General features: G+C 39.9%; 3 protein-coding genes across 4 annotated transcripts; 1 reads left to right on the top strand and 2 right to left on the bottom strand.

Annotated features, from left to right (window-relative positions):
• Positions 1-40558: 40558 nt before the first annotated feature.
• On the bottom strand, positions 40559-99541 carry LOC124284950 (isoleucine--tRNA ligase, cytoplasmic-like). The gene is given in 31 exon segments (XM_046721081.1): positions 40559-42939; positions 44664-44951; positions 45357-45398; positions 45400-45606; positions 46290-46451; positions 47846-47941; positions 48375-48662; positions 49556-49639; positions 50114-50216; positions 51393-51514; positions 51768-51937; positions 53070-53190; positions 54179-54323; positions 54887-54970; positions 62759-62845; positions 64135-64329; positions 65815-65888; positions 66281-66407; positions 68340-68438; positions 69940-70031; positions 70375-70497; positions 71212-71310; positions 72166-72226; positions 72705-72792; positions 85403-85531; positions 86141-86225; positions 87270-87404; positions 87708-87827; positions 88784-88940; positions 96069-96193; positions 99374-99541. Coding segments are annotated over 30 exon segments (3837 nt in total). The 5' UTR covers positions 96185-96193; positions 99374-99541; the 3' UTR covers positions 40559-42801.
• A 207-nt stretch (positions 99542-99748) lies between these two features.
• Positions 99749-103803, top strand: LOC124284949 (protein kish-B-like). 2 transcript variants are annotated; one of them, XR_006900678.1, is made up of 4 exons: positions 99749-99870; positions 102038-102169; positions 103175-103474; positions 103508-103803. XR_006900678.1 is itself a non-coding variant. In XM_046721080.1 (3 exons), exons 1-3 carry the CDS (start codon positions 99861-99863, stop codon positions 103255-103257), a joined length of 225 nt encoding a protein of 74 aa, XP_046577036.1. In that variant the 5' UTR covers positions 99749-99860; the 3' UTR covers positions 103258-103803. The 2 variants fall into 2 exon arrangements, 1 of the variants encoding a protein (XP_046577036.1); XM_046721080.1 differs by having other exon boundaries at positions 103175-103803.
• An 8121-nt stretch (positions 103804-111924) lies between these two features.
• Positions 111925-129070, bottom strand: LOC124284947 (protein artemis-like). Its single transcript, XM_046721079.1, has 14 exons — positions 129008-129070; positions 127648-127713; positions 125877-126020; positions 124583-124634; positions 124322-124406; positions 123732-123797; positions 122808-122863; positions 121585-121686; positions 120077-120290; positions 119053-119157; positions 117794-118078; positions 116995-117109; positions 115033-115326; positions 111925-113598 (listed from the first exon to the last, which is right to left on the bottom strand). Exons 3-14 carry the CDS (start codon positions 125983-125985, stop codon positions 112976-112978), a joined length of 2106 nt encoding a protein of 701 aa, XP_046577035.1. The 5' UTR covers positions 125986-126020; positions 127648-127713; positions 129008-129070; the 3' UTR covers positions 111925-112975.
• Between the last annotated feature and the right edge of the window lie 15109 nt (positions 129071-144179).

Here is a 144179-nt window from a genome sequence, read left to right as displayed (position 1 = left end):
GGTTAGGCCTGCTGGTGATACTTAAAGTGTATTGCAGGTTTTTAAAATAAAAAACAACAACCAAAAAACGAAGCCCATCTGGGTAAATGCATCACCAAAGCTCTCAAATGTACTCTCGTACTGGGGATCAAGGATATTCAGTGGATATTCAACAATATGATAAAGTGATAATTTTGGAAATGTCCTCAGCAAGATGACTGACCCGGATATTGAGATGACTTGCACTTACAGTAAAAAGACTACACCGCCAATTTGAATGATTTATGAACTTAATACAGTTATTACAAACATTTTGTCATTTCATGATATAATCTTTATAACATTTTGAATTTTTGAAGCCAATCTGGAGAATACCGTTTTTAAGAAGTATGAGGGTTCTTGAGATATGGTACCCCACTCAGATTTAGTCAATTAGGCTCCATGCATAAGTATTTGTACATTGCAGACTATCGTTATAGTGTCCATCATATTGACTTTCGAAATGGTCTGAACAGAATTATTGAAAATGAGATCGACTAGCATATTTGGTCATCGGTTTTAAAGAAAAGCAGGCACACATTGTGTCACAAGAAATACTGCTATAGCTATCAATATTGTTAAATGTTACATCCACTGCACTTTGTACATATATACTTGTACATATTTGACATTGTTGTTATTTATTCACACATAGTTAAATATCATTGGTGCCAATGTCATACCAATATAGTGATATTCAAATAAGATGAAGATCTCATACAAAGATCTTTGTCGTACAGTTATATCGTGTTTTGACCATAGACAATACTTAAAGTCGCATGTTACAAAAACATAAATATATAAAAAACAATAGTCGTTTTCAGAATTCTGGAACAATGATACCTCACCTTCCTCGAAATTGATCTGGGGCCCGATCCCCAAAACGTTTCCAGCAATACGAGCTATTGTAACTGTAAAGTTTATTATAGGCTTACGAATATTGTAGTACTACATGTACGAACGCTTTCCGGGACCCTGTATTGCAAGTTTTATACAGAAATAGTCATCAGTTCAGAAGACCTAATTGTGAACCGCTAACGGACGTATGACAGATTGATTTCTTACTAAAGTAGATTAACTGAACTGCCCTCTGTGTCCTAAAAACACGTATTTTATACTATTGATAAAACGAAATATAAATTGAAGTGTATCAATAATTAGTTTCTTATGTTAAATACTGAAAATACTTAAAATAGTAACATTTTATAACTATAAAACTTAATATATTAGGGGCTTAATATTTTGGTATGTTTGCTTACCAACACATTAAAATTATCCGTTTCAAACACAATTTGTCACTCGTAGACTTTACAGAGTTTATAGCAATTATCTCCTCGAAAACCAAACTGTCATAACCTTTATGGATAATGTACGTTATGTGGTGTACTGTTCTCAGTACAATGATTTCAAGTAAAAAACCACAACTTACTTGAAAATCCAAACAAATAATGGTGAATCCATTCTTCTTTTCTGACTTGCGAACTTGATTTGATAATTGGCATGTTAAGTTTTTTCCTGTAAACGCAATAGATTTGCAGAAACTGTACCTCATACATTCAGCTTGGCACAAGCTGATGCCAGTGGGATGAAAAGTGAGCTGCTGGTCTTGTTCCACTGTCACCACTACAAACATCAAATGAAGGGTAAATACAAGACAAGGGTTTTGGAAGTACTTCAGCTGTTTCATATTTCCGTTCAAGTACTCAGTTCCTTCAAGGCACTTTGTAATAGATTGTTACAATACATCCACAGACACCACTAGCTCAGTGGCTGAGATTTCTGACGAGGTGGCATCTGTTCGCAAACATGCACCAAGATCAATAGAACCATACACGTCAGTATTGAAATACTATACTGTAAGCCATTAAAGATGCAATTGGTATTTGTTGTCCTGAAACTCGCAAACGTTCTATTGAAGATTCTTTCCTGCGATACAGAGGATAAAAGGCTGTTATTCTGGCCCATTTCGAGTTCGAGTCCCGGAGCATTCCTCTCACTTGAACTTTGATACTTAAAACTGAACCTTTGACATTTCTCGTAAACACAACCACATTCATGAAACACGTTGTGCACATGCATTACCTGCACCAAGGCCCTGTAAAAGCACAAGGAATTGTGGAACTCAATCACTTTGAGAAAATGCCACACTTGACACAAGACGAAAGGAATCAGGTTATCGCTATGGTCAGCCAAGGTGCTTCAGATGTGATGATTGCCAGGCACTTTAATGTGCATCCATCCACTATAAGTCGACTCAGACAACGTTTTCGGGCTACCGGAAGTGTTGCTGATCGTCCGCGACCTGGTGCACCACCTGTGATAACAGCTCGACAAAACCGCAATATCCGAGTTTCACACTTGCGAAATCGGTTCCAAACAGCTGATGATTAGGCAAGGAGGACAATTGGGGCAAGTCAACGTCATTTCAGCGCCCAAAAGGTGCAAGGACGCCTTGCTGCCTTCAACATCCGGTGTCGTCACCCGTACCGTGGTCCAACCTTATTGCACCGCCACAGACTTGCCAGACAGCGATGGGCAGCAAATGGGGCAAATCTTGGCAACAGGACATGGCCAGATGTCATTTTTTCAAATGAATCCAGGTTTAACTTATCCTTTGCAGATGGACGTCAACAGATTTATCGACGTAAAGGAGAAAGACATGCGCGAAACTGTGTCCTTGAACATGATCGTTTTGGATGGGGGTGGGGGGTGGGTCAAGATCTGACCACAGACCATCAGAGGCTGCAGACCATCCAACAGCTGTTCCTGAGAAATGTGTGTCTTTCAATGCCCCAAAGACTGCGAGCATGTCTTGCAGCGCACGGTGGACACACACGATATTGACTGCAAGTGACCCCTCCTTTGTGTGATGTCGTTGTTGCGTCACTGATGTTGTTGTTGACTGGACATTTTCAGATGAAATTATTCACAGATGTTCACTTAAAACATATCTGCCTGTTAGGTTTATATATGTTGAAATTAGTGTGAGTAAAGAAAGTATGAATGTCAAATTGCGTTTTTAATGGCTTTCAGTATATCTTTCAAGTGGATGCTTTCCTCTGAAGTGCCATATGTCCCAGAAAACTAAATGCAGCATTTATCCTCTGTGTCCTTTGATATTCGGAAATTACAAATAGCATATGCACCTTGGTCATCCAGATATTTCTCAAAAACTCCAAAACAGCATGTCAAGTTTCTTTTTTTTTTAAGAGTTTATATATTTTTCTTAAACCATACGCAAGTGTTTTTCATTATCCATAACCAAGTCCAAAAATGTATCCATGCATAGTTCACAATGGGGATTCGAATCCCGAATCTGAATTTTATGTTCACATTCGGGATTCAAATCCCGAATCTGAATTTTATGTTTAGAAACGGATTCGCATTGGGTATTGGGGATTCGAATCCCGAATCTGTTTTGTCTTTTAAATATTCGGGATTCGAATTCCCAATCACGAATCCGTTTCTAACTTCATGTTCCTCACTGATATGGGAAAAAAATTATTGAATGATTGTTCGCTCGGTCTTGAGTTCGAGACGGCTGAAATACACAGAAAGAATCAATCGAGTCGGTGGTCAAATTGGAGCCGGTCAGGCGATGAGAAACAGACGACAGGGGAGCCTGGGATTTTGTATGAAGATTAAAAAAAAATTCTGATGGAAATCTGATATTTTTATAGACTATAAGCCTAAGTATTTCTACAGCATCTTGCGGCAATATATATTTGTTCAAACCCTTAATAATTTTAAGTCTTGTAAAACGTATTTTGTGTTCATATGGTAGTAAATCTTGATGCTCAAAGTGTGTTTCAGTTTACCGTTGGGATTGTGATTATGAGGTTTGACTGACGAGTTGTATGCTTGACCTAAACACGTTAAAATGATATATTCCTCCACATTGTCGCCTTCCACTCTCATTCAACTTTGGTCAATGACATTCTAGGGATTTTGTTCAGTTTTTTTATGAAACCCTTCTCTTGGATGTCAAAAGTAGTGTGATGGTGGTGTGATTTTGAGAATTAATCATTAGGTCTTTAAGTCAAGTCCTTTCAATGACATATTAACTGTTTTAGTCACGACATGGCTGAAATATTGCCGATGTGACTATACATTTTAACTAATACAATTTAGATTGCAGCAAAAACATATAGATCATATCTTGAATTTTCAACTTTTAGGGTCAGGGAAGTTTGTTTATTATCTTGAAAATTTAAGATAATAAGTTGAAAATTCAATATATTAAGTTGTAAATTCAAGATAAGATCTATAAACTATATAAGGTACCAGAGAAACATCCAAAAGCAATCCTGGATTTGGTATTGTTTGGCTGGAACAAGGTGTTAGTGTAGTCTTCCATTAACTTAGAATTTGTAAGGAAGGGTTACAGGATTGGTGGAAACAAACATCGGTACACACCATAGATGAAACCACTAAGCTTAATAATTATTTTATAATCAAATCTCTGTTAGAACCTGGAAGCTATCTGTCCAACTCGAAAAGTATAAATTTAAGAATTGTCACCACTCTAAAGTTATTGTGAACTTTTGGGCAGGACATGCTCACCGAACGTCTGGTGTCATCACTTACGTCCAATGGTTCATTCACAGTATTTAATTATGACCTTACCCTTAACTTTCCTTTGAAATCTGTTTCTGCATATTAGAAATATTGATCTTTATCAGATCGGTATCTGATGATTGTTTAAATATTACCATTTGAACACGCACATATACAGAGATAATCAATGCAAAAACAACTCAAAGAAAATACATACAAGCAGAAACATTATTGTATTCATCACAAATTTAACCTTTTGAGGAATACCAACTATGCAAACACATAACTTGACAATAAAGAACGAAGGAACATGGTGCAAGCCCCTTTAATGTGCATTTTAATCTAGATCATGTTGTAGTATATTGACAGGTAAATGAACACATTTTGTTTCGTCATATTTTGTGATCATCAAAATAAATAGTCAATGAATAGTTTGTTAAAACGGAAAACATAACGAGGATACTAGACCACATAACCTGGCAACTTGGAACACAAACAGAAGAACATGAACAGTAAAGGACGTAAGTCATTACCATAACACATATGATTGTGTACTATGGGTTAAAATCGATAAGCATCTTCTGAAAATAAGTAAACATCTCTTTCTTGGAACAGTTTATATACCCCTCAACAATCTAAGTTTGCACGTGGTGACCACTTCACTGTCCTCACTGAATAAATACTGAATATCCTCACATTGTCTAATGTATCTCTGTGGGGACTTTAATGCCAGGAGTGGAGATATTAGTGATATATATTCTGTGAATTTCACTGTTGGCCATTGTTTAGGATTATTTGATAAAGATTTAGAAGATGTGAATAATCTAGAATATCTTTTAGCACAGGAATAATAACTTGGTTTCCGGACACCGGAAACCTAACGGAAATGAAATGGAAACTTAATTTTCAATTAGGTTTCCGGACCGTTTTTCTACATTTCCTTCTCTACAAATTACACAGAAACCGGTATGGCTCCAGTGCGTTTCCGTTACCCACATTCCTATAAGGCTCCAGCGCGTTTCCGTTACCCAGATTCCTGTAGGGCTCCAGTGCGTTTCCGTTACCCAGATTCCCGTAAGGTTCCAGTGAGTTTCAGTTACCCAGATCCCTATGACGTTCCATTGGGTTTCCGTTATCCTCTACTTTCAGATGGATTCAGTTATTTACTTAGTTCAATTACGTTTCCCTTTGATTTCCGTTTCTATTAATCACATTAACCACGTTACGTAAGTTTCAGTAAATCAGAATATGCATGGCTCCATTTGGTTTCAATCATTAGTATTCAGTGATGACCATATGTCCACATGAAATGATGATTGAATAAAATGTATCACATAATACATTCAACTATATAGTAAACTCATTTCAACTACAGTTATCTCAACATCGCATGGACATAAAAGTAAATAAATACAAAATCAGTCAGTCAGTCGATTTCTCTTTAGTCATCATAAACATTTGTTAAAATATCATCAAAATATGCTCAGTAGCACTAACATATAGGAATACACACACCAAAAACACAAACCAATAACACCCATATACATCACAGTGTTCTCATAGTATGTCTATGTTTCAATGTTACAATTATACATTGTCACAAATCACAAAATCCCGTCAGTTGATTTCTCCTTATTTAGAGAGGAATGACTTGCACATTCAAAAACACACAAACCACTTGCACACTAACACGCATGTACATTTACATTTATTTTTTATCATTATGCTAAGAACAGGTTTAAGTGTAATCAAAACCTAAATGTACGGTGTGCGTGTGTGTGTGTGTGTGTGTGTGTGTGTGTGTGTGTGTGTGTGTCTCTCTCTCTCTCTCTCTCTCTCTCTCTCTCTGTGTGTGTGTGTGTGTGTGTGTGAAAGAATGGAGTCATCACACGCCCTATAGATTTGAAATTTTGTCTGAGTAGTAGTTTGTTTAAATAAATATAAAGGGGGTGGCGGGTTTTGGCAATTTTTTACTATGAAGGACATTAATTTCTTTTTTTATTTTAGACTCAGAAACAACCAATTTAGTTGTTTTTACCTACTAAAACTACCTCTTGGAGTCTTAATAACTGAAACCTTGCGGAAACCTGAAGGATTCAAAGTTAACTGAAACTCAACGGAAACTTCTTGGAGTGTGGGTAACGGATACCTTGCGGAAACCTGTTGGAGTGTGGGTAACGGAAACCTTGCGGAAACCCTTAGAAAGTGGGTAATTGTAAGTTTCCGTTATTGCGGAAACTCAATGTTAAAGAACGGAAACTCACTGGATTCTAGGTGGAAACTTAAGTTTCAGTCCACTTTCTACCAGGTTTCCGCAATGCGGAAACCGAGTTATTTTTGCTGTGGGTGTATACAGGAAATAACCAAATGTATATTTAGACATTCCATCCTATCCTTAACTATCGTGATTCATATTCTCAATGACCAGGATGGATGACCTTTGGGTGACTGGGATTGAATGCATCGTGTTGCGTGGTGTAGCAAGTACTGTAGGAAATTGTGATTAATCAAAACATAGAATATCAAAAGACAAATTCATGAAAATATGGAGAGAAGCGTACTGACGTGTTTGCAAGCACCTCCGTGACTATACCTAATGGCAGAGCCCATCACAAGGACAAAGGTGAATGTACCTGCAGGACAAAAAGTGCTGAAGATTATGTATTAGTGTCATGAGAAGCTACCAGATCAGATTTCAAAATTATGGATTATTCAGAAATTCTAGGCGATATCCACTCACCATTAGATTTGACATTATCAAGTAACAATAATCATAATACTTATCCCAGCGAAGACGAAGAATGGGAAGATGAAATACATATACCCATGTTACGACGTAAATTGTAATACCGCGGTAAACTGTAAGAAAAATACACGGTAAATTGTAATAACTCCATCGCGGTAAATTGTAATAAAAACTGCGGCAAATTGTAATAAAATACATTTTATTGCCTATTAGGAAGGAAACATTCATGATGTTCAAATGTGAGACTAAACTTTAAAAAAACCACAACCCGGACTTGGAAAACACCGGCCCCCTGAGTCCTTCTAATTACCAAAGAAGGCCGAATTCCAGCCTTATAAAAATCACAACCCTGATGTTGAAAACATCGGCAGGAACCGAAAATTGTAACAAACTCCGGCAAATTGTAATAACTGGTGTGGTAAGGTGTAATAACATCTCTGATTCCTTCGAAGTCGAATTCCAGTGTTTGTTCGACTTCATCATAGTCACATTCCACCACTGGCGTGTTAAAAGAACGAAAAAACGGCAATATTCTGAAGTAATTTTATCATTCAAACTGAGAAGCAGGTGCCGTAAATTGTAACAAACTGTGGCAAATTGTAATAACAAGCGCGGTAAATTGTAATAAAATCTCTGATTCCTTCCAATTTCCAAAGAAAATCGAATTCCAGTGTTTGTTCGACTTTACCATGATCCCATTCCACCACTGGCGTGTTAAAAGAACGAAAAAAGGCAATATTTTGGATTATTTCTGTCTTTCGAACTCAAAGGCAGGTGCCGTAAATTGTACCAAACTGCGGCAAATTGTCACAACAAGCGCGGTAAACTGTAATAAACTGCGGCAAATTGTAATAACAGGTGCTGTAAATTGTAATAACATCTCTGATTCCTTCTAATTTCCAAAGAAAGTCGAATTCCAGTGTTTGTTCGACTTCATCATGGTCCCATTCCACCACTGGCGTGTTCAAAGAACGAAAAAAGGCAATATTTTTGATTATTTCTATCATTCGAGCTCAAAGGCAGGTGCCGTAAATTGTACCAAACTGCGGAGAATTGTAACAACAAGCGCGGTAAATTGTAATAAACTTCGGCAAATTGTAATAACTGGTGCAGTAAATTGTAATAACATCTCTGATTCCTTTTAATTTCCAAAGAAAGGCGAATTGCACTGTTTGTTCGACTTTTTCAAGATCAATTCTGACCTCTATCATGTTTAAAGAAACAAAAATGGGATTTTGAAAATGTATTTCTATCTTTCCTCCTGTGAAGCTTGTCCAGTAAATTATAATAAAAAGTTGAGTGCTTTGAAGCAAAATCTTCAGCAAATTGTAATAAACTGCGTTGATTTTTAAGGGTGCAGCTTTAAAACTGCATAATATAAATTACATGTTTTGTGATGTTATGGGTGGGAGAAGTCAACTTGGTCAAGTCAGTGTGGGTTATTTGTCTAGGTTGGGATTTGTTCATGTGGGGTAATGGCGTTCACTCGTGATCAACAAATCATAATCTAGCTACTTATTTTCATTTTCAAGCACTGAACACTGTCTATATTCCTTGACTTAAGGGTATGTAGCATGTTAACCATCTTATCCCCAGGGACATTTAAACTAACCTACAAAGCTTCTTGGCCAATACGACCATGTCTACTTACATACAATAAATACGTTCAAATCAATAATCTAACAAAGACAACTGTTAACCATGAGAAATAATGGTCTTTAAAAATCACAATTGTATTCCAATGCTCCAGCTTACACGCCCACGTGAACTCACTCTGTACTTACGGTTACGGAAATAAGCTTTTTATGGATGTCAACTTCTTTATTGCGAGGAATACAACGTTTCGAAGTATATACTTACTCCTTCATCAAGTGAATGATTGGTATAAGGCAGAGAACATATATATGTACATGTAAGAACAACTAAAGTAAAAAAGACAACAAAGATGCAGGCTACACAATGAAACTAATGGAAGACACCATTTCACAGTGTGAATTAGTGTGATAGGTGATGAACATTTGAAAAATCGAGACCAGAACAAACAAATGGAAGCCAGAACAAATAATTAGCACCGATATTGATAAAACAATAAGTACGGACAACAATGACATAATGATCAAAGCAATAAGGCGCTGGGCAGGTGGGATCCCTGCCATCAGGATTGAATGATGGAATGGTTGATCGAATGAATGAATGATGAATGAGTGATGGAATGGATGAATGAATAAATGATGGCATGAATGATGGATTGAATGACTGATGGAATGAATAATTGTTGGAAAGATAGAATGAATGATGGAATGAATGAATGAATGATGGAATGACAGAATGAATGTTGGAATGAATGAATGATGGAATGGATGATCGAATGAATTAATCTTAAAATGAATGAATGAGTGAATGAATGTTGAAGTGAATAAATTGATGGAATGAATGATCGGTTGAATGAATGAATGAATGTTGAAATGAATGATGGAATGAATGAATGATGGAATGAATAATTGTTGGAATGATAGAATGAATGATGGATTGAATGAATGATGGAATGACAGAATGAATGATGGCATGAATGAATGTTGGGATGATAGAATAAATGATGGATTGAATAATTGAATGAATGATGGAATGAATTTATGATGGAATGAATGAATGGATGATGGAATTACAGAATGAAAGTTGAAATGAATGAATGATGGAATGGATGATCGAAGGATTGAAAGTTGAAATGAATGAATGTTGGAATGGATAATGTAATGAATGTTAGAATGGATAATGGAATGAATAAATGAGTGAATGAATGTTGAAATGAATGGATGATAGAATGAATGAATGAAAGTTGAAATGAATGAATGATGGAATGAGTGATGAAGGAATGAATGAGAATGAATGATGGAATGACAGAATCTATGTTGGAATGAATGATGGAATGAATTTATGATGGAATTAATGATGGCATGGATGATGGAATGACAGAATGAATAATGGAATGAATTTATGAATGAATGAATGAATCCATTAAATTAATGATCCAGATGTGTGGCTGATTTCCAGATACCGCCGTTATTGATATCATCCTTCTTCCCGATGATTTATTTTGTGTTAATAATTGAAATTATATTCTAAAATAGTACACAATATACTTATGAATGTTCAACCAACATAAGGTATGTCTCTAAGAGCACTGAGACGATTTATGGGTATGTTGGCATATGAAATTTCATGTGATAGAATTTTTGTTGTTTGTTTTCCTTGTCATGATAACAAAAATGGTTCATCTATCTATGTACATTGGAACAGTCTTCTTATAAGTTCCTTTGAGTTTGTTGACCAATCCAGTCCATATACTTTTCGTGAAATAAATACGTTATAAACCATATGGATTCCATGCTTCAACATGTCTGTGCGTCAAATTAAATCGATATATGGGTCAAATTGAAATAACCGTAAATACCATACAAAAACAACGTAACTACAACATTTTGTCGTTCTCCTAGCGTGCGCACTTTGAGATATCGAGCAAACTGTAAAGGACGAAATCACAACAATGACTGAAACAACCTGTTCATTTGTGACATGTACTTCAATTGATTTCAAGAACAGGTTCATTTGTGACAATATCAGGTGGATACATTTTCTCTGGAACCACAACACCAGAGGATGTATTTGCATCTGTGGCCACCAATACATCTGAGAAACCCTCAGTCCCCTTGACACCAGATTCAAAGAACAAATGTCCCATGTCAACAAACAAGTCTTGAACACATTCAAACCAAGAACCAAACCAGGTTTACCCTCAGATTCGTGGACGGCAGGCAGGCATAGAGTCTGGAGACGACGCCCAATGTTGTGTACAGGAGGAAGTCGACAGATTCGGGGGCGGAAGTTGCATGGTGTGAGGTGCTTTCTGTGGGAAGAACCGTTCCCGACTTCTGGTCATCCGTGGAAACCTCACAGCTGCTGCTTACCGCGACCAGGTGCTCACCCCTGAACTCGTTCCTTTCATGGCGGCTCATGGCCCAGGTCTACAGTTCAAGCATGATAATGCTCGGCCGCATACCGCGATGTTGACACGAAATTTCCTTCAAAACGCTGGAATCAACGTCATGGACTGGCCATCGAGGTCCCCTGACCTTAATCCAATAGCACGTTTGGGATGCACTTGGGAGAAGGCTTCGTGGTCTTAGGGACCAACCTCAGAATTTGCAGGAACTTGGCGCTGCCTTGCAAGAGCAATGGCGCAGAATCCCCAACCACGTGTTCACAAGCATCAGGCAGTCGATGAGGAGACGGTGTTTGGCAGTGGTGAATGCTCGGGGCGGCCATACACGATATTGAACTGAGAAATTCGCATTTTTATTCTTGTGACTTGACATTCTGTATACCCATGTTTTGGAACGGCGGTGTAGCCTAATGGAACTGATTATGGCACTGTCAGTGTATCGAGTACATCAGGAAGATCTCAGCAATGAAATAATAACAATTTAACCATCTTACCATCTCTTGTTCTTTTATAGTGCCCTGAAGATAGAATGTGAAGTTTCTTTTTTGACTCAGTATACATCAGCTGGATCATATCAAGTTTCTTTTTTGACTCAGTATATTCTCCGAAACGTTGTATTCCTCGCAATAAAGAAGTTGAAACCCAAAACAACTTCTTTCCTTAACCGTAAGTACAGAGTGAGTTCACGTTCGCGTGTAAGCTGGAGCATTGGAATACAATTGTGATTTTTAAAGACCGTTATTTCTCATGGTTAACAGTTGTCTTTGTTAGATTATTGATTTGAACGTATGCAAGTAGACATGGTCGTATTGGCCAAGAAGCTTTGTAGGTTTAGTTTAATGTCCCTGGGGATAAGATGGTTAACATGCTACATACCCTTAAGTCAAGGAATATAGGCAGTGTTCAGTGCTTGAAAATGAAAATAAGTAGCTAGATTATGATTTGTTGATCACGAGTGAACGCCATTACCCCACATGAACAAATCCCAACCTAGACAAATAACCCACACTGACTTGACCAAGTTGACTTCTCCCACCCATAACATCACAAAACATGTAATTTATATTATGCAGTTTTAAAGCTGCACCCTTAAAAATCAACGCAGTTTATTACAATTTGCGGAAGATTTTGCTTCAAAGTACTCAACATTTTATTATAATTTACTGGACAAGCTTCACAGCAGGAAAGATAGAAATACATCTTCAAAATCCCATTTTTGCTTCTTTAAACATGGCAGGATAGGAATTAAACTTGAAAAAGTCGAACAAACAGTGCAATTCGCCTTTCTTTGGAAATTAGAAGGAATCAGAGATGTTATTACAATTTTCGCACCTGTTATTACAATTTAACGCAGTTTAATTTATTACAATTTACCACGCTTGTTATTACAATTCTCCGCAGTTTGTTAGAATTTATGGCACCTGCTTCTCAGTTTGAATGATAGAAATAATCCAAAATATTTCTTTTTTTCGTTCTTGGTGGAATGGGACCATGATGAAGTCGAACAAACACTGGAATTCGACTTTCTACGGAAATTAGAAAGAATCAGAGATGTTATTACAATTTACCGCACCAGTTATTACAATTTGCCGCAGTTTGGTACAATTTACGGCACCTGCCTCTGAGTTAGAATGACAGAATAATTCAAAATATTGCTTTTTTTCGTTCTTTTAACACGCCAGTAGTCGAATGTGACTATGATGAAGTCGAACAAACACTGGAATTCGACTTCCTTTGGAAATTAAAAGGAATCAGAGATGTTATTACAATTTACCGCACCAGTTATTACAATTTGCCGCAGTTTATTACAGTTTACCGCGCTTGTTGTTACAATTTGCCGCAGCTTGTTACAATTTATGGCACCTGCTTCTCAGTTTGAATGATAGAAATAATCCAAAATATTGCCTTATTTCGTTCTTATAACACGCCAGTGCTGGAATGTGATCATGATGAAGTCGAACAAACACTGGAATCCGACTTTCTTTGGAAATTAGAAGGGATCAGAGATGTTATTACAACTTACCGCACCAGTTATTACAATTTGCCGCAGTTTGGTACAATTTACCGCGCACAAATAAGAGCAAGAAGTATATGTGAATGAAATAAATAAAGAAAAAGAACAAAATGAATACATATGTGAATGAATGAAAGAATAAATTATACACCACGGCCATCCCTCCTCAAACATGTTAACGAACGCACAACTATCGCTAGAACACATGTGTTAACATCAGCTGTCCTTTTTAAAAAAATCTATTTTGAGACATCTTTTACATCAGTAATTAATTCAGATATCTTATTGCACGTGTGGAATGGCATGGGCATTGACAAAGTGTCAACTGACACTGTCACACCCCTCAAAAACAGAAAGTTTAAACTCACAAAGCGTTGTAAACCTCTTTACAGTTTTGTCAAATATTAAGATCAACAAGAAAGAAAGAAGTTTCAGAACTATAAAACTCAAGCATCACAAGCATCAATGGTGGATCAGAATAGGTCGGCGATATGTCATATTTTTCACACACAACAGATACACCCGAACAATTTTCTAAAATTATAAAACTATCACTGTTACTTGCAAACACCTTCAACTGTTTTCAACCCTCTCTATGAAAACTTGTTTCCTAAACAGCCAAGTCTGGTTCCACCACTTGGAATCAGAATTCAACCACACATATCTGCAGCTAAAATTGATCTCAATAGCATAGCACCTTACCGACTCCTGTCTTCACCACCCTGGCAGATGGTGAAACCACAGGTCGATCTTACCATCACTAAATTCAAAAAGTCTGAAACAAATCCCTTGGTGTTCCAGCAGGAATACATCCAGTTACGTTCCAAGTTTGACACCCATAGATCCATTTTCACAGACGAATCCAAGGATGAGGGCCAAGTTGCCAGTGCTACAGTCATTGGATATAAGACTGTCTCCTCTAGGATTCCCGACAACAGTTCCATTTTCACTGCCGAGGCCAAAGCTATCTTTTCAGCTTTGACCCATATTAGACAGCAGAATCATTCCAAAAACTTCATCGTTTTCACAGATTCATTATCTTGCCTTCAAGCACTTCAAAATGTTACTTCAAATCACCCAATCATTCTGGACATTTTAGAACTTTACAACGACCTCTCTACTGGCCAATGTGACATCGTCCTCTGCTGGTTGCCGGGTCACGTCGGCATAGCAGGTAACACAAAAGCCGATGCTGCAGCAAAAGCAGCTCTTGACAAGCCCTTATCTCCACTGCTGATCCCGTACAGTGATTTCAAACCCACTATCAAAAGCTATACTGGGGACCTCATGCAAAAACGATGGGACACTCAAGTAGGAAGAGTGAGTGAGTGAGTTAATATTTAACGTCACATCGGCAATATTTCAGCCATATCGTGACAAGAACATTTGATATTGAAATGAAATATATGTATATTATAAAAACCTGCCGACGAAGGACAGTAAAACAACTAGAACATCACAGATATGTATGTAAAACTAGTAATTAAATCTAAAATGTTTTAACTATAGGGAAAAACAATACAGTATAAAATGGGCTATAAATCGCCAATAACTGAAGGTAGATCACCATACCAGGGACCATGGGGACTTACATTACTTTTGCTACCTGCATGGACCCTAGTTGGATTTACACCATCCCCTCAGTCATTGGCGACAGAAGAGAAATCTGGCCATAAATTAAAAGCACACATATTTTACGATTAAAAACGTGGCAAGCCTAAATTTACTTTGAAAGTTTTTGGGACTTACCTACCCTCTCAGGAGGACAATAATTTTACGCTACTTCAACCCCCTTTGAGGATACAGCCACTAACAATCTAAGTTGAAAATCTGAACTACCAATTATAAAACCTCATCTTTTTACAAAACATATATCAAAATTCATTTAACAAGTCTATCTCTTTTAAAAAATCAATGATTAAATGATAATTAACATTACTAAAAAGGTCGTTTACTGTTTTGACATTAAAATATCTATCCCTTATGATGGAGAATTCAACACAGTCAAGCAGGACATGCTTGACCGTGGTTCTCTCATCACAAGGGATACAAAACGGAGGATCCTCACCTTTCAATAGGTACTCATGAGTATATCTTGTGTGGCCAATACGACATCGTCGTATGATGACCTCCTCAAATCTGGACTGACAACCCAAGTAGGTGTAACCAATGTAGGGTTTTATTGCATGTAATTTATTAATACCTACTTGAGTGTCCCACTTCTTCTGCATCAGATCACGGATGTAAGTTCTAATGCTAGATTTGTAATCAGAGTTTGGAATCAGAAGTGGTGTCACAGATTTGTTGAGTGCTGCCTTGACAGCAAGATCGGCCATTGTATTCCCAGAAATGCCAACGTGGCTGGGTAACCAACAAAAGACGATGTCGCATTGGCCAGTAGCAAGCTCATTATACAATTCAATAATTTCTAATAAAAGTGGATGTGTACAAGAAATTTTTTAATAGCCTGAAGGCAAGAAAGTGAGTCAGAAAAGATGATATATTGTTGATATTTAGGGGTTTTTAAAAAATATATTTTAAGGCTGTTAATATGGCGTTTGCTTCTGCTGTAAAAATAGAGCTGTCATCTGGTAAACGAGAAGAGATTGTTCTGGATCCAATGACAGTGGCACAAGCCACCGCGCCACCATCCTTGGACCCATCTGTAAATAAGGATTTATATGTATTATATTTACTTTTTAGTTGATTATATTCTTGTTTATATTGTAATTCATTAGTTTCTGCTTTTTTAAATGCTGTTAATGTAAGGTCAGCTTATGGCCTAACCAACTGCCAAGGAGAAGAAAGAAGACGGGAAGGAGCTATATCTCAAGTAGGAAGAAATAAACTGTATGGATTGAAACCAACAATTGGTTATACCTACTTGGGTTGTCAAGACGTGATGAGGTAATTTTACGACGATGTCGTATTGGCCACAGTCGGTTTACTCATGACTATCTGCTGAAAAAGGATGTGGATGGACCCCCCATGTGTGTCTCTTGCGATGAGGTTTTCACCATCAAGCATATTCTGCTTGAATGCGTGGACTTATCGCCTGCAAGGGGCTGAAAGATCTGTTCTCCCGCGTGAGCGCTCATCTGATGGTGAACTACTTGAGGGAAGTTGATCTGTATCATAAATTGTAACTGTGAAATGTCACTATCATAAATTGTAACTGTGAAATGTGACTAACAAATTGCCTGCTATGACTTTCTGCTTTTAAATGACAATGTAATGAATATATGTTTTTGAAATAAAACTCATTCCGAGTATGTACTTACAATGTTTATTAATGCAAACTTGTTGTCGTCACTATATGGCTGGAATAATGCCGATGTGACGCAAAACCGAACTCAACTCAACCCCTTTCAACTGATGGTATGTTCCCCTCATAAAAATTAAAGGTGTAAGTGAAAGAAGTTTTTAGAACGATAACTAGAAAGCCTCAAACGTCGCTGTGTAGTATTTCAATGGCGGATCAGAACAGATTGGCGATATCTCACATTTTTCACACACACCAAATACACCTTAAGAATTTTTATAAAATTATGAAACTATCACTATTAGTTGCAAACACCTTTCACCTGATGGTATATTCCCCTCATGCAAATTAAAGGTGTATGTGAAAAACGTTTTTAGAACAATAACTAGAAACACTCAAACAACCCCTGTAGTATTTCAATGGCGGATCAGATCAGATCGGTTTTATGTAATATTTGGCACACTCCTCAAATACACCCTAACATTTTTTTTAAAGTTATAAAACTATCACTATTACTTGCAAATACCTTTCAACTAAAGGTATATTTCCCTTCTAAAAATTAAACGAATATGTGAAAGAAGTTTTTAGTCTTTCTTCGCTGTGTACCGAGAATTGAAGCCAGTGAGCTACAACATGCCGACTTGAAACTTTACTACACATCTACTGTACTAATACTGACACTAATAACAATTATTTGACTTATTATGAAGTGACAGAATAGGTAACTTATCTTCTACATGTAGGCTTTCAGTTGTCACAACACTCAGCGAATGTAATCAGCTGTTGCAAATAAAGCGGGATCAATCTTAAAAAACTCAGCTGCCGCCATATTGGCTACACTAGTCACGTGACGAGCCGAGGCATACGCTAAGGGTCTTTTCGAGGAGTGACCACTCCCCGTTATATAGTCTCCCTGCTATGATGAAGTCGAACAAACACTGGAATTCGATTTTCTTTGGAAATTAGAAGGAATCTGAGATGTTTATACAATTTACCGCACAAGTTAATACAATTTGTCGCAGTTTGTTACAATTTTCGGTTCCTGCCGATATTGTCATGGTTGTGATTTTTATAAGGCTGGAATTCGGCCTTCTTTGGAAATTAGAAGGACTCAGAGATGCCGATGTTTTCAAAGTCCAGGTTGTGATTTGTATAAAGCTTAGTCTAACATTTTAACATCATGAATGTTTCCTTTCATAATAGGCAATAAAATGTATTTTATTACAATTTACCGCAGTGGTATTTACAATTTGCCGCAGTTTTTATTACAATTTACCGCAGTGGAGTTATTACAATTAACCGCGTTTTTTATTGCAGTGTTATTACAATTTGCCAAATTCAATAATTGATATTTCAAGATCTGACCAGAAGAAACTATTTTGTTTTAGTAGACTTCGAAAACATTTGATAACATTTGCCGTGTAGGTGTTTGGCAAAAATTACTTTATATGGTTTTAATGGAACATTCCTACATGTTATTCAAATTTCAGATCAAAATATTATATCATGTATATATTTCTGGGTTTTATTCCACTTGTGGTAAAGGAGTGTGTCAGGGAGAACATCTGTCGCCATTATTATTTCCCCCTCTATTTGAATGATGTTGAAAGTTTTATGAATGAACATAACTGTCAGTGAGTGAGTTTAGTTTTACGCAACCGTTAGCAATATTCCAGCTATATGGCGCCGGACTGTAAATAATCGAGCCTGGACCAGACAATCCAATTATCCAAAGCCTGAGCATCGATCTGTATTGCAATACATGGAGGTTGAAGGTTGATATTAAGAAAACCAACAGTGTTTTATTGGACTGAGATTATACTAAAAATGTGCCCATGTTTCATTTAAAATTAATCTGATATTGATGTAGCAGATTGTTATGCCTACCAAGGAATAGTTTTCCACAGAAATAGAAAATTTACCCATGCATTAAAAACGCTTAAGCAACAATCATTCATTACATTTAATATTATCTAAGGCTAGAAATGAGCATGTACCATTGGACTGTCAGTTTATAGCATTTGATCACATAGTTATACATCTTCTTACATGGGCCAGAAGTCTGGGGTTTTAGAATTATTGTATCATCAGAAATGGTTCATAAATAGTTTCTTGACTTGTGTTTAAATTTGCGAAAGAGTACACCAAATCATATGCTATATGGAAGAAACGGGTAGATTCCCTATGGGTATTTTTGTTAAGAAAAGGATGGTTTCATATTGGCTTAAGTTATTCTGATATTGTCAGGTATTTGTTATAATATTTTATACAGAAAATATGTTCAAAATTGTTATTCTTCTAACTGGTTTAAGCATGTTAAAATTATTTTAGACAATTGTGGACTCAGTTTTGTTTGGAACAATCAATGTGCTGTACAGAAAAAAATGGCTCCTGTCCACAGAATTTTGATACTGAAGTGTTGTGTGCAGTTCTTGTAGTGTCTAAGGTGGCGGATTACGCTGGCGCAGGCGTTGATCAAGAGTATCCCATAGATGTTCAATGGGGGACAAATCGGGTGATCGAGAAACCCAAGGTAACACCTGAACATTCTTTTGCTGGAGGATGTCCTGTCAAACACGTGCAACGTGAAGTCGAGCATTGTCATGCTTCAAAGATAAACCGTTGACGTTGATGAAGGGAACGACGTGACGTTGAACGCTTTTGGTAAAACGTCTGGCTTCCCATAGTCAATTGCGCACTGTCTGGTCGGAGATTCGGATTTGAAACGTTATGAATGATGCAGCCGTGGTGTTTGAACGAAGATGTCTTGGTCGACCTGACTTAGATCTGTCATTAACACTCCCGGTATTGTTGAACCGGGTCCATCGGATTGAGATGGTCTGCCTGGACACGTTGAAGTGCATTGCCACCTCAGGCCGATGGCATTGTGTCGCTGAGCTTCTATCCGGCTTTTTATTCTCTTGTCGTCTATAGAGGCTTAAAGCAATGCATGTGGAGTACCATTGATGTGGATTTTCCAAGCCTACAGTCATAGGCTTCAGCTCAGGGTGATACACAATTTCATGATGCACGTGCATTTCATGTAGGGTGAGTGAGTGAGTGAGTTATTATTTAACGTCACATCGGCAATATTTCAGCCATATCATGACGAGAACATATGTGACATTGAAAGGGAATATATGTTTATTATAAAAACCTGTCGACGAAGGACAGTAAAACAACTAGAATATAACAATTACAACTAAAACTAATGTGGAAAGTTAAAACTGATAGCACTATGTGGACAGTATCATGTAGGGTGCGTTTTAGCGATTCACGACAGACGTGAGTCTAACGTTACGGTTTTGTTTAACGTTTATTTTTCAAACGTTTTGTAGTCGACAGCCACTCGACAAAATGTTGGGATTCTGGTTTGGGTCAAATATTTTCCTAAAATAGTATAGTTTCTTTTTTTGAAGAGTATATATCTTTACCCCTGCGAATTCTAAGCTGATAAGATCAATACTGGGCAAACGCAGTCAACATCAGCCAGGGTTAACTGATTTCTACATATTAGATGGAAATCAGTCGCCTGAATTTTCAGGCTCCAGAGAATTCGTGTTACGCGGGAGTGAGTTTATAGATTAATTATTACTTCCCGTGTTAGGTAGATGATATCTACGCAAAGCGCTGCATAATTCAGTTTGGTTTTACATCATGCAGAATGATGTGTATTAACTTGATACAATACAGAAATTTACCTTTGGAATTCAGGCTTTGTTCACCAAAGCTGTCGTAGCACTGAGGTGAACATAAGTTAATTGTGAATTCATAATGCACCGTTTCCATGTACTAGGCACATGCCAAAAGCGCTATCGCACAATCTGATTATTATTACCCCAGATAACCCAAGCTGCCTGTGAGGCACTTGAAGGTTAATAGTCACTTGACTCATCCCATCGGTTAGCCTTTTCAGCACACTTTAACATAGACTATGTTTCGCTCCAACATCGCTTTGTGGAATGAGATCTTCACCACGATGTTTAAGATAAGACACGTCACAATACCCTGAGACGTAATTTGCGAAAACCTATTGCGAGATACACTGGCAAAACAATGCCATCAGCCTAGCAACACCCTCCCTTGGTACCTCTGATCATTTAACTCCTCTCAGTGATCTATGATATTTAGATGCACTGCCATTCCATAAGCCCAGCCTTCCCGAACTGAACATGTCTGCACACTTGCATTAAAGGGTGTGTAATGCCAGTATAATGTAATTATACAGTGGAAACTATGAAGTGTAAAAAACCTGCCCGAAATACACACAACTGAATATAAATATCATTTCCATATATATATTTGCCTTCAAACCAAATGGTTTCTGCAAAAACTTCCTTCCTGTGCAGAGTGATGTGAAGGTCGATAAATAATACATCAGGAGAGTTATAGAACACACTTTTCACCTGAACTTTTACATTTACTATGAGGTCAATCTGGACCTCTCCAAACACTAATAGAGCATTTGGACATGGTCTGTGTCTAGACCTTTATCACCCGTCTCATAGGAATCTGGGATATATGACAATATCGTTGATATGTCTCAGCTTCATGACTAACTTGTTTGGTTGGTTGGTTTGTTGTTTAACGCCACACACAGCAATATTCAAGCTAAATTGTCTGTAAATAATCGAGACTTACAACCAAGTGATCAACATCATGAGCATCGATCTACGCAATTGGGATACGATGACCAAGTCGTTGTCTCATGTACTGCAAGTTCCTAGAGGAAAAAAACAACCTAAGCCTGATTATTCAAAAACGCAAATTGGCAGAGCCCCAAAAGGGTCCGAAAATAAAACTTTATAACAAATATGGATCACTTGAGGACATTGACGTGTCCGAAAACGTCCATTCTAGGGCTCCAAAACAGTGCAGGATAGATCCCCAATAAATCCCCCTAGAAGATAGTTTATTCCAATAACATCGTACAGTGGAATTGCAGAGGACTACGGCATAATTCCAATGAGTTACAGTTATTAGTCCAGGATTGTATGCCGTCAGCATTTTGTCTGCAGGAGACTTATTTAAAGCAGTCAGATCCTTTTGACCTACGCCATTATAATGCTTATCATTATTTCTCACCTCCTGGTGACAGGGCCACTGAAGGATCTTCAATCCTAGTCAAACAGACTATGATCCATAGCCCTATTACACTTACTTCTAATCTTAAAGCAGTTGCAGTGCGACTCACTTTACACGTTGCATTTACATTATGCTCTTTGTATATCTCACCGCCTTCAGTCATTCAGAAGACTGATCTTCAAACTCTGTATGACCAACTACCAAAACCCTGTATTATTATGGGGGACTTAAATGGCCACAACCCACTTTGGGGTGGTACAACTACTAATGCTAAAGGTAAACTGTTAGAGTGAGTGAGTTAATATTTAACGTCACATCGGCAATGTTGCAGCCATACCGTGACTAAAACAAGCCATACAATAAAAAGTAGAAACATTTTGAAGATTAAAACCTGTCGACGATGGACAGTAAAAGACTAGAGAATCACAGTTATAAATATAAAACTAGCGGAAAGTTAAAATATTCCAATTAAAGAAGACAGTACAATATAAAATACGGGCTATAGATCGCCAACAACTGAAGGTAGACCACCATACTAAGGCCCATGGGGACTTACATTACTTTTGCTACCTGCATGGACCCTAGTTGGATTTACACCATTCCTTCAGCCATTGGCGTTGATGCTGAGATTTAGCCATACATTAAAAACACAAATATACTACGATTAAAAACCTGGTACACTTAAACTGACTTGAAATGTTTTGGGACTTACGTCCCCTCGCAGGAGGACAATAATTTTACGCTACTTCAACCCCCTTTGAGGGTACAGCCACTAACAATCTCAGTTACTAATTTAAACTACCAATAATAAAATATATATCTATTTACAAATCACTTAACAAATCTCATTCTTTTAAAAATGCAATAATTAAATGAGAACTGACATTATTAAAAAGATCCTTCATAGTGTTTACTTTGAAATAGTTATCCCTTGTGATGGAATATTCAATGCAGTCAAGCAAGACATGCTTGACTGTGATTCTTTCATCACAAGGGATACAAAAACGGAGGATCTTTGCCTTTCAATAAATATTCATGAGTATATCTAGTATGGCCAATGCGACATCGTCGCATAATGACCTCTTCAAATCTGGACTGACAACCCAAGTAGGTGTAACCAATGTAGGGTTTTATTGCATGTAATTTATTAATACCTACTTGGGTGTCCCACTTCTTCTGCATCAGATCACGGATGTAGGTTCTAATGCTAGCTTTGTAATCAGAATATGGGATAAGAAGTGGTGTCACAGACTTGTTGAGTGCTGCCGTAGCAGCAAGATCATCCATGGTGTTCCCAGAAATGCCAACGTGGTTGGGTAACCAACAAAAGTCGATGTCGCATTGGTCAGTAGCAAGTTCATTGTACAATTCAATCATTTCTAATAAAAGTGGATGTTTGCAAGAAATATTTTTAATAGCCTGAAGACACGAAAGAGAATCGGAAAAGATGATATATTGTTTATATTTACGGTGTTTATTAATATATTTAAGAGCTGTTAAGATGGCGTTAGCTTCTGCTGTAAAAATAGAGCTGTTATTTGGTAATCGAAAATATATTGTTCTGGATCCAATGACAGTGGCACATGCAACCGCGCCACCATCCTTGGACCCATCTGTAAATAAGGATTTGTATGTATTATATATATTTCGTAATTGACTAAATTCTTGTTTATACTGTAATTCATTTGTTTCTGATTTTTTAATGTGGTTAATGTTAGGTCGACTTCTGGCCTAACCAATTGCCAAGGAGGAGAAGAAAAAAGACAGGAAGAAGCTATATTTTCCAGCTCAATGCCGGCAGCAGAAATGAATGGTTTAATTCTTAAACCAAGAGGCGGAACAAGAGAAGGCTTTTTGTTGTACAAATCCTCATAGAGAGGATTAAAGACTCAATTGAAGGCAGGGTTAGACTCGTTGGAATAAAGTTTTGTTATAAACTGCAAGGACAATTTTATACGGCGTTGTGTAAGAGATGGCTCATCTGCCTCAACACATAAACTGTCAACAGGATAAGTTCGAAAAGACACAAGACAAAGTCTTAATCCTTGGTGGTGGAAAGAATCAAGTAGTTTTAAGTTGCCTTTGCAGGCTCAACCATATACGATGGAGCCATAATCAAGTTTAGATCGCACCAATGATCTGTATAAGTGAAGGAGGGTAGTTTGATCCCCTCCCCACTTTGAATTAGAAACAACTTTTAGCAAATCAAGAGCCTTCAGGCATTTAGCTTTAAGTGATTTAATATGTGGCAAGAAGGTTAAATGAGAATCGAAAATTAGACCCAAGAACTTGGCCTCCTTTACAACCTTGATGGGAGTACCATTTAAAGATAGCTCTGGGTCCTTATGCGGTTTATATTTTCTACAAAAGTGTATACAATTAGTTTTGGATTTGGAAAATTTAAAACCGTTTTCAAGACACCATTTATGTATTTTATTTAAACACAGCTGCAGTTGCCATTCAATAGTATGCATATTCTTACCACGACAAGAAATATTAAAATCATCCACAAAAAGTGATCCATCGATTGAATCATTTAAAACCTTGGATAAACTGTTGATCTTGATACTAAAAAGTGTGACAGACAAAATACTGCCTTGTGGGACACCCTGATCCTGATTGTAATGGTCAGACAGGGTAGAACCCACTCGGACTTGAAATTGCCTGTCAGCTAAAAACTTGGATATAAATTCAGGCAAACGGCATCTCAATCCAAAAACATGTAAATCTCTTAAAATACCATGTTTCCATGTAGTGTCATATGCTTTTTCTAAATCGAAAAAGATCGACACTGCATGTTGTTTATTAATTATGGCATTTTTTACAAAAGATTCGAAAAGGCACTAAATGATCGATGGTACTACGGTTTTTACGGAAACCACATTGTATATTAGTTATAAGGTTATTGGTTTCCAAGTACCAAACAAGTCGATTGTTGATCATGCGTTCCATGGTTTTGCAAACGCAGCTAGTCTGTGAAATTGGTCTATAATTAGAGGGATCAGTATGATCACGTCCAGGTTTAGGTATGGAATAGCATCCCGCCACGACGAAGGAAAATTTCCAGATGTCCAAATGTCATCAAAAATATATAAGAGCGTCTCTAAACATGATTCAGGTAAGTGCCTCAGGAGTTGATAATGTATGTTATCAGCCCCTGAAGCAGTATCATGAGCCTGTGTTGGGCAAAGGAACGCTATTCCTGGAACCAGTGCCCTCAACCACCCACGGCAAACAGGTTGGTGGACCAAATAGACCCGTGAAGTTCCGGGGTAGAACAGGTCTTCAGCAACCCATGCTTGTCACAAGAGGCGACTAACGGGATCGGGTGGTCAGGCTCACTGACTCTGTTGACACATGTCATCGGTTCCCAATTGCGCAGATCGATGCTCATGCTGTTGATCACTGGACTGTCTGGTCCAGACTCGATTATTTACAGACCGCCGCCATATAGCTGGAATATTGCTGAGAACGGCGTAAAACTAAACTCACCCACTCTAGTAACTAAATCAATACAGCTATTCCTCAATGTTGAATACCACAGAGGCTAGTCTTTCCAAGTTTGAACAATTATGTTGAGACAATTTCACAAGTTGAACACTGAAATGATAACCTGCAATGTACCATGTGTTAGATGGAGCCCAACTGAGAGTGAGGTACCACGTTTCAATATGTCTTGAACTACTCGAAAAAAGCAATGCTACTTTCAAAATTTCAAGATGACATAGATACTTTGATGGGAAATGTAAATATTAATAAAAATATAAATAAGTCAGTTCAATTGACAGTTTCTGGTGGTACAATTACGTCAAGGACTGATCGTCTAAATGCTCGACATCTTGGGGTGATTTCCACAATTATGTATGAACGGCAGTGACACAAGTTTCCAAGACTAGTGTATAAAATTATCATAAACAACTCTCAAAGACTACGGAAGTAGTATGTCAGTGTGCAGGCCTTTTCAGAAGCACAGTCTCGTAGAAGACATATGAAAGTCAAAATAAACATCCATTTCGTGGTCATACAACGTTCCTCTATACAAAGGAAGGGTGGTATGTGGTGTAAACTTTACATTAATAGTGGGGGTAGCCTAGTAGTTAAAGCGCTCGCTCGTCACACCGAAGCCTCGGGTACGATTCCCCATGTGGGTACAAAGTGTGAAGCCCATTTCTGGTAATAGTATTAGTTTCATTTCGAATTGTCATTGAAGATCAGTTCCAGGTAGTAACTGAAAGCCAAAGACGCAAAGATCAATTCATACATGTTTTTGATCTGGGTAAGTTCTTCAAATTGTTCAGCTTATGACAATCGTTGTTATAAAGAATGGGATTAGGGAGTTTTCCGACCACAGGAAACTTTGATCGCGCCTTACCCGAAGTGCTTGTTGAATAAGTAAACAAATACAGTCCAAGACATTAGTAATACAAAAGACGTCACTTCGATCCACGGAGTTTTAAGAAACGGAAATAATTAGAGAAACATCCATTTGGACAAGACATCTAAGAGAGCTTTGGAGAGTTGACTAAGAGCATGATTTTGTTATATGTAATACATAATCTTGATTCAAATCAGAGACTGACCTTCGAAACCCCTATGTGGCTTATCTGGTTTGAAAGTTTGATTTTTCTGTCGAAATACCTTTACACTCTCATGAAGTGCAATGTGCTCCACTTTTGTTAATTTTGTGACATACCATGTAACGAGACCAACGTGCATTATTTACGTTTCTTGCTTCTGGCAAAGGTCGGAAATGACACCTGTTCTTCGGAGGCGGGCGATCCGGATATGAGATGTCTGAAAACTCGATCTGGAAAGTATGTCTGGATCCAAGAAAATATCGCCAGTGAGTCTGTGAGGGAATATGTGAATTATAACGCAGGTTTTGAGTTATAACGCATGTACAACGCAGTTTTGGAACAGTGCTCCATTCATGTCAGCTAAAGTGGGAGGGGAGACCGAAGTCGAAAGTTTGACACATTGCCCGCTGAATCCGCAAGGTCGCGTGTGGTGCATACGGATCTAGAAACAGAAGCAGTGTTTTATATGCATGTATTCAGGTTACAGGAACTGCATATATTTCTTCGTAAACTGAGTCGGAGATAGCAAACATATCATTTAAAAACTATCAAGTGATATAATTTGACAGAATTTAGATGCAATGATCGGCAGGAATTGTCTCTGAAACCATTCCCATATCAAGAATAATATGCTATAATATCGGGGAAACGTTACCCCTGCTCTAGGTACATGTATGTAAATGAACCGTGGCACTTTGCTTTGACAGTTTGACATGACGTCTAGCGAGTCCAAATATGACACCTATGATATACGTATCAATTCTCTGTCCACTAACAATCGACTAACGGGATCGAGTGGTCAGGCTCGCTGACTTGGTTGACACATGTCATCGGTTCCCAATTGCGTAGATCGATGTTCATGCTGTTGCTCACTGGCTTGTCTGGTCCAGAGCCGATTATTTACAGACCGCTGCCATATAAGCTGGAACATTGCTGAGTGCGACTCGCTCATTCACTCCACTAACAATCGTTACACAAGCATCTATAAGGGCAGTGGCAGAAGCTGTAAATAATGGTGATTTGGTGATCTGCATATCTGCTCACTCTCAATTTGGCCGAAATTAATGGATAAAGTACTGCATGAAATCCCTCCGGAGTGGGTACGTAAGTCAACTTTCAAAGTCAATTTAGTTCAACCATGGTTTTTAATCGTAGAATACTTGTTATTTTAAATTATGGCTAAATTTCCTACAATCGCCAGCGGCTGAAGGGGTGGTGTAAATCCAGCTAGGGTCAATGCAGGCTGCAAAGCCACTGTAAGTCCCCATGGTACCAAGTATGGCCATCTACCTTCAGTTGCTGGTGATCCATAGACCGTTTTTTATTCCCCCGGCATGTAATGCGGGGGGATATAGTCGTCGCCTCGTCCGTCCGTAACCATTCGATATTTTTCAACAAAAATTTGTAGATATATCAAACAGGACCCAAAGTGGTGCCTTTAGCTATTTACCGATTTTTGTGATTTATTATTTTCTTGGTGTCCATGGAAACGATTCGCGCTTAGTCTCAAAAAGGAGGGGTGGGTTTCGTTTCCGGAGCATAATTCGAAATCTTCTTAATATCTTTCAGCAAAACTTGGCAGATATGTGAAGCAGATCCCAAAGTGGTGCCTTTTGCTTATTGCAGATTTTTGTCATTTAAGTTTTTAACCCCCGCAACACGTTTTGCGGGGGGTATTAAAATGGACTCCATCCGTGCGTGCGTGCGTCCGTCCGTCCGTGCACATTTGTCTTTTCCGGAGCAGAACTCTAAAACCGTTAAATATTTCTTCACCAAACTTGGCACATAGATAGAACTGGGGGTGTACTGGTGCCTTTTGGTAGTTTTGGAATTCTGAATAAAATATTTTTGGCGTTTCCATGTCAACAAGTTCGACTTAGACTGAAATCGGTGGTAGTGCTCTTTTCCAGAGCAGAACTCTAAAACCGTTAAATATTTCTTCACCAAACTTGGCACATACATGGATCTGGTGTTGTACTGGTACCTTTTGGTAGTTTTGGAATTCTGAATAATAAAAATTGGCGTTTCCATGGCAACAAGTTCGACTTAGACTCCTTTCAGGAGCAGAACTTTAAAAACATTTCAATACTCTCCTTCCACTTTTCTTTATACACACCTAAATATTTGACATAATCATAACTCATAGACATAATCATGAATAGTATTTTGCCATTGCGGGGGATATTGATGACTTTGTCTACGTGTTCATGATTTCCATGGAAACGATTTGCACTTAGTCTAAAATCAAGCTGGACAGATGATTTGTTCTTTCAAAGATGTGGGGGCCGGGGGGATATGTCTTCTGATGACTCTTGTTTATCTTGTATTGTCCTCTATGATAATATCATTTTATGATTACTTGCTAGTTTTACCTTATCTGTGATACTCTAGTATTTTTACTGTGTTCATCGTCAACAGGTTTTTAATTTATAAATTATTGATGTTTACTATGATACTTGCCTGTTCTCGTCACGATATGGCTGAAATATTGCCTATGTGACGATAAATATCAACTCACTCACTCTCTGAATGAAATCATGAAACAATCTTAAAATAGGATAGAACATAAGTCCGGATATATAATGAACATATTTCATGCACTTTTGTGTACAGAAATGAATAACGCTGGGATCAAACAGATGCCGTTTGATGAATTGCAAAACCCTCATCTTCAAGCTTCTTCACTGTCTGGTAAGTGGGACACAGAACGGTGTGTTTTGCACTATTTCAACACACCATCAAACAATTGGTTTTCAAAAGTGTTTAAAACATTTAGTAATAACACAGTTGTACAAGACTGAAGCGAGAAGAAACAGTTTGAATAAAGACAGAGAAAAATATCAAACATAGCGTTGAATGAAGCGGAGCAAAAATGAGTTATAATTTAACAGTCAATGTCACAGTGGCATTTCTTCAATCACATAGAGACTACAGCAAGAGGAAACACATTATATAACAATTAAAGGGGAGGGATGAAACGTTCAGGAAAATTGAAACACGCAGTTTGTTTGTTAATTAACATCACAACAAGCAATATTCCAGCTAAATAATGGAGGCCTGTAACTAACTTGAGTGTGGACCAGACAATCCAGTGATCACATTACGAGCCCGAGCCCGTTAGTCGCCTGTTACGACATGGGCATTCTAACCCAGATCATCACGGGTCTGAAACATTAAGGTAGAGGAGTGAGCATCCAAAATTTCCTCGAAACTATTGCAGCGCTAAGGTGCAGATCAAAATGTGTTTTTGGAAACAAAAGAACATTTTTCTATTTCTGAACTGCTACAAAATGTTACGCAAATTTTCCATCCGAAAATGTAACTCTGTAACAGTCGAACATGAAGAAATCAAACACCTGCTCATTGGCGGATCCAGAGCCGTGCCAATTAACACTTATCAGAGGGGTACACAAAGTTCGCAGCCTAGACTACCAGTTGTCCGACTTCCATTTTTGTTGAAGCCGCGGTGGCTGAGCGGTCAAGGCGTCGGACTTTGTGTGCTGGCGATTAGGTGCCTGACTCTGAGGGTGTGGGTTTGGGACTCAACCCAACAAAAGTACTACAATTTGTACTTTGCTAAGAAAGTGTAATCCCAAATATAACACATGTTACATTTACCACTTTCTAAATGGCATTGTGTATTTCATTGCTCTGATACTCTTTTGCAGACGCCACGAACGGTGTTCCTCTTGCTGGCGTCAAACCTACTCGTTTACACAATGTTACCGGAAAAGCAAAAGGCAACGTCACAGCAAAAGGAAAGACTCTGTTCCAGTAAACACAAGAGGCAGTTTTGCCAATTGCAAGACTGGAAAGTTTCAGTGCGGATCTAAATCTATTAATCATTGTCAGCGTCAAATTGATGTAAACATCCTGCTCATTATTTAAAGGTCTCAAAGAGGTATAAAACTGCTCATAAAAGCAGACTCAATTACAGTCTGTAGGATATGAAGGAAATGCAACATTTCTAAAACGACGACCGCGGGTATAACAATGTCAATGCTAAACTTTGGTTTAGTTTTGACTAATCCACACATATCCACACATATGACACCGATTTGTACATCTTCTTTGTGTTAGCATTGAATCATGTATTTCATTTTGTTGATAGGATGAGATATTTGAACAACTACAACATCCTTACCTTAAAGAGGAATTCCGAATGTATATACAGGTTGCGTTTGTGCTCCGCCGTCGAGGCAGGTAAATATTGCAATGACATCACGATTTACTTTACTCTGTACTATTAGCGGTCTTAAATACACTAAGGAAATACTCCTTAGCAAGTACTGAACAATATGCATCGTGAAAACGACAGCGTGAAACATGAATCACAGCCTTACGACCACGTCGTGTCTTTCATGTTACTAATGAGTGAGTTTGGTTTTATGCCAGCTACATCACGGCGGGGGACACCGGAAATGGGCTTCACACATTGCACCCATGTGGGGAATCGAACCCGGGTCTTCGGCATGACGAACGAACGCTTTTACCACTAAGCCACCTCACCACCCCAATGTCACTAATGACTTGAAGTGGGGCTTTTAACATGTTGATGAGTAGCATGGTCTCATTGCATTAGACAGCAGCACAGCTAAATGGAGAAACTAGTGCATTTATGCCGAGTTAGGCTGTGTATGGTTTAAAGAGCACCGTTTTCTTTTCAGAGTGGCGGTTGATCTGGACTTCAGAGACGATACCTCATTACACTTTGGTATTGGCATATCAGGAAGAATGTCACTGTTGGCATTGATGTCCCACTACAGTGTGAAAAATTTTCTACAAAGAGAACAGAAAGCTTCCCATTTACGCAAAAAAGAACGTATATCACTGACATCATCAAAGCGAATAATACATACAAGGTCTGTAAATGTGTATTGATAACAATGTTGTGTGTTAAAACGAAAACGTTGATCACCTTATGATATTTGTGAATTAGTGAGTTTAGTTTTATATTCAAGCAATATGACTGAGTGTAAATTACGAAGATATATATGTGGACCTTTGTCTAGCTCGCATCCCATGTACATCGTGGTCAGGCTCTCCTTTGTTGACTGCGTCCTTTGTATAGTGTCTCTTGATCTGCTGAGGCAGATCGGAAGTGTGTCCAGGTTCTCCACCGGGAGCACAGTCCTTCTGACACTAATGCAGAAAGCATAGGGGTAGTCTCTTCCATCAATCGGGCTGACATGGATTGTATTCAGAGAGTCCTCGTTAAATATTTTAAAGCTTGTAAATATATTTAATATCCTTAAAGAAGCTGTAGAATAGATGAAATCTCATACAAGAATTTAGCGACTTGTGATCGTTCTTATCGTATAGGTACGTAAGTCCCAATAGTAAATTTAAACCTACTACTATTTTAATCGTAGTATATATGTTATTTTAATGTATGGCTAGATTTGTCTAAATTGCTAACGGCTGAAGGGATGGTGTAAATCCAGCTAGGGTCCATGCAGGAAGCAAGAGTACTATAAGTCCCCATGGTCCCTAGCATGGTGATCTTACTTCAGTTGTTGACAATATATGGCCTGTTTTATATTGTATTGTTGTCCAGCCTAGAATGAATTATATATATTCAATCATAAATTCAAAATTATTTTCATCATTTTCGATATCTGCCAAAGTAGATTTGAAGGGTTACAAGAGCGAAAGAGTAATGAGAATTATACAATTGTTCACTTTATGTCAGTGGTGACACCCTGAGTAAGTAGCCTTCACTCGAACAATTTCAATCTAAACAGTTAGTGTCAGTGTGGAAACACGCAGCATAGCAATGGGTAGAATCGCGTACCATACTGACAAGCGACGTGTCATATTTCAATAATTCATCTGATTGTTTAATATAACATTTCTGGAATGACTTGGCTGGGCATATGATAGGGAGCCTTGATTGAAAACCTAGCATACCGTGTTTTACCTTAAAATTGAGTATGATGTCTACATAATTGAGAGTCTTGACAAACACTGGATCAGAACTCATGTTCAGCAAATTGTTTTTGTCGTTACAGGTTTACTGTGTGAACTGGTCGTTTGGCTTTGAAGCGAACACTGTACTGATAAACGTAGGTTCTAATATGTTGGGGTATAATAAATGACAAGAATTAAATTTCTTAAGGCAGCATGTTCGGGTTTCATCATAGACATTGATATGATCCAGCTGATGTATACTGAGTCAAAAAAGAAACTTCACATTCTTTCTTCAGGGCACTATAAAGAACAAGAGATGGTAAGATGGTTAAATTGTTATTATTTCATTGCCGAGATCTGTGTGATCTACTCGATGCACTGACAGTGCCATAATCAGTTCCATTAGGCTACACCGCCGTTCCAAAACATGGGTATACAGAATGTCAAGGCACAAGAATAAAAATGCGAAATTTCTCAGTTTAATATCGTGTATGGCCGCCCCGCGCATTCACCACTCCCAAACAACGTCTCCTCATCGACTGCCTGATGCTTGTGAACACATGGTTGGGGATTCTGCGCCATTGCTCTTACAAGGCAGCGCCAAGTTCCTGCAAATTCTGAGGTTGGTCCCTAAGACCACGAAGCCTTCTCCCAAGTGCATCCCAAACGTGCTCTATTGGATTAAGGTCAGGGGACCTCGATGGCCAGTCCATGACGTTGATTCCAGCGTTTTGAAGGAATTTCGTGTCAACATCGCGGTATGCGGCCGAGCATTATCATGCTGGAACTGTAGACCTGGGCCATGAGCCGCCATGAAAGGAACGAGTTCAGGGGTGAGCACCTGGTCGCGGTAAGCAGCAGCTGTGAGGTTTCCACGGATGACCGGAAGTCGGGAACGGTTGTTCCCACAGAAAGCACCCCACACCATGCAACTTCCGCCCCCGAATCTGTCGACTTCCTGTACACAACATTGGACATACCGTTCACGACGTCGTCTCCACACTCTATGCCTGCCGTCCGCGAATCTGAGGGTAAACCTGGATTCATCGCTAAAGACGACTCGATTCCAGTCTCTCTGGGTCCATCGGAGGTGACGTTGGGCCCACAGCAGACGTTGTCAATATTGGCCCACGATATGGACGTCGAGAACGGAGATTGGTAGCCCGCAACCGATTTCGAATGGTCTGTGAGGACAGTCGACCTCTAAACATCTCAGCCCTGGTTCGTGTAGCCGGCAGAAATCTGTCACGTAGGTGACGTAGGACGATTTGACGGTCTTCTGCTCGTGACGTCACACGTGGACGACCCGACCTCGGGCGATCAGAAGTGGTGCCAGTTTGTTGTAGACGACCTCGCAAGTCATACACAGTACGACGGCTGCATCCCATTGCTCTTGCAACGTCAATAACTGATCTTCCCGCTTGCAACATGCCAACGGCACGTTCATGTTGCACATTCGACAATCGTGGCATTTCAAGTACCTTTAGAACTGTGGTTTAAAAGTGTTTTTTCAATTCTTGAGGCCAATGCAAACACGTGCATATGAAGAAAACTTCGATGCGAAGATCACGTGATCGACTGCACGTGCAGAACCTGATTTGGCACTAACGTCATTTGCACGACGAATGGATGGGTTTGAGTGGGTTTTGCTAACGTTTTCTAGAGTCGAAAGATAGGGATCCCATTTCTGATACATAGATGTATCATCAGAGAAAAAATATTCATTATTTTTAAAAATTACATTTTGTGAAGTTTCTTTTTTGACTCAGTATACTTACTTCTTCATCAGGTGAATAGCGTCTGCTGTGAAAATAGAGCTGTTGTTTGGTAATCGAGAAGATATTGTTCTGGATCCAATGACAGTAGCACAAGCAACTGCGCAACAATTCTTGGACCCATCTGTAAATAAGGATTTATGTGTATTATATTTACTTTTTAATTGATTATATATTCTTGTTTATATTGTAATTCATTAGTTTCTGATTTTTTTAATGTTGTCAGTGTTAGGTCAACTTCTGGCCTCACCAATTGCCAGTGTGTGTGTGTGTGTGTGTGTGTGAGAAGACGGAAGGAGATATATGTTCCAGCTCAATGCCAGCAGCAGAAAGGAAAGGTTTGACTGTCAACAGGAGAAGTTCTGAAGGACAAAAGACACAGGTCTCAGACATTGGTGGTGGACCGAATCTAATAGTTTTAGGTTGCTTTTACAGGCTACACCATATACAATGGAGCCATAATCAAGCTTCGAGCAGTGATCTATATAGGTGTTGGAGGGTGGTTTGATCCCCGCCCCACTTTGAATTAATAACGATTTTCAATAAATCGAGTATGTATGTATGTATGTATGTATGTATGTATGTATGTATGTATGTATGTATGTATGTATGTATGTATGTATGTATGTATGTATGTATGTATGTATGTATGTATGTATGTATGTATGTATGTATGTATGTATGTATGTATGTATTTATACCCCTGTGCATTAATTAGGCACCACCCTATTTTGAAAATAAGATGTGATGGTTCAGAAAAGTTAGGGTATAGCCATCAATTTAATCAACCTGTAGTTAAAAAAGCTTTATCCACTGACAGTTTTACAGATACCATAACCTTTTCTATTCTTTATGAAAGAATATGTTGATTAAAATGTGATTGGACTGAAATTTTACCCAAAATAATTATTCCTCTCCTGCTCAAACTACACAATTGAATTACGTTTTGACTAAGAATAACAATTCTGTTATATACCAAGATGACATTTACACATCAAGTAAGCTTTAATTACGCATAATCAGGAAGAACCCGAATGTCAAAGATTCAGACATTTTTCCAACAATTCAGATTGCTAATTGACAAAACTGAAAAAGGCCACATTAATAAGATTTTGGAATAAATGTTTTATGATTTTGAGTTTATTGTAATGAATAAACACTTCCCCTTGCCGGATACTGATAATTACAGCTAAAATCTGTTTGACTTGTTTGTAAAGCAACTTTTAATGCATTTTAAAATGTGCCTTTTTTTTAGTTTGACTGTAACTTTTCCTAAATCTTAGTTTACAAACTTTCATCCATTCACAATAAATAACGAATGTATAGGCCACACAACAATCAATTATTACTTTCACTTTCAAAACACCTGTTTTTAATATGGTCAATTATCCTAATCAAAATTCAATGATGTTTTCGTTTTTGAAATGTTAAATGCTTGCTCTATCAAATCATAAAGGTTATTTTTGGGAAAGAGTTGAGAATTTCATTTCAGACAAAATTAATTGGTAGAAATAGAGGGTGGTGCTTGTTTTATGCACAGATGTTGATTGATTGATTGTGATTGATTGATTGATTTTTTACACTGCATGACAATGTGATTTATAAGTATGATTTGATATAGTTTGATGGTTTGATATTAGTATATGTGGCATGTAGTAAACAATGGAATAGTAAAGTTATGCCATATTTCTTGTATTTCATGATACTGGCTGTTACATTACTTTTGTGATAGTTAGTACTTAATAAAGGCTGCACATACTGGCAACTAAGTCTCTGCATGTCTGCCATTGGAAGGCATGTAAAACTGTTGCCCTTTGCCAGAACGAAGAAAGTTTTATATGTGTAATTCATGATATGTGAATAATGTCTGATATGTGATGTTACATCTAAATATTTAATGTGTATGCTGTTAGTCTTAGAAAAAAGAAAATTACCCCATCTTGAAATATTCAGCTTTGTCAGTTTTTGTTGCTCCAGATTTTGCCATATTTTGTTTCTGGAGGACATTTTGTGAAATGTAGTTACCTATCATGAGTTCATACCAAATCATTTGATAAAGGTAATAATTTATAAACAAGATGTGCAGCCCCGTGAAACAGTGTTGTTTCCGTAATGACTACAACACAAAGATTAATGAGATTATTCTTCATTAGTCCCGGGGAATTGTTTTGGTAAAATGTTCATGTCACAAGACAACACAGGTTCTAAGAAGGAATTCACACATGCATAATTAAACATGACATGTGCCTTCTTCTTTCAAATGGATACCCTGTTCTTTGAAGATTTTGGTCATGATCATTAAAGTTGATGTCAGTGTTCATGTAGCTGTAAAACATGTTTCACTTATTATTACTCATATATGATGCAAGGTATTCCTTATTTTCATGTCTGGTTATAATTACTGCCATGTTTAATGTTGGTGCTATGTCAACATTCAAGGTGACATTTGAGGTGATTGTGAGTGAGTATGGTTTTACACCACTTTTAGCAATATTCCAGCAATATCACGACAGGGGACACCAGAAATGGGCTGTACCCATGTGGGGAATCAAAACAGGGTCTTCTGGGTGATGAGCGAACATTTTAACCACTAGCTATAGGCTAAACCACCACACACCCCACCTTCCCCCGAGATGATTGTGAAATGTGACTGTAATACTTGTATTTATATCATAGACTTGGTTATTGTTGGATTTTAATCAGTATGGTTTTAAATTATTCTTGTAACACTTGAAAATACTTTAAGGAATGGGGTGTAGGGGATGCTTCTGTTTATGAAAGTATTTTCAAATAGCTACCTTGGTTTGTTTACTAGTTTATATTTTCACAAATATGATGGGTGTAATGTTCAATGCCATATACATGTAACCTCCACGTATTTACACATTTCACGTTGGTGAGCCAATGGCATTACTTCAATTGTTTGTAAGAGTCTTTTCAACAGACATAAAGATATGTGTGTGAACCAACTTAATGAGTTCGGTACTACATATAATTACATTTCATAGTATTCTTCTTGCCTGTCCCATTTCAAGACAGGCTGCTCTGTATTTTAGTAATAAAACATCTTTAACAAAACTCATTTCTTTTTGTCATTTTATGGGGAAATCTAACAATGGTCAGTTTTTATCTGGTCAGCTGATGCTCTACAACATTTCTGAATACACAAACAACTAACACCATGCAGGATTTGATGGATGTCTATACTTGGACAGAAAATGTCCACTGTGACATGTTCACCTTGCACATGTTTGTCTATGTTCAGCTGCATAAACTTATGTGACGCCACAGGCATTGGTTTGACTCCCTACCCCACTGCAAATATATAAAGTTGATGACCTTGATTGGGATGTGACTGGTATGATACTGATAGAGGCATCATAACCAACTATCTCTCATTTCACGACTATTTCAAAGATGTCCCAAATGTTTAAACTTCTGATATCTTAAAAATCACATAACACATTTGCATCTTTTACCTTTAGTAAACTGTGCTAAAGGTGCCCTGTATACATTGCTTCTCATGCATACTGTATAAGCACAACTATATTTCAAGTTTAGACCAGACCAATTCTATTTCTTGTTTTACGTATCCTCCAATTGTATTTTTTCAAGAATACGAAAAGAAATAAAAGTGAATTTTTCCCGCTCAAAAAATAAAATCCTAATGTTTTTATTGGTCAAAAATGTAAACTTACAAGAAATTCTTCTGAGGACAAAAATATGTAAAACAAGATATCATTGGTCTGGCCTTATTGATAAAGAACATGGCACATAACCCAAGAATTGATTACCAAACACCAAATTCAGTTCCAACAGGGAAGACCTGCAGACAACCCTCCACCCTGCTAAAAGACTGAGTATGGGTTTACACTACTTTTAGCAATATTCCAATATTATGGCGGAAGACACCAGAAATGGACTTGAAACATTGTACCGATGTGGGGAATCGAACCGGGCCTTCGGCATGATGAGAGAACACTTTAACCACTGGGCTACCCCCAACCCACCTAAAAGAGTAGAATTCACACTCTCTCAAATTTTCTAAAGTTACACACTCACCCTGTGTGCATAGTGGTAACAAAACAGGCTCTGTCGTGACGAAGATGTATTATATTTTATTTATTGTACAGTTTATGAATGTACTGATTGATTAAAGTAAAGTGCAATCATGACTTGACAGATTGATCAACAATCATCTAGAATGTGGGTGACACATAACAATCCCTTCCTCTGTCAAACTCTTTGAGACAATGATACATAACTGAGAGAGAGAGAGAGAGAGAGAGAGAGAGAGAGAGAGAGAGAGAGAGAGAGAGAGAGAGAGAGAGAGAGAGAGAGAGAGAGAGAGAGAGAGAGAGAGAGAGAGAGAGAGAGAGGTGTCATCAGTTTTTAATATTTATAAATGGTAGTATGGAAGGAAATGCTGTTTTTGTTAGGTTGTAGGGGAAAATGCACTCTCATTACACGCTATTCGACTTTACACGACTCAGCAGAAGTAAAGACACTTCCGTGTTCAAGAGAGAAGTAGTGCGTACGAAACACGTATGACGTGGTCACATAAGCTCCGCCCACTCATGTTTATTTATGATTTCTGTGCACTTAAGACCATTGTAGGTTTAAAGGCACAACACACGTCACCGGAACATCATTTTCCAGCATGATAACGCCGGGCACATACTGCCAGAGTTACACGGGACTTCCTACAACAGAACAGTGTCAACATTATGCAGTGGCCAGCCCTTATTCCTGATTTAAATCCAGTTGAACATCTTTGGGATGAAATTCAGAGGAGACTGTATAATGTCATACCAAGACCAAACACAGCCGATTTATTGCGCCATGCCTTTCTCAGAGTGTGGTTCAAGGTGCCAATGGCCTTCATCAATCGATTGGTGCACTCCATGCATAGACGCTGTGCTGCAGTTATTGCCGCTCGTGGTGGTCACACTAGATACTGAAGTCAAAAGTCTGAATGGACTGCAAACGTTCACGTAATGTCTTAGAATTGTGCTGAGTTATTCATGGATGTGTCAACATATTGTACACAAATGTTTTTGATCCGCTTATTATGTCCATCTCTGTAGTGATTTGATTACAGTGCCTATCTAATTTTGAATTCGTACTGACGTTTTTTTTGCTGTTGAGTATATAACTGAATAAAATAATTTGGGAGACCACAGGTTACACGTTAGATGAAAGCAAAGAGGTGGTAGATCAAGGATCCTAAAGACTGTTCAGGTTTAAAATTCCATTTCTGCTTCATTTTATTTTGTGCTCACTAGATCAAGATATTGATTATTAGAGATAATTTCATTACATTTTTATAAGTTTGGTAGCAATACATATGATATAAAATAATGAAAATATGCAGGTTTTTGCTTTTTCCAATTCTGCATTATGTTACATAATCATGACTTTCATCACATTACATACCTTGAAGTTCTTTCATGCTAATTAAGCCAAGGACATCTCTATGACAATTATTTCTGGAGCTTGAAAGCATATTTCAAAGAGAGTTTCGTCGGATTGTCAAGACAGGTTATTTTTCTTCCATTAACGTACTATATTTACATATTTTTTTTAATCCCTGGGCCAAATGTTCTTTTAAGCGGCACAAGCGATTCCTAGCGGCAGCATCAAAGTCGATCTGCTGACAAGCAATTATTAGGGAAGGCAAGCAAGAGATGCACTTAGTGTTGAACTAATGTTAAATGCAGGAGAGTTACCATGGTAACCACCAGTAGCTGCTTCAAATAGGGAACACCTTTCCCGGGTTGAAAAATCCACCTGTCCACGCAATTTTGTTAAAAACCAATGTCTGAGACTAAAGTTATTTTAGAGTTTATCAATCCTTAACATCATGTTGGATTAATATTAAACAGATCAATGTCCATCTGGGTTGTTTTGGTTTTCTTACATTCTACTAAGCACAAAGGAACTGAGCACATCACAGAAGACTTCATGTATTGTGTCCTAGGGCCTTCACATAGCAAGTTGAGGTGACAGAATTCCATTCTGTCTCAGAATTGTTCATTTAGTGAAAAAGGGCTTAAAGAAATGACTCAAAAACCGTTTGTATTTTATAAGGTGTACATGCAAATCACTTTTGGTTGAGCTATGGGTGCCAAATAAAATTCCCAAGCATCCAGTTCTATTTAAAACCACATATCTGAAAACACATAATTTTTATCTCTTAAATCCATCCTGGTGAGCTTTCCTAACCTGGATTATTCAATATGAAGCCTGTGGGTCAGGTAATATAGGGGTTGATAGTGTGAGCACCAACAATTCACCAGAGTGTGTGAGTGAGTGAGTTTAGTTTCACGCAACACTCAGCAATATTCCAGCTATATGGAAGCAGTCTGTAAATAATCGAATGGGGACCAGACAATCAACAGCATGAGCATCGATCTACGCAATTGGGATAAGATGACATTTGTCAACCAAGTCCGCGAGCCAGACCACCGGATCCCATTAGTCGCCTCCTACCACAAGCATGGGTTACTGAAGACCAATTCTAACCCGAATCTTCACGGGTCCAATACACCAGAAAAGTAAGGTCTTTCTCACAGCTTCCTACAGCTCCAAAATCATGAGACACAAGACATATATGCTTTCAAAACTCTTTTATCACTTTCTTACAAACACCCATGTGGGGGTCATAATTCAAACAGCACAACTGTAAACCTATTGTTTCCTACTGATGCATTGATTTTTTGAATTATCTGTCTGTACAGTGTTTACTTCATGAATTACAGGTGTGTAACTTCTTAATCTTCATGGAAACTAAACAAACATCCATCAACTATCTAACAAAATATTCTTCATGTGCCATCACTAATATTCCAGGTAGATCTCTTTGACATGTGAATCATTGAGTGGAAGAGCTAATGGTAAGAACAATGTCCTATTCTGGTGATACGACCACAGACAAAGACCAAGTCACACAGCACTATCACCAGATCACCATGTTGTCTCCTTTCTCAAAGACTGTCTGACTGACTGAGTTTGGTTTTGCGCCACTTTTAGCAATATTCCAGCAATATCACGGTGGGGGGACACCAGAAATGGGCTTCACACATTGTACCCATGTGGGGATTCGAAGCTTGGCCTTTGGCGTGACGAGCGAATGCTTTAACCATTAGGGTACTTCATCGCCCCCCTTTCTCAAAGAGCAAGAGTGTGCTGGGGTTGATTCTAGTTATCATGTCCACATAAATACAATGCTTCTTAAGTTCATCTTAACCTACTTATACACCATGCTATATCTGGGATTACGTTTTCTCAATAAAGTACTGATTCTAGTACTTTCGTTAGGTTGAGGCCCAACTGGGATTGAAAATCACTGTCTAGAGTCAAGCACCTCATCCCCAGCACACAAAGTTAGCCACCTAACCCGCTCAACCACCGTGGCTTCCACAAATGGAAGTCGGACAGCTGGTAGTCTAGGTCATGTACGTTGTGTACCTGTGATCTTTAATTTGATAACATATCTAAATTCATTCAAACTGCACAAGATCTTTCCCTTACCTGGCCATCAACATTTCAAATGCTGAGTAAATGAATGTTGTTTTACGCCACTGAATATTCCAGCAATATGACTGTACCCTGTATAACAATCTGGGCAGGCACCATGATCTGACAATGATCCAGGCTATCATGCCATGTTATCACAGCTTGTTCAACAAGTTTTGGATTGCCCTTGAACAAGAATGTGAAACTACAGGCCTATAACGTGATTACATACCTCTGAATGCCTTTGATTAACCAATCACACCAGTATTTACTGAAGTCGTGGTAGAATATATGATGTACATAGGGACAAATTCGGGACCAAATAAATATGTCGGTTTACAGGGAATGTCGGATTAGAGGGAAGTCTGTTTAGAGGGAGTCCACTGTATATAATTATGATGCAGTCTCTGTGAGAATCTGATTTTGCCAAAGCCATTATAAACACTTCCTTTCTTTGTTTATTGCACAATGTTTTACACTATACATTTTGGTTTTGTTAACGTGTCCTGGAGGTAGTTCTTACTGAGAATTTATATTCCTGTGAATGTTAACTGGAACATGTCGCATAGCACTATAGCCAGAGGTTAAACAGACAACAGATATAATATTTGTTGCAAGCAATAAACCTAGTGTTTAAAACTCTATAATATAAGTGAACTTATCATATAAAGTACACTTTATTGAGCTGTTGTGTTATAATTACTTCTCACTGTTCACATAATGTTGGTGGTAGTGAACTGGTTAACATGTCCCACTGAAGACCTGAGTTTGATTCCCTACATGGGTCGAAAGTTGAACCCGTTTCTAGTGTCGTACCAAGACATTTACGGGATTTTAATGTGATGTAAAATGATCACTGGCTCAAAACACTTTCAACAAAATTAAACGTTTCAATGGTTAAAATGAAAAGAAAAAAAATCATAAAAAATGCTTAAGATTTTGTTAATGAAATTCTCTTTAATATTCAAAGAGGTTACTTACTTCCGTTATTTTTAAAAAATATGCTTCACATGCTGTGACCATGTGAGGAATCAAACCTGGTACTTCTATTCTATATGCACCTTAACTACTTTGCCACCCCAACATATTCAATTATATCGAAACTGTCCCAGAACCCAAACCCAAACCTACATCCATGATGGTGGAAAGTCGTTTTTCTGATGTGCCTGTTCAATCATTCAGGAAATGGACCATATGAGCATTTAATGATTTCAGATTGAAAATGGCATATTAATGACAGTTATAGTAATTGTCTGAGTTACAATAACATAAATTAAATTAGGAAATCCATCAAATCTGCCAGTATGTTTCTGTATCCAACACAGAATCCACATCTACATTAACTGACGATGGCGTATAATGTTTCACTGTGTAGACTCAGCACATCTTTGACTGTCGCCGATGTTAACGCTCCTTTGTTGTCTTTCGTCTTGCTGAGAGTCACAGATGAACTGTTGACACCGAAAACAGCTCGAACCTGGAAACAAAGCAACATTTCCTGTACCATAATTCATTTTGTCATAAGAGATGTTTTCCTCCATAGAGAGGCGGCAATCTGTAAATAATCGAGTATGGACCAGACAATCCAGTGGTCCACAGCATGAGCATCGACCTGCGCAATTAGGAACCGATGACATGTGTCAACCAAGCCAGCGAGCCTGACCACTCGATCCCGTTAGTCACCTCTTACGACAAGCATGGGTTACTGAAGGTTCATTCTAACCCGGACCTTCACGGGTATCCTCCTTAGAAAGCAAGAAATAGACAAATGTCATCTTCAGTGAAAACTAGTATCCTTTTACTTAATATGATATTCTTGGGCATTAACAACTGACAACCCCTTCATATGACTGACTGACTGACTGAGTTTGGTTTTACGCCGCTTTTAGCATTATTCCAGCAATATCATGGCGGGGGACACCAGAAATGGGCTTCACACATTTTGCCCATGTGGGGAATCAAACCCGGGTCTTTGGCGTGGCGAGCCAACGCTTTAACCAGCAGGCTAACACCCACCCCCAACCCCCATATGACGTCACGTTTGTTTGTTTGTTTGTTTAATGCTGTGCTCATCAATTTTCCTGCTATATGACTGCCGTCTGTTGGAAATGAAGTCGATACCACACAATGACGTCACGAGCATCAATCTACGCAACTGGGATAGGATGACATGTGTCAACCCAGTCAGCAAGCCTGACCTCCCGATCTTGCAACAAGCATGTATTTCCGACAATAACCCAGATCTTCACGAGTGTACAATGTTGTGAAAATTAACTTTTATTTCTACATGAAGAATATGTGGGTTCTTAAGCCAATCAGATGTTCAACTTTTCAAAAAAATTCAACTTCATTATTTATAATTTGAAAATTGTAAGTTGGAAAACAGAAAGCTCACAGGGAACATAAACATTCCTTTAACAATATTGATTTGTAGATCCTCAAAGGGAGATGGAATTTAAAATATCCCCAACAACAATTGAGCTGCCTTTATTATTTGCATTTAGAACTAGCCATGTCACTTCACTCCAGCTGGTTCACTTGCTCACACCTAGAACTTAATGCCTTGACGCATGACCTCATTTGGTTTGTGTATTTGTTTGCTGCATACCAGTGAAGGTCCGGGTTGGAATATTGACCTTCAGTAACCCATGCTTGTCGCAAGTGGCGACTAACGAGATCGGGTGGTCAGGCTCGCTGACTTGGCTGACACTTGTCATCAGTTCCCAATTGTGCAGATCGATGCTCATGCTGTTGGTCACTGGATTGTCTGCTCCAGACTCAATTATTTACAAATTGACGCCATATAGCTGGAATATTGCTGAGTGCGGCACAAAACTAAACTCACTCACTCACTGTTTGCCGTACACAGTATGTTTCCAGCATTATGGCTGCAGTCTGTAAATAACCGAGTCTGGACCAGACAATCAACTGACATCATGAGCATCAATCTATATAATTAGGATACAATGTCACCAAGCCTGACCATCTAATCCTGTTAAGTCAAGCATGGGTTGCTGAAGTTCAATTCTAATCAATATCTTCACTGGTAGACCTCGTTCTAAGACAATGAGAAATTTTCATGCAGAGAGGTATTGTATTTGAGCAAAATATATAATTATACAGCTATTGTGACACAACAAACTTATTAAGAAATGTAAGATTCCATATGAATAAGGAAAATCCATGAACACAATAACGCACCTGGTCTAAGAGTTGGTCTAGTGAGAGGGTATCACCTCGAGGGTTCTCCAAGAGTAATGTGCCCTTCTCAGCCTTGCCTTTTGACCTGATGACCTCAACATTAGCAAAGTGACACACTGGTGTGGTGACCCCTGCTGGTGTTGGGCCTGACTGATCGGATGACCCAGATATATACAGTGTTCGCGATGAGTAGTCAGCCATCTTGGAATCAGGGGAGAACTGTTTTGTGCGAGCTGCATCCTCAAACACCTTAACTGTTTGTCCCCGAACTCCAAACACTCTTTGTGCCTGTGATAAGAAGAGTTATAATGGAGGATTGCACAGCTGTAAGGAATATCAACAATGTTTTTAAATTTGTGGGTAGATTAAATACAGACTTAATTACATACAGACTCAAAATACATTAACTAACAGTGCCCCAAAGCTGATGTTTCTCCCCTACATGATCGCATACATGCATCCATCCATCCATCCATCCATTTGTATAGCGCCGATATCCAGCTCAACTGCTCAAAGGCACTTTTTTTTTCCCCTCGATCACTGGATGTCAATATCAACGGCACGTCATATTATCAATCTCAACTCCCTGGGGATCATACAACTCTTGCAGACTCATATCCCACTCTAATGATATCATTACACATCTATAAAATATGCCATAAGTGAAATCCAACAACTTCTAATCAAGCCTACCTCTGCCGCCAAGTCCTTTGCTGCCAGAGGAAAGCTCCCCCACAGGGTTCTCCAATAGTAATGTGCCCTGTCTACCAGTAAAACCTTCTTGTGCTACAGCTCCTAACAGGGTCAGGTTTAGAAACCTACAATTTGGCTTGACACCATTCTTGACAGGCGCTGGAACGAGATCTGATGCTGCGGAGCTTGTAGGAGATCCCGATGCAGTGCCTTGTCTCACGATGGCTAGTTCGATCTTGTCAGACTTGATCTGCAAAGAACAGTGCATCAATACAGTAGGCCATGTCGAAGTGATTCCCTGTCAGCCTGTTCCTTTACATTTTTTCCATCAGCATATAACAATGATAATACACTGAATGCTGCTATAGTCTGTTTGCAGTAAAAACGCACCGATGAATTTCACTTTAAACAAAGAAAGAAAATCAAATAAAGTGAAATTAAGATTGCGAATCCTCATAATTTTACCTTGTCAATTGAACATTTAAATCTCAGAATTTTATTCAACATAGGGTAAAAGTTGTTTAACAAACGATCATAGATTCAAATCGCTAGTATTGGTTTGTATTACAAGGGGGTGAGCGCAGTACTTGGAACAGTGAAACAAATGCACGTGTGGTACGTAATGAACGTTAACACTATTTTTTGGTGTTTCGTTTAATGTGCATACACCCTTGTAATACAAACCAATACTAGCAAAATTATGAGGATTCGCTATCTTAATTTCACTGTATTTGATTTACGTTTTTGTTTAAAGTGAAATTCATCGGTACGTTTTCACTGCAAACAGACTATAGTTATCGCATTTGTTACTCATTATTCGCTACAGAATATTCATGATATATATCACATTTGTGTCATAGTGGATTTGTTGCTGCACTAATAGCGGGATGCCTCTAGACAACATCATGGGCAACATTGCTGATTGACCCTTACCTCCGAACTCTCCTTGATGAGTGGTTCCCCCTTGGCAGGGTAGGCCACCAGGGGTTGCTTGATGGTGGAGAAGATGAAGTCAGAGAACTCGGTGATGATACGAGTCAAATTTGCCGAGGCCTGATAGAACACGGTGATCTCATCATGGGGAGCCAGGTTCGCCTGAAGACAGTTCGAGGTCAGTCAACACAATATCATCATGCATACATAGCAGGTGAGGGGAGGTGAAATTGGGTTTAACGTCGTGCTGGAGAATATTTCGCTCATGTGACGACGTGCATGCGTGTGTATGTGTAGGTGCGGCTGCTTGTACTAGCCCAGACTGAAGTTGTTTATAGTGCTAGCCCACTGAGATACCATGCCGCAGTGAAGCGTGATTACCCCACTCAGACACATTATACTGACTCCGAGCCGACCAGTCCTTGATGTACCCATTAATGCCGAGCGCCAGGCAGTGACCAACAAGTACCATATTTTAACGTCTTTTGGTATGACGCGGTCGGGGATCGAACCCGAATCCTTCTGCTCTCCTGGCGGACGCTCTTATCACTACACCACAGAGGCGGTCCATACATAGCAGTGTGTGAGAGTGAAGGTTTGTTGTATGTTCAAAGTTAACAATATTTCTGTCAAGACAAGAAAATACGAAAACTTGGTACATTAAGTCACCACTTAAGAATAGCAGATTGGGAACCTATCATAACTCAGAATACTGTTTGACACTGTTTGGAGTTACCATGTGAGAAAAGACTGCGGGTGAAGAACAGGTAAGAATGCGTAAGTAAGGTCATATGTAAGTATGTATGTAAGAGAGCATAACTAAGATAAATAGGAAGCATACGTAAGTAAGATTTAAGGAAACATAAGTATGAAAGCGTAATTAAGATTTAAGTTGGAAAGCGTAAATGAGGTTGTAAGTAAGAAAGCGTAAAGTTGTATGAAGTGTAAGTAAGCTTTAAGTTGAAAAACTTAAGAAAGGTTGTAAGTTAAAAAGCACAAGTTGGGCTGTAAATAAGAAAGCGCAAGTAAGAAAGTGTAAGTATGTTTGTAAGATAGAAAGTGTAAGTATGTTTGTAAGCTAGAAAGTGTAAGTATGTTTGTAAGCTAGAAAGTGTAAGTATGTTTGTAACATAGAAAGTATAAGTATGTTTGTAAGATAGAAAGTGTAAGTATGTTTGTAAGATAGAAAGCGTTAGTATGTTTGTAAGATAGAAAGCGTAAGTATGTTTGTAAGATAGAAAGCGTAAGTATGTTTCTAAGATAGAAAGCGAAAGAATATTTGTAAGATAGAAAGTGTAAGTATGTTTGTAAGATAGAAAGTGTAAGTATGTTTGTAAGATAGAAAGCGTAAGGTTACAAGTAAGAACGTACAGGTGGGCTTGTAAGTTAGACAACATATGTAAGAGAGTGAAAATGTGTAAGTCTGAGATCATATAATTGTAATTAATAGAGCACAAGTACAAGAACATAAGACTGTGAGATAGTGAAAACAAGAATATAAATGAGAGTAATTCATAATTGGGTATTGGAAATCAAAAGTGACTGAGAGGCTTCACCTTCTTCCTGAGTTTCTGTATACGGTTAATGACCTCTCTGGCCACCCCCTCATCCAACATGGACTGGTCCGGACTGACATCCAGCAACACAAGGAGCTGAAAGATGAAGCCGAGTTGTCAGCAGCTGTTGCAACATCACCATAAACACATCCGACACTATTTCAGGATATGAGACTGATCATGCGGGTCTACAACTTCGGCTGAAACAGTATATACTGAAGGAAACAAATAAGGGAACACTACTTTATCTCTGTGTTCCTTTATGCCCAGATTTTCACAATGCAATACAAAGCTGGTGAAGAAGCGTGGAACAGAATAAAGGAACACTTTGCTTTCATGCGTACCCTTATTTGTTTCACTCTGAATACTCATCATCCTGACAAACAATACAAGAATCAAGAGTGAATTCGAATTTGGGAATGGAGAACGCATATTTCTGAAAGTTATATCCCCTTGATTAACGGAATCAAAACCAGTTTCAAGTCAGTTTCAGAATATCCGGCCATAGAAACAAAGTCTTCAAACTCACTTCTCCTTCTGAATGAGCTTCATACTGTTGGCTCTTGCCAGCCGTGTCGACAACGCTGTACATTATTCTCAGATCTTCCGGCGCCAGGACATGTCCTCCAACAGTTATCTCCCCTGATTTTTGGAACGTCACAAGTTGAGCATCTGTGAGCTGTTGGATCTCCTTCATGACGTTCTTGAAGTCTCCCTTGAGTCTGGCACCCAGGACTCTGTGATCTGGTTCTGCTTTTAGATGTACGCCATATTTCTCCTTGTTGGTTGTGGTGGTCAGGGACCGCACATTCAGCTCCTGGACAAATGGGAGATAGATGAGTGCATGTATCAAGTTGTAGAACAAAGACACCATAAATTTTTAACAAGTAATGTCAATGTCATTCACTTCTTTTTCAAAATACTGAAATCTCAAAAGTTTGTTTGTGTTTTGTCACTCAGCAGTATTCCAGCTAAATGGTGGCGGCCTGTAAATAATCGAATCTGGACCAGACAATCTAGCCATCAACAGCATGGGCATAGATCTAAAGAAATGCTATGGTTAGATTTCCTTGAATTAACTTCACGTGTCATGAAACGAAGTACGCAAAGTCAAACAAACTGCAAGTGCACAAGGGATTAAGAAACTCAGAGGTTACACAAGATATTGAACTTTAGCCACACGCTTTGGGTTCACATCTCATTCACGTGACATGGCATTCATTTTCATATGAAACAAAGCAATTACGTCATTCTGAATGAATTTTAGTATTAAGTAAGGGTATCATCAGTCTAAAAAGTTTGTCAGTTCATTTTGTATTCAGGCAAAGGTTGACTGACTGACTGAGTTTGGTTTTACTCCGCTTTTAGCAATATTCCAGCAACATCACGGCGGGGGACACCAGAAATGGGCTTCACACATTGTACCCATGTGGGGATTTGAACCTGGGTCTATGGCGTGACGAGCCAATGGTTTAACCACTAGGCTACCCCACTGCCCCGGCAAAAGTTGAACAGACATATTGTTGCACAGCTTATATATCACATTGTATGCCAAGTCTTTACACACCAATATCTGTCTGCAGCTTTACATTGCAGTCAACCCAATCGTGTGGCTTGTACATGTTTGTGTCTGGCACAGACATACCAGTGATTGATATTACAAGCAGGGAAATAATGAGCAGTCACTAAGAATACTGTATGTATTCTGACCTGAAGGATGTATTTCTCCAAAGACCTGATGTCGTCCAGGGCACTGGGGTCTTTATGGATGGCGACCACTTCCTTCAGAGGATACTGCAGCAGGCAAAACACCTCTCAATCAGATTAAACCACACAGGGAATGTTTAAGCAAATTTATGAACAAACTTGTATAAAGCCATGAAGCTATGACTACTATTGATGTGAATGTTGTTTTATGTTACAATAAGAGGTCAGGTCACAACTAGGTCCCACATTTTGATCTCTCAGTTTTCATTTATGTTTGACTAATCAGACCATTTCAAAATATGGATGAAAGATTACATGCTATTCCTACTGATAGGCTGCAACTAAATCAATATTATGACTTAACATGGACTTACAGACTTAGTGCTACAGTTGCTTTGTGCACACGGGGTCCAGGACACTGACCAGGCAAAGCAATTAGATTTCCCAAGCAATACTGCATCTTCAGTAACGTTGTTTTCTTCAAGACCTAGAGCTACAACAGCTTTGTGCATACTGGCCTATGACAGTGCTCAAACAATTAGATGTCTACAAACAACTCACCTTCACTGGCATCGTCTTCCTGTCTCGGATGACTCGACCCAGTTCAATGACAGTCTGCATGCTGGACACAGCATTCTCTATCTTTGTGTCGATCAGGGCAGCTCTGTTCAACAGGATATGAGACACCTTAATCAACACCACACACATGCAGGCACACAGCATTCTCAATCTTTGTGTCGATCAGGGCAGCTCTGTTCAACAGGATATGAGACACCTTAATCAACACCACACACATGCAGGCACACAGCATTCTCAATCTTTGTGTCAATCAGGGCAGCTCTGTTCAACAGGATATGAGACACTTTAATCAACACCACACACATGCAGGCACACAGCATTCTCAATCTTTGTGTCAATCAGGGCAGCTCTGTTCAACAGGATATGAGACACTTTAATCAACACCACACACATGCAGGCACACAGCATTCTCAATCTTTGTGTCAATCAGGGCAGCTCTGTTCAACAGGATATGAGACACCTTAATCAACACCACACACATGCAGGCACACAGCATTCTCAATCTTTGTGTCAATCAGGGCAGCTCTGTTCAACAGGATATGAGACACCTTAATCAACACCACACACATACTGGCACACAGCAGTGTTGAACCACATTCAAAATGGTAACTGAACTCAAGGACCAAACGGCAACGACGTGTTGTTAGCAACAGAATTCAGGGAAATGTCTGGATACTACAAATGTCTATCACCGTGCCAAGGGCCAACAACTTGTAGTTGATGATCAGGGTACTGTTTACACACAGTGTGTGTTGAACATAAAAAGAGGATTGAGCAAATCGGCCTACAAACTGCAACAGTCTGCCAAAACTATACAAAATGTATGCCATCAGTGAGTAAACAGTCTCCATGGTTGACAACAATCTGAAAACTGTTTGTAAAACCACTTACTTTCTCCAGCAATTTACCAAAAGTCATCCTTTGCCTCCAACCATCACCCAAGAATTATCTGTCTGTCAACTGTCTACCTGTCTGTCAACTGTCTACCTGTCTGTCAACTGTCTACCTGTCTGTCAACTATCTACCTGTCTGTCAACTGTCTACCTGTCTGTCAACTGTCTACCTGTCGGTCTACTGTCTACCTGTCTGTCTACTGTCTACCTGTCTGTCAACTGTCTACCTGTCTGTCTACTGTCTACCTGTCTGTCAACTGTCTACCTGTCTGTCAACTGTCTACCTGTCTGTCAACTGTCTACCAACTGTCTACCTGTCTGTCTACTGTCTACCTGTCTGTCTACTGTCTACCTGTCTGTCTACTCACCTGGGTTGTGGCACCAGGAGGAAGTGGACACTCCTGGTATCCTCCTTGTTAGACAGGACCTGCGGCTGATAGCGGCGGAGATTCTGGTACATCAACTCTGTCAGGAACGGCGTGAAAGGTGCCTGCAAGGGAGATAATCTATCAACTACACAAACTGTTGGCAAAGATCAACATATTACAGACTTCACTGGATAAACTCTGGTTTCTAACAGATGAAGGAATGGGTATTACACCCTCTACACACTAGAAACTTTTAGTCCCTAGGTTTTGCTAGGAAGGAATTGACTGGGTAACCTGCAACCTGTGGCAACCTAGCCAGTCACAAATAACTGAAGCAGCTTTATTATTTAACATTTGAAACATCTGATCACCTACCATGACTTTAGTCATGGAGAAGAGGACGCTGTAGAAGGAGTCAAGGGCCTGGCGACAGTCGTCCACGCCGCCCTCACCCTTCAGGCGCTTTCGGTTCATCCTCACGTACCAGTTGGTCAGCTGGTCAACAAACCGGACGAGGCGCGGCATCACTGTGTACAGGTGGTACACTGAAACAGGAGGAGATAGTAAGGGCATCAGGAGGCGATACTGGGGCATTGGGGGAGATACTGTGGTACGATGAGATACTAGGCATGATGAGGAGATACTGGGGCATGAGGAGATACTGGGGCATGATGAGGAGATACTTGGGCATCATGAGATACTCGGGCACGATGAGGAGATACTTGGGCATCATGAGATACTGGGGCACGATGACGATACTGGGGCATGACGAGGAGATACTGGGCACGATGAATAGATATTGGGGCATGATAAGGAGATACTAGGCACGATGAGGAGATACTGGGAGATGAGGAGATACTGGGGCACAATGAGGAGATACTGGGGCACAATAAGGACATACTGGGCACGATGAGATACTGGGATATGATGATGAGATACTGGGACATGATGAGGAGATACTGGGGCTTGAGGAGATACTGGGACATGATGAGATACTGGGACATGATGAGGAGATATTGGGACATGATGGGGAGATTCTGGGGCTTGAGGAGATACTGGGACATGATGAGGAGATACTGGGACATGATGAGGAGATTCTGGGGCTTGAGCAGATACTGGGATGTGATGAGGAGATATTGGGACATGATGAGGAGATACTGGGACATGATGAGGAGATTCTGGGGCTTGAGGAGATACTTGGACATGATGAGGAGATACTGGGACATGATGAGATTCTGGGGCTTGATGAGGAGATACTGGGACATGATGAGATACTGGGACATGATGAGATACTGGGCACAATGAGGACATACTGGGATATGATGAGGAGATAATGGGGCGCAATGAGGTCATACTGGGGCTCGATGAGGAGATACTGGGGCACAATGAGGAAATACTTGTGCATGAGATACTGGGGGCATAATGAGGAGATACTGGGGCACGATGAGGAAATTCTTGTGCATGATGAGATACTGGGGGCATAATGAGGAAATACACAGGGCATGAGGAGATACACAATTCACTTGTTTCAAAAATAACTTATTTTTTTCTTTTTCTCTTTTGTCTTTCATTTCTTTTCCTTTTGCAGACTTTCTACAAATACACATAAGAATAGAACTAATATGCCAAAGGTCAGAATCGGTTATGTTTCCCAACAAGGCTGAGGTGATCACTCACAAGCCATTTCCTTCCTGACGAAAGTGATGAGAGACTGTGTGAAGGAGAGGATCCATCGGTCCATGTAGTTCTCAGACACCTTCACCGTGTCCTCGTTGTACACGTACGTCACACCCTCCTCCTGGAACAAGCAACAAGAGACATATAAACACAGGACCATGTGCACCAAGACAACCTGGAACCTGGAACATGTGACCTACAAGACAACCTAAACACAATATCCTGTAACATGCTCAAGAGCCTGTAACATGTGATGTACAAGACAACCTGCTGCTCAAGAGCCTGTAACATGTGATGTACAAGACAACCTTGTGCTCAAGAGCCTGTAACATGTGACCTACAAGACAACCTAAACACAAGATCCTATAACATGTGATGTACAAGACAACCTGCTGCTCAAGAGCCTGTAACATGTGATGTACAAGACAACCTGCTGCTCAAGAGCCTGTAACATGTAATGTACAAGACAACCTGCTGCTCAAGAGCCTGTAACATCACACATGGTATTCCCTGACCTAACTCATATCACCTGATACAAATGAAGGCTGGACAGTTTTTTGAGAAAGTCAGATAAAAGCTTATATAATTCAGCTTCATTGCTTTACCAACTCTGTCATCTATTCTAACACTTCCATCTGAGTAAAATAAACTCCCACAGTATGCAATTTTGTCTGGGATTGCACCCTTCAGGGTGTAGATACAACTAGGTGTAAACAATCCACAAGATCACGTGATCATTAACAATCTCCATTTATCACTCACTGGTACCAGGGGTTTAGAGTGAGTGAGTATGGTTTTACGCCGTTTTTAGCAATATTCCAGCAATATCACGGCGGGGGACCCAAGGAATGGGCTTCACACATTGTGCCCATGAGGGGAATCAAACCCGGGTCTTCTGCGTGACGAGCGGACGCTTTAACCACTAGGCTACCTCACCACCCCCAGGAGTTTAGAAGTTGATAGGCAGGCCACAGTTCACCTTACCTGCATTAATGTGTAAGGTTTGACTAAGCTGAATGGACATACCTGCAGGTATCTAATCAAGCAAAAGATAAGATTAAGAAGACAGACAAAAAGTTACAGATTGAAGAGACTGTACACCGCCATACCCTCTCTAGTCGGTCTATGTTCTGCATGAGGAATCGGTAGGCGTTGTACCAGGGCAGGAAGACGTCCTTGAGGACATCTCTCACCCCGGACTCCTTGAAGCGCAGGTTCTCCGCCCTCACAGATGGGGAGTTGATCAGGTACAGTCTGAAACAAGTGTCACGTCAAGTGATTCTGTACTCATCAGTGTCAATGGTGGCATGGGGTCCTGTGCAAAGAGCACGCTCACAAATCAGTGAGCAATTGTTCTTGGATGGGTGATTGTTGGGCAGCTTGACTCCTGAGAGTTTCTAGGACTTCAGTCCTGCCCCACATGGAACACTTATGGTCTCACTTTAATCTTGCGAGAGTTCAAAATTGCCTGTTCACCCAGCAGTGAATTGGTACCCGGTGGGATGAGATGACTGTTAGCCAACCAGCATCACATAGGCAGCTTGGGTTTTAGTGCAAACTGATCCACTGAGCAGGGCTAAAAATGTTGGTGTTTTGAACATAGATCTTGTGTATGGAGGCTAGCATGATATAATACCACACATTATAAGTACTTTCTACACTATATGCGAGCTGACAAGCACTAAATACCCATCATGGTACATCAAGTGGCAATTGCAGTGGTAGCTGGTAACACAAAGACCCAACCTAAACTTAAATCAATAGTTTCATTAAATACAACCCTCCCTTCCAATAACAATCAAATCTTTGTAACTAACCTAAGTGCATCTGCACCAAACTTGTTGACGATCTCTACAGGGTCGGGATAGTTCTTCTTCCTCTTGCTCATCTTCTGTCCATCTCTGTGATACAGACACAATGTTGCCATGGTTACAAAATCATAAAAATGTAATTTTTGGAGTAAAATTGATATTTTATACTTATCCTGACTCATGCTCTTTTTGCTTGTCTTCTTCTTCTTGCGAACATAGTGGAACACTTGTATCTCCCTAATTGAAGCTCCCTTCAATTTAAAATCACTAATTAGTATTCACCACGAGTTACCTCCTTTCCACAAGCGCGGGAGCGAGGGCGCCACCTCTACCCATGTGCCTCACTCTCTCCTCATATACTGAGCCCAACATTTGAATTTACAGGGGAAATCCAAAGTGTTATTTGGGGAGGATGGGAGGGCTGACCTCATGAGTCAGGATAAGTATAAAATATCAATTTTACTCCAAAAGTTACATATTTTTCCTTATCCTGACTCATGCTCTTTTGCTTGTAGCATCCTCTGAGGAACGGAGGTGGGAATATCTAATACTTTGGATTTTTAATAATTAGTGATTTGAACTGTGATGATTGTAATAACCCTATGGGAACTTCATAAAGGCACTGAACTGATGAATTCCTGCTGCTAACTTATCAGCTGCCATATAAAAGGTTATTACCATGTACTTATTATGATAAAGTATATATAACATTAATACAATGCTTAAGACTAATAGACTTAAGCTTGTTAATATCTTCTAGTATAAACTCCTTAGAGTTTGTTAGCTAAAATACTTTAAGATATAACATAGTACTAAGCTTAAGATATGATTAAACTTAAGCTAATTATATAATAACAAACTCTTTAGAGTTTGTTAGTTAATATACTTATATGATATAGATATAATGCTGAGCTTAAGATATGAATAAGCTTTAGCTACATATATAATAGCAAAAACTCTGTAGAGTTTGTTAGCTAATATATTTTTATAATATGAGTATAGTACTGTGCTTAAGCTATAATTAACTTAAGCTACATATATAATAGCCAAACTCTGTAGAGTTTGTTAGCTAATATATTTTTATAATATGAGTATAGTACTGTGCTTAAGCTATAATTAACTTAAGCTACATATATAATAGCCAAACTCTGTAGAGTTTGTTAGCTAATATATATTTATAATATTAGTATAGTACTGAGCTTAAGATATAATTAACTTAAGCTACATATATATAGCAAAACTCTGTAGGGTTTGTTAGCTAATATATTTTACAATATGAGTATAGTAGTGTGCTTAAGATATAATTAACTTAAGCTACATATATAATAACAAAACTCCGTAGAGTTTGTTAGCTAATATATTTTACAATATGAGTATAGTAGTGTGCTTAAGATATAATGAACTTAAGCTACATATATAATAATAGCAAAACTCCGTAGAGTTTGTTAGCTAATATATTTTACAATATGAGTATAGTATTGTGCTTAAGATATTATTAACTTAAGCTACATATATAATAGCCAAAAACTCTGTAGAGTTTATTAGCTAATATGTTTATAGTGTAACCATAGTACTAAGCTTAAGATAAGATTAGACTTAAGCTAAAAGTATATAGCAAAATAAACTCCTTAGAGTTTATTAACTAATATACTTTTATGTTAAAAACATAGTACTGAGCTTAAGTTATGATGAAACTTAAGCTATATATATATAATAACAAAACTCCGTCGGTTTTGTTAGCTAATACTGCTATAATGTAAACATACTGCTTAAGATATGATGAAACTTAAGCTAATTGTATAATAATGCTTGAAAACAACCCTTTAGAGTTTGTTAGCTATGATATAAACCTAGTATTGAGCTTATGAAGGAAAACTTAAGCTACATATATAATAGCAAGAACTCCGTAGAGTTTGTTAGCTAATACATGTTATAATGTAACCATAAAGCTTAAAATATGATGAAACTTAAGCGAAATATATAATAGCAAAACCCTCTTTTAGAGTTTTGATAGCTAATATACCTATATGATATAAACATAGTACTGCGCTTAAGATATGAATAAGCTTAAGTTACATATATAATAGCTAAAACTCTGTAGAGTTTGTTAGCTAATACATGTTATAATATAACCATATTGCTTAGAAATATGATGATACTTAAGCCAAATAGCAAAAAACTCTTTAGAGTTTGTTAGCTAATCTACTTATATGATATAAACATAGTACTAAGCTTAAGATATGAATAAGCTTAAGCTACCTATATAATAACAAAACTCCTTAGAGTTTGTTAGCCAATATATTTTAATAATATGAGTATAGTACTATGCTTAAGGTATAATTAGCTTAAGTTACCTATATAATAGTAAAACTCCGTAGAGTTTGTTAAGCTTAATTAACTTAAGCTATGTATAAAATAGCCAAAAACTCTGTAGAGTTTGTTAGCTAATGCATTTATCATGTAACCATAGTATTACTCTTAAGATATGAATAACTTAAGGTAAATATATATAATAACAAACTCTGTAGAGTTGTTAACTTATATATTGTATGATGTAATAATCATAGTACTGTGATGATAAAAGGAACTTAAGTAAATTATACATAGCATGAAGCTATTTAGTATTGTTATAAGATAAGTAAAATCTGTTAGATTGACTTATCTTCTCGAGAGAACTGTCGGCTGTTGTGCGAGGACCATGGGATCGAATTGGTGTATACCTGAGGCGTCCTCGGTGGTGATATCTCTCAGATAATGGTTTGCAACCACCATATCGGTTTTCAGAAATAAACCCTCCATTATTTCAATCACATTTGTGTAGAACAATTGTAGAAGTTAGCTATAATATCATGAGTATTAAGCTCATGGAGGGTTGGAATAGGTCCATCCGCATATGCGCACGTAGTATGACAGTTCTGATCAAAATGGAGATATAGTACATGAGACTTCACTCTGCGTAAGTTGATGATAGAGGAAATAATCTGTTGCATTTTTCCTCCTGTTTGGTTTGGTGGAGATAAATTTACAGTGCTCTTGCTGGCCAACTTGATAGAATCATCGTATCATGGGGTCCAAGTATGTCATCCAAGCGTGTTCATAAACCTCACTTGTGAGGTGTTGGAGCACTATATTCATATCCCCAGGTTGGCAGTGAAATTTCCGTTTTATTCTCCAAACAGAAGTTTAGTAGGTTTACTAACCATCTAGTTGTGTTAGTCGGCTTGATGAAATTCAGCTGTAGTCTGAAACGCTGTGGATTTAGATCCACTTGTATCTTTGTCTAGGTAATTAAGCTGCGAAGTCCTTGGCGATGTAGGTGCACAACCAGGTGTGTCTGTCCTCGTTGAACTTTATGTAAAATCGCCTGACTGCCGATCCCTCGTCTTAACTTGACAGGGAGGTCTCTAACTGAAGAAAGGCAGTCTAATCATGAATGTTCAGGTTAACTGGACTGTAATGAGGCTTGCTTTCGTTCACTGATATATAGTTGTCACTTGTGGCGTAAGTCTTGAACTGTGAATTGAGATCGACCTCTGTGTAGGTCGTTGTCCCTCATGCGGTCCAATCAGAACAAGGCATTTTGATTCTGTATAATACCAGCTGTGATGTCACCGGTGTGGCGGGAAAAAACCCACCTTGAATAAATTCTTGTAAATTCGTTGATATTAGCATAAGCGTCGGTCTTCACCGTAGCTTCGAAGTTATCCGGTGACCACGTGTTTGAGGGTTAATGGTATCATTGCGAAACCTCCGGCGAAATATCTGGCTCTCTGTAATTTTATGCTGGGTAGGTTATTTTCCTGGTTGTCGTTGAAAGTAATTTCAGTTTTGAATATAATTCCGACTTCCTTATATATAAGGGTATAAACAACTTGCAAGTTGTGAGCTTGTAGACTGTATACATGAATGTATCGTCATAATTGTAGAATTAACGTTGAACTTGTTGTACATATTTCTTCTCAGAAACTTTGGCGATTAAGAGTTATACTTCGCTGTAACAAGGCTGCTGTTCAATTTCGATATTGAATTGTCTGCAGATATGCGTAATGGTCGCATGTAGATAATCGTGCTCGTCGTCCGGGATTGTATATTAGCAATTTATCACGGAATAGTTGATTTCTGTGAAGATCTATGAAATGTCGTTGACTAATAATACAGCGGCGTTCTGTGTTGTAAATAGCCTGAGCAATTATCTTCGGCGTGAGCTTATAGGCGGCATCTGGCATACAGTTGATAATCAACTTATCGCGGCGTCTTGAAACGGACTGACGGTAGCTATATATATGCCGAGTGGCTAGTATATGGAAACCTTGAGGAGACTTCCTCGGTGAGCGCCGGAGACTTCGAGAAGTTCCGAAGTATCCCTTCTAGATCTTCTGGGTGAAGTAGACTTGGAGCCACTTAGTCTTAGCGACCATCGAAAGGTGTCGATCAAAGCCGATTAGTATATATATATATATATAAATATATATATGGCGCTTGCCGTGAACAGCCTCTGTGTTTAACAGGATGTGGGATCGTGGCGCTTGCCTAAAATAGAGCCGCATGGATCATCATTCAGAAGTCGTGTTCACGAAGTCTGGTGATAAGTGTCTAATTGATCGTTCTAGATCTATTTAGGCCAGCGAACATCGTCTCGTCATGGATTCAACAGAACCAATATACGATTGTAGTTCTTATACTTGATATCGATGATCAACTTGTCTATGGGTTGATCTTCTCCGGAGACTTGTGAGAGGGAGCGTTGATAGTTTCAGCGAAGCTCTTGTATAGTCCTTCGATGTCCTTCTAGATGATGATGATCTGGATTCAGGTGTCCTTGGCGCATGCCTTCGCGAAGCTTCCTCTGCGTCGGTCGGAGGACGACGATATGACCTTCGCCGAAGGCTTCCGTGATGTCTGATGGTCGAGTCCACATCTAGGGATGAAACCGCATAAGGTGATGATCTATCCTGCCTTCGCGAAGTCCTTCGTGAAGGCTGTACATCTAGGTTCTTTCTGCCTTCCACGCGAAGGCTGTACATCTAGGTCCTTCGTCAAGGTGGTCCGTGACTTCCTTCGCGAAGGTGACATCGTCCTGGCTGCTACGTTGACGGGGGGTGCCTCTGGGGTGCTGTCTACGTTGGAGCCTTCGCGAAGGCTCGGACCCTGCTACCGCAGATATAGTGGTCCTCCATGATGTTCATAATTTGTCGCATCATGTCTTCTGGGATGGTCTGCGACGAAGTCGTCGGTGCTTTATCTGCGGTGTTAATGTAGCTGTCACCAGTCGTTTCTTGTGGCGTACGTCGGGGATGATGATCAGCTGATCATCGTAGAGGTCCAGGTCATCGGCTGGAACAATCTCGGTTGAGAAAGTCCTAGTAGACTTCGTTGATTTTCCCTCAGAGGTCGACGCTGCCCTGGGTGTGCGACGTCTGCGTTGAGTGTTGGTAATGATGGGACCCTCAGGACGATCATCGCATATCTGCGTTGGTACATCAGGCTGCATGCTGATCTGAGCCGACATCGGTCAATCTTTGATGTACATCTGGTATGATGACCGGCTGATCATCAAACAGGCCCAAACTGCGATGGGAGCGGTCACCGGCTGTTGAGATGTGGTAGAAAAACCCTCTAGTCTTCTGCTGCGGCGATGGGATGTCTGGGGAAGCAGGATGCTTCTTGGAGATGGCGGACTCGTCCACACCTCTCCACCACTCTAGCGGAACACCACACGGGAGGGGAGTCGGCCAACAGCAGTAGACTGGCGAGGGTTCGGTGTATCAGTCATACTAGAGTCTGCATCTGGCGACCTATCTGCTGTCGCGTGCCAAGCGCCAAAGTAAATATTAATAAAAGGTAGAATTGGATAAATTAGTACCGCAACTGCAATGTGAATATAATAAACATGGCCGCAGGCACATCATATTAAAGGCGGATCAGCAGCAGCATAAAAAGCGTAATCTGCATAAGTACAGAATTTTCATCAACGTAATCCACTGAAACAAACACGGCGTCCCGTGAATAAACTGTAGAAAAGCGACTAAATATCAATATATAATCGTTGAAGGATACTAGCGAAACCTCTATAGATGTCTATCTGAGGTAACTAACTAAATATATTTCAAAGGATATAGTGTGTCGGGAGACACAGGCGCTCTCACGTCCAGCTCACTGGGCGAAGAAGGAGAGAGTGAGGCACATGGGTAGAGGTGGCGCCCTCGTTCCCGCGCTTGTGGAAAGGAGGTAACTCGTGGTGAATACTAATTAGTGATTTTAAATTGAAGGGAGCTTCAATTAGGGAGATACAAGTGTTCCACTATGTTCGCAAGAAGAAGAAGACAAGCAAAAAGAGCATGAGTCAGGATAAGGAAAAATTAAAACATTTTAAATCCTGCAATCATATAGGTCACAGTAAAAACACAAGCAACTGTGGGACCAACCTTTGAAATTCATGTTAACCCACAGGTCTGAGACAACTAAATTGTGCTTAGGACAACAACAATTCCAATGTTTACAATGGCCAGTAACATTGGAGAGCTATAATACATAAGAGTTCTCAATGCTTGGTTTTACTGTTAGTAATCAAGGCATGATGAGTCCTCTAGATTTATTTTAAAGTAACATACAAACATTTTCCAAAGGAGGTGAGGTGAGGTGAGGTGAAACTAGGTTTAACGTCGTTCTTCAGAATATTTCGCTCATATAACGAAGTGCATGCGTGTGTATGTGTAAGTGCGGCTGCTTGTACTAGTCCAGACTGAAGCTGGTTTTATAGTGCTAGCCCACTGAGATACCATGCCGCAGTGAAGCATGAATACCCCACTCAGACACATTATACTGACTCCGAGCCGACCAGTCCTTGTTGTACCTATTAATGCGGTAGCCAGGCAGGGACCAACAAGTACCATATTTTAACGTCTTTTGGTATGGCGGTCGAGGATCGAACCTGCGACCTTCCGCTCTCGGTGGACGCTCGCTCTAACCACTACACCACGGGAGGCGGTCATTTTCAAAGGAAGTAGCACAGAATGTTTGACATCAGTTAGCATGTCACAACTGACTAGGATAGCAAACTGCAAGATTGTCGTAACCTTTGTGCCTTATAAAAACCTTATGAGTGAGTGAGTTTAGTTTTATGCCGCTATTAGCAATATTCCAGCAATATCATGGTGGAAAAACCTCATGATATCCTTATTAAAACATAACGGAGTAGCATAATGTTGTCAGGTATACTTCTGTTATTTGTTTGTTTATAAACTTATCCTGTAAAAGTCTGGAGCAGATGAACTAGTGACTGATATCATGAGCAAGGATCCACACTGTATGATGAGAACAAAACATGTCAGCAAGCCTGGCCACACATCCTTGTGAAACAAGCGTACGTTCCTGGGGACTGTTTCTACCTCAATCCAACAGAGTGAGTGAGTGAGTTTGGTTTTATGCCACTTTTAGCAATATTCCAGCAATATCACGGCGGGGAACACCAGAAATGGGCTTCACACCTTGTACCCCTGTGGGGAATCGAACCCAGGTCTTCGGCATGGCAAGCGAACACTTCAACTACTTGGCTACCCCACCGCCCCCCAGTCCAACAGAGAGTACACCTGCTGACCTGTACATTAGATTCAAGATTGTGCAAGACAGACATTATTGAGTGAGTGAGTGAGTTTAGTTTTACGCCACTTTCAGCAATATTCCAGCAATATCACCGCTGTGGGACACCAGCAATGGACTTTACACCTTGAACCCATGTGGGGAATCGAACCCAAGTCTTCGGCGTGACGAGCCAACGCTCTAACCACCTGGCTACCAAACATTCATTAAGCAAGTTTACAGCCCAGTGAGTGAGTTATCTCTTAACATGGTCAAAGTGTTGTTCTTGTCACAACTTACTCTGCCAGAACCAGTCCGTTGACAACCAAGTTCTTGAAGGGCGGCTTCCCAAACAGCAGTGTGGACAGTACAAGCAGTGTGTAGAACCTAAAGCAGAAGAAAAATCTACTGTCTTAGTGCGAAACACTTGTCATACAGATCACTACACTGTCAATGTACCATCATCACGATCAATGGTTCCATGTAAGACAATGCCACAAAGACTGTCTTATCAATAATGTAATTTTCTGAATAAAATTGATATTTTATACTTATCCTGACTCATGCTCTTTTGCTTGTCTTCTTCTTCTTGCGAACATAGTGGAACACTTGTATCTCCCTAATTGAAGTTCCCTTCAATGTAAAATCACTAATTAGTACTCACCAAGAGTTGCCTCCCTCTTCCAAATTGTGGCGCCTCCTTTCCCGCGCATTTTGGAAGAGGGAGGCAACTCTTGGTGAGTATTAATTAGTGATTTTATATTGAAGGGAGCTTCAATTAGGGAGATACAAGTGTTCAACTGTGTTCGCAAGAAGAAGACAAGCAAAAGAGCATGAGTCAGGATAAGGAAAAATATTTTCAGGGTACTACAAGACAAACATACAGATTGGATGCCAAAAAGGGTCACACAAAAGTATTCATTGTACCAAATTCTTGAGAAGAAATATAAGGTAACTGTTATAAAGTAATTATGAAATCTTACATTTCAATACTATGCACTATCAGGGGCAGATACAGATTTTTGAGAAAGTGGGGTGTACAGTTCATTTTCACCCGTTTTCACGAATTTCGATGGATATTTAATAAACTTTCAGGACAAAAGGGTGATGCGCATAGGCAGATCCAGTGGGTACGGGAGTGCGCACCCTAGTACCCTCTGGATCTGGTTATAATCATATCATTACTAAAAAGGACTCGTGAAATTGGGTGGTCAGACTTGCTAACTTGGTTGACACATGTCATCGTATCCCAATTGCGTAGAACAATGCTCATGATGTTGATCACTGGATTGTCTAGTCCAGACTCGATTATTTACAGACCACCGCCATACAGCTGGAATATTGCTGAGTGCGGCGTAAAACCAAACTCACTCAATCCTTCACTCCCTTGAAATTAGCAACTGAAGGTTCATGGGACCACTGTAGGTCAAGATAAAATCCTGTGTATTTGATAAACATCATATGACTATTGACCGGTTGTAAAAAGAATTATTTAATATCTTTTTAAGAGTTAACATGCATTGCCAAAGGGATCTTCAAGGAACTTCATCAAAAGTCCTTTTAAAAAAACGGATTCAAGTGTAAGGTCTTTTCAAAACCAGACTGCCAAATTCATGGCTTTTCACTAGTACCGGTATGTACATCATCATCTGACCATGGTGCTACATCTAACTTACCATCCACGTGTCTGGTCAACTCCCTCTGCAATGAAATCAGCTGGGAAGCTCTCCTCAAACTCCTTCTTGTGTTCGAATGGGAAATGAGCCTGAGCGTAGGGCATGCTGCCGCTCTCAAACCAGCAGTCGAACACCTCACTCACACGACGAAGCACTCCCTTCCCCATTTTGGAGGGAATGGTCACCTTATCAACACTGAAAGTAAAATGGACATTAAAATGGAAAATGAAAAACTAAACTAATATATATAATTGATAATTGACCAGTTCAACAGAAAATGTTGGCTTTTTGGTTATTGTTTCCTGTGGACTGCAGAATTCATTCTGGACTTTAGAAAGGTGAAATTCAAATATTTGGGCCATTTTGAAATCAAGTTGGACATTTCTGATAATGATTCTGATACATGACATACAATGTCCTTCTTGGAATCTAAACTACAGGTTCAGTTAAAGCCAATTCTTTTGAAGCATGGGTGCAGAATAAAGCCTGGGATTTTCTTAGAAATATCACTTCCATCATGATCTGTATATGCCTTTCGTCTCTTTGAATGTATTGTTAATATCCTGACCTGCCAGTTGACCCATGACAGCATGTCCAACTGGCCATGATTTGCCAATATGTTAAAATGCAACTTGAAATATGACTGGCTGCTGCTGATGGTATGAACCAATCACCAGGCTTGATATAAAATGTGTTTGTGCATTCCATAAGCTTCAAATTGTGTATAAGTATTGTTTATGCAGTGTGAAAGCAAATCCAGACAGGGAGTGATATGGCTCCATACATAGCAACATTGGGAGTGATATGGCTCCATACAAAGCAACATTGGGAGTGATATGGCTCCATACATAGCAACATTGGGAGTGATATAGCTCCATACATAGCAACATTGGGAGTGATATGGCTCCATACATAGCAACATTGGGAGTGATATGGCTCCATACAAAGCAACATTGGGAGTGATATGGCTCCATACAAAGCAACATTGGGAGTGATATGGCTCCATACAAAGCAACATTGGGAGTGATATGGCTCCATACATAGCAACATTGGGGAATTGATATGGCTCCATACAAAGCAACATTGGGAGTGATATGGCTCCATACAAAGCAACATTGGGAGTGATATGGCTCCATACAAAGCAACATTGGGAATTGATATGGCTCCATACATAAAACAACATTGGGGAGTGATATGGCTCCATACAAAGCAACATTGGGAGTGATATGGCTCCATACAAAGCAACATTGGGAGTGATATGGCTCCATACAAAGCAACATTGGGAGTGATATGGCTCCATACAAAGCAACATTGGGAGTGATATGGCTCCATACATAGCAACATTGGGAGTGATATAGCTCCATACAAAGCAACATTGGGAGTGATATGGCTCCATACAAAGCAACATTGGGAGTGATATGGCTCCATACAAAGCAACATTGGGAGTGATATGGCTCCATACAAAGCAACATTGGGAGTGATATGGCTCCATACATAGCAACATTGGGAGTGATATGGCTCCATACAAAGCAACATTGGGAGTGATATAGCTCCATACAAAGCAACATTGGGAGTGATATAGCTCCATACAAAGCAACATTGGGAGTGATATAGCTCCATACAAAGCAACATTGGGAGTGAAATGGCTCCCAAAAGAAGAACTCTTGATCCGCAACTCACTTTTCTCTGTGAAGATCCTTCAGTTCAACACCTGACAGTTCCTTTAGTTCTTCAATAGATCCTACACACACAATCTGCAACAAGGTCACACAGTTTATTAAATAGTTTTAATTAATAACAAAAGATTTTGCAAAATACATCACGATTGAATTTTTTGGTTCACAGTATCATATTTCAGTTTTGAGTTGAGTTTAGTTTCTGGTGGTATTGTAGGAATGTTTCTAAAAGCTGAGTAAAACCATAATCACTCATTCACTAATAGTGCCTGTTTCAATGTGCAAGCCACCTGAGATACCACAACAGTTAAGCCTGGATGCCCCATACCGACGTATTATACTGATGTCAAGCTCGCAAATTCTTGGTTCATCCCCTTAATTCTGATTGCCAGTTAGTGAAAGACAAAGTGAAAACACCTCTGTATGTGAGCGGATACATAAGATCTACTATATAAGCCCAGTCCCCCTACCTCTTCTCCATCTTCACTGACCCACAGAGGGATGGGGGTGCCCCAATACCGATTACGGGAGACGGCCCAGTCTCGAGCATCACGCAACCAGTTGGCGAATCTCTTTTCCTTCACAAAGTCTGGCACCCTGAGGAACAAACAGACTGTCAGAAGATGGAATACTATTGATAACACAACCTGGCAAAAGCACGAACACAATGGCTTAATACGTCCCCAATTCCAACTTCTTGTAAGGCAATACTTTTCAGACCTTGTTTAAGTAATCACTATTGTCATCATCGTCAACATCTTTATTGTAGTCACCACAATTCTAATCATCATCATCATCATCCATCAATCATCATCCATCAATCATCATCGTCCATCGATCATCATCCATCAATCATCATCCATCAACCATCATCATCCATCAACCATCATCATCCATCAACCATCATCATCCATCAACCATCATCATCCATCCATCAATCAGCATCCATCAATCATCATCATCATCAATCATAATTAATCATCATCCATCAATCATCAGCATCATCAATCAATCATCATCACCAATCATAATTAATCATCATCCATCAATCATCAGCATCCATCAATCATCCACCAATCATCATCACTCAATCAATTAGCATCCATCAATCATCATCCATCAATCATCATCATCATCAACCATCATCAATCATAATTAATCATCATCCATCAATCATCATCAGCATCCATCAAGCATCAGCATCCATCAATCATCATCCATCAATCATCATCATCATCATCCACCAATCATCATCCATCAACCATCATCATCCATCAACCATCATCATCCATCCATCAATCATCATCATCAACCATCATCAATCATAATTAATCATCATCCATCAATCATCATCATCAATCAATCATCATCATTCATCATCAATCACCATTAGTCATCATCCATCAATCATCATCAGCATCATTCAATCATCATCCATCAATCATCATCCACCAATCATCAGCATCCACCAATCATCATCACTCAATCAATCATCATCCATCAATCATCATCAATCATAATTAATCATCATCCATCAATCATCATCAGCATCCATCAAGCATCAGCATCCATCAATCATCATCCATCAATCATCATCATCATCCACCAATCATCATCATCCACCAATCATCATCATCCATCAATCATCATAATCAATCATCATCAGCATCCACCAATCATCATCCATCCATCCATCATCATCCATCAACCATCATCATCCATCCATCAATCATCATCATCAACCATCATCAATCATAATTAATCATCATCCATCAATCATCATCATCAATCAATCATCATCATTCATCATCAATCATCATTAGTCATCATCATCAATCATCATCAGCATCATTCAATCATCATCCATCAATCATCATCCACCAATCATCAGCATCCACCAATCATCATCACTCAATCAATCATCATCCATCAATCATCATCAATCATCATCCATCAATCATCATCAGCATCCATCAAGCATCAGCATCCATCAATCATCATCATCATCCACCAATCATCATCATCCACCAATCATCATCATCCATCAATCATCATCATCCATCAATCATCACAATCAATCATCATCAGCATCCACCAATCATCATCCATCCATCATCATCCACCAATCATCATCATCCATCAATCATCATCATCCATCAATCATCATCATCAATCAGCATCAGCATCCACCAATCATCATCCATCCATCAGCATCCATCAATCATCATCCATCAAGCATCAGCATCCATCAATCATCATCCATCAATCATCATCCACCAATCATCATCCATCCATCAATCATCATCATCATCCACCAATCATCATCCACCAATCATCATCATCCATCAATCATCATCAGCATCCACCAATCATCATCCATCCATCAGCATCCATCAATCAGCATCCATCAAGCATCAGCATCCATCAAGCATCATCCATCAATCATCATCCATCCATCAATCATCATCATCATCCATCAATCATCATGTTCATCATCAATCATCATCATCATCCATCATCATCCCTCACCAGTATGTCTTCTGGTTGTTGTCCAGCAGTTTGTCAGTAGCCTGCTCAACACGGATGAACCAGCTTGGCACTGCCTTGTACATAAGGGGAGTCTCAGACCTGGAGTAACACACAAATTTTGTTTTAACTGTGAGATGCATGTGAGGACTATAAAAAATGGCTTCTGATTTCGAACTACAAACAGGGAGAGAAATGTCTTTTGTTTCAAGTGCGCCAGAAGGCACCTGTTATGAAGTTTAGGTGGGCTCTTTGGATCATAAGTATGCTAACATGCTGAATCATTTGATCCATTTTAAAATTTGTTGAATGTCATTTAACCATCAAATAGATAACATCCAGGTAAGAATTGTTCTTCAGCAACCCATACTTATAAGAGTGAGTGAGTATGGTTTTACACCACTCTTAGCAATATTCCAGATATATCATGGCAGGGTACACCAGAAATGGGTTTCACACATTGTTCCCATGTGGCATACTTATAAGAAGTGACTGTGCTTGCCGAAAGAGGCAAATCAACAGGTCAGCTCATTGCATTCAAATCATGTAGATCACTGCTCATGATGCCAATCACTGAATTGTCTGGTCCAGACTTGATTACCTACAGACCAAGTCAAACACTTGGAGTAATACAGAGTAGTATTGAAAAATCAATATGCTAGACCATCGAGAAGCAATGTGAGACTTAGGTCTGTATTGTGATTGCGATGGAATGCCACGGATATGTGGTTGGGTTTTCTTGTATAAGCATGATGAGTGAGCATGACATGTCCTTAGATGTTTGTCAAGAATACTGCCCCAGGAAGTGAGTGAGTGAGTTTAGTTTTACGCCACACTCAGCAATATTCAAGCTATATGGTGGCAGTCTGTAAAGAATCGAGTCTGGACCAGACAATCTAGTGATCAACAGCATGAGCATCGACCGGCGCAATTAGGAACTGGTGACATGTGTTAACCAAGCCAGCGAGCCTGACCACCTGATCCCGTTAGTCGCCTCTTACGACAAGCATGGGTTACTGAAGGTTCATTCTAACCCGGACCCTCACTGGTATAGTATGGTATCATATCATACAGATTACTATTAATCTAATCAATCATTACTCATACAGCTCTAAGAATTGTTGTCTGCCTATCAACTATTACATAGAATGTCATCAAATACTCTGTGATATATACCTGTTACGCATCATATAAACATTTTTTGCTTATTATGCTCCAGAGATTTGTAAATTGCAAGAAACATTTTCAACAGTACATAACAGTCTATCTCATCTTATCTCATCTCTCTGAGTGTGTGCATCAGTTCCCAACTGCTCAGATTGATGCTCATGCTGTTGATCACTGAATTGTCTGGGCCAGACTCAATTATTTACAGACTGCCGCCAATTGGTGGAATATTGCTGAGCTTGGCGTAAAACTAAACTCACTCACTCAATCTGAGTGTGTGCTTACACTATCGACCCCTAGGTCGTCTGTCTACCCCTAGGTTGTCCATAGTTTCCAGTCTACCATCACATCTTTATTGGTGACTCATTTTTTTAACACTTTTAACTGAACTCACAATCTCAAGACAAGTAATCTCCATATAAGAGAGCAACCCTACCTCCAGCAGAAGGGGTAGTTGTGCTTGGCAGTGCCCTGGTGGACAAGACGACCTTCAGCCTTTAGCTTCTTCATGATCTCCTTGTCAGCATCCTGCAACAGACAGTTCCCACGGTAACACATACTGCATGTCATGACACGTCTGTTACTAAGCACCGCTCTCATCAGTTGAAGTTCATGCTCCGCATAAAGCCCAAGTGGCTACCATGGCATAATGGCCTGATTCATTTCAAGACTAAAAACAGATATGTGTCAATATTGATACCCATGGTGGCAATGGGTATTCGTGGGTGTATTCATGGAGTGAATATGGTGTACACAAACAAGTGGAGCAATGACAATGGGTTTTATTCCAAATTTAGCAATATATTTACTGGAAGGATGAAAAAGTTAAAAGGGGCTGTCTACTGCACTATTAGTCCTTGAGTCCACTGACCTTGAAGTACATGCCCTTGAAGTGTGTGACCTCCTCGGTGAACTTGCCACTGGCATCGATTGGACACACCATCTTCATGTCCTTGGTGATGATCTTGTACTTCAGACACGTCTTGTAATCGTCCTGGTAATTGATACAATGTCAAGGTTATTCACAAGGATCAAGTTCAGTCAAGAAACATCTTGTACAAGTAATGGGTAATGGTGTGTTAACAATTAAGCTGAACAAAAATGTTCAAGTTCAGTCAAGAAACATCTTGTATAAGTAATGGGTAATGGTCTGTTAACAATTTGGCTGAACAATAATGTTCCAGTTCAGTCAAGAAACATCTTGTACAAGTAATGGGTAATGGTGTGTTAACAATTAAGCTGAACAAAAATGTTCAAGTTCAGTCAAGAAACATCTTGTATAAGTAATGGGTAATGGTGTGTTAACAATTTGGCTGAACAATAATGTTCCAGTTCAGTCAAGAAACATCTTGTACAAGTAATGGGTAATGGTGTGTTAACAATTAAGCTGAACAAAAACGTTCAAGATCAGTCAAGAAACATCTTGTACAAGTAATGGGTAATGGTGTGTAAACAATTTGGCTGAACAAAAAATGCCATTCATTTTCAGCCAATGAGCCTTCAAACTGTCTTGAATATTTTGTGGTTGAAATTAGTTGTGTCAATGTAATCAAAACAACAGAATTTTAACTTTTTGCATTCAATTTAACAGAAGAATCTGAGATGTTGTGAGATGTGATGTCCTACAATGTGTTTGGTGCCAGAGAATCGAACACAATGTTTAACAAATCGTTTATTCACATAAATATCCAGGACAAGCAATACATACTTCACCAAAGTATGGCGCCTGATGGACGACACCGGTACCACTCTCTGCTGTGACGTAACTACCAAGAAGAACTCTGAAGGCTCTGTTTGTCTTGCCCATCTGAATCAACATTAACAAGACATGCAAATCATCGGATATAAAGTATTCTCTGTTGTTCATTTTTCAATTTATAAGTGCTGCAAATTTCAATCATGATTTGGTTTGGTTATTGTTTAACGCCACCGCTCAGCAATATTCCAACTATATGGCGGCGGTCTGTAAATAGTTGAGTCTGGACCAGACAATCCAGTGAGCATTGATCTATGTGCTTGGGCCTTCACATTTCAATTTGAGGTGACAGAATTCCACTTTGTCTCAGAATTGTTCGTTTACTGAAAAAGGGCTTAAAACAATGACTCAAAAACAGTTTGTATCTTATAGGGTGTACATGCAAATCACTTCTTGTTGAGCTATGGGTGCCAAATCAAATTCCCAAGCATCCAGTTCTAAGTATAACCACACATCTGAAAACACATGATTTTTATCTCTTAAATCCATCCTGGTGAGCTTTCCTAACTTGGAATATTCAATATGAAGCCTGTGGGGCAGGTAATATAGGGGTTGATAGTGTGAGCACCAACAATTCACCAGAGTGTGTGAGTGAGTGAGTTTAGTTTTATGCCGCACTCCACAATATTCCAGCTATATGGAAGCATTCTGTAAATAATCGAATGGGGACCAGACAATCAACAGCATGAGCATCGATCTACGCAATTGAGATACGATGACATGTGTCAACCAAGTCAGCAAGCCTGACCACCCGATCCCGTTAGTCGCCTCTTACGACAAGCATGAGTTGCTGAGGGCACATTCTAACCTGGATTTTTGCGGGTCTCTACTACTATGAAGAGTATATTAACCTATTAACATTTCATTTGTCAACCTTTATATCTGAATACCAGGGTAAGTACTTACACTCTCGAAGTAAGGAAACAGTGGCTTGTACTTCTTTCCTTCCAGAGTCTTGCCCTTGAATCTACAAGAAGGTCAATATGGCTGAGTCGTCATCTCAGATGTTTGTTGTACTTGCAAATTCAACTAAACTTTTCCTCAAAAGGTAAACTTTCCTTAATTGGCAATATTCTTGCACTATCACAGCAGGCTACACAAGATATGGGCTTCCCGCATTGTACCCATGACGGGAATAGAACACAGGTCTTTGGCGTGATGAGAGAACACTTTAACCACTAGGCTACACTCCTTCCTCCCTCTAAGATAGAATGATCAAGTAATGATAATTGGCTTCCAGTACACCTAAAGGAAGCAACTCAGCTGTGTGAATTTTCACCTCATTTCAGATGCCCAGTCAAATCATTAACTCAGAATTTCCCCCTAAAAATGTCACCAGCTTCAAGCACATCAATGGGACACACCTTCTTTTGCTTCACCTGGTCCCAATTCCAGGACCAACCTGAAAACAGATACACCAAGACAGTCCTATGGAGATTACTTACTTCTCCAATATGGTGTACTCCTCCTCTGACTTGAACAGTGCCGCCAGTCTGGCCTCCATCATGATGTACACCTTCCCGGAACTCTCGTCTGGGGAGAGAAATATCTTGTGAGGTGAGGTGAGGTGAGGTGAGGTGAGGTGAGGTAGTGAGTATATTTTTAATATGGTTTGACGCCACTTTTAGCAATATTCCAGCAATATCACAGCGGGGCACACCATCTCGTACAAGCTACCAGTAAACAGCCGAATTAATGATAATATTTGTAATCAAACACTTGTCAGCAGAAAAGAGCACAAGCAACGACAATGCTTCATAACAGATACCCAAAAATATTAATGATGTTAACGTATCAACTTTTCATAATTTATCTAAAAAATGGATGATGATAACGTTTTCACTAAAAATAATCAACAAAACAATACCTGCAACTTCTAACATGCATCTCATTTGAGATCTAAGTATTTTGTTTGTTTATTTTTGTTTAACACTGCACTCAGCAATATTGGAAATTTTACTATAAATTGAATATTTATATACTTATCCTATCTCACGGTATGCACCTCTCTTCTTCTTCTACGACCATGTATGGAAACGTGGTGTAGGCTAAGTTGAATCAAAGCTTTCTGGCCCCGACCCCCCCTGACCTCTGCCCCCACACCGATAGCACGACCTGTCAATCATCTCATAAGCGTGTCGGTTGCTCAGATGATCATGTGATGCTCTGTGCCTGTCATTCTCGTCTTGGAGCTTCCAGTAATCTGTGATGTGGGGCAGGTCGGGTGGATATCCATCGCGTCAGATGGGATAAGTATATAAATATACAATTTATAGTAAATTTCCAACTCTCACGGTATGCATTATCCCACGGTTGGCTGGTGGGCCTCAGATTACCCTGTGTCAACTCTACAACCGTTAGGTCACATAACACAAGGAGGCCAGGAGAAAGCACCAACTCCCGATATGCTAACTCCGAACTTGTGATGGGTTGCTTCTGATAACCCCTTAGCTTACACAGCACAAAAACTCTAGGGAGTGGGCGGTCCCGAATTAATGTGGTTTTCAGCCGCAACTTTTGACAAGCAAAAGGACGCAGTGTGGCAAGTGGACCCCGCCTTCCCGCGATTTATCAAGTGACCCCAGTGAATTAAAGTCGAGGACCTTAATCTGGCCAGTCCCTGCTTTGAAACTACCCCCACAGACACACACGCTGGAAGGCGGTGAAAGAGGGAATAGCCCGGTTGCTCAACTTGTTTAATGTTCAGTACCAATCCCCCTAACTTACCAAAGGTGAGAAAGGATTTAGGAGTGGAATGCTTCGAAAACCGGAAATCAACACTTCACTGACGTAATTGCTCAGAGAGTAGAGGTCAGTAAGCAGAGTGTCGACCACCTCTGCATGTAGCACAAGACTAGCCTCTCAGTCTATCGAGTCATATCTATGACAGTGCAAACACGCCCTAGTTCCCTAGGTGAAGTGGTCTATGCCCAAATATAATCCATACCAATAAGAAAGATAGGACTGATATCTTTCATGATACAGAGAATGCAAAACCTACACGAAGGTAGGAACTGCATCTTAACTGCGTTTGCGAGCCAGAACCAATGGACCCAGTTGGTGAAGACCTTCCACATCAGTGTCAGACAGATCCTGGAGGTAGGGTGAGACGAAGACCGTGTCCAATCTCCAAAAACAACCCTCCATGATGCCGTGAAGGGAACAGTTTTATGTAGCGCCATCGTAGAGGTCAAGGCTCTTGACTCATGGGGGTTGGCCGTAGTAGGAAGAGGAAGGTCAACACAGGCGTAGGCATGAAGGATGGTAGATCACATCCAGAAGGTCAGTGTGGTACGAAAGACTTCTGTAGATGAGGCAGATGACAGAGAAATAAACCTACGACACTTGCGTAACCTATGACCGTCCTTGGAGGCAGCTAAAAACCCGTTAAGTCCGGACATAGGGAGAGATCCTCGGTGTCGTCAGGGCCCAAAATAGTAGACAACGCTGGGAAGGTGAATAGGCTGTCCGGCTGTCCAGGCAACAGGTTTCAGCGACAAGATCCCACCTCAAACCAGGGTCTGGTTCTCTCGAAGCGCAACCGGGTGACATCCAGTGCGGGAAGCTCGGAGATGCAGGCAACAGTTGCAAGAGCCAGGAGGAAGAAAGTCTTAAACGTGACATGCTTGAAATCCTTCTCTGCCACAGGTTCATACTCCTCTGACGTGAGATGATTAAAAACAACGGAAAGGTCCCAGGCTGGTGGCCGGAACTTCTGGGATTGATCAGCAACTTTGTAAGATCTGAGGAGAGACTGGAGCTCAGGGACAGTTGACACCTTCGCACCCGTAGCCAGCGCAATAACTGTGTTACGCATGGCCAGATATGTAGACAAGGTGGAACCCATCAATTCCTTGGAAGTTCTAGGATGCTGGAGGTACTCTGCGACCATCTGAGGCGATGCTGTAGTGGAAGATATAATACCCATTGTCTTGCAGTACGCTTCAAAATCTTTCATAGTCATTACAGAGTGGCCTGGTAGAAGTTCGATGTGCTGTGGTAATCGCTGTACCGACTCGCTTGGAATGTCCATTGCATTTAGCAATTCATGTAAATGTGCCAGGCCAAAAAGGTGCGACCCAAACAGCGTCATCTGCTGTGTTGTGCCAAACAGTGTCATTCGCTGCGTTGTGCCAAACAGTGTCATCCGCTGCGTTGTGCCAAACAGTGTCATCCACTGCGTTGTGCCAAACAGTGTCATTCGCTGCGTTGTGCCAAACAGTGTCATCTGCTGTGTTGTGCCAAACAGTGTCATCCACTGCGTTGTGCCAAACAGTGTCATCCGCTGCGTTGTGCCAAACAGTGTCATTCGCTGCGTTGTGCCAAACAGTGTCATTCGCTGCGTTGTGCCAAACAGTGTCATCCACTGCGTTGTGCCAAACAGTGTCATCCACTGCGTTGTGCCAAACAGTGTCATCCGCTGGTTGTGCCAAACAGTGTCATCCACTGCGTTGTGCCAAACAGTGTCATTCGCTGCGTTGTGCCAAACAGCGTCATCCGCTGCGTTGTGCCAAACAGTGTCATCTGCTGCGTTGTGCCAAACAGTGTCATCCACTGCGTCGTGGGTAACTTGAGCAGTATGCGTGGAAGGAGCACCACTGGTGAAAACGCATACGCGTTCAAGTCATCCAAGGGGATGGCTAGAGCATCGTGTTCCCAGGTCAAAGGATCCAGGATCGGGGACACGAATATTGGAAGCTGGTGATGGAAGCGGGTAGCAAACAGATCCACTGTCGGGTTAAACATCGGAAGGCACAAAGTCTGGAACATGCGGATGCAGGCTCCACTCCATCGGGTATGGTCGAACTGGATGGGACAAAGAATCTGCAATGACGTACTTCACCCTTGGGATGTGATTGGCCTGGACCGTGATGTTGAGAGAGTCCACTGAGTGGAAAAACTGTTGTGTCCACTGAAGAAACTGAGGAGGACACCGTGGATCCCATTTGATTGATGTGCCACACGACTGCAGCATAGTCCGATCGAATCAAAAGCTTGGTTGATTGTAACAGGTGTTGCCAATGAGTGATCGCAAGAATCACTGTCCTGAGCTCCAAACATTGATGTGACATGCGCGGTCTGCGGGAGATCAAGAAAGTGAGCTCCCCACCCGTGTGCATCTACGTACAGGTGACGTACTGGTGCAAACAGCCTTAAAGAGACTTTGCCGCAAACATTCAACATGTCTAAACACCACAGGAGATGGGGATGGAGCACTGGAGAAAGAAAGATCAATGCGTGAGGGTCGCCGATCCTGATGTGCGGACACAGAAAATATTGGAGAGGCCATAGTTGAAGCTATCCCCTCAGAGTCACAACTTGAGCTAACGTCAACAGAAAAAGGTCTTGTACCTGACGAAGAATCTTGGGTTGCAAAAGCGCTAGGGTTACCATAGAAACTCCAGCGCAGATATTCAGTTCGTCGAGCCACCACTGAAGGACTGGACGAAGCGGTTCTGGAAGGCGACTCAATTCCTTCGGGTTCAGTTGACGGCCTCGAGATACAGGCGTAGAAATCGCTGTATCGGCCGAAGTAGGAGATGGCCTCTGTACGTTGAGCTGATATCAGAAGGCCTAGCAACTACTGCCACTGAAGAAGGAATCTCTCCTGAGATAGGATACATTCGATTAGTCAAGCCAGCATGACAGTACTGAAGAAGTGCTGAATGTAGTAGGTTCGTGGCATGGAGACGGTCAGTCAATCTACAGGAACGTTCACATTGTACACTGTGATGCAGGCCGTATAATCAGTGATCGCAGGAACATATGGTTCGCCAAATGAAGTGTTGGTCTGCAAGATGGAGTGAAAAGCTAGTAGATGCGAGGCATGGGATCGTCAATCTACCGGAACATTCGTAAAGTTGATGGAATGGCGGAGGTAAACAGACCAGTGATCCCAGGAACATTAGTAAGGGAAACGAAGGTAGTAAAATTGATGCTTGCAGACAGTCCAGACATAGCTCTGAACTGAGGGCTTAAGCTAAAAACCGAGTAACCCTAGCCAAGTAAAAGCGTTCTCGGGCGATTCTGTCTGACACCCTCGGTAAACTGCTTCTCTCGGATGACTGTCGAAACTCGACATAATCACTCTTAAACGGGAATGGTACCGTTCATCATCACTGGCAATAAAAGGCTAGGATAGGTATCCGCTTCGTGGGACCAAGACTAGTCTGTCAGGGTACTTCATAGTCACTGTATCATCAAAAGTCTCCGGAAACAAACAGTAGTCATTGCAAATGCTACCCACAATGCAATAGTGACAAAAACCAGACAACACGGATCGTCAATTAACCAGCTTAACCAAACCTGCAGAGGTTTTCAATTCTTTGAAGAGAGTCGTCCTTGGGGTACATATTATGCATTTTCGGCTGAAAAATGTCCTGTGACAGTTGTATCAATGTTTTTGAATAAAAGATTGTACAATAAATAAACTCTTTTATTTATTATCACGGACCCTACCTCCGCGGAGTTACCTCCCTTAAGCATGCGCACCAACTGGGTAGGCTCCTAGACCCGTATCATCATTCCTTCTGCTGAATTCTTATCAGTGAACAGAATTGCGGGGAGGTGGGAGGCCCTACCCCAGGGCGACTCTCTTCAAAGAATGAAAACCTCTGCAGGTTTGGTTAATTCTTTTCAGAGAGATCGTCCTTGGGGTACATATTATCATATAAACACAGACTCCCAAAGACCGGGAGGCCAGCCAGGGAGGAGGAATTCTGTCCAAGCACACTCAAAATATAGCGATCATATCATGGAAAAAAAAATTGAACAGGCGCCATAACACTCACCTGTCACTTTCGACCCAGTTTAAGCTTCGCGAGAGGCATTATGGGAGGAACTGACAGGGAGGATTTGTGCTCAAAGGCGACCTCTAGCATAATGAGACATTGCTTGCGTAGTGCGAATATCAACGAAATCCGACCCACTAAGTGGCTTCTTTCATGAGAGCACCGTGGGGAAAACAAAATACCACTCACTAGCGATACAGTAACTCCGTAGAAGAATCGAAGGGGGTACAGGTTCTCTGAGTGAGCTCACATTAGCAGACATGTCAATAATGGAATCTTATTGTACAGTAAGCGTCAAAACAAACCAATAAACCAAGACTCACTTTCGGTCAGGGTGGCAGGACACTGTCCACTGGAGAGAACAATGCGACCAAAGTTTGCGATTACGGGAATGCGTGTCGAGCTGATAATGGCGTATAAGCGTGCTTGGCGGCTCCAAATAGCGGCGGAGCAGATCTCTTCAATGGGGAGTGCCGATGCAAAAGCTTTTGATCGCGGCTACTGCCCTGACCGAGTGAGCCTTCAACCCCTCAGGGGAGGCTTGCCCTTAGCCTGATAAAGCGGCACAAATACGATACTAGCCAGCGAGACAAAGTCTGCTTGCTGCGCTGGCGAACCAGCCTTCCGCCACCGTAACAACAGAACAGCTGGGTACCCGTCACGGATCCCCTGCGTTAGTTTGAGATAGACTTTGGCGTCTTCACGGACATCCAGCGGGTGAGTGCTTTCGTAGGAGTGGTCCCGATGTGGAAGGCTGGGTAAGAGTAGGAAGTTCGATAGGAGCTGTCACATGGAAGCGTGATCGACCCGATTCGGTAAAAGTATCTGGGAGGCGAATACTGACCGCGATCCGTGTGAAACACAGTCAGCGCCCGGGTCGGACGACATAGCATGTAAATCGCCGACTCTTCGACCAGATGTTACCGCCACCAGAAAAACAGCTTTCCAGGTCAACAACTGAATGGAAATAGCCGATAGGTGTGAAAAGTGGGACGGACAGCCAATCGAGCCGCGATCGACAAATCCCAAAGGTGGACTGGTTAAGCCTGAGAGCAGGTCGAATCCGTTCAGCGCCAGCGGCGCTATGCGAGAGGGTGCTGCCCCAGAAGAGCACCATCGACAGGGGTGTGAAAAGTGGAAATAGCGGTGGAGTAGCGCGAATGGTCGAAGCAGCCAGGCCTTCTTCCAAGCGAGCTTGCAAAAACTCCAATACTTCGGACTAAATCCGCCAGAAAAGGGATCTGCAATCCCCTTATCTGAACACCAGCGGCGCATAAGCGGGACCACCTATCCTCGTACTGAGCGTTTGTCCGAATCCATACCGAAGCCAGAATTGTGTCTGCAACTGCTGCAGGAATTCCGGCGTGCCTCGAGGTTAGACCTGACAGAGGCCAAGCCACCCACTGAATCCGTGGATTTGGGTGGAAGCTCCGTTCTGAGTGAGAATGTCGATTACGCCAAAGGTAATAGAACAGGAGGCTGAGCCAGAAACCTGAAATTACGGAAACCAGCTCTGTGGCGACCAAAGCGGTGCCAGTAGCACAAGTAGCCGAGCTGGCTGGGTGGACAGCTGTGAAAGGACCGCGGGGAATGAGTGGTAATGGCGGGGAGCCCAGAGCACTTTGCCCGTCAATCCAGCAGGAAGGCGTCGGCAGCCAGCGCCCTGGGTCGGTATCCGAGAGCAGAACACGGGTGTCTGATCGTCCGCCCGGCGCAAACAGATCCACCTCGAGCGACCCGTTACAACTGGGAGATTACTGTGAATATCTGCCTGTCGAGCATCCACTTTCGTCGCGGGGCCAGGATCCGGCGAGAGCGCATCTGCTGCGCCGTTCTCCAGCCCGGGGAGATAAACAGGGAGTACCTGACAATGCGTACTGAGTGGCTCCAGAGGAGAAAGTCCACGCTTCCGGGCGCTGGGGACACCGTGCCTCCCTGCTTCAGGATGTGCGACATGGCGTCTGGTTGTCTAACTGAAGGCGGACTACCTGGCCCGCGGACATGCTCTCTGGGCTTCGAATACCAACCGCACAGCTCTCAGTTCCAACACGTTGATGTGAAGGTGAGCTTGACTTCGGACCAGAGTCGGAAGCCGACAGACTGCCAAACGCCCCCAGCCCGTGAGGGGCGCATCTGTCTGAACTGTGAGAGCTGGCGTCGGGGATTTCAAGGGGAACCCCTGGTGAGATTCCGACATTTGTCCACCACTGAAGGTGAGGTGTCAACCACTTTCGGGGACTGTGAGACTGCGCTCCAGATCCTCCGTGTGAGTCCACAGCCGAGCCAAAGCTTGCTGTATGGGGCGCATCCTCAACAGCGCCGCCACACTACAGAGATGCGTTAAGCGCCATATGGCCCAGTAGGCGGAGCCAAGTCCGTGCTGGTGCCTGGGGCTGGGAGAGGAATGAAGAGACCATCTCCCGAACTCTGGTGACCCGGTCGGGCGACAAAGAAGCGAGATCCTTGTTACGTTTGGAATCGCTCCAAGAAAAACCAAGTCCTGGGTGGGTACCAGGTCGGTTCTTGAGGTTGATGATCCACCCCAGTCGAGTTAGAATGTCTATCACTGTGTGAGTAGCATCTTGACTTCGCTGGCTGTGTTAGTGCTCCGAGCAACCAGTCGTCTAGGTAAGGGTAACAACGCCTTCCTTAGCGGCGAGCTAGGGTAGCTGGGACTAACATGAGCTTGGTGAACACCCTTGGGGCAGTCGATATGCGAAGGGGAGCACCCTGAATTGGTAATACATCCCGTCGTAAAGAGAACCGAAGGTACTGCTTGAGCGAGGGATGTATGGGTACATCTGAATCGCATCCTTTAGGTCGATTGGCGTGAGCCAATCGCCGGGCTGAACAGATGAGATCACCGGCGCCCAGTGTCTCCATCTTGAAGGATGGTACTTGAGCATCGCGATTCAACCCCTTGAGGTTGAGAATCGGAGGAACCGGAACCCGCCGTCTTTCTTCCGGAGCGAGGAATGCGTGGAATAAAATCCCGCCTGTTCCTCTCGGTGGAATGCGCTTCGATTGCGGACTTGTCCAGCAGAGCCTGAACCGTCGGCGCAATATGTCGCCCTGGCTTGACATGGCGGCACGAGTCGCGGCGTATGCCCGGTGAAGTCGGGGCGGACCTCGCTTCCACAGTGGGAGATGGCCTATGCTGACCGTGGCCAGCACCCAAAGCGTTGTTGGTAGCCTTCTCCCATTCCGGCAGGAATAGAGAAGCGGACCTCCCACTGGGATATGGGGTAGGAGCGGCGTGTGTGGACCCGAGTAGCGGAGCTGACTGGGCGTGACACCGCGGCTTGGCGGCAGCCTGATGGGTTAGCGGGGAGGTCGGGGCAGACCTCCAGCGCCAGCGAAAGGCTGGGAGCTGGTCGAGGACTGCTCCTTGCCCTACCCCTTGGCGGACCTGTTCCTCCGCCTACCCTACCAGCGGCGAAGCCAGCCCGGCGAACTTCGGTGTAGGCTGCACCCGGCGGAGGAAGGTGGCGCGGGCCGGGCGAGACACCCAGCGGGTGCTCCAACAAGGCCTTAGAGTCCTTGAAGGAGGTAGCTGCAGCGGCAGCCTCCCGTATGACCTGCTGGGCCCCTGGAAGAGGGTGGCTCCCAGGCGGAAAGGGAGGGCCAGCAAGGTCTGCTGTGTTGCTGCCGAGTACCTAGGCGTCGACAGCCACAGCGGCGCATCCCCATGACTGCGCACATCACCGTCGGCGCAGCAGACCGCCAAAGTGTCGCGGGTGAGCCTGCACTTCCAGCTGGCGGAGCAGCCGCGACATCGCGGCGACCGTCGCCAGCATGCCCCTCGCCTCAGGGCCGACCTCTGAACCGAGGTGAGGTAGGCCTCATGGACCACCACCGCACCTGCTGCATCGGCGTTCGGTAGACCTCCTCGTAGGTCGATGCAGCGTGCCGCAGAAGCGCCAGCGAGGGCAAAAGGTGGAGTTAAAGCCCTTGCCGAGCAGCGGGCTGCTCGGGAGGAAGCCGAGCCTCCCCAGAGGCGGCGGAAGTGAAAACACATTCGTCAACAATCGGTACAGCGAACAGGGAATCCTCCCCAAGCTGGTAGCGCCGCCGCGAGTTCAGGTAAGTCAAACCTTACTGGGCACCAGACAGAGGGATCGACCCGTCGAGAGACCAGCGATGGCAGAATCGCGGGCTGCGTCTGTGAGGGTTGCCTAGGGGCAAGCGCCTGCGCCAGGCAAAGCGGAACTCAGTCGAGTCCACGCTACCAGCAGGCACCGCGCGGCCTGGGGTAGGCCCTCGGCAATTCTCTGCGGACCTCCCGCAAGGCGAAGCAAAGCGGAAGCGCCGTCATGCTCCTCGACCTCCCCAAGCTCCATTGCCTCGGCGTCCGAGCCGAGTCAGAGGCTGGGTCTCCTCCGTAAAGAGGACCCTAACCCGACCCGGTGGACTGCCTAGCGCTAGGAACCACAGGAAGGGAAGAACAGACAGACTGCTCCACGTCAGCGCCAGCCCGGCGTGCGTGGACCCGGTCCCGAGGCGCTGGAGGCAGGCCAGGCAGAACTGGTGCCTCCGGCTCTCATGGGGGCGGGTGTGCGCAGAGACCCGGAATACCAGGAATACTCAGCGGCCCTGCGCGAGCTCGAGAGGGGGACTGGGAGCCCCTCCCTCTCGGGAGCAGCCGAGGCGTCGGATCGAAGCCAGAGGCAGCGGATCTACAGGCGCCTCAAGGCCGAGGGGATCGAGCGAGCGAGCCAGGCGATCCCACCCGGACTCTCCGCCCCGTCCGGAGTGGGTGAGAACTCCTGCGGAGACCTCCAACCGACTCCGCGAGCGAAGGACTTCATCGAGTCCATCTGCTGCTGAAACATAGACTCCATCAGTGACATGTCAAAACCACTTTCGAAGTGGCAGGAGAGGGAAGGGCCCGCGGGATTTTTTCCCTTTTTGACCTGCGTTTGGACTTAGGCGGGGAACCTGCGTCAGGTCCCCTCCGCCTCCGCGCATTTAGCGATAGAACAAGGTGTCGGCAGCCCGCCTCTTCTGGGCCGGGGAAAAGGCCAGACAAATAGGACAGGAGTCAGCCTCATGGCCTGTCTTCTCCAGACAGGCCACGCGCCAGCTTCGTATGATGACTGTCGGCCCGGGGATACTCCCCTCACAGACCGAACAGCATGAAAAGGCCTGAACAAACCGCATAAAACGTGTTAGTGAGCGGCGACCAGCAGCATATAAACCGTAGAAAACATTGAAAAACTTCGTGAAGGTTACCACGGAAAGTAATAGTTGGTTTTAATGCCAATATTACGACCACATGGCGCGCTAAACTTCCCGCCATGGCAGAGCAACACGTCGCGTAACCCGCGGGAAAAGTTCGGCGTATTTAGTATTAATACAAAGTCACAATTATGAAACAACCAACTGTAAAGCTTTACTGTTCTTGTTTTAGACAAATAAAGACCATACATACAGGTGGTGTCTCAGACATATCTTTTAACAGCGCCGTGCGGCTCATGAATGGGTTATCAAACCGTCTGTTCCGCGGCCGTGACAGCAGAAGGAATGATGATCACGGGTCTAGGAGCCTACCCAGTTGAATGCGCGTGCGCTAAGGGGAGGTAACTCCGTGAGGTAGGGTCCATTATAATAAATAAAAGAGTTTATTTATTGTACAATCTTTTATTCAAAAACATTGATACAACTGTCACAGGACATTTTCAGCGGAAAATGCATAATATGTACCCCAAGGGCGATCTCTCTGAAAAAATGAAGGGAAAGGTGTTGAAAGCGCCGCTGGATACTGCCGTCATGACTGATGTCACCACAGAAAGATATGAGAGCACTGAACTGGAACAAAACGCTGTATTGCAAGTAAGCGGCGCATAGGTTGAAGCGCCGAACTGATCCCTGTGGTTGAAAGCGCCAAACTGACTGCACTCGCCGCATGAGACTGAACGCTTTCACCAAGCGCACCCACCATAGCAGAGGGGGGTGGAGCACTCAACCAAAGCGGTGCACTGGAAACAACCACCTGAGACAAACTAGAAGTCTGTGAAATCGTCACCAAGATAGAAGGCCGAGACTGTGCTGCAGAGGTTGTTAGCACTACCACTCTTGGAGGAGATAAAACCTGTCTGGAGATGGGACTAGACGTTTGAGGACGAAAGAGACGACGGAGATACTCGCTCAAGGAAGAGTCTGAGGCCACCTCTAAAAAATCTCCGTCCGTCTCTCTTCGAATGGCGTTCTGATGTAGCACACTTAGAGGTTGAAGGACCTTCAGCAGTTGTACGCCGAACTCCAATCTACATCTAGATGCAACCCGTCAATATTCAGAAAAATCATCATCATTCAAGCGTGAACAATCAGAACACCGATGTGACCAACTACAACAACCTATACAATCCACACACAAAGCGTGTGGATCAGCAGTGGAAAAGTCGCTACTGATCACAAAGGTTGCGTTTCTTAGAAGAACTTCGATTCAATTTATTTCCCATACTGACAATCAAATGATGTCTGAGAAAACAACATACATCCACTCGGTGTAGCGACAAGAAAGAGAATGACAGGCACAGAGCGTCACGTGATCATCTGAGCAACCTGTACGATTATGAGATGATTGACAGGTCGTGCTATCGGTGTGGGGGCAGAGGTCAGGGGGGTAGAGGCCAGAAAGCTTTGATTCAACTTAGCCTAGTTTCCACACATGGTCGTAGAAGAAGAGAGGTGCATACCGTGAGATAGGATAAGTTTCCAGCTATATGGCGGCAGTCTGAAAATAATCGAGTCTGAACCAGACAATCCAGTGATCAACAGCATGAGCAGTTGGGATATTATGACATGCGTCAACCAATTCAACCTGCCCACCCAATCACATTAGTCGCCTCTTACAAGCATGGGTTGCTGAAGGTCTATTCTTACACGGAACTTCATGGGTAGAGATCTATGATTCCCGTATGAATGTCCATAAGCAGCCAAATGAGTGAGTGAGTTTGGTTTTATGCTTTTAGCAATATTCCAAGCAATATCACAGGGGGGACACCAGAAATGAGCTTCACACATTGTACCCCCGTGGGCATGACGAGTGAACGCTTTGACCTCTAGGCTACCCAACTGCCCCTTGAAGTAGCCAAGAAACTTGATTACAACCATGAATAAGTTATCAATAACAGTTTCAGGCCTTTGACACACTGGATCACAGTTTTCTCTGTTTATATTTCAGCCCTACTGATACATTGATACATTGAAATAGATACTTATTTTCAGATGAGCTGGCAACTTATTGTAAAAGACCCTCAATATTTACAAACATTAGACAAGCAGAATTTACTGACAAAACTTTAGCCACATGTTTATAGAGGTCCTGAAAGAGATGAAATCTCACTGACCTTTAACTCTGACATAGTCCAGGTCTCCGTTGACACAGCATGCGAGGTTGCTAGGCAACGTCCATGGAGTGGTTGTCCAGGCGATGATGGACACATCTGGAGTCTCCTCCAATGGGAAACTGATGATTACTGAAATATACGACACCCAGATATAAGTGATGTTGGATTTGTATCAGTGACAATAACTCATGTTGGCTGAACCATGAGCACATTTTGCCATCCAAAATGAAATAAAGAATCTCAGAATTTACAGCTTTATGATGGTGTTATGTAAATAACCAAGTCAGGCCCAGACAATCCAGTGAGTGAGCTCAGTTTTACGCTGCACTCAGTTATAGGCGGCGGTCTGTACATAATCAAGTCTGGACCAGACAATCCAGTGATCAACAGCATGAGCATCAATCTGCGCAATTGGGAACCGATGACATGTGTCAATAAAGTCACGTGCCTGACCACCCGATCCCGTTAGTCGCCTCTTACGACAAGCATGGGTTACTGAAGATCAATATTCCAACCCGGATCTTCACGAGTAAGACAATCCAGTGACTGGATCAACACCATTGGGGTACTATGACATGTACCAACCAAGTCAGCGAGCCGACCACCCGATCCATTAGTTGCGTCTTACAAGCATGGGTTATTGAAGACCAATTCTAACCCGGATCTTGATGGATTTTATTATCCACAGCCGAAGTAGCTGAGTAGGAAAAGAGAGTAAACAGTCTCAGGGGAACCCACCAGCAGGGTCTGTGACCTCCTTGTAGTTCTGTCCCGACTCGAAGTTTGACAGGGGGGTGTTGCAGGCTGTCGAGTAGGGCATCACCTAGGAAACAAGCAGATCAGAGATCAGAGTGAGAGAGTGAGTGAGTTTGGTTTTAGCAATATTCCAGCAATATCACAGCGGGGAACACCAGACATGGGCTTCACACATTGTACCCATGTGGAGAATCGAACCCGGGTCTCCGCATGGCGAGTGACCGCTTTAACCTATAGGCTACCCCACCGCCCCTGATCAAAGGTCAGAGAAGACATCAGTGTCCAGTCAGTATGGTCAGGATAAAATGTCATGAACCAGCCTGGACTAAAGTGAACCAGACCTTTATATATTTTGACACTTTTAGGTCTTCTTATCTTTTTAAAAGTCAAGTCAAGGTTTGCTTTTCTTCAAATTCTTATGCAATAAATACCTCATTGAAACATTAGTATCATTAGTGCACAGATATGCAAATCACAAGTGGCAGGAACAGTATGTGACGAAGGAGTGTGTCCATGTCTCACCAGCTCTCAGTTGACATTGTGGTATGTGATGTACATAATAGCTATAAAATCCAGAAGTTAATTGATAGATAAACATATGTGACAGTGTCTCGAGACAAAACACAACAAGAAGATAAAGTCATCAATATCAGTAACAAAAATCTGTAAATAGCAAAAGGCCCCACTTCAGGTTCTTTGATATATCTACAAATTCTTTCACAAAAATATTGAACGGTTTTGGAGTTATGCTCCAGAAACGAAGCCCACCCCTCCCTTTAAGACTAAGTCCAATATGTTTCCATGGAAACAGAGAAAAATAAAAATGACAATAATCTGTAAATAGCAAAAGGCACAACCTTATGTTCTATTTGATATATCTACCAATTTTTGTTATTTTAGTTATGCTCCAGAAACAAAATGATTATGGACGGACGGACGGAGAGACGGATGAGGCGTCAACTATATTCCCCCGCATTACATGCCGGGGGGATAAAAAAGGCAGGGCTGCAACCTGCTAAAAATGCCTCAGGAAAACACTGCAGACAAATTCAATGATCATACTGATAGGTAATTTCAAGGTAACACTCTGAACAACTGGTATTTAGCTCACCTTGTAGCCCTTGTATACGAGCCCCTTGTTGTAGAGTTGCTGGAACACCCACCAGATACTCTCCATGAACCAGGGGTACATTGTCTTGTAGTCGTTCTTGAAGTCAATCCAGCGCCCTAGACGAGTCACAATGGTCTGAAACATGAAGCAATGTTGAAATGACATTCTATGGATGCCTTACAAAATGTACATCATTTGTAGAGATGTATTAGCAGATACAAATCTCAATTTCAAGTTGACATCTTTTTAGCAGATGCTTAGAATTTTTCGAACTTCCCTACCACCACCACTTTTTGTTCTGTGGATGTCTAACAAAATGGAACCATAACAAAAATCAACATTTGTGGAAACATATCTGCAGATAATACATTTGTTTCATGTCAGCAATTTTCAAACCATTCATGAGCAGAAACTTGGAATTTTTCTGACTTCCCTTACCTCCCACTCGTTGGAGTATCTCATGACGATCTTGCGGCATTCAGCGTTATAGGCCTCGATCCCCATCTTTGCCACATCCTCGGGTCCTTTGATGCCCAGAGTCTTGTCTATCTCATACTCCTGTAATCAACACAGTACAAACACATTTAGATCATCAGGAAAATTATAACCGAATATTCAAGCTATATGACAACAGCCTGTTAAAATGTCAACTACTTGACTTTGAGCAAGATATATTTTATAAGATGTAAGTAATGCTGGCTCGGTGGGTTGACATGTAATCAACTATGATATCAAACCTGACCACTCAATAGTCAATATAGTTTATGTTATAATGACAGCCTGTACCTAACTTGACTGGCATATTATGTAAATATTCAGATACAGCATACATCTTGAACACTGCAAACTAGTGGATGATAAAATATTGAGAAAAGTCTCAGTGACACAACCAACCACAGTGTTGTGCCGCGAGCACGGCTTGCGGGAGTCAAGCAATAATTTTTCACATGCTGCATAAAATTTCTTACAGCGCGTCCCTAATGAAGCGTCCTATTTTAAAAGAAACCTACCTTCAAAGAAAGTTATCACTTTATCAATATGCCGTGAATAAACATATTTTTCATCTGCAATACATGACAAACAAGATGTTCATGCCGTCATTTTGAATGCATTAGCTCGCGGCCAATCAGATTCGTCGTTGCATATCTTTGTGTCAGTTTTGCATTGAAAACTATTCATCAGCCAATGAAATAATTTGTTTCATATTTAGCTTACACATGGTCGTCAAGCATGGCAGAAAGCAGGCCGACCAAAAGGCAGATGCGATGAGGAGATATGGTGGGTGATCAAAATAAAACTGATGAGAGAAACTTACCTGAGCATGTTCAACCTGTCAAAGTTCATATTTAAACATGTTAAATTGCAGTGATTTTATTATTATGTTTTCTTTTCTATTTCTATGCATTGAAATTTTCAGGGCCCTACATGTAGGGGCCCTTGGCACCATATTTCCCCAAACCTAGAAACATCAAACCTCATCTGAGGCCAAGTTACATCTGATCTTGTCCACCTACCACTGGCAGTCCGTGGCAATCCCAGCCAAACCTCCTCTCAACATGGAAGCCGCTCTGATGTGCCCACCGAGTGGCAACATCCTTGATGGTTCCTGCCAGGATGTGGCCATAATGTGGCAGCCCTGTTGCAAATGGTGGCCCATCATAGAATGAAAACCTGGAAAGTAAAACATAAATTTGACTGACTGACTGACTGAGTTTAGTTTTACGCCGCTTTTAGCAATATTCCAGCAATATCACGGCGGGGGACACCAGAAATGGGCTTCACACATTGTGCCCATGTGGGGAATCGAACCCGGGTCTTCGGCGTGACGAGCCAACGCTTTAACCACTAGGCTACCCCACCGCCCTACATAAATTTGAAAATAACTCAGAAGAAAAGACTGAAAGAAAGAGAACGTTGAGTGACTGAGTTCAATTTTACGCCACACTCAGCAATATTCCAGCTATATGGCGGTGGTCTCTAAATAATCGAGTCTGGACCAGACAATTCAGTGGTCAACAGCATGAGCTTAAATGTACAAAATTGGGATATGATATCGTGTCAATAAAGTCTGACTGCCCGATCCTATTAGTCGCCTCTTATGACAAGCATGGGTTACTGAAGATCAATTCTAACCCGAATCATCACGGGTCAAGAGAACTTTGAATTATAGGGCGATGCAAACTAGTTTGTTGATCAATGTTCAACGCTGCCCTTTGCAATATTCCAGCTTTATGGCAGTGGTGTCTGGACCAGACAATCTGATGATCAACATCATGAGCATCGGTCAACCACGTCAACAAACCTTACCATCTAATATTATTTACACAAGCATAGTTTGCTGAAGACCAATTCTAACATGAATCTTCATCATGTTTATGGGCGGATGAAAACTAGTCAAGTCTCAAGTAACCCCAACAAAATAAGAAGGGAAAAACATAGGTAATGTGTCAGAAAAAAGCAGAGTGTGCATCATCAACCCATCCACAAACCATACACATGGATAAGCACAGTAAGGGGAGGAAACTCTCAACTAACCGCGGTGGTGGGGTAGCCAAGTGGTTACAGTGCTAGCTCGTCACACCGAAGACCGGGTTCAATTCGGCACATGGGTACTACCGGTAGTGGTGGTCCGATTAATTGAAAAAATAGAAGATTGGTCGCAATGACTAAATGACCAAGCAATCGATCATGTTTTCTCATAATCGAACACAAACAATTCTGGAACACTTTTTGCATTAACAATATTTTTCACACGTTGGTTTTGTCTGTTACATTTCATGAACACAACATGCTCGTTCCAAGTCACAACTGAATTTATTTTAAAGACGACAAGAAATGTATGTTCCTAACATACTAGTCATCCTTTAAAGATGTGACATTTGCAAAAATCACCCCAAGGAACTGCATGTATTTTCTTTATGTTTTTACGCATTAACAAAAATAACCAGGAAAATTTCATAAATGACGCTAACCAATTATTTTCGATGATTGATCGGTTGTAATGAACCAGTCATCAATTACAAGATTTTAACCAATTCCCAACACTAATGGGTACATTGTGTGAAGCTCATTTCTGGTGTCCCCAGCTGTGATATTGCTAAAAGCGGCGTAAAACTAAACTCACTCACTCAACTAACCACATACAGGTAAACTGTCACCTATCATGATGAATATCATGATTATGTACAAAGGCCTTGGTTATTGTGATTATGTGAACTATTACTTAGTTGAGTAGAGGATGGGCTCCATAAGTTTTCTAGATTAATTCCAAACTTCAATTTCATCCTTATAATATGTACGGATAACAGTTATTTTCATACTCAATTAAATAGTCACAAATAGTGGTTTAAAAAAGGAATGAACAGTTTAACAAACATGTCAAAACTGAAATCATCTGAATGACCTCCAAATATTCTGGTCTATCCTCGAAAGTGGTTTATTGTCCACAACCGGATGATTCAGGTCAATCTGTTTATCAGATACACATTCAAATTCAGCTCCAAAATATATTTCTAGCAATACAAGACAAATCTTATGGATAACAACTTCTTGATTTATTTTACACAACGTTTCTGGGCTAGTTCTTGCCCTTCGTCAGGTGGATCAAAAGATATTGATCCACCTGACGAAAGGGCAAGAACTAGCCCAGAAGCGTTGTCTAAAATAAATCAAGAAGTTGTTATCCATAAGATTTGGGTTGTATTACTACACCAACTTCTAAATGCCTTTGAAGAATTTGATATTTGTAGCATCCTAAGTGACATAGGTCATGCTACAATACTTAATAGAAGTGACTATTGACGGGGAAAACAACTATTGTGATAGCGATAGTCTATTGCAATAATTTTCTTCTCCTTGAATTGTCACATTTGAAGTCATTTGCCAAATGAATGTATAGTTTATAGGAAATATAAACAAGTTGAAGTAGTTTCAGTCCCCTGTAATAACTGACAAGAAACTCAGATCAAGTGAACAGTTAAAACATAAACTTATTGTTATTTACAATTTCAAACTCAGAGTCGCATGCCGTGTTTGCCGCCATGTTTGTTTAAGAGGTATTAGGGGCGAATAACTCTAAATTAAAGTGAACGAATGTGGCACATCCTCTTTTTCGCACTGTGCATTTATCAATGGAAGTCAATTACTAAACCATCGATAGTCACACATACTATCAATGTTCCGACAGTTTTTGGTTTCTACCATTGATTAATTGCTATCGGAGACTCAGCAGTTGCAATTCATCGATAGTTTGACGTATCTACAGCAACCCTGGGTGTGATAGAATGCCTATGCTTCCATTGGGAGACGGTGATTTCGAAGCCCAAACTGGTTCGTAGACGGTGATTTCGTAGACGTCTATTAATAATTGAATAATAGTATTTGCTAAAGATACTGTAGCGTTTGTACAGGTAAACTTTGTCAGCGGATCAGACAAAATTAGTCTACTCATCATAATTTCCCAACTGTTTTCGTTGTTGTGGGTGGATTAACAGGATTCACTGAGTTGTTGTGAATGTTAATTAGGAGGTGGTGAGTTGTTTTGATTGTGAAATACTGTGTGTATATTGAAGTGTTTTCTTAAGAAGTGTTTTCTGCTACTTCTTTGCTGGTCTGCGTAGTTGAATGTTACATGGGGTTTTCGTCACTGACGATACTTAACTAATATATATATTTTAATTTCACCAAACTGAATTTAACATATAAGCGGCCTATGATTTGTCGGAATTTGTCAAACGTGGACCGCAGTTAAGCATATTTTATTTTCATCACCGATCATACTTACCTAATATATTTTATTTATTTCACAAAATGCTACATTTTCGTTTACATTAAAGTCATAATATCGATTTTCATCATCATTGATGTTGAACTTTCCCCATTTTTCTAACGTCTACGAATCCACCGCTCAATCCGCCTACGAATCCAACAGATTTCCACGTTTACGAGCCAGTCTGGTCTACGAATTCACCTACAGCCCTTCCATTTCATATGTTGATATTATATGATCATACATTTCAGACATCACAGATATAATATTGGAGGACAGACACTCAGATAATATTTTGTTAATGTTTACATATTTCTCAGCAACATAACTTAATGCATAATTGGTAATGCCTAACAGGTTGTAAATCAATGAAATGTATCACAGACCGTGTATTGGCAGGGCTACAGATAAGGGGCGTACAGGCGTAATGTACGCCTCAAAATCAATTAAGTACGACACAATATCAGATTTCAAGCGTATCGTGTACGTACATAAATACCTTCATACGTGTTATCGTGCAAATGGAAATCTATTTCGGATAAATACTTGTTAAGTTTCTTTTGCGAAGCACGATTTGACACATAAGGAAACACCGACAGTAGGAATCCCTTGCGTTGCCATGCAACGATATGCGTCACTATTTTTCGATTGGCTAAAAACTACACTGTTCCTATTTATATCCAGTCGGACCTGACATTTCCGCATCACACAGTCGTTCAGTTATTTCTCACACGTCTTCAAATACAAATACATGGTTGAAAATAGTGATCGATGAATCGTGCAGACAAACCACATCAACTCGCTCACACAAAAGCATGTCAGTACTCCTTCAAAATTCTCAGTACACCTCCACTTGCAATATGATGTGTAAGTACACTCACACCCCCAAAAGTTATCTGGAGCCCTGTATTGGGATACAATACTGTACTGCAGTACCACTTCCCAACTGCTTAATCATTCACAAGTCTTACTTATAGGAGCAGCGACATTTCCTTGTGGACTATCACTTCAACGTTTTAGGAGATGGCCAACCTGCTTCAAATTTGGAAAATATATAAAAATTATTTATAACCCTAATACACTGCAGTGATATGATCACAGGTCCTTTCAAGCTTGAGCATACATCGGTGACCATGTGTTCTGCTGCACCCTGCCTGATGCAACACTTTCTACACCAGGTGTGCACTCAGACACAAAGTATCAACATCCAATTAGGTTTGGACACGCTCCAGCTACTTTCAACAGGTGAATCCAGGTGCGGATCACAAACTCAAGGAGCAGACACGGATCAGTAAACAGAGAAACTGTTGAAGAACGCAAATAAATCTGATTTTCAAAACCAATGTTAAGTGAAACATAGACGTCACATTCTTATTAAATGTGAATAATTTGTCATGGACATGGATGGGGTACATAGTTAAAATATATGTCTATGTCAGTCTAAACTACAGATTGACTAGTGGTTGAGTGTAGCCAAGGTGGTGGGTGTAATACTTTAGAAAAAACATTAGGCCAGACCAATTTTATTTCTTGTCTTATGGAAAGCTAGCCCTTGTTTTGTTTTAAACATATTTTATTCATGAGAAAAGGATTGGGTACAAGTTATACAACTTAGAACACCCTCTCCGTAGTATTTACATAGTATTATTTACATTCATTTTACAAGATGGACAGAGAAGAACAGAACAGAAATATGGGAAAAAGAGGAACAATTGCAACAATTAAGAAAATCGTTTTGAATGACAAATATATGTTTGAACAATTTTAAATATGTTTTGATTTATGTGAACAGTCAGATCTACATTGCCATGTAATAGTACTCATAGGTTATATCCACATTTGTAATGCTGCGTAAATTAATCATCATGGTAGTTCTCTGTACTGTATATAATTGACAGTCAAATAGGTAATGATAAGAATTTTCACAAACATTTCCACAAGAACAACTTGGGTTATCTCTTAAACCAGCACGGAATAGAACATAATTCAACTGACTACACATGTAACGTAGTTTTGTAAGGATGATGTTAGTGATTCTCGGTCCAGAATCAAAGTATTGAGGAGCAGTTTTATGTTTTATAACAATATTCGATATAAAAAGAATTCAATGACTCGCTTTTCTCACTTCAACTGGAAGTTCATTCCACATTCTAATTGTGGATGAAAAAATAAGAATCATCTGAAAATTTTAATTAAGAGAAAGGAAGTGAGACATCATCAGAGTTGCGAAGATTATAGCTACATTTAGACGCTTACGTCCCCAGGAACAAGATCAATAAGGTACGATGGTGCAATATTATTCTGTATTTTGTAAAAAAGGCGAAGTTTACGCTTTCTCCTACGTTCTGCTAAAGATTCCCAACCAGTTTCATAATACAGATGTTCATGATGAGCATATTTAGGTAAACCTGTTACAATTCTTGCTGCTTCTAATTGCAGTTGTTCTAATTTATTTGCTTGATATTGAGCACATCCATCCCATTCTTCACACACATATTCAAAATGGGGTCTTAGCTAGCCTTTAACAGCGTTACTGTCACAAGGTTTCCATATCAGTCATAATACAGCTTTAGGGCTACTGTAGATTATGTGATGGCCAAAACCAGCGTAGGAAAACATTTAATGCTCAATAGCTCAACGTGCACTGTCATTCATTTCCTGTCCGCAGAAAGAATGGCTAACCAGAAGAAACAAAGCGGCTAAGTATTAATGTGTTCCTGTAAAAGTAACAAGAAGACAAAGTCATCAATATCCCCTGCAATGGCAAAATACTCTTCATGATTATGTCTATGAGTTATGATTATGTCAAATATTTAGGTGTGTATATAGAAAAGTGGAAGGAGAGATTGAAAGGTTTTTAAAGTTCTGCTCCAGAAAGCAGCACTATCACCAATTTCAGTCAAACTTGTTGCCATGGAAATGCCAAAAATATTTTATTCAGAATTCCAAAACTACCAAAAGGCACCAGTACACCACCAGATCTATCTATGTGCCAAGTTTGGTGAAGAAATAGTGAACAGTTTTAGAGTTCTGCTCCGGAAAAGAGCACTACGACAATTTCAGGCTAAGTCAAACTTGTTGACATGGAAACGCCAAAAATATTTTATTCAGAATTCCAAAACTACCAAAAGGCACCAGTACACCACCAGATCTATCTATGTGCCAAGTTTGGTGAAGAAATATTGAACGGTTTTAGAGTTATGCTCCGGAAAAGAGCACTACCACTAATTTCAGTCTAAGTCGAACTTGTTGCCATGGAAACGCCAAAAATATTTTATTCAGAATTCCAAAACCACCAAAAGGCACCAGTACACCACAAGATCCATGTATGTGCCAAGTTTAGTGAAGAAATATTGAACGGTTTTAGAGTTCTGCTCCGGAAAAGACAAATGTGCACGGACGGACGGACTGACTGACTGACTGATGCACGGACGGAGTCCATTTTAATACCCCCTGCAAAACGCGTTGCGGGGGATAATAAAACCATGCAACTGTGAAATACTCCTCCTTTTATTTCCATTTGGTATTTTATTCCTCAAATTTAAATTTGACGAGTGAAATACCCCTGAGTTAAAATAATTATCTGATAAAGTATGATAAAGGGGCCCAACAGCAATATCATGACCTCATCTCTTAAAGTGTCTTTGATGCCCCCCAGAGCCTTTCATTGTGTCTATAAAGTTTGAAGCCTTCAATGAAAGTCAGAGCTACAGATAACTTTTTGGGTAATTGAGTTATGTACTCACTTGTGTTCATCTCAATTGGTATCCTAATTTTACTTGAGTACGGTAACCAAAGAAATTGTACCCACCTATTAAGCAACAGACTTAATAGGAATTGAGTTTCAACATAAGTATTTGCGTAATTTACGCAGATATGCAGCTTATCTATACCTCTGGAAAGTTCAACAAATACTAATAAAACTAATACTTTAATTTACACATTTGTTTACTCGATCAATAAGATTCTACATGTATTTAAGTTTTCACTCATCACTTGATCATAAACATCTGTGGAGATCACCCTCATACCTGGGCTTTCCCTTGGACTGCTTCACTGATGTCTGGAAGGCGTCTATTTCTTTCCAGAATTGGAGTATTTTCTCTTCCTCTGCGGGGAAGTTGATATGTTCTGGCACACTGGCCATTGTGGATCTCTGAAACCGGAACAAATAATTACAACATAACAGATCTAGTAACCACTAGCTCCACAAAACATCTGCAAGATACCTACCTGCCTACAAAACATATGTTCCTATTCTACAAATAAACAACTTTGATACCAAACCATTCGGCTAAATGTAATTTATGTATTATTTGGGATCACATTTTTCCCAGTAAGTACAGATTTTCTTATTCTGATTGATTAGTTTAATCATTTCTGGTATTTGTCCTGGATATTAGCATAATGTAACACTCTGCTTACTGTAATGACTGTGTGAATCCTATGTACCTAAAACATTAAAACAAAAAACTTGACACTACCAAGAGACATTATGAAGATTATCATGTATATTAAGCAAACAGATTTATTAGGTTTGAAATGATACACCAGTGCTTCATGAGTTTTCATGAGACCACATCATGCACAATACAATTTTTCAGTATAACTATGAGACAATACACTTGCTAAAATACTATTAATTTAGTGACACCTTCCAACCTCAACATTTACGTCAGTCAAATATCGCAAAATAATTTTTTTCTTGGTATTTCAAGGTCACCACTGACAAAAGTCGTGATAAACTTGTCTCCATGGTTACCGTTTCCTTTTGAACCAGGTCTGACATATTTATAGTAAAGAAGTTTCCTTGCGATTTCACATGAATATGCATTTTGTGATACATATCGTGATTGAGTTTGGTTTTACGCTGCTTTTAGCAATAATCCAGCAATATCACGGCGGGGACACCAGAAATTAGCTTCACACATTGCACCCACTTGGAGAATCGAACCCAGGTCTTTGGCCTGACGAGCGAACGCTTTAAACACTAGGCTACCTCATCGCTCCATACATATCGTGACCTTGCTATTCAGTCCTAACATTTATACATGCAGGGATAGAAATACTTTTTTTTCTAAGTGTGCCCTAGGGCACCAGACAAATATTTTTATTTAATATGTTATTAAAGCTTAATCAAGCCTAGTGATTTTGTTGTGTTTTTGCTCTATAAATCAAGCAGTAACTCGATTATAAGTAGTTTTTGGTTTAAAAATACTTCATGCAATATATTGCAATACATATCGCAATACATGCTTTCGCATCGCAATATATCGCAATATGAAAATTCTCTGCAATACCCACCCCTAGTAAACATACCATATTTCCTCTATTAAACACCAGGGAATATATTTCCTTCAGACACAGTTCAACCCCAGTGGTTATTGCATAGATAATAATTGGGAGAATTCCATGCAGAAAACCTACCTTGCCTTTACCTGAGGTCTATGTTTACTGAAGAAAATAAGGAACAATCAAACATCAATTGTCAGATTTTAATGGGTCAAACTTTCGGTTGTCTCAAAGGAAAACCTTGGTCTATGTGTATTCCTTCTATAGTCATCACGTTGCCCTTGTCCAATCTGAGAGTACTCGAAGTATTTAAAGCAGTGGTCACATCTACGGACATGCACGTAGTTGACCGTAGTGGGTGATGAAAGTAGTAGGCTGTAGTCAACACGTATTTGACTATAGTTAAAAGCAGTTAGACGTATTAAAGCGTAGTTCAACATAAATCACTGAAGATAATACTTTGAACTTCAGCAAACCCATAATTTGGCCGTGGTTAGACCCCCAAAAATTCAACATGTTCAAAATATCTCAACGGTTTAGCTTGAATGCCAAGACCCTACTGTTTCCGTAGTTTGAACGCAGTTGACCCTAGTTCTCCTAGTAGATCATAATTGACCTTACTGCACCGTTGTGGTGAGGTGAAATTGGGTTTAACGTCGTGCTTGAGAATATTGCGCTCATATGACTACGTGCATGCGTATGTGCGGCTGCTTGTACTAGCCCAGACTGAAGCTGGTTTTATAGTGCTAGCCCACTGAGATACCACGCCGCAGTGAAGCATGAATACCCAACTCAGACACATTATACTGACTCCGAGCTGACCAGTCCTTGTTATACCCATTAATGCCGAGCGCCAGGCTGGGACCAACAAGTACCATATTTTAACATCATTTGGTATGATGCGGTCGGGGATCGAAACCCACGACCTTCCACTCTCTGGGCGGACGCTCTAACCACTACACCACGGAGGTGGTCTGCACCGTTGTGGTGACCGTAATAGACTAACATGGCACTATGATCAAACTATGGTTTACTACATTAATCAATTCAGTCCAGTAGAACAACTTTCATGACCATAACTTGGCACAAGATATATATAAATGACCCTTTGGATTGATGGTCAAGTGTTGACAGTCAAACTATAAAGATCAATATTTGGAACAATGATCCATGACTTTGGGGTGCACTGACAATCAACCAGGATACTACATACCTGTCAACTCTCACGCATTTGGCGTGAGTCTCACGCTTTATTGACAAATGTCACGCTCTCACGCCTCCAAATAATAATCTCATGCATATCTGGTAGCCAAAAATAATTTCAAAATTAATACGCATTTTCGTTCGTTTTTGCGTAAAGTTGAACATTGAAAGAACGCCTGAATGAACGAAGTACTAAATGATGTTTATGCGAATGATTCGGCTTATTATTATTTATTAGCATGCATCTTTGAGTGTCAAAACAATGCCACCACAAGGCTCCAAATGCTCCTGAAAATCACTAAACTTCATTTTCGGGGGCGGGGGGCTTCGCCCTGAAGAGACCCCCCACCAGGGCATCGCCCTCGACATGACCCCGGCTTATTTTTTTCAGTCTCACTCCAAACCATCTTTAGGGGTTGACAGCTCTGATACTATGACTGACCAGTCGCTTGGGAATAGTTTACTGGATGCACATTTTCTATTCTATTTAGCACCATATGGAGGATCAAACTCATGTTGCCAGCTTTCAGCTAAGCTAGGATCATGATTTAACCAAAGGAGTCAACACTCACCATGTCATCTCTGTGCAATCACAAATAATTAGTGCTGGCTGAGGATCGAAACGGCATTTGAGATTTTTGAAATGACAGTCGCAGTGTCAGCCTCAGTCAAAAAGCTCGATATAGGCTACGCCCGGTAAACTCTATTGTTGCCGGATATCTGTGCACTAGTTCACCATTTGATGGCGAGATTGGGTACATCACAATAATACTTGCTTTATCCAAGTACAGTCAAGCAGGTGGAGAACATGGCGATGCACTGGTGACAGATCACAACTCACCTTCAAGACAGCTTGCTAATCTAGCGTTCAATGGGCGCAGACGACTTTATGTGGGTCTATAGCACATTCAATCTGAGGCAAGTTTGTGCAACAATGACAGACAATAGTTATATATATTGTGTTGACGTTGCATCAGCACTAACCGGCCGACATGTGCGCCTGTGTTATTTCCGGTTAAAGAGTTATGTTAAAATGAGTATTGGAATGTAAACGAAAATGGCTATTTTGTATGCATGATTAAACGGATTATTACATACCCTTTCCTAAAAATATATTCTATATATCAGAGCACGTGTCATCATTAGACTCCGAAGCATTTTTACATTTCTAACCCTCATCATTTTTTTTACACACTTGTCAATTCATGTTTTGTAATATTGCTAGAATTAGAAGCGAGTACTTCCTGTTGACACGCAGAGGCACGAAAACAAACTTCTTATGCCTCAAACAGTCCAGTTTCTGAGCAGTTAATTACCTCTCTGAGATAATGACGAATGGTAAATATGTGCTACTTAATATTTTAGTTATTCATACTTTTCTGGGAAAGTAAGATTACTTATCGACATTCAGAATGAGATATGCTGGAACTAGTCAATGTGTTCTTGATGAACTTGGCAGTTGATTTAGTGGAACATTCTCATTCCCACGATTTTGTTAATTTTACCGATGGCATTTATTATTTTAATCTCCAAAGCGTGCTTTTGTTTGACATTATTAACAGTCTTTATATCATAAACAAATGTACCCAATATGTAAAAACAAATTGTGTTAACTTAATGGCATGACCCAGTATTCTGCTGTCCAGAGATGCATTATAAAGAGGGCAGCCATCGTAACACCCCACTGTAAAATGTATCAAAAAGTAACATTCACCATTCAAATATCTATCTGATATTCTGAATTAGTTTCATTTTCCATAATCAAGTTGAAATTTGAACATAATTTATGGTTCTAACTTGTATAATCATGATAATCTGGACTTACTGATGTTAGTTTGATTGGTGTCAATGTCATAAGCATTTTTTTATGCTTAAATGTACATGATGTAGCATGGTGTATTTGGGATTACACTTTCTGAGTAAAGTACAGATTTTGGTACTATTTTGAGTTGTGTCCTACCTGGGAATCAAACCCACACTCAGAGACGGGCATCTAATCACCTTGACACGAAGTAGTGATCCAACCCATTCAGCCACCAAAGCTTTCACAAAATGGAAGTCAGACAACTGGTAGTCTAGACCACATACTGTGTACCTGTTGGACAAATGTAAATTGGCACGGCTCCCACGTCTGAAAGCTATGAATACACCATGCCATTTAGAAAGTGGTCAAATTTAAAGGTCACATGCAACGTAAAACACAACCTTGCAGATTCTGATACCTTTCGGTATGGACTTACCGAAACAAATCATTAAAAATGCAAATTCAACTTATAAAGTTGAAAAATAATGCGATGAAAAAAACCGCGCGAAATCAAACGATTCACCAACTTTCCCCAAGCGCTTGTGGGAATTGAAGTGGTTTCAACAGCTGGGCTGCGCTCATAGCACATGCGCAGTGAAATAGGTTCGCGGAGCTTGGAAGCGGGTTGTTCGGTGAATATTCGGTGAAGGCTTTGGTGTGAGCTATTTTTCTAATGTTTTTGTTGATATTTCACAGGCGCGAGCTTTTTATATGTTATTACAGTAGATTACCGATTTAACTGTTTATATAATTTCATTTGTCTATTTCACCACACATTCTTCTTACCGAGTCACTTTCTCAGTTCGATACTTAAAAGCAATGTCATTATTTAGCGTCAACAGAATTTCTAACTGTGATATAGATATGTCGTTGTCACAGACAAAACTCAATGTCTGCCTGCCCGTCTGCTAATGACAATATTCAATACACAATTTCAATCACTGACCACATGCAATTTGAACTTAACACCTATCAGGCTATACACCATAAACAAAACGCATTGATTTATGGCCCAAGTTCGGTCTCTGTCACATTATGTAATTACACAGACAGGCAGGTGTGATACTTGAACACATGACATGTTATGATGTCTGTTGATTGCAAAATGTTATACACAAATAATGAGCATGTATTTACAAAACCAACATCTCTATATATACACACACAATGAGCCGTGAGGGCATCTGCAAATGAACCAGCCGTTACACTTGAGTGCACACCCACCCGCTCTGACTGGGTTCGGTATCCCGGCTGCTTTGTTTCTTGGGAAGTAAACCCAAGTACACAATATTGCACTTTTGATTTGCGATTGTACGCTTATAATTTTGTTTTTATGTTTTTTCATAACCAGCAATGTATATTATATGTCATGAATAAGTGACAATTGTGTTTTAATTATGTTTGATTTTTTGGTTGCATGTGACCTTTAACATGCTATATTTGGGATTACACTTTCTCAGTGAAGGGCAGATTTAGTACTTTCAGGGCAGTCACCGAGGCTTCCAAAAAATGGAAGTCTGACAACTGGTAGTCTAGATCATGTACCCCCAGGACAAGCATTAATTGGCACAACTCCCACAGCCAACAGCTATGAATATACAATATATGTTACATTTGACCACTTTCTCAATGGCACTGTGTATTCATTGCATCATTGCATACAAAGTGTCAATGAAAAATTTGCCATGTTTTACCTTGCAGTGTATTCATTTGATGGACTGTTGGTGTTCGGCCTGCTAGTCGTATGTACATGTGCCTACATGCGACGGGTTCCTCGACTCAAGCAGTGGTTCCTGTCTGAGAAAAAAGGCTTTCTAGGAGTATTTTATAAAGGTGGGTATAATAAAAAAAATCGACCAATTTGACATGTTTTTAGGTGCGATACTGAACATATGTTCTAATTTGAATGTTGTATCTGTATCATATATATATAGATTCAGAAAGGGTGTAGGGCTGGGGGTGCAATATTAATATTTCAAGTGCCAATTACCCAGATGCATGTATTACTGGTAACATTTACATCAAGGAATTTTGTCATCCTGTCATTTTTTGTCATAATTATATCTGAGATTTGTCTTTAAAAAAGTCATCACGACTTCAGAAATAAATGATTAGAATGAGTTGTTTATTGTACAAGAAAACACTTCAGGAAAAACAAGAGAATTGGGGGTCTTTTCATAAACAGGAGGCAATAATAGTTTGGTATTTCCTGAATATTCTTATCATTCTCACATCAATTACCTGTGCCAAATCTTGCTCACTTTTTGAGATGATATATTTGACTGTTCATTTATTCAGGTTGCCAAAATAGATTCCAGGGCCTAATTTCACATTGTATCACTGTTTGTTCTAGCACCTCTTGGGTTGTATTCTCCCAAGGGAGTCCAAAATGAAAATTGAGTGGACAATGATCCATTGCCCAGGGTTTTATTGTAATGCTTTGAGGATGCTATACGATGCCGGTTGCACTCTAATATGGAAGTTATTTTAATTTATTCTTTTTATGGCCCCTGAAGATCCAGGTTAAAATTGGTCTTCAGTAACCCATGATTGTCTTAACAGGATCGGGCGGTCAGGCTCGCTGACTTGGTTGACACGTCATCGTATCCCAATTGCATAGATTAATGCTCATGATGTTGATCACTGGATTGTCTGGTCTAGACTCGATTATTTACAGACCACCACCATATAGCTGGAATATTGCTGAGTGTGGCGTAAAACTAAACTCACTCACTATTCCTATTATGATTATGGGTATTGTTATTATTATTTTGAGAGGGGATGGGGAACCCGCTATCATGAATAGCTGCATTTATTTCCACTTTTTCTCCCTTTCAGCATCTGTTATTGGCACCCGACTTCACACTCCGGTATCTGTCATCTGTATTCTCATGGCATTCTATGTTCTTCTACTCAAGTAACCATGGCAAACTCACCTTTCATTACGTCTCCGCCCAGAGTTGTCTGCTCTTGCATACTCATCCATCATTTGTATCACATTGAATGTGGAGAAGGCATGGACATTACATGGAGAACAGCTGACTGTGGTTGACAGCTCAACTATGCAGAAACTGTGTAATTATGTGAAGAACACGACTTTCTGTGATCACTGTGTACTTACCATGTTTGTTTACAGATGTCATGCCATTCAAAGTGCTGATGTGATAAGAGCTTCTAAAGTTCCAGATTGGCTAATTATCTGCATAAAATATGCACAACAAATCATGCTCACTCTTTACTCACTCACGAAATATGCCTGAAAAATATGACTTTACCATGTTTACTATACTGTGTGTGTAATTACCTAAAGTCAGACATTGTATTTGTATCTTTCGTAACACTATTTCCTTAATGACCATCTATACTGATAAAATGCAAGCATGTCCACTTTTGAGTTTTGGTACAAAGACCTTTCAGTGTAATAAACTTGCAACATGGTACTAAGTTGGGGCAAGTTCATTACATTACCCTAATGATTTGTATCGTCTGATCAAATGCAGGCATCACTCCTGCAGGAATGATGGATGTAAGTGCTATTACCAGGGGTGGAAATAACTTTAAAATTGCTAGTGTACTCCAGACAGTGGCACATGTAAAATAACTTGCCCTGATAATTTGTCCACTATACCGGACGTTTTCTTGTTGATTATTAAAAAAACCACCTAATTAACATTGGAAAGTCAACTGGACACCGGTACAGTGTGATATTCAAATTTGCTTGCCCGACAGAAAAAAACACTGGACTCGGACGTCGGGCAATGGGTTATTTCCACCCCTGATTACTCTCTTTTTCTAACTGATACTTCAACATTTCTTTGTAGAGAACTTCCTTGATACTAAGCAGGGGCAAGTACATAAACTGATGCAAATTAGAAGTCACCTGAACAGAATTTTGAGCAGAATTTATTTTTTAAGCTTTGTACTGATTGGTTACTAATATTCTGGACACGGGAGTGAATATACACTAGTACTCTAATACTACTACTTTAATGAGACATTAAGTTAAAATACTTATGTAGATCTGATGTACAATGTGTAGATGTCTTTGCACCCATTTGAAAGGTATCTTGCAATGGAACATTGGGCAAGTTCATTACTACTTCGATTTCTAGAGCATACATCATGGTACTGTGTATCTTCAGTCTCAACAATGCTTTAGACCAATCAACATGATCACCATTAGTAGCTGAGAACACCTCTCATTGAGATGCTGTCAACATAAAAACCTCCCTAAAAAATAATGCAACAAACATTTGGTTCCGTATCAATTGTGGAACAATGGAATCTTAAACTGATATCATAATAAACACTGTCGTGTTATGTTAAATTTATCTCAGTTATTTCCTTATGTAAAATTTTATTAAATGAAGTAAAGGGTATAGACTGTTCAAATAGAGCCTCACAAACAAGTTCTTCAGTTCAATAAAGCACATTATATACCACAGATACACCAATATCCATGGTATGTTTATTTATGTTGTTTGTAGATGCTAATGTTCATATTTCTGTAGTCAGTGCTCATGTACATCATCATACATATGGGGCTGGTGTTGTGTCTTACCTGTACATAACGGGTCACACCTGTACATACAGCAACAAGGGTGTTGTGACATTACTTTGTGAACATACAAATTGAAGCCATCATTTTTTCCACAGCTGATAGTAATAGTTCCATAGCATAGCGTAGACTAAGGCCATCTGTATTTCATATGTGTTTCTCATCTCCAATCTCAACCAGCAAAATAGTGGGGGTAAATAAAAACACCAAAACACTATTGTTTTAACTTAATTTATTAGGTTTTAAGATTTAGATCACTTGGTAATAGTCTGTAAATGAATTTGTTATGTGAATCAATCGCTTTGGTTTAAAAATATTTTTTAAATGTACACAGATGAAGAAAGATCAAGACTGACTGAGTTTGGTTTTACGCCGCTTTTAGCAATATTACAGCGGGGGACACCAGAAATGAGCTTCACTCATTGTACCCATGTGGGGATTCGAACCCAGGTCTTCGGCGTGACGAGCCAACACTTTAACCACTAGACTACCCCACCTGCCCAGAAAGATCAAGATAAACTGGAGTATGTTCATGAGAAAGTATTTTCTTTATCACATTTATTCCCCAGCAGCGGGGGAGAGTTGAGATAAGAAAAGTTTTTATTATAGGAAGGAAAAATCAGGGTAGTTGGGAGATGGGAAAGACAGAAAAAGATATACAGACAGCCTAACCATGTTGACTGATGAAACTATAGCAGAGGAGGGATTTTCACATTGGATGTTATTCACAGCACATTGTTGTCATGGATACCTGTTAATTGATGCACTAGAGATGAAGCTCACCATATGATAAAACCACTGAAACCTACTGGCAGAGTCAGGTACAGGCTACTGTGTTTTTAAATACTTTGTTTATGGAATTTCCACCTGAAGGAATTATGTGGAAAAACATAGTACACTTTCAAGCTATATTTATTTCAGAGAAAAAATAAATATGTGTTTCGGGGGAAAAATCTTTCAACCTGGCATTCGACTGGTGTAAACCTGGGCCCATATTCTCGAAACGTTTGTAGCCCTAAGAATTCTTAACTGTGTTCGTAGCCAATGTGTTAAGAATGGGCTTAAGAAGTTCGTAGGGCTACGAACATTTCGAGAATAGCTGGCCAGGGCTTTTTTGTAGCATTGAACTACACTTTACAATTACTAAAGGGTTTCACAATATATGATGAGAAGATTTGATTACATTGAACAAACTGATATTAATTATTAATATCTCATTTTTTCTTTGAAGCAGTATCAAGTACTAATAAGCCTTCAAGATGATTTTTACATGACTAACATGCATGCTGATGTTTCATATTGTACAGGTATACAAGAATTGTACATACATCATGTATATTGATGGGAATTGTGTATCAATAAAACAGTTTTTCAAAGCAAATGACTTTGAGCTTTCATTAATAACTTTGAACATTTGAGAGAGGTGAGTATAAATTGAGTCCATGAGGCAAAGGTGGCCCATTCTTCTGTATCTTCAAAACAGACTTGATCAGCAGGTTTCGAATGTAAACAATAAAGGCTGTGCCATCATATTGTTGTAGATATTTTATAAGCTCTATTATTTTTTTCAAGTGCTGGTATCTATACCCAAGGGAGAGAACCATAATAGAAAAATTATGTGTTCTTTGATTAAAATAAAGACGTTTGACTGGCTCAGTTTCTCATTAATGTATCTCTCATTTAGATATGGGATGAATGTTTGCCAAGATTGTGATGGACCAAAGACCAAAAATGGATGAGGCTGGCATTAAGAAAAGGATGAAGGCTGGCATTTACAGCTAAATTAGGGCTACAACAAAGTCTAATTATCTTGCTGAAATAAATACACAGATATTTGAGATATTCCCCTTAAAACATTGGCCCAATGAACATTCAAAATTAATTCCAAAATTTCAACGTTTGACAGCAAATATCTAAAGAATTAATTGTTCCAACACTTCCAAATTTCTTGTACAGATTCCCATTCGAATTCCCAACAATTTTGCCTGATGGGTCAAGTCGCTAAAACGTACTCTTTGGCAGTTATTTTTGTTTTCAGTTTTTCTGAGTAGTTTGCTCCCAAGATGTGCAAATTCTGTATTTGGAGGATCCGCTCGCCTGTCGAAAACCTGTGTTCTGGCTCCGTTTTGGACGATGATATCTAGCCCTCAGATACAATAGATAGATGGAAAGTAAAGCCAAGGAGACCTCATCGTTGCCCACAACTATATTTTTGTTTTACGATGGACACTTTTCAAGATGGCTGCCATGAAGACTATTGATGTCAAACTGTGAAATTTCAATTCATGTATTTAGCAAACACATACACATTTCATAAGTACTTAGACAATATTAAAAATCTGTTCATAAAACTTTGACAAACACAAAATAAACCATATTTAGCTGATGTAGAAATAGAAATATTACAAAGTGTGCACAACAGATGTTAATCTTCAGTAGTTACAAAGAATATGCCAAGGCCCGCATGCACAAAGAGAATTTAGGTTAAGAATGGTTTTCCTTGCAGATCAGTATACACTGTGGTTGGTACCAGGTTGATATTCTCCTTGTACTTTTACTAACCACGTGGACAAGCCCAGGATTTTGTTTTTTATTTTTGTGATTTGAATAAATTATATCATTTCAGTCTGAAATGAAACACAGAAATATTTTGTCAACATTTTGAATTAAAGGAAATTTTGAGTATTTCGATTCTTTAGAGTATGATTATACATACATAATAAATATAATTCAGTTTTTTCAATGTTTTGACATATTCAAATGATGTGGGTTAGATAATATCTATGTAGTAAATATTGTAGTGTCTGAAATTATTTCCACTTTTATACGTTTGTGCATATGACCCTTGTTCCAGATAGAAATATCTGTGTAACATGCAATAGACATTTCATTGAATTATACATAGTATTTGTTAATACATAAAAATTCATTCCCATCCTACCAACATGTTTATGACATTCAATTTAATTAATTTAAGTTTGATGAAAACAACACAGACATTCATCACGAATTATTAGACATTCAATCTCAAAACAGTTGCAAATGTAGCCTTTGTGCATAGACTCAAGGGCTACCATTCTTATTTCATTGTATTTATTTCATTGTATTTATTTTACATATTTTGCAAACAGATACATGTGATTTTTGGACTAAAAAGTACAATACAATCATTTCCCTGAGATTTAGGGCAAAGACTTTTCAATAGTTTGTTATTAACAGATATTTTGTGAAATATCAAGTTTGTTCACCTTTTAATTTCTCTCAGGTCATCAAAATCTGTCAACGAAGTTTTCATAAAAAGTCTTGCCCAATAATACAAACATTTCATCATCATCATCATCATTGACTCTATCATCATTACAAAAGTGTCATCTTCATCTCATCGTAAACTGGCTTTTAAACCCAAGAATACAGTGTAGTCATCTGTCAACACTAATCTGGAGTGAATCAAGCTATGGTCTGACAACTGTGACTACTCAGATTACAATGCACAAATACCAGTAATTAAATCAAAGAATTGTATCATTTCATGTTGGTACATATATTTTCTGCTTTCAATATCAAGAGCTGATCTGATGTGTCACTGTTCAGTGAAGTCTTTAAATGACATTTACAATGAAGCTTGTATCATTTCATATAAGGGAGAGAACTTCAAATGGAGGGCAGGAGGGCAGCTTCTTTAACACGTTTCAGAGTAGTTCCTTACTTGTATCTTGACATCTACAAACTTTCTTCCTTTAGTGATGGAGCTATTAAAACATTGTGCACAAAACATAAAATATTGAGGATGATCAGAAAAACTTTCAGCACTCCATTAGAATTGTCATAAAATTAACATGTTTATGAATTGATAAAAATCCTAAGTACTTCACAAACACTAGCTTGTCTTTGTCAAGCATAAGTCCTTTATCACTTAAATGAAGTCAGATCTATTCAGAGAACATATATTTTAAATGTACAGCCTGACAAATTATTTGCTCTACATTTTCAAGAGGCTATGCAGAAATCCTTCAGTTTTTGTTTTGTATGAGTTAATGAACACTGAAGGGGTTGCTGTTAGCACAGGTACAGATATGTACAATATATTCTGTACACTGAAATATACCCTAAACGAGAAAATGACAGTGTGGAATGGAATCATCCAAGAGTACATTTCTGTATTCTGATTTTGACTAGGGTATATTTCTGTATACAGAAACCCACCTGGGATACACATCCATGCTGACAGCGACCCTTTCAGCGTTCATTAGCTCATGATGAAGTGAAATTATTTCATTTTCAGGACCTTTGAAACAGACAAGTTTTCCAATCAATAATAAGTTTATACTACCTACATGTCTGAATGACAAGATCTATTTTGGATCATGTGATCTAACAAATATTATTCTTCCCATATGGGAGGGAAATAAAATTCTGTGCCAGACAATAAATTCTGTGTTCCCTGCAATGACAGTCAGTCCAGTGTGAAGCAATTTAAATATGAGGTGTAAGTACTTCAGCAGCACTATGCATCCGAAAATGATCATGATTATGATTAATATTATAATGAATATGGTCATAGTGTTTAATTAGTTGAATAATGGTGAACACTGTCGAATGATATATGTACATTGTCGAGTTTTATCTTTTGTCGAGACATTTCCTACTATGAAATGGTTACAGTACAGTACAGAACAGAACAAAATAGTACAGAGCAATGCAGTGCAGTGCAGTGACTGCAATACAGCATATGATATAATCCATTAAAACAGCGATAAAAGGTTTTGTAGCTCACCCGAAGTTCATGGTATATTTGCAACATGAGAATGTAAATTCATTATAAAAGCATAAACATGAATTTTCAAACATAAATATAGAAATATTACAACACAACAAAACAACAACCCTATTTCATAATGATCATGATATTCCACAGCAGGATTGAAATACAGTTTTAATAAATATATTACATATCTGATTCTTCCCACAATGCACATACTGTTTGTCAGATTTCATTACTGTACATACAAAAATGCTGAATAATGACAATTATTGACAATTTCAATATGGCTGCCTGATCTCAAACCTGATACAGACACTTCAAATTGCCATGCACACCCACAAAATACTGAACATATGTTAAAGTACAGATACAACAGAGCTCAATTTAAGGAAATGAAACCTACTTGCACCGGGTGCAACCTTAGGTACTAACCTGTTGCACCAGACCAAAACAGGTTACACCTGTTGCTCAATATGAAATTATATATAATGCTTGAGTTTGGGGTTGATGATTTAGAACATCAATATAACAATAATATTCTGGGTCTGATAATATCATTTTTACTTATTTCACAAAAATTCATGACATGAACAGTAACTGTCATTCAGTCAGTCACTGTCCTTGTAGTCATCAGTCACTGCTTCAAGCCAGTTCCTCATCATTTCCATCTGAAGTCTGTGTTCTTTGAACAGCAAAATATCAACATGCATTGGGTACAAGTTGGTATCGATATGAGGTTCCATTTGCCATTTCAGGTTGCACCTCATTCTCTTCCCACAGAGGTTATTCCAGTCATATCTTCCCACGTAACCTCTGTTCTAATGCGGCCATATTCCCCGGTTCTCGTAAAATCCCTTGGCGACAAAAAATTGCAACACAAATTATCTGCCTTCTTTCTATCCAATCAGAACATGTGTTACATCGACTTAGATCCAATATTTTTGGGGGCCATGGAGTTTGTTGATCAATATGCGAAATATAGATTCGGTATTTCATGTTTAACTGAAAATCAGAAACTAGCAATAGAAAGTGGGGCCACAAATATCCCTCCTCTGATGATGACTTATGTTGATGTGACACACAAGACATTTAATGGCTAGCTTGATGTCAACGAGGGTGATGGAGACAACATTAACCGCCATTACATGACTGAGTTCTGTCTTGAAGAAACTTTTAGCATCTTGCAGGGGAAAATGGTTCTAGTTTTCCCAAAGCATACAGATATTACAGAGGCTTTGCGCGAATGATCACTTTTGAAACAATGTCGCTGATTGCACAACTAAATCTGACTGCAACCAATCACGAATCCTGAACTCTTTCACCATGAAAGGACCATATTAGGACAGAGGTTACGCGTGGGAAGATATGACTTGAGTAGCCTCTGCAGGAAGAGAATGGTAGCACCAGAACAAGCCTAAAATGCTTAAATTGAGCTCAATACAACATTTATCAAAAATGGTGAAAGTGGCATTTGATACCCTGCAAATAATAAATCATTTGTTTGCATTTCATTAGTCATATTCATGATATTGGAATTACAAGAGCAGCCCTTTATCAGCTTATGTGGAATTTCTGTTTGAGACAGTCTATAGCACCAACTCCAGGACTAGAGTCCACAACATGTTTCCATGGCAACAATGTTCATCATCTGCATATAATCATGATAATGCAACAATCAGATAGCCAGTCAAATCACTCAGCACAATTATTTTCAACTTTATCGCTGCTTGATTGAACTTCATCAGTTCTGATTTCCAAACTGTCCTGACCACTTTTGGCTTTATGGCTGGTCACTATTTTATCTTGACCAATCTCCATTTCATCATGGCTGTTGTCCTCTATATCCTGTTTATCATGGCTGCTTTCCTGTTTACCATCACTGCTTTCCTCTTTATTGTGTTTACCATGACTGCTGTCTTTATCCTGTTTACCATCACTGCTTTCCTGTTTACCATCACTGCTTTCCTCTTTATTGTGTTTACCATGGCTGCTGTCTTTATCCTGTTTACCATCACTGCTTTCCTGTTTATTCTGTTTACCGTCACTGCTTTCCTGTTTATCCTGTTTACCATCACTGCTTTCCTCTTTATCCTGTTTACCATCACTGCTTTCCTGCTTACCATCACTGCTTTCCTGTTTACCATCACTGCTTTCCTGTTTATTCTGTTTACCATCACTGCTTTCCTGTTTATCCTGTTTACCATCACTGCTTTCCTCTTTATCCTGTTTACCATCACTGCTTTCCTGCTTACCATCACTGCTTTCCTCTTTATCCTGTTTACCATCACTGCTTTCCTCTTTATCATGTCTGACCTCTACCATGTCATGACTGCTTTCCATCTCTTCACTACTGCTTTCCACCTTCTCCTGGTTGCTTTCCATTTTGTCAAGGTTGCTTTCAACTTTATCATTGCTGTTACCATGGATATGATCAGCACAGTCATCATCTTCAGGCTCCTCTGTCAAGTCGATGACATCGCTGCTGTTACTGCCGTTGTCCATGCAACTAGTTGTACTGCTGACTAGGGGTCTATTTAAAGTCTTGACACACACAGTCATCATCGATGGCTGGGTTGGCATCGGATTTCCCAAAACGTCAAACCGATCACCGTTAGCATCCGTCTCATACAGAATCTCCACCGCCTCGCTGTCCGAGTCACTCTCCGACTCTGAGTCCGTGTAATACAGACTCCTATGAAACAATCCTCCACGTGATCCTTGACTCGGTGGCAGAGTCAGCGTCACTGTCGGATTCACAGTTCCGGGACAAGTCTGGTCGCATCTTCTTTCTTGGGCTGACATCGCTGTCCGAGCTCGCTAACCTCTTCTCAACCTTTGCCACAAGGTTGCTGAGATTTCTTGCATATTCTGCACTGTTTATAGACATGGGCAACCTCCGCTTGATGCTGAATTCGGACATAACACAATCTTTCCCTCCACTCAGAAAACCAGACTCCTTGTCACTCTCATCATCACTGTCCAAAATAACTATTTCCTCCACTGAGTCTATCGTTAAAGGTGGTCATTATAGGAAGCCTCATGCTGGACACCCTGTCCTCAGTAGCCTCTTTGTGCCTGCTGATGTCTGTGCGAGGCTTGTCTTTATGTGAATTGTCTGTATGTAGTTTGCTTGTATGGGATTTGTCTGTACAGGGTTTGTCTTTTTAGAATCAAAACAGATGTGTCTGCATCCGAAGCTAAGTCTACATCAAATCTCTGTGTCTCTGCAATGTCCTCCTCAACATTGTCCTCAATATCTGTTGCATTTCCTTCATCAAACAGATCAAAACTTTTCTGTTTCCCAAACACAGACTTTTTCTTACTCTGTCCACCATCCTTCTTGCTGGAAAATACCATTTCCGATTTTCAGACTCGACTCTTCATCTCCATTTACTTCTGAGACATCATCTCCCTTCTCTTGTGAGATACCATCACCAGTTCTGCATAATGCGTCTCCATCTTTGTGAGAAGTTCTCTCAGACTTTCCAAGAGAGATGCCTCCAGCATCATCAAGTATTTCAGATGAGATATCACTACCATGGGAGATCTCTTCTTTCTTTTTCGGACCCTTGCTGTCTCCTTTCCCTGATTCAAATGCAGTGTCCTTGATTTCAAGATCATCATCCTCATCCACCCTGATGGAGATGACCTTGTCCCCTTTTCCATCACACGTCTCACCATGTGAGACACCATCCTGAGATCCATGAGATGTGTCTCCATCTCCTTGGTGAGACGTGTCAACCTTGACATGTGAGCGCCCCTCACCACTGGATCCTGGAGCAGGATCACGGATGTCGATCTCACACACGTCATCCTGCGACTGACTGGACTCGATGACGACAACATCATCATGGGCGCAGTAGCTGACAGCGGAGACACGGTCCTCCTCCTCACAGTCCTCATCTCCGCTCACATACAGACAGTAGGACTCCTGTGTGTTTTCTGGGGACAAAACAACAGATGAAGACTGTTACATAGCATAAAGAAATTCTACACAGCAGTTAGCAACATTTCAGAGGTTTAGCTTGCTTCAAATACGTTTGAGTTTGGTCAACATAGTGAAACAAATCATCATTCTGGGGGATTCATTAACAAGGAGACCAAGTATTCTTCACACACAGAAATTTTCCTTTCCTTTCCTAGAACCTAAACCCATACAGTGTGTTTGATTTCACTTGAGACTGATGAATTTCTCACACAAAATCTAATAATTGCAACAAAACCAAATTTTGCAGTCACATGACATCGACAGACCAACTCTGATGATTTGTGTCATAATTTTGGACACCCGAATAAAATAGTTGTTTAACAAAAGATCAATATTTTGTAGTCATTTTTTGCTATTTTTTTACAAGGGGGGACAACTTGCTGGTAGAACAGGTAGGTGTGTGAGTTGCACTTGTGAAATTGAAATTTAATTACACATAGGAGTTGATTTTGATATGTGAGTGAGTAGTGAGTGAGAGCGGTGATAAACATGTCTCCATGGTTACGGTTCCATTTAAACCTGGTCTGACATGTTTATTGTCAAAAAGTTCCATGCGATTTCACATGAATATGAGTTTTGTGATACATATTATGAGTGTTCCAGAGGGTTTTCGCTGAGCAAGTATTCCAGTATCCTGCTGAACACCAGAAATGGGCTTCACACAATTTACCCATGTTGAAAACCCAAGCTTTCCGATGGCCGAGTGAACCATTAGACTATTACCCCTTTTTTTAAGGAGTGATTCCTGCGTTTCATCACATTATCACATTGAAAACACAAGCTTTTATGACAAAATATTTGATTATGAGTGATTTTAAGGGGCTTTTAGGGACCGTTCATAATTTATGGCTAGTGGGGGTGATAATGATTTTGGGGTCACCCATTTTGTTCTGGGGTGGTAGGGGATCATCAATTTGTACATGTGTACTTGGTCATCAATTTTGTTCATAAAAATATTTAAAAATTAGGCTTACAAAATATGGGAAGGGAGGGTAATTGATTTTGTACATGACATGCAGAGGGGGGTCACTTACTTTGTACATGAATTTTAGGGGGAGGGGGGGGGCAGTCACATTGTTCATGCTTCTCCATAAAAATCATCATCACTCCCAACCCCACCACTAGCCATAAATTATGAATGGTCCCTTAGCAATATTCCATTAATATCAAGGAGAGGGAAATGGGCTTCACACAATGTACCCATGTGGGAATCGACCCCGAATCTTTGATGTGATGAGCTACTGCTTCAACCACTACACTATCCCACTGCCCCCTGAAATATTTGATCAAAAGATGTCAGATATTTATCTCTTGAACAAAAAAATAGTTTCATCAGCATCAAAGAAAGCGTATCTCAGAGCTACCATCTTGAGGACGACATCACTCACCAAGTGTGGGGTCCTCAACCATGTCCTCCTTGTCCTTGGTTTCAAACAGTTCCTGTGAGGACAAAGGCAGGGAGGGTTTCTCTTTCCCCATGTCCTGGGTGTTGGTGAGATCCATCTCCTCATCATGGATGATGCTCCCCTCATACGAGCTGTCCACTACACTATCCTCGCTGTCCTTGGGGGAGGTCGAACTGGTCTGGGACGGGGTGGTATGGTTCTGGCGGGAGGAGGGCTGGATCTTGACAGGACTGTCAAAAACCAGGTTCTCGGAGTCACTCTGGGAGGAATCTCTGCCTGTGTGGTGCAGAGACAGATTGAAATTACTAGGCAGTGATGGAAGTTGGGATTGAAGTAAGAGTAGACCTCAACATGAGTGAGTGAGTGAATGTGGCTTTCCCTACAACCAGGGGCAGAAATAACCCATTGCCCGACGCCCCAGTCCAGTGTTTTTTTCTGTCTGTCAAGCAAATTTGTATATCACACTGTACCGGTGTCCAGTTGACTTTCCAATGTTAATTATGTTGTTTATTTAAAAAATCAACAAGAAAATCGGCCAGTGTAGTGGAAAAATTATCAGGGCAAGTGATTTTATATGTGCCACCGTACTGAAGTACACTAGCAAATTTAAATTTATTTCCACCCCTGACAACTAGCAATATTCCAGCACAATCACAGGAACATTTCAGCAATATCACAGGAACATTCCAGCAATATTCCAGCAATATCACTGGAGCATTCCAGCAATATTCCAGCATCACAGCAATATTCACAGGAACATTTCAGCAATATCAATATCACAGGGAACATTCCAGCAATATCAGCAGGAACATTATCACAGGAACATTCAGCAATATCCTTCCAGCAATTTCAGCAATCACAGGAACATTCCAGCAATATCACCAGGAACATTCAGCAATATCACAGGAGCATTCCAGCAATATCACAGGAACATATCACAGGAGCAGCAATATCACAGGAACATTTCTAGCAAACATTCCAGCAATATCACAGGAACATTCCAGCAATATTCCAGCATCACAGGAACAAGCAATGTCACAGAAAATCAGCAATATTCCAGCACTATCACAGTAACATTCCAGCAATATCCCAGCAAATTGTCACAATGCCCAAACAGTACTTAGTACTGTCAGTACTACAAGTCACAGAATCATTACGCAATCAGCATTCCCCAGTTTTCTAAAATGAATGTAGCTCTTCAATTATTAACAGACCACCACTATATAGCTGGAATATTCAACAAACAAGATTGTTAAAAAGATCGTTACCAGAAAGGTTTTTCTGTTCCAGAACCTTTCCAAGGCCTTCTGAACATTTTTATAGTAATACAGTCAGGCCGCGTTAATCCGAACACTTCTGTTTCTCATCAAAAACATTCGGCTAGTGAAACATACGGACTACTGAAATGAACCATTGTGTACACAACTACAGTAGAGATACTTCTACATCTCGATTTGGCGATGACAATTTAAATGGCTTAATTTTAATGGCGCCAGTTGCGTTTGCACAGGTGAGACCTATTAATTAATTAAAATCACTAACGACATGTTCAACTCAGAAGTGTCATCTCACTTATCAATTACCATTTAAGTTTACCAATGAAGATCAGCTCTAATCAATGGTGGTCACGAGGTATGGGGATTATCCGAACCTTTTTAATGCACCGCCAGATTAATGAAACAAAACCAAGTGTAATTAGCTAATCCGTTACCACTAATTAACATCCGGAGAGTGAAGCACTGGATTAATGAATCAACAGTTATTTAATGAGTTTACATAGTAAACAAGATTGGTTACGGCCAGCTACCGTTCGGATATCCTGGGAATCAGATTATCAGGGTCCGGACTAACGCAGCCTGGCTGTACTGTGGGAAAGTAGCTCAGAAGACACTCACTCACTCACTCATCAACCACTGACCTCAGGAGAACCAGCAAGTGTCTTACCATGGTAGACTTTCTGTCTGACCTTGAGTTTACCGAGAACACTATTGGGAGCCACCATGGAAGGAATGTGCTTCGAATGCACCAACTTGAGGAAGCTGTTCAGTCTCGCCTGAACCTGCAACAAGGAGTTCAGTCTCAAATATCAAATCAAATACTTGAAGCCATCATTATACATACTGGTCACAACATCCACAGATATTAGTTTGACTAAAATTCTTTTTCCAACTGACAGCAGGTAATTTGAAACACTTGTACACAGAACCTGTATTTTATCCTAGTTTTAATAAAATTTACAGTCAGCAGTTCACTGATTTCAGACCTATGAAGATCCCGGTTAGAATCTTGTCATAAGAGGCGACTAACGGGATCGGGTGGTCAGGCTTGCTGACTTGATTGACACATGTCATCGTATCCCAATTGCGTAGATCGATGCTCATGCTGTTGATCAATGGATTATCTGGTCCAGACTTGATAATTTACAGACCACCACCATATAGCTGAAATATTACTGAGTGCGGCGCAAAATTAAACTCACTCACTCAGTGATTTCCAAATCTTTAAACACAGCATCTAAATTCTAACAAACTAACAAAATAATCAACTAAATCGAAAACACTTTTAGTTCAATTATATCCATGACAAAATAACTAAATATGAACTTCAAAAGACAGTTGGTTTAAGTATCTCCAGACTTACGTGACAAAATAATGGAAATTAGAGCAAAATTGACAACACAGCTTGTCATCTGTATTTTACTGAGTTAAATCTTCCAGTTGACCAAAAAGAAATTGACCTTCACCTTGCTCAAATCCTGTTCATTGGGCGGTATGACATTTGGGAAGACTCGCTGCGGCTTGAGGTACATGACGAGGTCACGCACCTCAACATACGATGCATGGAAGGAGTAGCACACACGATGAAGACCTCTGGAACCCTTGGGGTACACGATTAGGTCATCATTGCGATACTTATGGCGGTTGAGGGCAAAGAACATGGTGGAGGGACGGAGGATGAGGACGTTGATGTCACGGCCGTGTTCCGGGACGTAGCCACAAGGTAGTCGTGACAATGGAGACCTGCCAGGCTGGACAGAAACAGAGACCAATCACAGATAACCAAATATATATTCAGCGTTAGGGCTGTCTTGATTCACTCACATATGTCATTAGGCCATAAGCGGCATTGATTGTGATGTACTACTTTTTTGCTTTACAGACATCAACAATGAAATCTTTCAATCTCAGCAATTACATGACATGATTGTTATGTTAATTCCTTGTAAATAAACATGATGTATTCATGAATACATATTTGTCCTCAATACCATATATTCGTAAAGCATGCTGTATAAACCCCATGCTGTATTCATTTCAGGGGGAGTAATGCTACAAGGCAATTGTGGCTATATTACAGACAGCTCTCAGAAGTTTAGTCAAGATCATAATAGTTTATTGTACACAAGGTTTCTGGCCCGTATAGATAGTATCATAATAGTATCATAATTGTATCATAATAGTATCATAATGACAAAGCATGGACAGTGCAAATAGTGGAAATTATCATAACAATGTGAAATTAGTTGCCAGATGAAATCAGACTCTTCCTTAATGTCAATGAATGTGTTAAAAACTGGGCTAATTTCTGAACATATTTTCTGAGGATAAAAATCTGATCAGTGTTTTCCTTGTAGGGTGACACAATTGTTTCTGTGGAATACACTCCTTTCTAGAGACATATGCATTGGGTATAAATAACAGATGATATTTGTCTTGTTTGTACTGCTTGTTTCAAAGATGACTTCACACACTCAATGTCTATTTTCAGTGTTGTGATGTTTAAACCAGACATTCAACTAAGGTATCGAGTCAACTGGGTCCAAGATGAATAATTCAACAGAAGGGAAGTATGGATGATGTTTAACCCAATACTCCAGCTATATGGCCACAATCTTCCCTGGACCTGATAATCCGGTGACTGACAACATGAGCATTTGTCTACATAACTGGGACAAAATGTTACGTATCTGATTGGAGAAGCCAGGATATAGAGCTGACTCACCACAAAGGTACAGGAATGGATTCTGGCTGCAGGGTCTGACGTGAAGACCTGGCGTAGATCACCGATCTGCTGATACACGTCACACTTCTCCCGTGATGTATGTACCTGGAACAGTGTGTGAAACTCAGCAGAGTAAACTGAGGGCCAGAGTAAACTGAGACCCTTAGGGCCAGCAACATTTCAAAAACTGTAGGCCCAGTGGAAACACTGTTGGACCAAACTTCAGACATACTCTTGCAACATCTATTATCTTTACCAGGGCTCCAGATAATTTTTCAACATCAGGAGTACTGGAAAACCTTAAGTGTACATTTAGAGTACTGAATGGAAAGTAATGGCGTATCAGTAATCTTGCTAGTCTTGTGTAAACAGGTCAATAAATAATGAAACAATACTTTTTGAGATAAATACGTCTGTAAATGATTCCAAGACCATCAACCATTGCTGTGGTGTGTATCTGCCACGTTTTCTAAATTATTTCCTACCGTATCTTGTGTATTCTATATCCGTATATATGCCGATATGGCCCTTATCTGGAGCCCTGCTTTACACCAAGGGGCGCCCTAGTGGTTAATGCATTTGCTTGCATGCCAAAGATCCTGGTTCGATCTCCACATGGGTACAATTTAGATGGGTGTATTTCTTGCGTGCCCCACAATGATATTGCTGGAATATTGCTAAGAGCAGCACAGAACTAAACTTACTCACTCTTTCCATCAGAATGTTTTGGAGACGAACAGACAAGGTGTATCGGCTATCAAAAATAATATTTACGAGCTCTATAGCAGTACGTAATGGCATCTATCAACAGCAAGTAATGCATTACATACTGCAATGAGTAGAGTGCATATAAACTGCTCTAATAACTCATTTAACATTTGTCTTAAGAAGGAGCAAAACATTTTCATTCAAACTTTGGGGTGAAGTATATTTTCAGGAAAAACTTTAGGTGATGTTCCTTTAATTCTCGAAGACCACCCCTCAAAAAAAACCCTAAGAACTGTCTGAATATCAGAGACTCCACCTTCTGGTGTGTGTTGGTACTGAGTTCCTGCAGGAAGTGTTCATGGCCGTACTTGGACTTGCAGGAGATGGACACAACATGGTCAGGCGACTGAGCCAGCCAGCGTGACACTAGCTCACTTGCTGCCTCCGCACAGTCACTGCGGCTCGGGAAGTGGAAGGCGTTCTCGATGCAGAACGTTGTGTCGATGTACAGGCTCTTGATTTCCTTAACACTGAAACCAAAATAGTGTTACTTCCAAAGATTTGCATATCATAAACGACATTTGTAAGGTCTCAACCACACAATTCTTTCGAATAATTAACTTATTATAGCGATAGAAGAAAATATTTAGATAAGATAATGCTATCTCCAATGGAGATTTTGGTTAAATTGTAAATGTACATATAACATGATTGCAAAAACTACATATAAATACAACACATGACATGTATGAAGGAAGTTGAGTATGTAACGTATTGTAGAACACTAAGGATGGGACAGAATTCATGGTTTAAAAATAAGTAACAATAACAATCTTATTGTAAAAAGTTCAGATAGTGGAATATTGGGAGTATACAATGTAAATTAAGCATTAAAAAATGTAACACAGGGCATTATCTCAGAAAAAAACAACAGTAAAATTGTAAGACATACATGTTAAACAAACTAAATAAATTAATCTTGAAAGTTCGGACACTGGCAAGATAAAACAAGTGTTTTCCACTAATATGGCAATGTCCCCCGCCGCTAAAGAAGAATGAAGTATTTATAACATGTTTACTACTTTTTATTTTTTGGTCACATACAAGATGCCTGAAATGACTGGTGTCTGCATAATCACCCATTGTAGGCTGTTAACAAGAGTTTGAAAAGTGGTTGGTGTTGTGGTGACCTTGAAGAAAAGGTCAATAGGTGTCTGCGTAATCCCCCAGGCTGTCACAAAATTTTAAGATATTGGGTACAACAGTGCATGAGATATCATCTGAACAAGAGTTTTTCAAAGTGTTCAAAGTGTCATGGCGACCTTGAAGATAAGGCCAAGGTCACCCAAGTCAACCGGTGTCTGCATAATCCCCAATGTAGGCTGTCACCAAATTTGAAGACATTGGGTACAAAAGTTCATGAGATATCGCGTTAACAAGAGTTTGAAAAGTGGTCAAAGTAACGTGGTGACCTTGAAAATAAGGTCATGGTCACCCAAATCAACTGGTGTCTGCGTAATCACCGAATGTAGGCTGTCACCAAATTTGAAGTCATTGGGTACAACAGTTCATAAGATATCGTGTTAACAAGAATCAGGACGATACGTACGTACGGATGGACGTACTCTGCTGAATACATAGTCCTCCATTCCGCATTGCGGCAGGGGACAATTAAGTATGCAAGGAAAAGCATAGCACAAATACTTGAGTTAATGCAATTCTCTAGTTTCAAGTGCTTCATATGGCATGTTAATTACATTGAAGCTAGTCATCTGAAGTAAACACTATTCCTCATCTCACAGTGATGCTGAGTTGTCCCCTCACCTGTCTCCCGACTTAAAGGCCTGTAGATTCTGTGCATGGTTGGTTTCCCAGCGGAAATCTCCTGTATACAAGCATGTCCCTTCTTTTCCTTCAAACAGAAACCTGTAAACACGTCTCTGTATTAGCTACTCACAAATATACACACACAAACATATGACCAAGAGTATATTCAGAGGCCCAGATAAGCTGCGTATCCGAGTAAAATACGCATAGAAAATTTCCAATTACGCGTTGAAAAATAACTGTTGCTTGCCAATTATGCATTTAAAATGTTAGATACGCAAAAAGTTTAAAACAAATGAGTACGGAATATATTTATAAAAATGGCTTGCGTAATGAAAAAGACATCGATTGCTATCAAGTTGTACTGTTAGTATAGGACAAGTGTTGAACTGTCAGTACAGGATGAGTGATTTTTTTTGTGAAATCATTTCCATTATATTTAAGTTAGTTTTGATTAGGTATGACATAAGGCAGAACATACCTGCTTAGTAAACTTACTCAATGACATAATACTTAGGTGAGTAAAATGGCTGAAATACGCACATATTTGAAAGCAGTGGGTAATCTGAAAATGAAATACCCACTCAACATTCATAATACCCACTCTCAAAAAATACAGTGGGTACAGTACCCACATGAGCTAAATCTTATCTGGAGCTCTGTATATTGTTTTACGTTTACATTCTAACTGACTGTGTATTTGTCTTAAATGAGTGACCCTGGATTATGTCCAGCCCCTAGAGGTGTGACCAGCACTATTTTACACGTGTCCCTATCAGCTGCTATCAAATATTTACAGACAAAAAGTAGACCATGATTAACTGACTGAGTTTGGTTTTACGCCGGTTTTAGCAATATTCCAGCAACATCATGTCGGGGGACAACAGAAATTGGCTTCACACACTGTACCCATTCGAACCCGGGTCTTTGCCATGATGAGCCAACGCCTTAACCACTAGGCTACCCCACCGCCCCAAGTAGACCATGAACATATGTGTATTGTTTTACTTTTTTTTATTCCAAACTGATCACCAATATGTTTTTATTTTACATGAGTAACGCTGGACAATGAATAGCCCCTAGAGGTGTGACCAACAATGTTTACTTGTCTCCCCATTATCTGCTCACAAACATATACACACACAAAAATATGGCATGACCACGAGTCTATTATTTTACATTTTTATTCCAAACTGACCACCAATGTGTATTTGTCTTACATGAGTGATCCCGGACAATGTCCAGCCCCCAGAGGAGTGACCAGCACTGTGGACACCTGAAACGGAAAGCAATGACAGTTACAATGGTTAATAATACAGCTGGTGGTGAAAGGTTGTTCAGTAAAAGAAGTTATTCTTGAACTATCAAAATGAAGATCTGGCATGTTTACAAACATATTTCATGTCACCCTCTAGGTTTCAGGTCAGGTCATTTTTTGGACAATGACGATATGCTATCAAGCCTGATTTCCACATAAATTCTAAAAATAACAAAATTATAATCTGAGACATAATTCTTTATGGGTGTTTGGGGGAATCCAAGAAGCTAAAAAGCATTCACTCATGATGCAGAGTGCAAAATAGCCACTGGCCCGCTAGCCTGTTGCTAGTAAAAATCCACTCGGGCCAGTAAATCTCCACAGTCACCAGCCCGACTGGTTAGTGAAATTTCATGGGGTCATTTTGTAAATACATGTATATCACTCTCTCCAACTTGTTAGGTTATAATACACTTTTAAGTCATGCAAGATTATGTCCTGATAAAAATGTCCATCATATTAGCAGCTTAATGATGACTTATTTGAGCAAAAACAAAATATTTCAGACATGTGTTTTCTGATTTGTTTTTGATGGTATTTTACCTTATTGTAATCTTTTGCCTCGTTTCTACATTCAAATTTTGGGCTAGTGAATTATTTTGTGGGTGAGTAACTTTCAGGCATAGCTAGCCCAACTGGCTAGCAATATTTTGGAAACTATTTTGCACACTGGCATGATGCCTAAGACCTGGGTTTGATTCCTTTCATAGTTACACCTTGTGAAACCCATTATTTGTACACCCATCCATAGTATTGCTAAAAGTGGCTTAAAAACATACACTCACTCACTTCATACCTGGTTTTGATTAATCCTGACAAGCCTTACCTTCTTGACATCACCACCTTTGTCAGGAATTGTGACTGTAGTCGGAACGCCAACATCCAAAACTTTCTGAAATTGGCAAAATTTAGTGAACACATTTTCATGCGGAAATTTTCATGAAGCAAACTAAGTTCATCGAAAACAGACATGGAACATTTAAATAGTCTAGCCATCAGTAACAGTGACACAATCGATGCTCCCCTATAGGAGCTGAGGAGGTAACTAGACACGGAATTGATGCATGAGGATAAAAGAACTTAAAATATTCTGAATTGCATGGTTTATTGATTTGCATAAGAAGCCTTTTACTTAAGAAATAAATGTGTTGCGATGTCTTCGGAGACTTCAATGGCTGACAAGCAGAATTCGAATAAACGTCGATCCTTAGGCCTGAGGCCGACTGAAAACCACTCAGACCCACAGCTTTTCTTTTAAGCAGGTCCTTATGGCCGACAGCTTTTTAATCCCCAATAACTGAGAGTATTATTTCCATCTTAAAATATAGGGCCTACACAATCTGATCATGACCCACAACTTTTTCCTTAGTTTTTCAGGGTTACGGGCAAACACAGCTGACAAGTGGAGAGACTCACTATGAACTTGCGGAGGTGCATGTACTGTGGGTCGGTCAGCAGCAGAGTCTGTGTCACAGCAGAGCAGTACAAGAAGATGTCCATCCTGCAATAGAGTCACAGATACATGTCACAGTTACCATGGTTACGATGTCACCGCACTCAGCAATATACCAGTGGTGGTCTGTAAATAACCGAGTTTGGACCAGATAATCCAGTGATCTGAAGAGTATCTTGTCAGAGTAAAAGATGCAGTGAGCACATTAGTAAGCTATAACTTACCTTGACTGTAACTTTTCATGAAATCTTGAAGAGTGCAAACCCACCATGTGATCTAAAAGAAGACATGTCAGATGAATGACCATGTATTTAATTACCAGATCAACTACAAGAATTTACCTGGGATATTTATTCTGTGGGCCCAGAACTACACCACATTGACTGTACCAGTGAAATGTCCGACACTGAATACAATCCACTATCAGCAGTGAGACAAGACTGTATATGCTCTGAGACTGTTAGAGTCAAAGATGGATATCAACTTGTTTATCTTGTTACCTTGATGTTTTGGAGTTAGTACTTACTTCTTCTTCAGGTGAAAGATACAGAGTAGATATGGATATATGGATATATATACTCTTTGAGTAATGTACACCAGAAAAAGAAGGATTGTTTGTGTGTTTGACTTGACTGGACCAAACAATCTAGTGATCAACATTATAAGCATCAATCTAAGTAATTGAAATATCTCAGTGGGCTAGCACTATAAAACCAGCTTAAGTCTGAGCTAGTACAAGCAGCCGTACATACACATGCACACGCATGTACGTCGTCATATGCACGAAATATTCTCAAGCACGACGTTAAACCCAATTTCACCTCACCTAACCAATATCTCAAAAACATGATCCATGCAATGTGTACAAGTGACACAAGATAGTGCTTAGAGGCCATTGGACAAAATTAGATATAGGGTTCCCAAACTGAAATGAAGTGCCAATACTTAATCATCATGAATAATTTAAATGTGTATCATATGTTTAAATGATCACATATCATGCATATGGAAATTATAAAATGGCAGCATTCATTCCTTTAGATGTATACGAATCTTTGGTGTCCCAGAGCTTGCACTCAGCATTTTTTGTGTCTCTGTTTTCAAATTATATGTGTATTGGGTGTAAGTCTTCTGTAATTTCCACCAACAAACATGACCTCATGTCAACTCAGGTCCCCCAAAACATCCTTAACCCAGCATTCGAACTACCTGCCTGCCCGACTGTCCGGGACGGGTTATTTTCAAAAGGGACTGCCAGATCCTAAAAAATTCACCTGCCCAACGGTCGGGTTAAAATTTTGACATGTACATGAAGATATTCATCATATTTCAGGATTATAAATCATAATTAATTCACTCGTAAAAATAAATGATGATTTAATTATACTAAGTATATTAGTATTTTTTGCGGGCAGGTAAGTTTTGGTCAGGGCTGGCAAGTTTTACATCTAACCAGCTCTGTGGTCTGGCTGAAATGTTTGGGAGTTTCATACCCTGCTTAACTATATGCTAACTCACCTTTATGACAGTGGGAGAGGAAGAAGACAGTGGAGGAGAGATTGCGGCCATCAAAGCGGTCCAGAGACACACTGGTGTACTCCCACATGAGACCCTGGAAGCAACTCATCCTGTCTGCTCAGCTTCCCTTTCCTTCTGTGGCAGCTGGAAATATCATCAAGCAATTACTCATGGAAAATAGATTGGCTAAGTACACGATGATGAACACGAGAAACATTATTACTGATGATGAATACTTACATTCTGAAATCTTAGACATCACAACATGGGGTTTTTTTTCAGTTTAAAAACATCCCAATCATTCGCTAAGGATGACTTAGCCTGTGTCAGTCAATCCTTGAGAAATAGTTTCACAACATTGTTGTTCATTCACTCCAACTAGTCCAGGGTATCCCAATATAATTGTTCTGTTTGTTACATAATATGTCTAATACCACACTTAACAAATATTTGGCCATGTCACTGGTTTGTCTTTTTAGCCATTCTGAGATGCAAGCTAAAGTATAGATCATAGGATACAGAACTAAAATGACATATCTTCAGTGAGTCATGAAAATGTGCTAAACAGTGGTTTTACAAACTGAACCTGTGATTACTGCTGTGGGAAGAATGTTGATTTATTACCCACGTGGTCAACGTATGGGTAGGTGCATACTAATCTCGTAAGTCACACGAGTCTCGTATCGCATTGACCTGTGTCGTAACGACTTGACCTGAGATTCTAACGATTTGATTGGATAACCGATGGCATCTCAATTAGGTCGCGTTGTGACGGAACTACTTTTTTATTCATAACAAACACGTGAATTCATTCATTCTACAACTTATATGCATTGTGGGAATGTAAACAGTGCGAATGTTGCCGTGTCGCTGTTTAATTATGAGTCGAACTGAGGCATTATATGCGTCGAAAAACATAATCGCAAAGTTTCCACCAGGGATGTTAGCTGAAAGAAGCAGCTGCAAACTAAGACACGGGGTGCTATGGAGTAGTTTAATGTAGGAGGCGGTACGAGGCGATGACAACTGACATGCATCTTGACGTTGGTTACCAAGGAGGCAGACAAGCAAGGCGTAGTGACGTCATTACAGTGTGACGTCATGCAAAAAGTGTTCTACAGAACAACATTCTTCCGCAACCTCTTTATGAAACCATAAAAATAACAAAAATACGCTATTTTGTCAATTTAAAGCATGTAAGACATGGGGAATAAATAAAATACCACACTCGGTCTCATAACATACAAATTATACGAAACTCGTGACCTTATTATGGTTTCTGGGAAGGATACTCGTTTCGTATAATTTGTATGTAATGAGGCCTCGTGTAGTATTCTCTATATATGCTTACATGATGATACACCACAGTGATACACCACACTCAGTATCATTCCAGCATCGTGATACTGGTCTGTAAATGATCAAGTCTAATACAGACAAACCAATGATTGATATTGAGAACATTGTCCAATACAGTCAGGAGATGATGACACAAACCGAAGTCACTAAGGGTATATTGATGACAAATCTAGAAATATGACTCATCACAGTTAACCTGCATTTAAACCGAAAATCATAGGCTCCTGGTATGCCCAAGGGAAGCAACTCTGCACTGCACTGCTTGGACAACTAGGCAATCCATGCATATCTCCTTCCCCAAACCCTGTCACATCTGGGTATTTCACTGGTGAAAAGCGGAAATGTTTGTTCTGTCCATTATATATATGTTTTAATATTTTCACAGTGCTCCACCTGTTCTGGCCATACTTACCAAGAAGAAGAAGAGTTTTAAATGATGATGGAGTTTTAACCACAGTTTGATGCTGCATCAGCCATTCTGAAATATTTTACTGTAAAAAATCATCATCATCTGAAAATAACAACACAACAAAAGAATGAACAGCTGTGTATTTACAGATGCTGTGCCGATTTGGAAACCTTCAATTATGAATAATGGTAAAAACTTGCAAAAATGTTGTCTATGTAAAAATGTTGCCATGTAAAAATGGTGTTATTTTAAATGCTATCATGTCTGAATTGTGTGAATGTACATTGCAAATCTTGCTGTGTTCGCAAACAAATAGGATAGGATTTCTTTTATTATGTTTTTGAAATGGGAAAACTGGTAGGTGAATAGTAGTGCATATCTGTCCATATTCCACATATACCCACAGCATCCCTGTAACTGTGATGCTGATACAACATTGCAGCTGATGATTCTGCAACAAAACTGTTCAGTGTGTAATCATTGTCTACCGTGGCTGATTGCTATATAAATTATAAGTAGCAATGTACCATACTGGGGATATCAGTCAGTGACTTTAGCAGATAGTCTGGTAAAATTTCATTCAGTAAAGTAAGATCTGCTGACAAAAGCATATACATTAATACTGAGATATACTGAAAATGATGTAATGAAGTGACATGAAGACTCATGTATATGTTAGTGACACAGACTGGGATATACATGGCCTAAATGCTATACTGCCCTAGCTCAGTGCAAAACTATGCCATTTGTTGACAACGCCAATATAACAAAAGAGCAACTCTTCATATAGTGTAGCATAAGTCTTTCAATCTGTAATGAACAGTTCACTCAACAAAGTATCAGAAAATTTACAGGCAGTCCATAATTTTGTACAACTCCACAATGTATAATGTCAGGAATCACACATCTTGGTTTACATAATCTTTTTCACATTGTTAAACATACGTATGAGAAATGTTATAGTCAGTTGCCTTTCTTTAGTGTGTTTACTATGATGTCGGTAATGTTGGAAAAACGAACGTTCCCAACGTCTTTGTGAGCCTAAAACATTTTACCAGTCAGTAGCAGCTAGTTCCATCGACAAGATCAATACTTATCAGAACGATGCATGGTAGACATTAGCGGAGAAACATGAACACACACTTTGTCTATGTACATGTGATATAGATTCTTCTTCTTCAGTTCTGGACTGTGGACAGTCGACTTGGCCTGATACTCCTAGTGCTGTTCAACCTACACTATTATAAAAAACATGGAATAATTTGCCTTTGGCCTACAAATAGTTGACATGTCATGCGCAGGGTGACTCTGTTCAAATGATCAGCTGCTGACATCAAGAATGGTTAAAAGATCACCTATTTACCGGAGAATATTCCAAACCGTTCTTCTGTTGCGATCAGTCTGTTTACTAATTAAGAGCTCGCGTATAACATTGTCAAATAGGAGATTGTAATGCGGAAGCGGAATATTCTTAATTATCAAGTTTTATTGATATAAAATAAAATATTGCCATTATATATAGCATGAAGTAATAATCGATGCTTATCTGTGTTTTGTGTTGAACCTTTCACATTTCAATTATATATATCTAAGACGTAATTCGTTTTAAAGTTCATCTCTGTACACTCTGAACAGCGATTTCGAGTGCACGCGCTGGTTAAGAGCTTTTGTTATTGTACACTGGTTGTACTGTGCGTATGCGCTGCAAGTTTAACGTCATTATTCATTAATGTAGACGGGTGACAGTAATCCGTTATCGCGTAAGAACCTAATAAGCATTTTCAGTGAAACTACATTACTTGTTGCAGCAACTCCATTATACACTCTTTGCCTCTGACTGTGATGTATAGAGAATCTCACCCAAGTGTCTACAGATATCAATTATATCAACACGAGTTGATAAAGTTACAAATATCCGAGGCTTGCCTCAGTAGACACGAGGGTGAGATTCTATTTATCATCAAAAATCATTCTTCATTAGCTTTCAATGACAAATGTACATCTCTCAACATTGTACTTAAAGGTCACATGCAACCAAAAAATCAAACATAATTAAAACACAATTATCACTTATTCATGACACATAATATGTATTGCCGGTTATGAAAAAACATATAAACAAAATTATAAGCGTACAATCGCAAATCAAAACTGCAATATTGTGTACTTGGGTTTACTTCCCAAGAAACGAAGCAGCCAGGATACCGAACCGAGTCAGAGCGGGTGGGTGTGCACTCAAGTGTAACGGTTGGTTCGTTTGCAGATTCCCTCACGGCTCATTGTGTGTGTATATATGGAGATGTTGGGTTTTGTAAATACAGGCTCATTTTTTGTGTATAACATTTTGCAATCAACAGACATCATAACATGTCATGTGTTCAAGTATCACACCTGCCTGTCTGTGTAATTACATAATGTGACAGAGACCGAACTCGGGCCATAAATCAATGCATTTTGTTTATGGTGTATAGCCTGATTGGTGTTCAGTGCAAATTGCATGTGGTCAGTGATAGCAGCTGTGTATTGAATATTGTCATTAGCAGACAGGCAGGCAGACACACAGGTGTCAATAAAACAAGACATTGAGTTTTGTCTGTGACAACGACATATCTATATCACAGTTAGAAATTCTGTCAACGCTAAATAATGACATTGCTTTTAAGTATCGAACTGAGAAAGTGACTCGGTAAGAAGAACGTGTGGTGAAATAGACAAATGAAATTATGTAAACAGTTAATTTACTATCATAACATATAAAAAGCTCGCGCCTGTGAGATATCAACAAAACATTACAAAAATAGCTCACACCAAAGCCTTCACCGAGTATTCACCGGACAACCCGCTTCCAAGCTGCGCGAACCTATTTCACTGCGCACGTGCTATGAGCGCAGCCCAGCTGTTGAAACCAGTTTCCCCCAGAAAAGTCGGGGGAAAATTAGTGAAACGTTTGAACTCCGATTTCGAGCGGTTTTTTTTTCAACTTTATAAGCTGAATTTGCATTTTTGACGATTTGTTTCGGTAAGTCGATACCGAAAGGTATCAGAATCTGCAAAGTTGCGTTTCACGTTGCATGTGACCTTTAAGAAATACACTTCGCTCTACCACCATGTATAGTGTAATAGAACACACTTTTGCCCTGTACTATTATAGTTAAAGCACGAGGACGCTTTAGAAAGTATTAAATTTGGCATCAACGTCATCAAAAAACTATACCTTTATTGTCTGATAATGTATTTTTTTTCGATTGTTCTAACAGCTAGGCATCTTAGAATACCCATTAGACTTGCAGTGCAGCGATGTCATAGCATTGTGACGTCAAGTTGATGATGTCATAGCATTGTCAGGGCATTGTACAAAATCTACTGTCAAAACGACATCCCTGATCTCACAACAGCGATATCTCCTGTGGAACACAGTTTTGGATTTTAAAATGCATTTATCAGTCATTGTTTTTATAACATTTTCGCCTCATTTTACAGTGAATAAAGTCTGAACATTGCTAGAAACCATGAATCCAGACTATCACCATACATAAAATGATAATAAAAAAAGACCCCGGAGACTTTCTTATCTAGACCTTCTACACTTCCGTTGGCTGTATTTTGTATATTCGCATTAGGGTCTGTATGACAGCTGGATTACCACGAATCCATTTTTATCACGTAATCAAGTATACTTGAACCCAGCAAGTTGGATCAGTAGTACGAAGGCAACAGAAGACAAACTGAAGGCGTCACAGGAGGTTTCAAGAACAACATGTGTATAGTAAACACAGAAATTAAAATTTAAACTGTTTTTTTTTCCAAGCAGCATATGGAATCGGTACACTTAAAGGAAACCCCAATTCTGATTTCTTTTAATGAAATTGTAATTTCTCCAGCCACACACGTACGACTTGAAGTAGGTTGCTTCCATGTCGACCTTTTCAAAACTCCCAATTCATAGTTCCTATTCGACAATGGCGGCTTAATGGCTAATTCTAAAAAAGGTAACTGACAACCCATGTTTCTCTTATTGATGGAAGCAAAATAAAATCCTCAACACAGAGAAACCTTAACCACTTTTCGACAGTCAGTGAGAGGTTTTCGCTACTTTGAACAGTATTCCAGTTATCTCAAGCATTGTGTGAAACATTTTCAAAATTTTGCAAGCCAGTCGGGCTAGCTATGCTTGAAAGGTACTAAGCAAAAGATAACAAAAAGGTAAAATACCATCAAAAGCAAATAAGAAACACATGTCTGAATTTCTGAAATATTTTGTTTATGCTCAAATAACGTAAATAAGTCATCATTAGGTTGCTAATATGATGAACATTTCTGTAAGACCATACTTTTGCATGGTTCACTGGATATAAACTCAACACCTTCCATCTGTGAATGAACACCTTGAGTATGGATTATCTCATAAAAAAGTATGTAAAACGATTAAAACTTGTAGCTAAATCTATACTCAAGTTCTTATAAACCTGATAGAAAACAGCATCAATTAACAAAAATGCCTAAACATGTCGCATCTCTGAAACAAGGAAACTCATTTTCCTTATTTTCATTGATAAAACCTTGACAAATGTAGTCTGGAATGCAAGGTTGTGATTTAATAATCACTGACCGTTATAAAACCATTAGATGCGTGTTGTATCAATATAGTAAATATATGTTTCAAGAAGGGAATAAATCCAAAGCAATGCCAGTCAGATATGTACTGTGAGGAGACAACAAAATGCATAAAATGAATTAGTTGAAGCTGAAGTATCTAGCAATAGTTGCTTAAATATTTTGTGATTAATTACAACTGCATTTAATGATGTTACAATATGAGATTTAGAATGAAAACGCGACTTGGACGTTTTGCCAGTGTTTATATTGGCGTTTTAGTTGTTACTTAAACATGACTATAGAATCTTTTTTAGAATGCACTTTTAAAGAATTACTCACCCACGAATGAAGACCTTCCATTTTAATGCAAGGCCTTTAGAGTAGAGCTTTTCCCAATTGCCCTATGGTGACATGCTTCATTGATAAAGATGTATTTGTTAAAATAATATTCGGCAGTTTCATTGACAAGATTGTTCCATATAATTTCTGGTGTCCCCTCCCGCAAGTGCCGCATGACTAATTCTGGATAATGTGGCACATCATCAGTTCTTATCCGCTGCACAGTGCTAAAACACCCACGTATACCATAAAGTAAACATTTTTTAGTTTTCTCCTGTTAATATCTTATATCACGGAACAACCTTAGAACTTAGATTGTAGTCAAAATGTTACTTTATGTACTTGAATAGATTATTAACTCTCTGATTTTAATCAGGTAAAAGAAGCACGCCAAAAATAGAGCCAAGTGGCTCTGTAGCCCATCTGGCTTTAGATTAAATGATATCATTAATATTTATGCTTTCTGTTACTTTTAGTTATGGACAAGAAGTCAAAAATAGTATTTTGGGGCTATGGCTCCTATTATATAATGGCTGCATGGTCACCATATGTACAATTCATAATCCCCACTGACCCATGGAACCGTCACACAAAAATTTTATGACAAAAAATAGATTTAGGGTTTGGCACCTGTGGTCTCTATTAGGGTAATAGGGTTACCAAATCTACAATTTTAATCCTGATTTGGCAAAATGTCAGCTGTCTAGAGCCAGCGGTTTTGAGAATAAATTGAAAAAGCGAAAGGTTTAAGGATAGACTGACGGATGAATGGACGGAAAGACTGCCGCCCGCCGAACGCCTTGCCATGCTTCGGGCCTGATGAGCTAAAAATTAAATTACGTTTTCTGAAAGATGCATACTTAAAGGTCCACCTTGTCTCGGTGAAGGAATACATTGATCAACTTGACCACTTGACCAGGTTCTTCAGCTTTGTTATCAGCCTTTAACAAGTTGACACTACTCTCATGGTGTGCAATCTCTTCAACTGTACTCAGTTCCTGTGTTGCGGGCTGTATCGCATCGGTTGCTAGTGTTGCTGGTACAGGTTCCCAAACTTGTTGGGGCGGTGGGGTAGCATAGTGGTTAAAGCGTTGGCTCGTCACGCCGAAGACCCGGGTTCGAATCCCCACATGGGTACAATGTGTGAAGCCCATTTCTGGTGTCCCCGCCGTGATTAAGCTAGAATATTGCTAAAAGCGGCGTAAAACCAAACTCAGTCAGTCAGTCAGTCCCAAACTTGTTCAGATGGTAGGAGGATGAGTACATCTCCAAGCTTTGAAATTTCAAGCAAGACATCATACTCACCAGTTTCTGTTCCATCACTTGATGTGTTGACTCGAACATCATGGTTGTCAACAAATAAGCGTTTTACAAGCTCAAAGTCAAGTCTTCATATTACTGATCAACAAGGTATACCATAGTCCTTATCATTTCAACAGTCTGCTTGAAATGACAATTTATGGTTTAATTATTTTACTTATCTGTAATCAAACATTACCTAAATTATCTTCTTAAAATAGGCAAGTCAACTTAGAATGTGAAGCATGTAGCGTGAATGTCGATAACACTGAAACCATTAAGTGCCACTGTTTTAAAATTACCTCATAATGTTTGTAACACTTACCTTTCTCCTTCAACTCTTCTAGAGATTCAGCAACAACACACTTTTTCAAGCTTCTTGTGCTATTCCAGACTTTGAATAAAGGCATTTAGGATTTTCTAGGATGCAAATTGCACTATAAATACAAATTTTAGACTTTAACACACTGAGTAGCCACTTAAATTTTAGACTTGCGAATCATCTCAAATATGAAGTATCATTTGGTTGTAAAAAGTAATGCAAATTATGTTCATCAACCAAGATGGTTTGTCTATGCCTTGGAGGACAAAATATTTTTCTTTGCAATACACTACAATATCTTTGAGAATAGCAAGTACTGGTGCATCTTCATTATATTCTAATACAACAGCACATCCAATCTGATAATGCAGGCCATGTGTCGACACAGATTTTGTGCTGTACATCTCCCATTCATTAAGTGCTTCTGTGTGACTTGCATCAGCCATCATTTGTCTCGGTGAGGGATGTCTGGTGGAAACATTAATTTCCTGCCACTTCTGAACTGTAATCACTATCATAAAGAAAGTTGTTTGACATTTCACCCCTTTATTCCAATTTGCTCCAAATACACGTACAGCTGGTGATGCCTTGAAAGAGAAAATGGAAGATTTTCTTTGCTTTGAAAACCCATGCTTCCCTTCAAAGCGCATACACCAGTGGTGTCTTAAGGAGACCCAAATAACAGCATTTGTCTTGGAAAATTGATCATAAAATGCTTTTTGGGTATGAATGATGATAATTATTTGCTTTTCTCAAGATAAATGACAATAAAAATTGTAAGTATGGATTGTGTTTCTCTGTGACAGTAGGAACAGGCGCAGGGGAGAGCAATGTGCACAAGTCTCAGGAAATTAATTCATTTTACATCACCCAATGGTATTTTGGGTCCAATAATCAAAGGAATGATATGACATAAGGTCAGTGAGTGAGTGGGTTTAATTTTACGCCGCTTTTAGCAATATTCCAGCAATATCACGGCGGGGGACACCAGAACTTCATGTTGTTCCACATTCACAACATTCAAAATGTAATGCATACCAATTAATCGCCCTTCAGAACAACAGTTATTTCGTCTTAAAGGCATCCACAACTATCAGGATTTATAATCTGTAATGTTATATTTCAAATATGCATTCTAGAGTAGAAATTAAATGTGAATCTTTTTGTCAGATCCTATACTGTACCATGTACACTTCATGTATATGGGCCTATGGCCTTTCATACAATAAACTTTTGATTTGAGTACCCATGTGGGGAATCGAACCCGGTTTTCAGCGTGACGAACGAACGCTTTAACCACTAGGCTACCCCACCGCCCCAACATAAGGTCAGGAGTAAAGACGATGACCGTTTAACAGTGAAACAGTTTTCACTGTCCCTTTGCCAAATGTCTCTTCTGGCTTACTTGACGTGTAAATATGAATAGGAAAATTCCGCACTTTTTCATTCCAGCCACATCAACTTGACAGCAACTAGATGATAAAGGAGAAGTCCTAAATCCCGCGTTACTATGCTTTCTAAAAAAAACATGAATGGGATCTTGTAGAAGTCTAGAAGTAATAAAAGAAGTTCTTTAGTTGCATGAGGTATATTTTCCATTTATACCCCACAGTTTGCTCCAATATTTTGACACCCTTTAGAAAGCTCTCCAAGAAAATCAACTTCGCACATCCTTCAATTCTTTCTTGCAAATGCGACCCCCTCTTTAAATCTACCAAGCCAGTTGGACGCTAATGTGTGTGCAGTAGTGGTGGTCCGATTAATTGAAATAATCGAAGATTGGTCGTAGTGGCTAAACGACCAAGGAATCGATCATAATCTCTCATAATCGAACACAAACAATTCTGGAACACTTGTTTTCCTTAACAATACTTTTCACAAGGTTGGTTTTGTCTGTTACATTTCATAAGCACTACAAGCTCGTTTCAAGCCATGATAGAATTTATCTTAATGATTCTAAGAAATTTATGTTCCTAACATACTAGTCATCCTTTAAAGATGTGAAATTTTGCCCAAAACACCCCAAAGAACTACATGTTTTTCCTTATTTTCATGTGCATTAACAAATTTCATAAATGACGCTAACCAATTATTTTCGATGATTGATCGGTAGTAATGAACCAATCATCAATTGTGAGATTTAAACCAATTCCCAACACTAGTGTGCAGGGACGACTTCCAAAGATCCTTTTATCAATTTGGATGAACCATGAATTGTCATCTCTAAACCGTTGCTTGATCAGTTATTCAGTGCATCCAAAATCACTCAACAGTGTTTCAGTTCCATCATTTTGTCTGACATCTGAACTCATGGCAATTGCAACTAATTGTATTGCACCCAGTTTTGATCTAAACTGAGGCGGAATGTTAGCAAGAAGAAAGTAAAGATAGTTATTTTGTGTCTTTTCACATGACTTCGAAAAGGATTAACTATTTCCAAATCAGTAATTAAAAATACTTTCAGTGCACGGGGATTTTGTCTGAAGAAAACATTGTTTTTCACACAATCACCATCACATATATCATACATTAAATCATATGTAAACATATGAGGATTATTGACATAACTCCATACCTCTGGTATACCTCTTGTTCAAAGACTGAGAGGGATAAAATAGCTAAGTCTTTCTAGTTCAGTGAGATGACCTTTCTTTGTTTTGTGACGAATGCCAAAAGCAACATTAACTGGATTAACAAACGGTAGATCAGGACAGTTTTCATAAAATGAAAACCTTAAACTAGTTGTATCAAATGAATCCAGTAAATGCGCAACGTTCATTGAGTGAATGAAAGATGTGTCCATGAATCTTTTCTCCATTTCCTGCATGATTTGTTAATAAAAAACTTCAACTGAGGATTTAACAATATTTCTGTTGAAGATATAATATCATAAATAGCACTTTGGGATATGTTATGCTTTGCTTGAAGCGATAATGTGTAAAAGCATTTTGAAATGCCATTTCATCTTGTTCATTATATGGCACTTCAAAACCAATTCGTACCCGGATCAGTGGAGTTTAAGAACAATCATTAATGTCTGGAACTGATCTCGAGGCAATCTACACTTGCCATTTTATTCCAGACTTGAGTAGGGCTCCTATTTAAGCTATTTTTATGGTCTGGGAAGCTAGGACCCGTGAAGATCCGGGGTAGAATATAGGTCTTCAGTAACCCATGCTTGCCACAAAAGGCGACTAACGTGACTGGGTGGTGAGGCTCGCTGACTTGGTTGAAACACTCACTCACTCACTCACTCACTCTGGGAGGCTAGAGACATAGAATATAATAGTGAGTGAGTGAGGTTAGTTTTTACGCCGCACTCAGCAATATTCCAGCTATATGGCGGCGGTCTGTAAATAATCGAGTCTGGACCAACCAATCCAGTGATCAACAGCATGAGCATCGATCTGCGCAATTGGGAACCGATGACATGTGTCAACCAATCCAACGAGCCTGACCTTCCGGTCCCGTTAGTCGCCTCTTATAAGCATGGGTTACTGAGGGTTTATTCTAATAGTCCATCTCTAGTGAGGAGAGTGACAGCCTCGAGGATGAATGACCATGTGAATTAAGGTAAGCCCTAGTTTAGGGTTTGAGACTTTTGACATATACCTTTACTTCACATGCAATAGAAGCTAAAATTGGCAAAATGATCAAACATTAGCCCTTTGTTTTGTTACAACAACATCATAGTTCACTTCTTGGGGTGTAACCATGATAAAATTCCCCATTTGGCACCAGGACATTGACATAAAGGGGTATGAGTAAGATTTTGGGCATCAGCCAAATTCTGTGACCTTTTTGACCTCTGGTGCCCTACTTATCTACCCGATTTGCATATATTATACATGTATACCATATGAAAGAGAATTTAAATACCACTGTGAGTATTAGTTTGTTGCGGTGGATGTACGGGGCACGAAGATATTGCCACATTTGTTTCCCCTCCCCTAAATAGTTGTATAAAAAGCGCGTCGGGCAACATTAAACATGCTCGTAATTCGTACCTCGGGAACCAGTTTTGTTAATGTTAACATGCATTTTTCTGAAGTAGGGACCCATAGCTACTAGAAAATACCCAAGAAGTAGACCTCCGTCAGCCAATGGACTATAAATACAATAACGAGCGAGAATTACCTGCTTGGTGAGCCAGTTAAATGTCATGGAACATAGCTGGAATACAATATCACTGCGACCAGTTACTTGCAGGCCAAATGCTGTAGGATTAGTTTCTCATGTCTAAAGTGTGGAGGAGGTAGGGTAACCTAGCGTTAAAATGCCCGGGTTCGATTCTCTACCTTGTATTAAGTCCATGTCTATGGTTTATCGCCTTCATGAAGCTGGAATTATGCTGAAAGTGGTTTAAATTCACTCACTCTAAGATGTTCATTTTTATCTGTCAAAAATAATAATGAAACAACTCAAAGGGCGAAGTTCCTCTTTGGGCATAAACTTCAACATGTAACCGTTATTTTAAAAGTATATGCATGAAGAGAACTTCTGGCCGTGTTTTCGTTCACGTTAGGTATTACGGTACGAGTCAAACCGCATACTGTAGTGTAAAGTCCGTGTATTGTGTTTGTTTAATGACTGAATGATATTGAAAAGGCAGCTGAGCCGATCGCCAGACACGTGTTACATGCTGGCACGTATCCAACCCAGTTTTGAACCAGGAAGTATATTATCAATCGGCGTTGACATCCACTTAACGCATTCCTGTGTTTTGTCATAATGAATCTTCGATTGCTTGACCTAAAGGCTCATCTCTGCGAGTGACAAAACATAAGTGGCCAATTGAGTGTGTTGGGGTGTGGAAGATAAGAAAGATATTTTGAATTTATTTCTGATATCGTAAAATGTTACTGAGATATCAAGGAAGTATTTATATATTGAATTAATAAAATAATTACAGTACGTGGTTGTATTGGGAATTTATTCAAGATATCTTAAATTCAATTCCAAAAGTCAAATTAATATTAAGAATTTTGAAGATATCTTTAAATCAATTATTAATATCTATAATACAAGTAACAGGAAAGAACATCAAAAATATCTCTTTCGAGATATCTTTAATTCATTTCAAAAATATCTCCAATTCTATGCAAGATATCCCCAAGACATCTTTAAAACAATTTAAGATATCAGTAATTTCTCAATACATTTTCTCCACTTGAGATATCTTTAATTCATTTCAAGTTATCGAAAACATACTTGAAGAGAGCTTTGCAGAATAGCTGAAACTTTAATCCTGATAACAACCACGATTCTGTCTCATGTGATATACAATAGTTGTATCGTTGGAATAATTTCACTGATATTTAGCTCTCGAATCAAACAAAACATCGGCGAAAATTCCAATAACCGGTTTTCTAATTTACATACTTATGTCATGTTTATGTATCATAAGCTTAAATGATAAATAGTAAATATCAGTATCGTTGGAGATTTTGTTGTTTCTAAGTATTGAAGTATCTAAGGTGTTTACATCTGGATATTATCTCGAATTTGTTTCATGCACGCTCTTAAGATTTCAAAGAACCTCTGCTGGCTATTTTCAGAAGTTTGATCAAGGTTAGTGAGTGAGTGAGTGAGTTTAGTTTTACGCCGCCTTTAGCAATATTCCAGCAATATCACGGCGGGGGATACCAGAAATGGGCTTCACACATTGTCCCCATGTCGAATCGAACCCGGATCTTCATCGTGACGAGCGAACGCTTTCACCATTAGGCTACCCCATCGCCCCCTTAATCAAGGTTAAAGCATCAAAGGTCTTTGTAAAGTTTTCAAAATGTTTTGTGGTAGATGTGGGACAGGACATTTCTAAATTTTCACGTCAGTGACAAACATCATTTCCGATGCAATTCCCTTTTTTTGACTTATACTGGTTCCTTTAGGGGTTATTTTCGGATAAACACTTGACTATCCATTGCATTTATTTTGACAGGTGCCACCGGTTAAGCAGAGTACGTTCACCTCGTTCCAAACATTTGGAATCATCACTACTCAACAACTTTACGTTGCTACAACGTCATTCTGTGAACTCCCGTTTACGTTGTCACGCCCACGTTGTCATAAGTCATTTACTGTAACGTTGCTACAACATCATTCTGTGAACTCCCGTTTACGTTGTCACGCCCACGTTGTCGTAAGTCATTTACTGTAACGTTGCTACAACGTCATTCCTGTGAACCCGTTTACGTTGTCACGCCCACGTTGTGGTAAGTCATTTACTGTAACGTTGCTACAACGTCATTCTGTGAACTCCCGTTTACGTTGTCACGCCCACGTTGTCGTAAGTCATTTACTGTAACGTTGCTACAACGTCATTCTGTGAACTCCCGTTTACGTTGTCACGCCCACGTTGTGGTAAGTCATTTACTCTAACGTTGTGACGAGGTAAAAAATGACTTATCACAACGTGGGCGTTCACAGAATAATGCTAGCGAATATATATATTTCACGTTGTGTTAACGTTCTATCTAAAGTTACAAGTTGGATAGTTTTCCTAGTAGTAAACAGTACAAATTCACTTCAATGTGTATTCGTCAATTTGCATGTTGATTTGATCGTGTGTTTTCTGAAGCTGTAGCTGAATAGTGAAGAAAGAATCGCAAAGTGAAAAGTTTTACAGAAACCTCTATCGTGACACAAGTTATTGTGTAATAGTCGATACACACAATCGACCCTTCTCTTAACAAAACTTTCATTTCTCTTTGTGTCCAAAATCTTGAAGCTGTATCTATCCTGAAACGGTTTTCTCGAAACTGTTTACATCTAGATTTGTTTGCATTTGGGTACTGTTGCCTCGAACCTGTTTACATTCTGAATACGTTATGTTGAAACTGTTTCCATCATGAAACTGTTGTCTCGAAAGAGTGAGTGAGTATGGTTTTAAGTCATGAGTGTGGTCAGCATATATTGGTGACACATTGTGAACACCTATTTAACAATACTAGGAAGGAGAGTCAACAGTTCTTTGAGAGTGAGTGAGTTTGGTTTTACGCCGCTTTTAGCAATATTCCAGCAATTTCACGACGGCAGACACCAGAAATGGGCTTCACGCATTTTACCCATGTGGGGAATTGAACCCGGGTCTTCGACGTGACGAAGGAACGCTTTAACCATCAGGCTACCCATCGCCCCTGTCTCGAAAGAGTTTATATCTAGATATGTTTACCTCGAATTGTTAATATCAGTTACATTACTTCGAAGCTATCTATATCCAGATAGTTATCTCGAAATAAACACGCATTATTTCCAAGATGGGCTATGCACATATATGGACTCTAAAGTAAAATCACTAGTTCATTGTATGAGCTTGTTTGGGTAAGTTTGTGGGTACCCCATAGGGTGTGGCGGTATTGACATGCAGCTTGATTTGTTTACACCTCGGGAGCCAACTATGGCATGAATGCAATTTTATACTTACTCGTACTTAAAACATATCTACCGCTCCAAGCATATCAGTGGTCATAAAACTCTACTTCAGCATTATGTGTTTACACAATACTTACACGCTGGACTTGAGCAAGATACGAACATTTACCCAACCAGGACAAGGATTGCATCAAACAATCATTTACTGTTAATATTGTCTCGCACTGGAATGGTGTTAAAATGTACGTAAATAGTTCATGCTCGAACAAGATGCAACCCTACTGAGCAGGATGTTAATCTTAAACCAAACGGAGATGGTTCTTTCTTGAAGTAATTGTAAACCCTTTGAGCAAGACGTAAATCTTAAACCAAACGGAGATAGTTCTCTCTTAAGGTAATTGTAAACCTTTTGAGCAAGACGTAAATCTTAAACCAAACGGAGATAGTTCTTTCTTAAGGTAATTGTAAACCTTTTGAGCAAGACGTAAATCTTAAACCAAACGGAGATAGTTCTTTCTTAAGGTAATTGTAAACCTTTTGAGCAAGACGTAAATCTTAAACCAAACGGAGATGATTTCTTTCTTAAGGTAATTGTAAACCTTTTGAAAGACGTAAATCTTAAACCAAACGGAGTTGTTCTTTCTTAAGGTAATGGTAAACCTTCTGGAAATCTCTTAAACCAAACGGAGATAGTTCTTTGCATGGTAATAATCAATAAAGACGTGCATCTTAAACCAAACGGAGATGATTCTTGCTTAAGGTAGTTGTAAACCTTAAATCTTAAACCGGTTGAATTTCTTCCTGCTGGAAATCTGCTGTTGTGCATGGTCATAATCAATAATGCATCTAGACACAATATCAACAATACAACAAAGTAAAATGCGTATGGTGATTGATGTTTTATACGTTAATGGAATGATCTAGCTACGATACATTGTACATCACCAGATGACATAAATATTATTAAGTCGACAGAAAAGGCAAATGTTCTATTCGTTATGAATATTTTCACCGATCTTCACAATCTTGTCCGAAAATAATAGTGCCATTGAGACCAATCGGAAGTAATTCCGAAACTTAAGTGTCAATTTGATTGAGATGACATTTTTCCTAAAAACATAACACTAATTCCCATAAAACATGTCAGGCAAAAGAAAGTAAACACATGTAAAATGGTTTTGACAAATAATACGAACGTTATCAAAAATGTTACTCGACTGAAAATAGTCGCAAAACGCCGCGAACATGAAGGTACAAAGCAATCACTGTATAAAATTTATACCATCGTCACCATCGAATGTCCAGTTGTTCTCATTTGTTTTAGTCACAATCAGACACACTGGCTTTACATTCCTTTACCTGGCAGTTCATGTAATAATGCATACTCTAGATACAACATCAAATGGCTCACTATATGCGGAACCAAACATCAGTTACTGGGCAACATCACAACATCGCTTGACATCGTACACAATGAAGCAGAGTTAGAGAAACGCTTAATTTCTATATATATAATGTGTAGATAAGTCTGACAGAAACAATTAAAATAAGTTAAATTGGAAAGGAGCCCAACTGAGACAGAAGATTCCTGTACCTGAGTGAGTATGGTTTAACGCCGCTTTTAGCAGTTTAGCAATATTTCAGCAACATCACGCCTGGAGACACCAGAAATGGGCTTCACACATTGTACCCATGTGGGGAATCGAACCCTGGTCTTCATCGTGACGAGCGAACGCTTTAACCACTAGGCTACCCCATCACCCCGCTGAACCTGAATAAAATCTTGAGTGGCTAAAATCACTTAAGTCTTTTAGCATTTCGATGGGAAAACAGTGTGGTCCAGAGACTCAGACAGCCTACCAAAGAACATCTGTTTAGTGTTTCTAAGTATTCTCGCCATACACCATGTAATCGCTTGTAGCAGTGCATGTCTATTTGTTTATTGCTTTGAGTCTTTTGTACGGAGTAAACAGCAATATAAGGGCTATATATAGGTTTATAGCTAAAATACATGGAATTATCATGAAACGGCCCTCCCATTATCAGAAATTTGCGGTCCGCTGCAAATGATATTGGACCGCTCAACCTTAAAGACGGGCCACTATCAGTTCTGTTGTCAAGTGACGTCATAGTTCGACATTACATTGGCTTTCGACTGGCAGATATTCTGGGTCAAACAAGTCAAAGCAACCCGAATTCCCGCTTTAAATAGCGGTAATATTGGCTTTCTTGCTGGTACTAACCTTAACATTTGCACTATTAAGACTGTTGAGGGACCAAAACCGAACACTGACATAGTTTGACATGTTGCAGGCTACGGTCTTGTCAAAGGCCAAGGTCGAATATCGTCACTTTCTGTTGTGATGTCACTTGAATTGTTCGATGACGTAATTGCATTCGGGCAGTCAACTCCGTCAGAAGTTGATTTGGGTAAACTTACAGTCAAATTCCTTCATTGTTTCCTTTTTCTTTCAACACAAATTCCATGTATTTTAGCAGTTAATAACGGTAATGCTATTTTTTGAGGGCATTATCATTTTGCAGAAGCCCTCGGTCTTTTCAACTGCCCTCCTTCGTCGGGCAGTTAATGGAAGACCTCGGC

The sequence above is a fragment of the Haliotis rubra genome, unplaced genomic scaffold, assembly GCF_003918875.1.
Source record: "Haliotis rubra isolate DU_JTF1 unplaced genomic scaffold, ASM391887v1 Scf349, whole genome shotgun sequence".
NCBI lineage: Eukaryota > Metazoa > Mollusca > Gastropoda > Lepetellida > Haliotidae > Haliotis > Haliotis rubra.
This window is presented reverse-complemented; position numbering and strand designations above follow the sequence as displayed.

Coding starts and splice junctions, on each gene's coding strand:
- LOC124284949 (XM_046721080.1), top strand. Junction 102,170..103,174: donor TCTAGGAGTATTTTATAAAG/GTGGGTATAATA, acceptor TCTCCCTTTCAG/CATCTGTTATTGGCACCCGA.
- LOC124284947 (XM_046721079.1), bottom strand. CDS start 125,985: ATGAGTTGCTTCCAGGGTCTCATGTGGGAGTACACCAGTGTGTCTCTG. Junction 119,158..120,076: donor GTACCAACACACACCAGAAG/GTGGAGTCTCTG, acceptor ACACTGTTCCAG/GTACATACATCACGGGAGAA. Junction 113,599..115,032: donor GGTTGAGGACCCCACACTTG/GTGAGTGATGTC, acceptor TTTTGTCCCCAG/AAAACACACAGGAGTCCTAC.